This window comes from Corvus hawaiiensis, chromosome Z, assembly GCF_020740725.1.
Source record: "Corvus hawaiiensis isolate bCorHaw1 chromosome Z, bCorHaw1.pri.cur, whole genome shotgun sequence".
Taxonomy (NCBI): Eukaryota; Metazoa; Chordata; class Aves; order Passeriformes; family Corvidae; genus Corvus; species Corvus hawaiiensis.
This window is the reverse complement of record NC_063255.1, coordinates 35,072,198-35,194,093: the sequence shown is the minus strand read 5'-3', so window position 1 is coordinate 35,194,093 and position 121,896 is coordinate 35,072,198. Positions and strand designations below refer to the sequence as shown.

Sequence of the window (121,896 nt, the reverse complement as noted above, 5' to 3'; positions counted from 1 at the left end):
ATTACTGGCCTTAAATAGAGCTGGCCACACATCACAGGAAAGCTTCAGAATGATAATATATATGTTAGGATAAGCTAATATACAACCTTACATGTGACATATTAAATAAGATACTCCACTGTTGTGGGGCACCTTACCAAAAATCAGTATCACAGAACTCAGCTATTTGTATTAAATCTCATATGAAATGAAAGAAAAAGTAAACTGCACAGCCTAAAGAGTATTTACTTCACTTACTGGAATTCCCCTCTACTGGTGCCATAAGCTGACCCAGGCCAGCTGCCTAGCACCCACACAGCGAGTGCTCAGTTCCCCCTGCCCAGAGGGACTGAGGACAGAACAGGGAGATCAAAAAAAGCCATGTGTCAAGATAAACGTAATTTAAGAGGTGAAGGAAAAAGAGCACAACTACACCAAATAATGCAGAGCTGGTCACTCACTACCTCCCACAAGCACAGTGACACCCAGCAAATCTCAGATTGGTGGCCACCTTGGAAGAAGACCATATCCTTCCACCCTTCTTCATCTGTCCCCAGTTCTGAGTGCCAGTCATGGTAAGGGCTATCCCTCTGCTCAGTTGCAGCCAACTATCCCAGCTCTGTTCCTTCCCAACTTCCTGTGCACCTCTAGCTTACACAATGGGGACAGGGGCAGAGTGAAAAATGGAGAAAGCCTCAACATTGTGCAAGTAGCGGTACAAGAATAGACAAATTATTAGTGTGGTATCAATACTCTTCTAGCCAAAATCAAAGATATACCACCATATTGGCTACTGTAATGAAAGCTAATTCCTTCCCAGCTAGGTCCAGTACAATTGCTTAGGCAGTACTGGTGATTTTTCCACCAATTTGAGACTTCCCCTTAAAAAACAGTTCATAGTCCAATAATGACTTTCCAAAAGCTTTTTCCTGCAGATCTGTTCACACTTGGGTTTTGACAGGAAAACAAAAATATCATGAAAACAGGTGCAAGAATAAGGTTTTCTAAGTTATTATCTTTTTTCTAACATAGTGGCAGTAAGAAATGCACCACCATTACAGCAATTAACAAAAGTCTCATTGAAATGAACCAAAAGCAGAGACCTTTTTAACTGGCATGAAATAGGAGAGATTTGAACTTTGGCAGCTCACCTGAACATCAGGTGGGTGTACAGCTCATTTTCCAATAAGGAAAGAGGGACAGTGTTTTGATTGAAAATAATGTCTATATCCCTCATTATGGGGAATGCCTGTATCCCCATTTATTATGGGGAAGAAGGAAGTGAATTTTCCTGCTGCAAGCACTGCCCATCACGGGATGCCACACTGTGTCACGCAGCACAGTCACCGCTGAAGGAGACCTGCCCACTCAGGCCTCACCCAAGGCGCCTTGTGCCACTCATCAGTCCTGTATAACCCACACCAGCAACACTTTGTCCCTGAGCAGTCCCGGGAAAAAGATAGTGGCACTTTCAGGCTGTGTAGTATCATCTGCCAATAGGAATTAACTCCGTCACACAGGGTGCTGAGGAGGCCTTGAAGAAGGACCTTCCTTCAAGCTAAGTGTCTGGGACACTGGAATCTCCTTCACACCTGGAGTTGCTGCTACAAATGTTTGATCAAAATATGGGAGAATTTTTTTTTTGTACGAAATGTAACAGTAGTGATACCGTGCTATGGCCGGCCCCCGTGCTGCTCCAAAAGGAAACCGTCTGAATCTTTTTCTCGGCGCAGTACACACAAAGCACCAAAGAACACAGAACTTCAATATTCCAGAATTCACCAGTTCGCAACTGGTGTGTGCACCAATACGCACACACTGGCTTTTCCCTTCCGAGAAGCCCGCAATTGACACACTTCGATTCTCTGTCCCCAGCCTGGTGCTGAGCAACGGCACGTCCATCTTCCAAAGCCAGATGCCCGGGAGGCAACGCCGCCGCTACAAGGAGCCCAAACCAAGGGTCCCAAGGAGACCCGGCACCGCGGGGTCCCGAGGACAGCCCCGTCACGCGGCACCAAGGCACCCACGTCACGCAGTCCGTGCCGCGGGGTGCGGACGGGACAGACGGTCCCCCGCCCGCGGGAGCCGGTGCCTGGCCCTGTCGCCGAGGCCGCCGCCCGAAAGAGGGGTACGGCGGCCGCGCCCGCTGAAGAGGAGGGAGCGCTCGCCCACACCGCGCTGAGGAAGTGGCCGCAGCTGCGAGCGAAAACGAGGAAGCAGTGGATCCGGCGGGGCTGAGGGAGGGTTCAGCCCCGCTCCCAGCCGCACCCCGGCACGGCTCGGCGCGGCTCGGCACGCCAAAGCCGCCCGCCCGACGGCTGCCTCCCAGGAGGAGGCGGCGACGCGGAGCCGAGTGACCCGGAGGGAGCGGTGAGTAGCGGCCCTGGGCCGCCAGCACAGGGAGCTCGGGGTGTCGAGGCTGGGCGCCGGCAGAGACGAGCGACGGAGCGCTCAGCAGCAGGTGGGAGGAAGGGTGTAGCGCTTGGAACACAAGAGAGTCCCAAGGAGCGGCGGCAGAGAGGGGCACTCGTGTCGGGGTAGGAGCGGGCGGCTGGAAACGCACCACCAGCCTGAAACCTTCCTGTATTGCAGTGCTTCGAGAAATAAATACCACTAGCCCAGCGTCTCAGAAATTTAAATCTAAAACTTAGGTGCGAAAGAAAATTGATTTTTCTTTATCTCGAGACGTTATTTTGGTGGCAGGTTTTAAACAAAGCCGAGTATACACAAAAGTAGGGCTACTGTCTGAATGGTGCATAGCCTGTGAAAGCTTTATGCCTGAAAAAATGTCTTTAAAATGCGGGGTTTCTTACCGAACTTCCCTATTTTGTTTCCAAGAAAACAACCGGTTATTGTATCAGTAGAAGTGCTGAAAGTGACCGATTCTACAAGTCTGGTGCCAGAGAAACTTCTCTTAGTTTTGTGTTCTGCCAGCATTATTCAGTTATCTTTGTTAGCACTGTGCTGCATACACTTCATGCTGTAGCTGTCTGGATTAGTTTGAGGTGATGTTATTTTGGACAAGGTTAAACAATATTTTTGTTAGATGAAATGATCTATTAGAAGAGTGGCAAGTGGAGTCCTAGTCTGGCCAAATTACATGATATATTGTAAAACAATTATTTAAAACAACTTTAAAATGAATTTATTCTTCTTTAGGGCATTAACAGTTTATAGGTTTTTTAATGTTCTTTTCCATTGGGTTTCTTCCATGCTCTTTTCATCCACAGAAGCTTAGATCTCCTGAGTCCTTGGGTTGAATTCACACAGTAATCCATGGACACAGCCATCTGGTACAGATGCATCCGGTTTCAGCATGAAAGCTCTGTATTCGTACAGGCTTGGGGGCCATACGGTGTAGCAGTGTAGATTGAGGCAGTCCACTTAGAGGAACTGTGACTTTTTTTTTTCCCCCTTCATCCCACTGTTGAGCATTGAGACATAAATAAGGAAGTTTGAATGTTCTTTATATTGTGACAGTTATAAGGGAGAAAGATTATAGTCATAGATATATATATTTGAACTAAAGAGTTTGAAATCAGCTGTGATTCTTAAAAAATGGCTGAAATAGATAAAAGTATATAGTTCTTTTGGCTATAAAATACCATGAGAAATACCGTTGACATGTTCTGGTTTTTCTTCAGTTAAAAAATATTCACACTCTGTCAAAGCAAGGGTGAACTGTGCAGCTTTTCCTTTTGCATATTGCTGCAATTCTGATACAAGAGCAGAATTAGATCCGAAGTCACAGGAAGACAAAAACAAATTTATTTTTAGAAATAGCTACTGGTTTATGTTGAGCACAGAATAACAGTTTAGAAGACTGACGGTGAAATTATAAGCTTGTCTTAAGCACTTTGAAGATACCAATGACCAAAAAAAAAAAAAAATCTAGAGTATTTTCCTTAGTTTCCCATCCTTTCTTCTGGATCTGTTAGGGCAGAAGTACTGGAAGTGGGTGAAATCACTTCTGAAATGCATATTGTGATCAGAAGTCATGGTCTCTCAATAATTTTCTCTTTTTTTTGCAAATTACCCTTTTTTCCTTCCTAATCCTTTTCAAAATGCAATATTTAGGAGAAAACAATGAGTCTGTTGCCATTGCTGGTTTGAATACTGCAACTGTAAGAAATTCTGTTTGCATCTGAATCTACTGAAGATTCTAGGTAGTGTCATCCTTTTTCCAGATTTATAAACTTTTGGATCAGTGCCCCTGTTGTGTACACATTGCACAGACTGCCCCAGAATCTGTCTTCAGTTTCATGTGTTTAGCTCCAGAATTGCACAGCTGAAAAGGGGAACTTGTCAGAGTTTATATCATAATTACAAGGAATACAAGAGTTATCTATGAATGTGAGTAATAGTTACAGAAAAATCGTTCCAAATGTTTTCTAATCTGTTATTTTGTGCTCAACATAAACCACTAGCTACTTCTAAAAACTGCTTCTTTTTTGCTTAAATGTAAACACGTGCTTAAGTGAGATGCTCCACTGGGGCAAGAGTACTTGTACCATCTGTTAAAAAGCTGAAGATGCACTTGCAGGTGTTTGTGAGTGTCAGTAGTAAGGTTCAGTCATAAGAATGAAAACTTCTCATCTTGCAAGGATTTACAGTATCATCTTCTTAATTTCGAATTTAAGAAAAAGTGAAATACCACTTCATTTTAGGGAAACAATTTTGTAGTTCAGTTTAACAGTAGTTTTGCTTGCATTTGACAAAAGAAGAAAATTTTGGTGGAGGAGGAGAGGGCAGCTCACCTGATGACTCAGCTGGCATTTCTAGATATGCTTTTACAAAAAAGGTTCTTATTATCTGTGCTACTCTTACAGAAAAACATCATTAATTTCTGCAGTTGGATTTAAGCCTTTCAGCCACTCTCATGAGAAGAAGAAAGCTTGGGCTATGTAGTATCCTTCCCTAATCTTTTGTACAGTATAGGATAGTACAGTACACAGTTAATAATATTTATTTGAGGTGTGGTAAAATAATTTGATCACAAAGCTCTTGCTTAGTATTTGCATTTTATTTTAAGGTTCCAGCAGTAAGAGTACATAGCTAATACTGTTTACCTTTTAATTTCATGACCCAGGATAATGTGGAGGCATACAGTTAAGCAGAAGAAAACAATTCCCACTGACTTCTTTATTGCATGTTGGGGTGATTGGAAAACATCAGCATTGCAAATGCAAGAAGTGTGAAGGAGCCTGTATGCCTCTGAACCAAAAAAAAACAATTCTAGGATTTGCTGTAGGAAATTATAATTAATAAATAAACATCATGTTTGACACAAAAATATCGCCTGCCTCAAAGAAATAAAAGACAGTTTTGTAGTTTGTCTTTACATTCCAAATTTGAAACTAGATTTTCACTTCCTGTGCCTTTACATACAATGATTAGTGATACTTCTTAAGAGTGGCTCTTCTAAAAAGGAAAGAAAAGGTAAATATACTTTTGAGACTCACAGGGATTCTAATGTTATAAAGAGACTTCAGTATATCTGTATTGGGACCAGTGTTATTCAGTATCTTCATTAATGACACAGACAAAGGGATCAAGTGCATGCTCAGGAAATTTTTAGATGACACCGAGCTGAGAGGTGTAAGTGGGACACCCGAAGGATGAGATGCCATCCAGAGGGACCTGGACAAGCTTGAGAAGTGAGGCCGTGGGAACCTTAGGAGATACAACAAGTCAAGTGCAAGGTGCTACACCCGGGTCAGGGCCAACCCCAGTACCAGCACAGGCTGGGGCTGAACAGATGGAGAGCAGCCCTGGGGAGAAGGACTTGGGGGTGCTGGGGGATGAGAGGCTGGACATGACCCAGCCATGGGCACTCACAGCCCAGAGAGCCAAACGTGCCCTGGGCTGCATCCAAAGCAGCGTGGGCAGCAGGGGAGGGAGGGGATTCTGCTCCTCTGCTCTGCTCTGGTGAGACCCCACCTGGAACACTGCATCCAGCTCTGGGGTCCCAGCACAGGAAGGACAGGGACCTGTTGGAGTGAGTCCAGAGAAGGTCACCAAGTTGATCAGAGGGATGGAGCACCTCACCTATGAGCAAAGGCTAAGAGAATTGGGAGTGCTGAGCCTGGAAAAGAGAAAGGTTCAGGATGACCTAATTGCAGCCTTCCAGTACCTGAAAGAAAGATAGAGACTTTTTTTAAGAGCATGTAGTGACAGGACAAGGTAGAATGTCTTAAAACTGAGTAGGTTTCAATTACATTACAGGAAGAAATTCTTTGCTCTGAGGGTGGTGAGGCACTGCAACAGTTTGCCCAGGGAAGCTGTGGATGCCCCGCCCCTGGAAGTGTTCAAGGGCCCCCTCTGAGAAAACCTCGTCTAGTGAAAGTTGTTTCTGCCCATGACAGGGGGGTTGAATCTAGATGATTTTTAAGGTCCCTCCAAACCAAGCTACTCTATGATTCTGTGATACGCAAAATGCTGCAAGCTTTCCCTTTGTACCAGGTACCAGAGCAGCTAATGAAAAATTAACATGTATTAGAACATAAATAACCGTACATAAATAACAGCATACAGGAGTATGACTACACATAGTTTGTCCAATTTCACTATCACTCAGTGTGTAATTAACTGATGTTGGAATGTATTGGTTTACCAGCAAGAACTTTTCCGTCATTTCTCCAGTTTTGTCCTCATTCACTTTGAGATAGTGTTCCTCCAAATAGATATGAACTTCCAGGTGTCTTGAGTGGGCAAACTGTCCGGTAAAAATTACAACAACTTCTCTTCCTTTAAAAATGGAAAGAGGCAGCAGAAGGAATCTTCCAGCACTGACACGGAGCAGAAGTAAGATGTGAGGTGCTAAAAGCTTTGATAAACCAGGACTTTTGGCATGGTGGTATGTAAGTCCAGCCATGTAAATCCCTGAGACAGTGTCTAGGCTAGGGGTGGAGTTCAAACTGACAGGAAACACAATTGCGATTGGAGGCAACTAGAAAAGACACATTCAGGAAGTGTTAGAGTAGGATATTTACTAAGGAAATAGGCGGTTGTTTAAATATTTTAATAGCACAAATCCTTATCTTAAACAACAGATTCAGCAAAATGAGTAAGGTGTCCCATTAAATGCATCAGCCTCAGCCTATCCCTGCCTTTGTGGATAGATTTTCTTGTATTTTTTCCCCCCTGTTTGTATAAAATAAGTAAATGAGTGGAGGGAAAAAAAAAAGAGGAAGAAACCACAAAATTTCTAAGACCAGAGCCTATAGAACAAGTAGAATCCAGAACATATAGAGAGACAGTATGTGTCTTAGCTAAAGCCAGTGTGACTGAGACCATGCATGGGATGTTGGATCTAAAATGCTACAATCTGTATTGCTGCTGACCGCTGAACGTGTAGTTCTGCTTTTAAAAATTCTAGTATCGATTTCAAAGTTGGCTCAGTTTAAAACAATGTCTACAATGTTTTTTACAAAATTGATTTCTTGATTTTTTTTGGTAGGGGTCTGAAAAGTTTATTTCTTAGTCTAGATTCAAAAACAGGTTAGAAATCTGCTATAAAGACAATCATTTCCCCCTAAATTTCTTGCAAAGTGCATTACAGAAAAGTTTCAACTGAAAAAAAAGTCTTCTTAGCATTTTGTTTGCAGAGTACATAGAAAAGGAAGCTGGTACGTGTGTAATATGTAATTGCTTATGGGTAAGTTCCTACTTTGGGAAACTCAGACCAAATTTGATAATTTGAATGAAGAAGTTCACTTTACGCAAAAAAACCTCAAACCTAAAACTTTGTCAAGATGATAATCTTTGATATCATAGAATCACAGAAAGGTTTGAATTGGAAGGGACCTTAAAGATCATTCAGCTCCAACTGCACTACCACGGGCAAGAACACTTTTTATCAGACCAAGTTGCTCAATATCTGAAATATGGGGAATGTTGAGCAAAGCATTAATATTGTCAACTTTGACATAAAATGATAGATTTCATTGCTGCATTTCATAGAATTTGTATGAATTCAACAGGGTTTTGCTCAAGAGTTAGCAAAGCAAGCAGGATGTTTAAGTAAAGATTAGTTTTGCAAATCGAGTAATGGGATTAACAGTCTTTTAAATCAGTGGAGCATCTTGATGCTGTGAAGTGAAAATGATGACTTACTTAAAATAAATATTAAGTGGAAGAGCACTGCTCTGAACACTTCTGACACCCCAGAATTGAAGTGGTCATTGAGGGAGGCTTTGAGTAACCTTTCTGTTCTCAGTTATCAGGTGCAGTTGGCAAGAAATCTCATGCTGCCTCAGGTGCCCTGAACAGCTGTGTGACAGTCATCATCCAATAAATGTGTCAAAGATCTGGTCTGCAGTTATTTCTATGCACAGAAGTGCAGGAAAAACATCCCAGTAAGGGATAAGTGAACTCAAACCCACTGGAACATGCTTTCTGAAAAGGATGCAGAGCTGTGTGAAAGCAGTGGTGTGTTGAGGCCATGATGTTGCTAGTGTGAAATCTAGTTGCCTCCAACTCTCAACGGAGAAGTTTCATCAAATGGAGGTGGGCTTTTGTTATCATGACATAGCAGCTATCCATAGTGACAATTACCAGTGGACCATTTAGCCGTGTAGCCATTGATGCTGCACAGAGAACATCACACCATGAAACAAGAGGCCTCACTACGAGCTGTTTTTTCCAGCCTGGCAGTTTGTCCTGCAAGATAGGGAAATACTGCCTATTGGCCCAGAACACGCTGAGGCCAGGTGCATCCTCTGTCTGCCCAGAGTGATAAATGGGCCTTGTCAAGAGTATTTATTTGGTCCAGGTTTTACAAATGGGCTTACTTTGCAGGAGGGGAGGAGAGGGCTCATGCCTCTCTCTCTCTGTGTAGTGTTCCTGGAACATTCTATGTTTTATGTCAGAGGAGAGGTTAAGTTTCAGTTTGCTGGCTAAAATGGGTTCCTGCCTGCTAAGAGACTCTTTAATTCTCTCTTTACACCAAAGATAAGTAAGTTTTATCTGTGCTTCTTGTTCTGATGATAAAGGCTGATATGGAGGGAGGTGCAGACTTAGGACTTAGTCTTTTCTGGATTGCTGATGGGCTGATGCACTAATTGTTATGAAGAGTCTCTTTTGCAATGCAGTCTGTCTTTTATGATGTGCATGTCCCCATAAAATCTAGGCAGGAAGAGCTGGTGCAATTGTTGGACGATAGTATTTTTTAAAAGAAACATTCCTTTCCTAACAAAAGGGCTTTTAAATTAAAAATTCTTTACTGTGAGGATTATGAGGCGCTTGAACGGGTTGCCCAGAGAAGTTGTGGATGCCCCATCCCTGACAGAGTTCAAGGCCAGGCTGGATGGGCCTCTGAGCAACTTGGTCTGGTGAAAGGTGTTTCTGCCCATAACAGGGGAGTTGGAACTATGTGGTCTTTAAGGTCCCTTCTAACCTGAACAATGCTATGTTTCTGTAATTCTCATTGTTAGATAGATTTTAGGAAACTGACCCTTAGTGCTGGCAGTCTGGCTGTGTGAGCTAGTAGCACATCTTCCTTTCAAAAAACAAAAATGCCTGGCCTTTCTTCCATACCTCTGTGGGTGTGAATTCTTTCTGAGTGTAATTGCCAGTAGGAGATGAGCCATTGGTGCTTAGCATGTCTATAGCAGAACATTTACCTGGTCTGTGCTCCGGGCAGAAGATTTTCGAAAAATAAGGTAACATGGTATGGTTTTACAGACTCCAAAAAATGGCACTGAGAAGGCTTGGCCAGTTTTGTAGAAGCTTGCCTGTTCTAGGAGTATGAAAGGCAAGTTATTTTTGTTTCTGCAATAATTTCTGTACTTTATACATAAAGCAGGATACTGCAGACTGTTTCAGATGACAAAATAACCTTGATCTGAAAGAGGAACCTGCCTAATTTTGCCAGTCTGACTCATGGCACCAGTCCATTGAGGCATCTATTCAGCAAAGATTTTAGCTATTCTAAAGATAGACCAATAAATTTCTGAAAAAGGAATGAAGTATAATGGGGTCCGAGTGTTCTTGGCTTGTTTGCTTAACAATAAGTGAAGGCTAATATTCATGACTGAGATACTGAGATAATTTCTACATCTGTAGCCTCTAGACTTGGGACTAAGTAGAGACAGACCTGCAAAAAAGAAGGGGAGGTCATACCTTAATAATAGCTTTGGAAATGCCAGCCTGCAACCATTAGTGCTTTTAAAAAAGTTAAATGAAGATACTGGAATGTAAGGTAAAACTATCTTTCAGGTCTGCCAACTAGTAAAACCACAGTGAGCTTTATCTGAACTTTTAAATGAAATGTGGCATTTTGATTTAGTCCTGTAAGGCTATAAAACTTTGAGACTGTTGTAATAATGCTGAATTCCTCCTGTGGTTTGTTTTCTTTTGTTTTGTTTTTTGTTTTTTTTTTCTTTATGGTTGAAGCTTTTCTTGCACCTTCTGTTTGATTGTAGAACTTCCTTTTAGAACTCATGACAATTTAACTCTGAGATGTCTTGTTTACCAGCAAATTTGCTAAAAATGTCACAAGGAGGGAAAAACAAAGTTATGGATTCTGGATCCATCCACACTTGGACCCTGATCCTTCTGAGTGAAGCCAGCCTTTCTCAGTTCTCATGGTAATGAAAATTCACAGTATAATTGGCCCTGTGCCGAAGACACTTTTTTTGTATCTGTTTGGAAATTGGACAGATATTCCAGGTTTTGTCTTCCTGGAAAAAGAGGAATATTTTGAATCACCATTGTTGATACAACACTGATAGATCTCCTTTGTCTGGCAACTTCTTTCCGAGTTGTGAAAAACAATAGGCAGTTGTGAACCTTGAAAGAAGATTTTGGAGTTATTTGGGGGCAGGGGGAAATTTAGTGATGGTTAGATGTGTCTTTGTTTTACTGTGCTGTCACTGTCTTGTCCATAACTGTTTTGTTCATGCTGGCTCTGTAAAAACTCTTCTGCAAAAATGAAAATATATTCCACTTGGAAACATGCTGTGCTGTCATATTTAATGGCACTGTAACTTTGAACCAATATGCAGGCCATTCACTAGGCAGTTCAAGCTCTTTTTAGTAATTTTAGTGATTTCTTTCAGGAAGGGTGATAATTTTCTTTTTTGCTCTTCACGTATTTTCACTGACTTTATAAGTTCATTTCACAGCTCCCTCTGTGCAGTCGTAGTAGGGTCTGTGGTATGTGAAGGAGTTTTATTTTTTACTGTAGTTGTGGAAAGGAAATATATATTTGAAACAAAATCGGTAACATGCATATATATGTATATAAGTATATATATATGCAAGGCTTTTGTAACTGCACCCCAGCACAGGTTGGGTTTTTTTGGGTTTTGTTTGTTTTTTATTTTGCCAGCATTGGGAAGAAACAATTATACCTGTACTATTCTGCAGTCACTACAGAGCCGCAGCTGATCTTGGCGAAGGTCTGTCTGTGCTCAAAGCAGTTAAAAAGTTTGTTCACATCTTGTCACAGCAGGAAAATGGGAGATTAGACAGGAGTCTGCCTGCAGTATCTTGAATGATTTCCTTCAGAGGTAGCTCATCCCAGTGGTTCCATTATTTATAGTGTAGTTTAATAGGGACTAACCACAGTTGAGTACTTTGTCCAAAAGGGAGCAGGTTCCCCCATACAAGTGATGCCACCCATTTTAAGTCTGAAATTCCTGCTTTGACGAGAGACATGGTTAGCGAGAGGCAGTGTTTGCATGTGTGACAGTGTAAAAATGGAAAAGGAGGTAAGGGAATGACTAATAGAGCATGATGGATGATGTAGGAAAACTAACAGAGCATGATTAAGGATGTAGAAAAAAATGTTCATGTTTTTGTGTAAGTGGTTTTGGTTTTTCTTCTTCTAAAAGAAAAAAGAAAGATTATTTTGTTTTAGGTTGTTTGGTTGTTTGTTTTTGTTTTTAATATGTGTGAAAATCATAGGGTTTGTACTTCCAGGGAAAGAATTATTGTAACCCATAAACACCTGCCTTTTCTTTTTTCTTTCCCAGTAGCATTCTGAGCTTTTTAAAAGATCAAGGCAGAAAAACCTTATTAGAAGAAAGCTATGACATGTGAAAAGATTACCAAAGTCATGACAGTCCTAAAAGAAAGGTACTGTATAAGAGAGACAGTAGATTCCTAGCATCAGTGAGGAAAGCTTTTTTAGTGATGAATGCTCCTCCATGAGCTCAGTAGAGAAGCTTATACAGAAAAGCCCTGAATAGAACAGAAATGCTGTGGTGCTTTTTCTAAGCATCTGTTTGCCTTGTAATAGGGCAGTAATTGTGTTGACAGGTCAAGTAGTTTTTCCTCAGGAAATATTTCAATAGCTAGAGTGCCTGGAGTAGTCTGATGATACCAGGATGTCAGATGCAATTTAGGGTAAATGAGGGCATTTCTGGCATGTTTCAGTGGAGAAAAAAACATCTGTCTATCTGCCTCAGTATTGATTAAGATGACTCCAGAAAGTAAATCTGTAGGAAAATATTTTTCAAATCACAGTTTTTTGAAGCTAGTAATAATTTTAGGTGTGTTTGTGATATTTCTTTTCATTTCTTTTTATGAATGACTCCTTGATACAGGAGGGGAAATAAATGGTGTTTTCCCTAAACCTAGTAGATGAAATACCAGTGCCACCTGTTTAGTAGGCAATTTTTTACTTATAAATGCTGAGGATTTACATGAACAAGGGCAAACACTGTTTTCTCTTAAGTTCAGAAAGATGCTACCTAGGCCACTAACTTTCGTAATAATGATAAAACAGGAACCTATTACAGATTGGACTATCCCAAAGCTCACTGATCATATTGTTAGATCCAGGTTTTGAATTCCCCATCAGAAAAATATTGTGGGCCCAAAGCTAGCACATTCCCTATTTATCCCAGACAGATTTTAATTAAGCTATGTTTATGGTACAGAATATATCTCGGTGTTTAAAAACCCTAGCTGGAACACTATTGTCATCCTAAAAGCATCACATTAAATCAAAACTATGTGAAAGAAAGAAAATGCTTCTGAAACTGAACTGTAACAAAGTAAAATATGGAACTTGGTGCCCAAGACAAGTATTTTTACTAGATAGACGCGCGAAGGAAAGAGCCCAGTGTTGAAGAGATAGTAAAAATGAAACTTGCTAAGAACTAACACATGCTTTGTGTGTCTGTCATCACTGGCCAGGAGCATAATAGGAAAGTCTTTAGAGATGAAAGAAGGCATGCTTTTGGAGTTTGAAGTACAAGGCAAAAAACAGTGCAGCACAGCTTAGATCGTAGGTGAAAGGTTGCAGAATTCAGAGATAAGTTTTTGATAGCATGAGGAAAACTTTCTATGGAGAAGCTGGAGAAAACACGTGGAGGAGGCCCAAGCATGAGTGATGGAAATGTTGCTGTAGGCTGTAAGCTGATTAGAGACACCGTAGGTGCAGGCTGAGATGCAGTGCCCTAAGCATCAGTACTCAACAAAGGCAGTTCCCTGAGGAAGGTCAGCAACTCAAAGAAATATAAGTGTCACTTTTCCCTTTTAGACAGTACTACACTACATCTCCTTCTGTGTGATGAATGGAACATTGTTTGGACATGTCTGCAAAAGTTGAAAAAATCACCAGTATTACCAGTTGAATTACACAGGCTTTTAAATGTTTTTCAGTAGGTCAGAAAGTTCACTCTAGTGTCCTGATCAAACTCTACTTTGTTATAATTACTAGATAAAATTATATTCTGCTTCATTTCCTGCCCTAATGACTTACTTTTAGACACTTGCTGTGTTCTTCCTTTGTTTCTGCATAATTTGCTCATAAAAACTCCTAAGGTCTGGATAGAAATTAAATCTTCATGTTTATGCAGAAGGGTAAAGGAGGCATTTAAAGGTAATCTGATGTTCCAATTAAGACCACCATTCCGCTGCCTACACACATTGGAAGGTGATTTTAAATGTGCAAAAATGAGAATAAAACAGTAATTCAAATCCATTTTCTTTGTTAAACTTCTTCAAATTTGGTTTCTTTAAAAGTGACACAGTAACAATGGATTTATAATACTTTGATGGTAATTATGTCAAAGTGTACATCAGTTTGGAGTATATCTTTAAGATTCTCCTTAAACTCTGAAACCACTAAAATATTTTATATAGTACATCAAGTCGCCATCAAATGTGTATTTCTAATTCTATGCATGCTGAATTCCTCTTAGCTTTCAGGTGTGTTACATAAGTTGAAAATGTAGAGAAGAACCTTAAAAAAACTTGTGCTGCTTTTCTCAGAGGCACGCATCTTTATTTCAAGAATCCTAATTAAATAGGACCTTAAGAAAAATGCAGATTCATATTATTCTTTTATTATTAATGTTTTTCTGTGTATAACTAGAAAACTGTTGATGTTCTGTGGGTTCTTAAACTATTACCCTGTTCTAGAACTAATTGTTTTAGTAAGCATATTTTCATCATTTGTATCTGTCTAGTGAGTCTTATACATATGTAGGCACACAAAAGACATTTGCTTTAAACCTTACTTCTTTACTTTCATACCCTGCTCACAGAATTCTGCTTTGAAAAACAAGAAAAGATAAAAAAATAACTGTTCAAATAAGGAACATTTTTTGTAACACTGCTTCACCACTACATGGCTTTTGATCTGTCATATTTCAGTCATTTTACCCATGGAGGAGTAAACTAATCAATTATAAATCCCTAAGTCTCCCTCCACATTGCTGTTTGGTCTTTTTAGAAAGATTCATACTCCTATTTGTATTTTTTTTTTTATTAGAGTGGAGATCAGTACCTCACTAATATTATACTCTTTGGTAGGCAAACTTTCAATACAGCAATTACTCTCCCTTTATCCTTGTCTAAATGTGAGATTAAATAGAATTAAGCTGAGGGTAGTAGTATGGCTAGCACAGGTTTTTTCTAACACCTTCCAGGTGAGTTTTCCTGAGTTTTGCTCATCTATTTTGAGAGAATGCTTCGCTTCCTACTATGCATGAATTGTGTGAGAAACTAAACGCTCATGGTATGTCTGGAGTACCCTGCTGAGGTGATGAGGAAGCTGCCTGAGGGGAAGTGGGTACCTAATTTTCTTATGTATTTGCGTAATATTTTTTCTTTCATGTAGGATCAGCCTAATATTTGCATGTTTTTGTAGCTTCCTTAAAAGTCAAATTAACGACTAGGGGGAGAGTTGCACTTACGACCCTCTTTTGCTGTTATGCTCAAGCTCCTCTCTTGGGTAGCCAGCCGCACTTCCTTCAGCACTCTTAAGTGTAAAGCCTTAAATTCAGCCCTTAGGGGGCCTAATCTCCGTTTTACAGCTTTATGTTTGTAACTCCACTGGCTGGAAAAACACAGCACTACCTGTGCACCTGGAAAAACTTAGAGGAGGAGAAGGCTCTGAATTCAAACATTTTCTTCTGGTCCATTACTGATCCTAGAAGGGTATTACACTCCCAGAAAGAAGGCAAGATTTTGAAATTCAGACCAAAGAGAGCAGCCATCTAAAATTCAGAAAGAAGATTTTAACCATTATATAAAGTTTGTGTGTTTATTTGGCTCTGTTCATGGCCAGATGTTGCATCAGTCTAAACATTTCCTGCCGTTGCTAAACACTGAATATTCTTCACATATAAGAGCGTGGGGTAGAGAAACTTTGCTTGAAATCTACCAGCTGTAACCTGTTTTGCCTGTTGGCAATGTAGGTCATTGTTTGCTGAAACAGTTATAAATAATTCATGAAATCTAAGAGATCATAAGAATCCTGCTGCTGTTCTTTCCATAATTGAGAAATATTCTTCTATTTTAGAAACTTCCTGTATAGCAGGCCCTCTCATTCTGAAGATTTAAGACAGTCCCTCACTAATTCTATCACTGACATTTGATCTAAATTGCAATCAGTGGATTTTTTTTCCCCTTCTCTTTTAAGAACTTTTTCTGGGCAAATCATCCTGAAGCTTCTGTAGAAAATACTGAGATTAATCTGAGACAAAACAATACTCTGAGGAGTAGCCTGATCTGAAATACATGGTAGACAAAGCAAATTTAAATTTTGGTAGCCATAAAGGTTTTTGTAGCCAGGGATGATGAGTTTATCCCCTCTAACGCTGTCCCCCACCCCACTTTTATTTTATTAGCTGTTATTTTCATTCTTAAGTTCTTTATCTTTTTTAGATCCTAACATTATTTTAAGTCTGAAACTAGAAGTATGGCAAAAATGAACTTTAATGGAATACATTCATGAAAATAAATTTCTACAGATGAAGAGTGTGGTGGTATTTTTCAGTTTGATATTTGTTCACTACATTACTGAGGTGTTTTGAGCAGGCACTGCAGTGCAGTACCATTCTTGGCATGAGACGCATTATGGTATTATTTTGTCCTTCTCTCCAAGTGGTACAGTGCTGGTGAAGAGCCAGTGTCGATCAGTCATGCATCCAAATTCTTGCCTTACTAAAAACCTAGTAGTAAATAAGTTTTCTTCCATCTTTCCTGAAAGTAGTGTTGAAGACTTGGTGCCTGCCTTCAGGACCACTTTGCTAGAGGTGGGTGATGTATCTTCATCTCCTAACCAGCAGTATATGTGATGCATAGTGGAGTGAAAAAAAATTACATGGGAGCATGTGAGGGAAACAAGCAAGCAGGAGTGAAGGAAACAGGAACTAGAGCATTCAAAACATACATATTTGTAAAGACTTTCAGAGTAATAGAATCAAAGAGTCATAGAAACATTTAAGTTGGAGAAGAACTTTTGAGATCGAGTCCAACTGTAAACCTAACACTTCCCAATCAACTACAAAACCATGTCCCTAACCACCAGTCTGTAGGTCTTTAAATTCCTTCAGGGATGGTAACTTAACCACTTCCCTGGGCAACCTGTTCCAGTACTTGTTAACCTCCTCAGTGAAGAAATATTTGCTGGTATCCGATCTAAACCTCCCCAGTACTACTCGAGGCCTTTTCCTCTCATTGTCTCACACAGGAGGAGACTGACTGCAGCCCTGCCTGGGGTGTCTGGCCCATGCCGCTGTTCCTTGCAGCAGAGTTGTTCTCCCCTGTGCCTTCCTAGGTGCCTGATGCTGTCCTGCCAAGAGAGATATACATGTGGTAGACTCTGGCAAGACGTGAGGAGGGGAAGAGCCTGTATACCCACAACCCTAAGCCCCCATACCATTCCCCAATCACCACCAGGTTAGAGCAGTGTACCTGGAGGAGGCAGCCAGGGAAGAAAGAGGAACGTTCTGGGGGTATTCCCTGCTACCAGTGCACTGGCACTCTTGCACCCACTGTCGCAGGACAGGCTCCTGTGGAACCCACAGCACTGGGCAGGGGAAGGGAAGCACCAGCAGGGGCTGCCCGTGTGCAGTGCCCCGACCTGCTGCTGTCCCCTATGCCAAAGCTGATAGAGCAAGCCGGGCATCCTGACGGTGACCTGCAGGGGCCCTGGACAAACTGTGGGCAGCCAGACCCTGCTGAAAAACATCATGGTCACAGGCTGTCACAGCCCTTCTGTGGTGACATCACAAGGGTGTGAGACACCACCTAGCCAGGAAGGCAGATGATCCAAAAGGGGCAAAAACTCTGCTCCACAGGATGTTTCCACTTGTTGAGCTTCATTAAATTCCTTTCATTTGAATTTTTTAGCCTTTTCAGGTCCCTTTGAATGGCATCACAGCCCTGTGATGTTTTAGCCACTGCTGTGTTTTGTATTATTTGTGAACTTGCTGGGACTGTGCTCTCCCCACTGTCCAGCACCTCAATGAAAATCTTAAATATTGACCCCAATCCTGACCCTGGGTTACAACACTGTTAACTGGCCTCCAAATGGACATTGTACTATCAATTGCAATCCTCTGGTGCTGCATTGGGTTACTGGATAAACCTATTCCATTTGAGGAAAGCTTTGTCTGGTACAGTCAGAAAGGTCATTTTGCATAGTATTTTATGTGGAATCAATGCTTGGTGGTGACTTACTAAGGACCACATTCTGCCCCTTCAGATACGGCTTCCTTTTGCAATTAACAAGTGCAAGTTGTGTTACTAGGTTAGTATGGGAACTTAAACCAGTAACTTTTAGTTGCAGATCACAAGAGTAATAAATAACATGCTGCACAGAGCTCTATTTTGTAGGGTTACAATATCTTTGCAACTTTGGTATCTCCCTTATTTGGGAAGGTGGGAGAAAACCAGAAGATCTGCACAGCCTGTGGTTTGTCATGACTGTGCCCTGTCTAGTTTTCTATACTGTGAGCCTTGTTGATTTGTGTTCCTCTCACTCTTTCCCTCCCCAAACCAAACCTTCCCTTATTCACAGCCGTAGCACAGGTGTTTCTCTACTGTTTTTTGACAAAAGCACAAGTGATAGCAGATCAGCTATGATTCACTGATGGATCATAGATGAACTAAGCAGTAGGCACAAACAGCACTGCCTGCTGCAGGACTGCCAGGGAAGGTGTCAGTCCAAAGTGCTGTGAGCCAAAAGGCCCTACATTAAGACTCCCACTCCTTAGTTACACCTTTGCATTATAGACCCTCCCTTTTTACATAGTTATCCATAAAGTCTTCTGCTCTTTACCTCCATTGCATACTTTGGCCAGCTACAAGATAAATGGGCTGTTAACTCTGTTCCCACACAACCTGAATTGTTTAATGTTGATTCCACAGATTGCTTTCCTAAAACCATGCTTCATTTTATTGTGAAGGGCTCATATTTTAATTCCTATGTGTTTTACAGCAATAGAAGCAGAAACTGATCCTTTTGTCCACTTCTAGCCAAGATGCTGGGAAGTGGGAAAAGAGCTGCTGGGATTTAGACAGACAACGTCTAACAAGATAAAAATAAAAATGCGATCTTCAGTTTAAAATAATTTCTTAAACTGTCAACATATGTATCACCACCAAATGCATTACCAAAATAGCCTCAAGCTATGCCAGGGGAGGTTCAGGTTGGACATCAGGAGGAATTTCCTTGCAGAAAGGGTTGTTAAACATTGGAATGCTTTGCCCAAGGAGGTGACAGAGTCACCATCCCTGGAGGTGTTCAAGAAACAACTGGAGAGAGCACTTAGTGCCATGGTCTTGTAGGCAAGATAGTGATTGTTTGAAGTCTGGACTCAGTGATCTTAGAGGTCTTTTCCAGCCTAAATCATTCTGTGATTCTGTGAACATACTGCATGCGAACTGCCATCTTACTGGTTTATCCTAATTTTTCTACTGATATTCATGTCTCTGTCTTTGTATTTTCAGATATAGTATTCTAGGTTTGCTACTTGGAAAAGAAAAGCCATGGCTTCCAACACATCAAACCCTGCAAACCATTTGCCATACTTCTTTGGTAATATCACACGTGAAGATGCCGAGGAGTATCTGATGCAGGGAGGAGCAAGTGATGGACTATATTTGCTCCGCCAAAGCCGAAATTACCTGGGGGGCTTTGCCTTATCCTTGGCCCATGGAAGGAAGGTTCACCACTATACAATTGAGAGGGAGCTGAGTGGCTCATATGCTATCACAGGAGGCAAGTCGCACGCCAGTCCTGCTGAACTCATTAACTATCACTCAGAGGAGGCGGATGGCCTCATCTGTCTACTGAGAAAACCTTTCAATCGGCCACCAGGTGTCGAACCCAAAACAGGACCCTTTGAAGATTTGAAAGAGAACCTCATCAGAGAGTATGTCAAGCAAACATGGAATTTGCAGGTAAAACCAGACTGATCTTGCCATAAAGTAGTCTTTGATCTAGGAGAAAAAGAGATTGAAGTGTTTCTTTCCAGATATTGCTGCTGCTAGGTAGTGTTTTTTCACAATGAAATCACAGCGGTTTGAGTTTTAACAGTGAGGGTTTTTTCTCCACAGTACATGCAGTAACTTGGCGACAAATTTAGTTTTCCTGAAATTTAAATCTTTAGAATCTCTAACATGTCTTGGGCTAGCATAATCTTATCTACCTCTGCACTAACATATGTCATCGGATTTGGACCAAAAATTAATACATGTAATGAACAAGATCAGAAATGGTTTGTTTCATTGCTTTTAATTCTGATTTTTTATAGATTCATATGCAGGCAGGCATGGTGACGTGATGACTTGTTTTACATCTTACTCTTTTAGCTGGCCTTGTTTCTGTGCTGCTAATTTAGATTATGTCCAAAACAGAACTTGTTCCCGAAGCAGGCCAGTTTCTGCATAGCAGAGCACTGCCTATACACCTTCAGTGCTGCACGGGTCAAGCAGGAATTTTCCATACGGAGGACAAGAGGTTGGATTTTTTCCTGAGAATGACTATGAAGAAGCCAGTCTTAACATGGAAACAAGAGTATAGGAGGTTGCAAAAGGAGTATTGTTTCACCTTGAGATGCCATGAGTTACCTTTATGAACTCATGAAGTTAACACAAGATTTTTAATCTCATTTGCTGCTAGCAAATAACCCTATGAATTCTGCACTGTAAAGTATATGGAGCCATCCCCAAACTGGGAAAGCCTGAAACTTACACAACATTTCTATAACTGCTGATGTTCGCAGTATCTTTTCTGATGAGTCTGAGCTCAATCTAGAGGGAAGCTGATGAACTTTAGTTAAAAACTGGTGAAATTAGTGAGGAATGCCCTCAGATTCTGGGCCCAATTTAGAAGTGGTAGGTTGAAGACAGGGTTAGAAGTGTCTAAGTTAATATTACTCTAAATAATTCACACTAAAATGGGGACTGTTCTGTCTGGGAAAATTTGCATTGATGTCTTTGACATAGACATGCTGCAACAGTGCAAAGCATGTTTGTTTATTTTAGTACACTGCCATAGGATATGTAATTTGGAGGTATGTTTGAAATCTCAGACTGATACTAACTCTATTTAGCTATGTCTCATTAGCATAATAATATGACTTTATTTTAAGTTTAAATAGTGATATATCAGTATTTTTATTTACTGGTTAATTTTCCTTCTTTTTCTTAGACATAAAGGGAGAACCCTCATTTTGTGATGTTTAGATTACCAAATGTTAGTTTCTGGTTTAAAATCTTTTCAGCTACTGGGCCTTTTCTTCACTTGCAACAAGTATGTGCAGATTTTGGATGTCCCAAAAGCAGTCCCAAAAGACTCTGCTTTTATTGCAGAAGATAGTTTGACTGTTTCACCATCTTTTTACTGCTGTCTAGGGGCATGCTCTTGAACAAGCCATCATTAGTCAGAAGCCTCAGCTGGAGAAGCTGATTGCCACTACAGCCCATGAGAAGATGCCATGGTTCCATGGGAGGATCTCTCGGGAGGAGTCAGAACACCGTATCCTCATTGGGTCAAGAAACAATGGAAAATTTCTGTGAGTGCATTCTTCTGTGATATTGCTGTTTGCCTCCAGTGTTACTGTACAGTTCTCTTGAATAAATCTCAAATGAGCTTATGCCCTGAAACGTGGTTCATACACAGCGAGGGCACCCAGTTCAGCATAATTTACATGACGTGATGCTTCCTGCCCTAAGCAAGTCCCTCACTTAACTAAAGATGGAAAACTATAACAAAAGCATGAAACACCTGCAGGGGTGTCCACCAGGGCCTTCTGGAACCAGTTGTGACCAGCCCAGGGCAGCCACTGGCCTTTGCAGCCTCACTGTCAAAGCCTGACGACCTGCACCCAGTACAGAGATTTATTAAACTGGTACAATTATATATAAACTGCCTGTGTTAGCAGCTGTTGGGATCTGTCCCCAATTCTCCCAGGGACAGTGGTGGTAATTTGTTTTCTAGTTAAGCAACAGAATGAATTGCTTCTACCTCGACAGCACTATTTTATGTCTATTGCTTACCCTCTGCATTTACCCAGCCTGATGATCTTTTGTTTTCTGAGCACAAATGTGTCATTAGGATAGTGACTGACAGCTGTCATCTTGTGAGGACCAGACCCAAAGTCTTCTAACAAAAAAGAGGTTTTTTTGGAAAATCCTTATTTGAAAAGTATCAGTGTTTTAACAGAGCCATCTTTTGTCATTCCCACCCCCCACCCAGAAAGCATTGATATAATGATAGAAAATTAAGCTTAAAAGTCATGGCCAAGTAAGGATCACTTAGAGCTATGTAATTTCTGAGAGAAATTTCATCACCTACCTATGTAGTCTTCTTTAGCACTCAGCCTTCTTTGGTTGTTTTAGAGCCAGTCCAAAGTGAAACCCCACAAGCGAAGTGCAGGAAGGACGTGCTTCTTCAGTACCAACTCTTTCACTTTCCTGATTTTCCATAATTGTGCCATACTAATTGCTGTTGTGTGTGCAACCCTTGAAAATTTCCATGTTTCAGTCTTAGTTGACAGGAACCAATAATTCCTTTAAATGTTTCCTATAGAGTGAATTCCTATGAGGTCTTAACCACAAATGCTTTGACTGTAGTGACATCTCATTTCTTGAACTCTCTTTCCTTCCCTCAGTCCTTGAACCTTTTGTGTTTCGTAGCCACTCTCACCCAAGTTGCCCCACATGCCTATTTTCAGCCTCATATTCCTGATTGGCGGGGATCACATCCAGAGGTTCATTTACCCAGTTGCTTTTTCTGCCATGTGTAGCAAAAACATGTAATAAACTCATTACATTACATTACAAACTCATACTTCTAATAAAAAAACTGTTATAAAAGTTACAAAGATTTGTGGAGCCATAGATGTCTTCCTATTGCATAGGGTTTAGAGGATTTGGTGGACGGAGTTGCTGTTACAGATTACCAGCCCAGCATTACCACATAACCCATCTTTTTTCTTGCCCTGTGATTTTGCTAGTTTCTTTTCCTACTTTTTAAACATAAGGTCTGGTGGATACATAATTGAGACAAAAAAGCAATCCTTTCTTTTAATGATGCTCTTGTACCAAAAAATACATTGCTTTTTTGCTTTCTGTTTTAACACCTTTCCAAATCAAATTTTTGTATCAGCTGCATCATGATCATGTATTAAAACTGGCAGCTTTTCCAGTTTGCCTCAGGTACACATTGGTTTCTCTGTGGCCAAAGTACTTCTCTTTGGGGTGAGGGGGGGAAGGGCAGACGTGGGGGAAGGGGGGGAGGGGTGGAAAAGAAACTAGTTTTTCTTCAAAGAAAAAGATCCATTACCTAACATTTCTTAGCAACAGGGATAGGTTTTGGAGTAAGGGAGTGAAATTTTTTAGGAGACTTGACATTTTTAGCCTCTATTATAAACATTGGTCTCTTTTTATTCTTCTATGAGAGTTCCTACTGCTTTGACTGGAAATATTTTCCCAGCATTTTCCCGTGTTCCCTAAAGATGGCCTAGGAGGCATTTCTGCTACTGTTTGCAGTGACGTGCTCTGTGAATTGTGGGGGAGCATTCAGACATTCTCCCACGGGACTGGTTATGTCAATGGATCCGTATTTTATTTAGTTTTGATGGAACTCAGGTGGCTGCTTCCATATCAGGTAGAGAAACCCATTGAGGAGAAAATGCTGATTTTAAGGCTCTGTTTAAACCATGAGAAGTGCCACTAGAGCTTAAATAATATGAGCTGCTAGTGTGTTGAGCTTGGTTCCCTCTTATTAAGGACAAGACTGTCTACTTCTGCATCTGTAGGATGCTTTCTGATGTATTAATTTCTCTTGTATTGACTTCCTATCTGGCCATTTTAGACCATAGTAACCACTCAGCTGCCATTTGCTCTTATGGTCTCAGGGAAGACACAGAGAGAAAACTTCATCTACCCCATAGTTCAGTAGCCAGTGCAGCAAGAGAAATAACGTGTTGTTCGTTTGTGTTGTAATCAGTTATTTTACCTTCCTGAGCCATTCTAATGCTCAGACCCATAGACTTAGAGGCTCATCGCAAATAACAAAAGAACGGTCTAATTCAGAGAGGTTTATTGTTCTCTGCAGTGGTTTGCCTAACATGGGCTGGCTCGGCAGGCGTTGAGAAATAAACCACTCATTTCTGGCTAACCAAAGCAGTAGCGGCAAAACTGCTGAATGTGAGAGCAGTGCATTGTTTCACATTTCAGGCACAGACACTGCATAGTTTTACTTACCCAGCAGCTGTGCTTGTCAGAATATTCCGTACGTCTGTGAATTGAAGGCTTTGAATTTGTGACTGTGAATGTAGGTTCTCAGGGACTGTTTTCTTACACTAGTTGTGATACTCAAGCCCAGAAGCTGACTGAAAGGTAAAACTTTAGAACATTCAAGGTCTAAGATCTGTTTGCTTGCTGAGGTAGCAATTGGAATCTGGGAACAAACTGAGAAGCTAGATTTTCAAAGAGATCAGGTACTCTGAGGTTATTTAACAAATCCACAAGCAGTGCTTGAATACGACAAAAACCATATTGTTTATTATGGAGAAAATAATAAATGTTAGAGGGCTAGAATATTTCTGTATATTTTTAACAAGGGTCTCCAAAACTTCATTACACCAGGAATCTTCTATCCATCTGACCTACCTACCTTGAAACAAAATCCAGTACAAAAGTCTTTGTAATAATACAAGTAACATCTAGATTTCTTTAGCACTACTTTGCAGCGGTACAAGATTGTCAAATCTAGAATTTTTAATATATTAAATATGGAAATAGTAGAAAAGCTTCCTGACTGCAATTCAAAATACCATTAATAGCATCATAAAGATAACGCTACAATGCATCCTAGGAAAAAATCTGAGCTAACTGTGGGTGTTTTACTAGGGAATTTTCAAAGATCTTTTTAAAGTTTTTGTCATGGCTTAAAAGTCAGTGAAGTATATATGTGTATGTTAGAGAGTTTGTTTTCAAACACAAGCACAGAAACCATGTCATGAAGTGGGAAGTAATGCCTAGCTCTTCTGTGAAGAATGTTTGTGTAAGATTGGCCCTCTAGGCACAAACTTTGGAGAAAAAAAAAATAGCAGTGGAACAGAAGTAAAATATCTCTAAAATTATCTGAAAAGAAACTGAAAATAGAGAATTTTGTGCCTGAAGCCCCACTTAACTTCACTGTTTTACATTCTGTATTGGATGATGGTTCTTCACCAGATTTCTGGGGTTTATTACATTTTTCCTCGTAGAGAACATTGATCATAGATCAAACTATTAATATTGGTAATAATTTTACTAATTTTGTAATAGTATTTTTGTTGATAATGCATCGTTAAATATTTATAATATCATTGATATTATCTATGTGAGTTCATGCATGCATGTGTGGAACAGTTGAAAAATAAATTATGACTTCTTGAGCAAAAGAGTTAGTTTTCTCTGTAGTTTCACATAGGAAACAACTCTGGTATGTGGTAAGGGTTGGCATATCTTGATTTATCACCAGTAATGACCACTTAAGTTAAACAAACATGTGATCTTGTGTATGTGTTAAAAACCAGAAGTTCTGAAGTTGGTGGAGGATAAAGAATATTCAGAAATACTGTTTTACATTCAATATTAGGGAAATTGTGAGTGAAGACATTGCAGCTTAGCAGTTTAGTCTATATAACTTCTTACATGTCTTCATAGCTGTATGTAGGTCACATAAAATATGAACTGTTGTGTAAAAGGAAAGTAGGAAACTATTTTGGTGTCATATGAGTGTCTTCAGTATGTAATGAGAATATTAAAGAGGACAAATCTAGTTTAGACCATTATAATGAGTTACAGTAATACTCATCGTGGCATTCCATGGCAACTAGAAACTAAACTGTCTTTTGTATGTCACAATAGTTACTATGAGTAACAGTATTTCAAAATAATGTTTGAAGTGCAATTGTCGGTAAGAGTTTTCTTGTCTTTTGTCTGACTAAAAATTTCTGTTCCTGGTATATTTAGCAGTCTATATTTACACTAAGATTACTGCCTTCTTCTAGGAGTTTGCTGCTACTGGACTGCATCCTGAGCTAGGTCATTTTTCTGACCTTGTAGAGAATTCTTTAAATAATTCTATTAGTATTATTTATCCATAAAAGGCACTGGACATTGTTGACACCATAGAAGATGAAAACAATCCTATTAAATGTGACCTTAATTCAGGGATATTAGTTAATGATGAAGTTCCTCTTCAAAGTGCCAAGCAGTTGCTAGGCTTAGATGATCATAAGAATTTTTCAAGATAAATGATAATATAAAGACAATGAACAGTGTTTCTGGAGGTGCTGTCTTCCTCTCCACAGCAGCCTGGATGATGCCTGTGACTCTGGGAGAGCTGTTTACTGACCTTCAGTTAGGTATGTGTTGGGTGCCACTGGCAGACCAGTGTGGCAGGGCTGTGGCTCCTCAAGGCAGGCTCTGCACTGGGTGCTTCAGCAGCAGAGTGGGTCTGATGTGTGAAGAAAAGCTGTGGTCCCTAACTGAGACAGCTGTACTAAGAAGATCCCCTACTGCAGGTGCGGTTTTGCTGCAGAGCTGTTTGTTAGGGTTTGGCGGAGCATGGTGTATTTTGCTGCCAGGGTGAAGTCAACTAAATAGACTAATGTGATGCAATCCTTCCCACAAAAAGTATTTTGTATCTGTGCAGCAGACTCACCAGGAGATGAATTTTTAGGTTCCACTGTAGATAGCCGTAGTGTGAAGCTGGGATATCTCCTAAATTCTGTAGTGTTCTGGCATTTCTGAAACAGCTTTAATGTGTTACTGAACAGGGGAGAAGAAATGATGCAAATGAAGATGGCAGTCAATCCGTTTTGCTCTTTATATGATTCTTTTACTGATGGCACCAAGTTCATTTCTTGTTACCCTCAAACTTGGGACATATGCATTGTGCAGCAGATCTTTGAAGTGATAATGAGTAGCCATGTTGTTAATAGCATTATCTGAGAGATGGTCGTGAGGGCAGACAAGCTGGGGCTCGATCAGCAGTGGGCAATGTCAATATCTCTGGCATCAACAAAGCTGTTATTGCTGAGAAGGCAAATCAATGCCGACAATAAAATTTAGCATGCCTTTGGTTTCAGGAACAAGAATTATTTCACACCATTCCTAAAGTAAGCATTTTGCTGGTTTATTTTCTTCATAATTCTCCACTGCTGCAACTTCTATTTTTTTCTACACAGTCAATGAGGCATATTGTAATAGCAATTTATTTCTTTGACCCTCAGGGATATTCTTCTTTAGAAAGAGAGGGATCATTTGGGTTTTCAGGTGGAAACAAAAAAAATTGGGGCATTGTTCTTTTTGCTTCCAAATGAAAATACCAGAGGAGGGAATGGATAGCTATTTGCACTGTCTGCAATGATGCTCCAAATTGTTGTTGATTGCCATGTATGTGGTACTCCCAAAACCATAAAAAGTACTCAAACACAAATTGCATGAACTATAAAATCAATACCTAAACATTCTTTGCATTGCATCAGTTAACAGTTTGAATTTCTACATCCCTGATTCTGCTGCTTTAAAAATGTTTGTCATAAAAAATCTAGAAACTTTGGCACTTCTCTAATATACATATGTATTCAAATCTGTTTTCAATGAAGTTCTTCATATGTCTGATTATTCTCAGTGGATGAAATCACAATGTTGTTTATTTACAGGTGTTTATTATTTTTATGTTTTTCTGCTGTACATTTGTGATTCTCTGCAATAACATGAAATGGAAGACAGGGTGATACCTCAGTGCCAGCTTTGGCTTCCTTCCTTGCTAAAATGCTTTTTAAAATTTTTTTTAATAGCTTTGTTAAAATGAAGACCTTCTTTGTTAGCAGTCTTTATCGAAGAACAAAAAAAACTGTTTTTCATTTCAGAGCACTTTAAAGCAGAGAGTGCATTTGGCATTTTGAAATTATTTCTCAACATTCTGAAAATTGTTATTTTCAATAGACGGAAAGTTCCATATATGAAGAGAGCTCCCAGATCTGATGTGAAGGCCCTGGGTAATACAGGCAGCACCATCAAAAAGATGTGAAACTTCTATTTCCATTCAAAGAGATGTCAATTTACAACCTTTTAGTTTGAATAACATTTTCCTTTAACTCTATTTTTTACAGCAACTGTTGACATCAAACTGGATACTGTTACCCAGCTGCAGTTCCGGCGGCTTAGCCTAACCTAGGCAGTCATTACCACAGTCTAAAAACCAAAATAAAATTGTGAAACATAGCTTGGGGCAATCCATGTCATCCAGTAAGGGTTCTATTTGCCAAAACTAAGACTTAGGCTGTCAATTCAATGCACTCAATACTTGTGCTCTTCAGACATGTTTGGAAAGATGGTAGTATCTCCTGGTTTTGTGTTTTGTAGGGATCCACATTGTGCTGGAGTTGACTGACTGCAGTTTAAAACCCACCTGCTCCATAACTCTAAGAGAAAAAGGCTCTCTCTGGACCCTGATTAATCATGAGTGTTAGAACGGAGGTGTTTTTAGGATGTGCAGTGATAGAGCTGTCTGACAGAAGCTGACATGTCTCTGAACTGCAGATGGCTCCAGAGTTGTGTAGCTGTTGGGTTAGGGAAAGGAAAAGCTCTGAAATGCAACTACAGCCTTGTAAACCTGAACTCTGCTGAAATCCTGCACTGAAGAGTGATAGAGCTTTTGGATGGTTGCATATTTCTTTAGAAATCAGGATTCTTTCCTCCCATGGGTGCCTGTGCTCTCAAGAAATGCTTCTTGTGAGAGTAACGACTCTTGCAAATGAGAACCAGTTTCAGTAGAACAAATTGTATTGGAGCCACCATTTCCTCATGTGAAACATGAAGGGTATTTGTTACTGAGAAACAATCCATTGCATTTTTATAATCCTATTTGTGCTTTATTCTGAACAGAAGTTGATTGCAATGAAACGCCATGTGTTTGTGTTTTAGAAACAATTAGTTCTATTCTGAAAATATTTCTCTGAGCTTTATTTGCTTAGAGCAAATCAGAAGAGGACAAAGTAAAAGTTGTTCTTCATTTTAGCATTTAGTTGCTCTTCACTGGTCACTCAGCACAGGAAATCAGCATGCTAAGAAAACACCTACATGTCATGAAGAAACCACAATGTGTTTCAATTTGCTTTAGAGACTTAGGCAAGTTACTTTGGTTTCAGAAAATAAAAACTGACCCTACTTCCCTTTCCTTTTAGCCAGTGTCTTGTTCACATCTTAGGCAACAATAATCACTCTACTTGAAAGATATAGGTGCATGAGTAATTCAGACAAAACACAGTTTTACTTCAGCCTTGAGGGAGTCAGCTGAGGAGAATAGTTCAATACTTGGCTCTGCAAACTTCTGAGATATTATAGCAAGTACCAGTGTTGCACCAGCAAAGCTTCTTAACACCTTAGGGAGCATTACTGCTGTATTTCTTTTCAAGGCCGTTCAGAAATTCAATGGAGAGTAAATAGATTTCTGTGCACACCAGAACAAGAAACGTTTTAATGTTCCAGAATCTAGGCTTTTCATTAAAAAAAAAAAAAAAAAAGCCAGAGAATTTTATTCTAATTCTATTGCTGTCTCACTGTCAGCTGTAATTGAGCAGGGGAACTCGCCTGAAAGAAAATGCCTTCTTTCTGAACTCAGAAATGTTGCACCAACTATGATGGAGCTAGTAACAAATTCCTATCCACTCTGGGTCCAGTCATCAGAATACGCTGGTGTCAGTGTCAGCTAGCCCTGAGTACACGTAAAACAACTTTGTCATTCTTCATAGGCATCCCAGAGGGCACTCACTCTCCTTCTGGAAGAAGGAGATCATCCTGGCTACCTATGAGTGTTAGACAAAGTTTTTATGTTACATTTGATGATCTCTTCATGGTGAAGTTTCATATGAATTTTATGTGAAATCTGCAGCAAAACTTTAATGTCTTTACTGAAATTATAAGAATTAATGATTACAGAAATATTTTCTTTAAATTCTCAGCCATACAACAAGCTATTTCACACAATAATGTTGCCTTTATTTGATTTTCACATTACATTCTTTTAGTATTTTATCTTCTGTTCTGTTCTTCTATCTCTTTATTTCAAGATAAAAGATACAAGAGAGGTAAGCCCATACTGCAGAAGCTTTCAAATGCATATTTGCCCAGAGAGTGCTTTGTGCAGTGCACAGTGTTCTGTAGCTGCCTAACAGAGTGCCTTACATCCCTGATTTTTTGTTTTCATCTGTTGCCTTTTTGGAAGAAAAAAAGAGAAACTTTAGGCAATTTATCTGAAAATTAATTACACTAATAAATAAAGGAAAGACTTAACAAAGTGTGTTCAGAAGTTGCAGTGCTGACTTTGTTTCATTTTTAATTCTGAAGTTTTAAGGAAAGGGTGATTTAAGAAGAATGCTCATTCCTAGTAAAGTGTAACCCTGAAAATCTCTCTTATTCCTACAGCATCCGAGAAAGGGACAGCAGTGGTTCCTATGCCCTGTGCCTACTGAATGATGGAAAAGTACTGCACTATCGTATTGACAGAGATAAGACCGGAAAGCTCTCTATACCGGATGGAAAAAGATTTGACACCCTGTGGCAGGTCTGTTAAATTTATATCACGTGGATATCTGTCATCACGTTTCCATATAACTGACCAGGGCAGCTTTGTTTTGCTTTGCCTTGTGACAATTGTCTTTGGCTAAAATGAACACATTTTGGCAGGTTATTTGTCATATGTTTCCAATGTGTGGTTTCTATACACGAAGAAAATATATGTTAATGTGGAAAGCTGTGTGATTGTACAGTGTAATCATTTTTAAATGTGATGTTGTAGCCCAGCTGAGTTCAAAACTGTGATTAATTATTCAGTTAGCTGAACATTCTCTTGAATGAAAGTCCGTTTACATTTGCAAGTAACCATATTCAATCATGCATATGCTTGGTTTAGTCTTTTGCTACTGTCCTTTATGACAGCAACCAGCAGAATTCGAAGAAGCAAAAAGGGGATGGTTTAAGATGCTGTACACATAATGCAGTCTTTAGCTTTGAAATTCTCTACCTTCAAGTCTGCAAAAGCATGGCTTGCTGAGGCTTACCACCAAAATATGCCTGAACCCTGGTAAAGGTTACGCAGTTAAGAAGTCCATAGCTGACTATGCCATAGTTGATACTAAAACTGAATACTGGTGAAATGATTGTGTAAATTGAAAATACTAAGGGAATTGAAACCCCTGCAGAATTCTCTTACATCCTCTTGCTTAAAAATCTATTAAAACAAGTAAAGTGAGTCACAAATCTAAAATAGGAATCTTTGCTTGCAAAGAATGCTAAGATTATTTACAAATGCTAAGATTAATTCTTAGCATTTTTTTAAATGTCCTATGTATTTCTTTCCTGGTGTCACTGGAAATTTAAAAGCAGCTCTGCTATCTTACAATTTTTGTGAATGTCTGCAACTCTTACACTCACAGACCTTCTCCTTTATACCCAAATGGAAAACCTGTAAAAAATGACCTGGCGAGGACAATCCAGGAGCTCAAATGGCCACAACTACTTGTGCTATACATTTATTAACTGTGCAAATCCTATTGCAATTCTGAGGTCCAAATAAAGCATTGCATATTAGGATCATTCTTGCACTGTAATTATGCCCAAAAATTAAAAAAAAAAAAAAGAGTGAAAACTCAAAGATATCAAAATAAATTATTTGCACAGAGCTAAAAAGCTATTTAGTACCAGAACCAGGGGGGTAGTACTGACCCTTACTAATTCAATTCCTGAATCATGTTCCACATTTATCCACAAGGTTACTTCAGAAACATGCATCCTTGCTAAAAAAACGTAAAGAACATGTGCGGTAAAGATCTGCTGTATGCCAAGGTCATTTGTTGTAATATGTATTGACTGTTGTACGTATGCACACAGTTTCAAAGAGACAATATATTTAGTGATACCACCCTTATATTTTCATACCTTTTACTCTCATTATTTCTTTTTTTTTCCTCCCCTCTCATTCTACTAGTTAGTTGAGCATTATTCATACAAACCAGATGGATTATTAAGGGTTCTTACCATTCCTTGTCCACAACATGGCTCAGAAAATGGTGAGTTATTCCTATTATTTTTATATGTATAAAAAGACATGAAATTTATGATAAATATCTGTGCAGTTTTTCCACTTGCCCTATAAGTAGGTGCAGATTTTTCACTTTTCAAATGAGTTAATATCTGCCGGACTGCGCATGATGGAGGCAGATCCTGTAGCTTAAGGCTACCAAATCAAATTACTGCTGGGTCTAAATTATTGTCAGATCAGAAATGTGCTTTGCTGCTCAGAGTGGCAGTGCGTAATATACTTGGACCACACACATGAATAAGGTGGTCTTCCCAGCACTACTGCAGTGGTCCTTACTCCAAGCTGAAGCAGGCACAGGAGCAATGGTGCTACAGGAGTTCAGGGAGGGTGCAGTGAGTCATGCACCCAGGAGGTGAGTTCCCGTGTTGGGGGGAGTAGGGCAGGACAAGGCATTGAGTGCACGCGACGCTGAAAGTGGGAGTCAGAGGGGCATTCTGTGATAACTTGTGGGAAAGGAGGAGAAGAGGTGGGGAAAATGTTGTGAGGTTCAATGTGCTTTTATCCTGTTTCTTCTTTAATGTCATGTCACACTGAGGAGACATTGTCCTCCATCTTGCCCTGACTGAAAAGGGAAAAGAGATGCCTCTGATTGTTCTATGTCCAACTTGTGCTCTTCCAGAAGTGGTTTTCTCTCTCTAAGGCCACCTTCTGTCATTCTAGCTGGATACCAGTGCCATGGTGAGAGGATATAGAATAATAGAATAGAATCATAGAACCATTTATGTTGGAAAATACACTCAAGTTCATCAAGTCCAACCCTGAAGTCTTTACTTTTTCCACTCCTTTGAATCACTACATGCTTTTTCCACCATTCTTTTTCTGCTCCTTCAAATCATTTAGGATCTGCACATACTTTGGTCTCTGTAGCCAGAAGTACCAGAGTCTGCTGTGTATAAGAGACAAAAGCAAAGAAGGTAGTGCAGGAGAAACACTGTAATGTGATTTAAAAACTAGGCAGTTGATCCCCTCTGTAAAATTCTGTGTTCTTACACAAATTTCTCACCTTGCTCAGTATCATTTTACATTTGGTTCTTTCACAGATAATCTTGGTTTTAATACTCATCCTTCTTCTGGAACACTTCCTAAGGTAAGTGTAGGTGGTGGGATAGCAATAGCATTCATTTGGGAAGGCTTACAGTCACATACTGCTCTGGGAGTCCTAGTTCTTGGATATTATTTCATCTGTGAGTTTGTTTTTCTAGTGTTATAAACAGTGAGCTGAAAAGAAAATTAACATATTCTGGTATGGTTTGCTTTCATCAGTGTTTTGTATGTGCTCATCATAATTTAATTTTGTTAACTTCTTTTACACATAAAATGTATGTGAAAAAAACAGTATTTTACATAGGCAGAATGCCTCCTTGATGGTCGTATTTATAGTGATTGTGTCAACACCAGGAGGAGAGATACCACATTGCTTACATTGTTCACTTTGAGAATCCACTGACTGAAGCAGACATGGAAGTTCAATTTATTTTCGTATTTGGTGTGTGCAGTTAACATCAGACTTTGCACAAGGGTTTCATTTCTTGTGCACTGCATTAGGGGTGATTCTTTCACCAACTCCATGAAGAGTGAGCAAGTTCACCTGCTATTATAATTACCTAAGTTCTTGAAGTCCACTGACTAGAGGAGCCACCTGAGGTGTGATACATCCACAGAATCATATAATACTGTCTTGTTCAATGTAGTTGATTTCATCTGAAATAGGGAGTTAATTTTAATCATTTCCCTGGAATGTAATCATCTAGGTCATTATCTTGATGCAGTCCCACACTATAGAAAAAAAATTGTTATTCTGATGGTCAATTACCTTTATTTCAGTACTATTGACTCCTAGCAGGCCTGTGATCAGCCATTCTCATACTTTCATTTCTGAAAATCAGGTATCTTTTTCAATCATTGGAAATTAAGCAACCAAAATCAGTCCCTTTTTTTGTTAAAAATATTATAAAATTTATTATTTTATATTAAATATATGTAATAATAATTATTTATTTTATTTATTATGAATAATTAATAAAACAAAATAAATAGTTAAAATATATAAATGCTGCCTTGAGATTCGGATCTGTGCCATTTGCAAGCATGTCCATGAAGTTTAAGCACACAAGACCACATGAATATATATCTCCTGGTATACATGCAGTTGCAGTGATAGGAAAGCACACTCAGTGTGGGAATACTGTGTACATTTCATAATATTCACGAAAAATTCACTAAGTGTAAATTTAACTACTACTGCTTAAGACTTGTCATGATAACTAGAAGGAAAGTCACCAAAGCTAAGAGTGAGAGTGCATATTTTGCAAATAGTATGCTAAAATATTGTTAATATTTCTAGGTCCTCGCACATTAATACCTCTGTGCAAAAGCAGTAACTCATGAAGATTTTACTATGCCTGAAATACAATTTTTCAGATTACACAGAAACAAACAAAAAAAAACCCAGCCTGAAGAGAATGAATACAACCACAAACATATGTAATACAAATACAATCTTATGTGGAGGATGTGCAATCTGTCTTTATATTATTTACACCATGATAATTAGCATTTCAGAGTTTCTGACATTTCTAGTATACTGCACATTTGTTTAATTTATTAAAAGGTTTGCCAAAATATGTAAATTGGAATAGTTAATTTTTGAACTATCAAAATAATTGTGATGAATTAGAGAAACATCCTGGAAAATAAAAGGGTGAAGCTCAGTAGAAGTTAGTGCAAGATATTGTACTTCTAATAGTCAGATGTAAATCACAGAATGGTGAGCAGAGACAGTTTTTCAGCAGATGTGATGCCTGCAGTGAATCAGAATAGGAATAAGGATGAGCAACCACCATGCTGGTAGAGGAAGGGGAAACATCAATGTGTTTCCAGCTTGTTCAACACTGGCAAGGCCTCAACTGAAAGACTTTCACCAGTTTTTGACACTGCACTGAAGAATGATGTCCAGCAGGAGACAATCCCAAGCAAGGCAACAGGAATGACCATGCCTTGTGAGAAAGGATTGATTATAATAAAGAAGCAAAAGAGGGACAGTAGAGGAACAAAATGGCCAAGCAACGATCTAATACTGGTGTTCCCATCCAGACCAGTTTTTCAGTATTTTTTTCATTTTTATATATATTACAGACTAAATTACAGTGGTGCTATTCCAAAGTCTTAGTGGGATAGCATGCCCAAATCTGAAGTTGTTTCGAAGTTAAGAAGGTGCACAAAAGGTAAAAAGACCTGCTTGGTGATATGCAAGGCAGACTGTCCAAATAATTTATCTGTAAACTCTTGGTGTGTAAGGACTTGGAGTAAAATTTATATCAGGAACGTTAATCTACATCAGATTTGTCTAGTATTCACTATTATTCCATGAACAAACTTGGAGTAACAAAGTGCTTAGGTTTATTGGAATATGGACCATCTCCTTTTTAGTGATACTAATACGCTTCCTCTGCAAAAGAAAGGACTCTATGATAAAAGTCTGTATTGAAGCTAATTTTCCCATGCAGAATATGGAGACTTACTTGTTCTTGCTTCTCCCAGAACATGCATGGACTGGGACTTTTCTCACATTTCACCATAGGCTCCATAACCAGGTTTAAGGTGATTTTGACCCCTTTCATTTTACAAATTACTTTCTTCTCGCTGCAATCAATTTCATCCCAGTATGTATTTAAACCTGCAGAGGAGCTTTTGAAATGAGTCTTCAGTTCAGTTCTCCAGCTCCTAAGCTGTCCTCTTAACCTTTCTCAGTATTTTATTTGTTTAGGTCACAGTTTTTCAGGTAATAATAATAGACCTAAATTTTATGAGTACAGCCTAACTGTAAGTAGTACTGTCCCTATGCCTGATGAAGTATTCATCTTAGCATGCATCTGTAGGTCTAATACAAACGTGTGAGTTAAGCAGTATTAACATCAAGGCACTACAAGTGGTTGCTTACTCAAGTGCTGGGATATACTCTTGTTGGAAAAGTATAATGGGAACCATCCATGCTCAGCTTGTGCAAAGGAGCACTTGACCTCTTAGAGAATGTATCTGTTGCAAAACTGTAGCTAAGTATTCATTTATTCCCAATATGGAAAGAAAATTTCATGAAGTAAAAGAAAACAGCTGACTCGGTAACCTTTTCCAGTAGGCAATAACTGAATTTTTATGTATCACAGCTATGAAGAATGTCAAGCGTCAAAAAGGTTTGTGTTCTTCTGGCAGCAACAGGGACCGCATGGCTATCCTTGGTGTTTTGAAAGAAAAGACACCTTTTTAATGTGAAATCAAACATTTTCTTTTAGAAGAAAACTAGGAAATACACCAATCCTATAAATTAAAAAAGCTATCTTTTCAGAAAATAAGAAGTCCAAATGGACTACTAAAATGTTCAGAACATCAGAGTGAGTTCAAAGGCTGTTTAAAGTGACTGATAATGTGGTTCAGTTTATTGTTTCTGCCTCAGCATTAGTCTAAATGTTTGAACAATAAGTACTCCATCTACATAGTTTTAAATAGTCAGGTATGATCTCTCAGTGACCCCTAGAAATGCTGATTTGTCACATTTAACATAACTAGTGTATTCTTGTAAAATATATTCACATATCTTTTAAAGGTATATTTACACAGAACATAAGTCCACATGTAAAATGTAGCACCTGTTCTTTTTTTGTTTGGAATTAGTATTACCTGTGTGCTTTCTGCTTCAATAACCATATTGTCTGTTGTATGACCAAGGTGTGCTTCAAATTTTGCTCAATACATTAGTCATACTTCCAGACATGAAAGTTTTCCACTCATCTACATTGCTAAATATGTTTGGGGGTAGGAGAAGGGGGCTAAAGTTCAGTGACAGAGGAAGGAGAAATATACAACATACTCTATAAATAAAGATCTGGAGAAAGGGCAATGTGTTTGAATTTAAAAACTGCTTTAAGGTATGTTCAGGATGGTTTGACAGTAATACAGATGAAAATTTAGTACTAAGATTTCCTGTACTACATTTGTTTGATGCATCATGTGTGTACTTGCAGGCACACGCAACAGAAGAGTTGAGAGTGTTTTTTTCTTGTATTTTTGTTTTGTGAAAAACCTTTAGCTATGTTCATGACACATTTACTATTCCTCTTTGACATTGTGGTTTCTAGAGTTGGGCAGGAGGTGGAATTATCTCAAGACTCAAATCGTACACCTTTCCAAAGGCTGGCAGCAAAAAGGTGCCTCATATACTTTTTTTCGGTTAAAAATACTTACATGACTAATTTCACTCTCTTCTCCTCCTCTTTTCACTTGCTGTCTTGACTACTAACAATTAGATTGTGAAGATTTTGTAAGCTTTCTGCATCTATCCTAATTCCCTGCATAATTATGGGCTTGATTTTATAACTGAAGCAATGGGTTTGGAGGAGTTTTAAAAGTAGAGGGACTCTTCTTACATAATTCTGGCCACCAATATACATGAAATGTAAGTGATAAATTACTTTTCAAAACCATTCAGTTATTGCAGAACAAAATTACATTTCTACTCTCCTTCCTAATCAGGAAATTGTCTTGCTTTCACAATTATGTTATTACTGAGCACATTTAGGGTACAATAAAAACAACAAAATACATACTTACATAACCTATGTGCACAAACCTTGTTATACATTCACTTACATTTGGGCAAGTGTAAGATGTCAAAAGACCAAACAGAATGGGAAAATTGGTAAGGTGCCAGGGAGCTGAGGGGACCCCAGCCCTGTCCTGGTGAAAATGCTCTTGCATGGCCAGAAAATGGTGCTGTCCAGTAATTGATGTAGTTCTGAAACCTGTAGCTATGAGTTTGTTTGCATGCTGAGAATAACATGTATGGCCCTATTCGATCCATGAGTCTCTCTTTATGTTTATTGATTTATTTCCAGTTGCTCTTCAACTAAAATGAGCAGTCATGAAAAGCCCTAGAGGTATGCTACTGTTAGGAGTGAAAAGCTGTGTTTTGATATATACTGTATTTGATAATCCTGATAAATAACAAATACTCTTTTCCTACAGCTTCAGTTCACTTTTATGCTGAAGTACCAACAGCTGTTGTCAGCTATGTATCCCTGGAGGACCCACATCTCTTTTTCATTGTGTGTTTATCACATACAAACACAGATGCAGTCTCATGATCTGCCCTAAACCACCTGAAATACAATGCCAAACTATCACACATTCTGGGTTGATTCAGAAAAATGAGTGTAGGGTCTGAACTCTGTAGGCATGTTTTTGGTCACACTGCTTTCTGTTAACCTGGTAAAACCTGTGTCTTGCTCTGGTCACTTTCTGCTGTTAAATACCTATTTCCTGCCTTCTGGGCAACATACACAGAGTAGAGACTGAAGCATATTGCCAGAGAAAAAACAGTCATTTAAGGAAGTAGTTTAGGAAACCTGATTTGATCACCACTTACGTGTACTTAACCCTTAATACTCAGACCCACATCATACTGCCAGATTTTAGACTCTAGACAAAAGTCCTGCTCTGAACAATTCTAAGATTGACCATTTGTTAACCTTAACAAGCAGAGTTTACTTTAGACCTGGTTAATTACACAATCACTTCTACTATGTCAAAAGCTTTCAGACAGTAAACCAGAAAAATTCTACTTATTTTAATTGTTATGTTATATTTACTCATTCCTGGGATTTTTTGGGTTTTTTATTTCCCAAATGCACTATTTGTATTAAATTTTAGGATCCAGATCGAAACTTATCAGTCTGTTTTACCAGTGCAAAAGTGTTAATTTAGACAATTTAAAGGAAATCCTGCCACCTAGTGGCAACTGGGATGCCTTCGCCAAAGCTCATTGAGGTTATGGCTAATGAGATGCTTGTCATGCAGTATTCCACTATTAAATTTTAATAAAATAAGATTACTTTATGGTATGCATTTTTTCAATTCAGAATTATTAACCTGAAAGAATATTGCACTTGCCGTATAAGTCAGTCTTCTTGATGAACATAATCTTCATGAGAATATTACTATACTATTTACTATAAAATTATAATCTGTACAGTAAAAGTCAGATTTAGAGTAGTTGGAGCCATTTCATTCATCTGTCACGTTTTTAACAGGCTCCTCTAGAGAACTCTTTTCTTGTATTCCTTTTCACTGGCTGAATAAATCCATGATCATTTTGCCCATTCTCGGTTTCTTGTAAGAATACAAGAAGTAATCAGTTATCCTGTACCTTAGATGTATTAAAAAAAGATCCTTTTATCCAAAAAATATATACAAAATTAAACTTGCTGTTTTAAAAGTGTAGGGCAGAAGGGACTCTGCATTTAAATGACAGTTAAATAAAAAGGAAATTTTATTTTACTATCACTCAGATCACTGTATATGCAAGGATGCATATCTCCTGCCCCATTTCTAGTCAGTCTTCTTGACTTTAAGAGAAAAAAATTCCAATTCCTGGTAGAAAATCCAATTCAAAGTTATGCAAGGTGGGTACATGCTGTGAGTACATGACTGGCAGGACTAAAGAAAAACGTCTGAGGTTTTCTGAGTGCTGCACAATTTTCCCAAGTTGCTAATAGGAGCTGAAAAGGTGCCTGTGAAGTATTAAATTGTAGTTCAGCCAGAAATCATAGAATCACAGAATGTTAAGGCTTGTAAGGGACCTTAGAGAACATCTAGTCCCAGCCTCCTCTGTCATGAGCAGGGGCCCCTTCCACTAGACCAGGTTGTTCAAGGCCTTATCCAATCTCTCCTTGAACACTTCCAGGGATGTGGCATCTACAGCCTCCCTTGGCAACCTCACCACCTTCATAGTAAAGAATTCCTTCCTATTATCTAAACTGAATTTTCCCTCTTTCAGTTTGTACCGATTACTCCTTGTCATATCACTACAATTCCCAATGAAGAGTCCCCCTCCAGCTTCCCTGTAGGCCCCCTTCAGATCCTGGAATGTTGCTGCGGGGTCTCCACACAACCTTCTCTTCTCTGTGAACAGCCGCAACTTCCTCAGCCTGTCTTGGTAGGGTAGATGGTCCAGTCCCTTTATCAACTTTGTGGCCTCCTCTGGACTTGCTTCATCAATTCCATGTCCTTCCCATGGTAGGCGCACCAGACTTGGATGCAGTACTCCAGGTCGGGTCTCACCATAGTGGAGTTAAGGGGCAGAATCTCCTCCCTCACTTTGCTGGTCAAGCGGCTTTGGATGTGAACTTTTTCATAACCCCCAAGTCCTTTTCTCAGGGCTGCTCTCAATCACTTCTCTGCCCAACCTGTAGATGTGTCTGGGATCACCCTGACTCAGGTGCAGGACTTTGCACTTGGACTTGCTGAAGGTCATGAATTTCACACAGGCCCACCTCTCAAGCCTGTCCAGGTCCCTCTGGATGCCATCCCTTCCCTCCAGTGTGACTGCATCACACAGCTTAGTGCCATCAATGAACTTGCTGCACTCAATCCCACTGTCCGTGTCACCCACAAAGATGCTGAGTAGCATCGGCCCCGTCCCTGCAGGACACCACTCATCACTGGTCTCCACATGGACATTGAGTCCTTGACCACCACTTTTCACGTGTGATTATCCAGTCAATTCTTTATCCACCAAGTGGTTCATCCATCAAACCCACCTCTCTCCAGTTTAGGGACGAGGATGTCCTACAGAACAGTGTCAAGCACTTTGCATAAACCCAAATAGACAATGTCAGCTGCTCTGCCCCATTCACCAGTGCTGTAGCCCTGTCATAGAAGGTCACCAAATTTGTTGGATATGATTTCCCCTTAGGAAAGTCATGTTGGCTGTTACCAAACACCCCTTTTTTCTCCATGTGACTTAGCATAGTTTTCAGGACCATCTGCTTCCTGACCTTGTCTGGTACAAAGGAAAGACTCATTGCTCTGTAGTTCCCCCGGTCTTCTGCTTTCCCCATTTTAAAAATGGGAGTCATATTTCCCTTTATCCAGTCATCAGAGACTTGACCTCACTGCCACAATTTTTCAAAAATGACAGTGGCTTAACAACTTTGTCTGACAGCTCCCTCAGTACCCTCAAATGAATCTCATTGGTCCCATGGGCATGTACACATTCAGTTTCCTTAGATGACCACAGACCTGATCCTCTCCTTAGGACTTAAGTGTTCATTGTTAACTTAAGTCCATTCAGTGGACTTAGGGTGTTCATTCTCCCTGTCCCTGCATTTTCCTTTCTCAGCTTGGGCAATGTGGCTACAGAACTTGCCATTGAATACTGAGGCATGGAAGTCTTGAGAACCTCAGGCTTCTCTTTGTCCAGGGTAGCCAGGTCTCCCATTTCCTTCCAGACAGGAAAAAAAGAGTATTAATGAAAAAGACATTACTAAGCTATTGAATCCATCTGCAACAATTAGAAATAACACTCCACATATATTAACCAAGTTAAGTAATGATAAACAAGACACTGTGATTCTTCTTAAACATGAGCAGCTCCCTGAGAAAGAGAACCCACTTTGTTGTATTTGGTGTCACTGTGTGATTTCCAATTCACAGCTGCAGAGCTTTATTTACAAGCATGGAATTGATGTACTTATTTTTTTAATGCAGTTGCTGAGCAAGAGCATCCAATCCTTTCTGATTTTTTTGTTGTTGTTGTTCTTGAATTGCAACGAGCAGAAATGTCTGGTGTCAAATTTAAGGACTCATCTAGGTCTTGGCCAGAGCTATGTTTTTACCAGACGTTCTTCACTAGTGAATGGATTCCTGAGGTGTTCAAATTTCGTGTATGTTAATTACATTTGGCCAGTTAAAAGTTGACTTCCAGTCTTAATGGGGGTTTGGGGTTAGTGAATTACCTGTGTAAAATAGTGACACAGGTCTTGGAAAGCTGCCAGGGTGAATCAGTCTAGAAAAACAAAACTAGAGCTGAGGATCTTGGTTTATACCTTCATTTGCCTCCCTTGTTCTCAAGAATGATAGATCAGACAGTTTGTTCCTTGATGTATCCCAGAACTCTCCAGAGTTTTGTGATTTGCTTTGACAGCAAATGGCCCTTTAACACTGTTCCAAATACTAAGCAATTCAAGTCAGAAACATTACCCTTACTGTGCCTGATTTCACTGTGCTCATCCCACTAGGCCAGAATATTGCTGAAAACTGGCTTCCTACACATGGTTTGCAGTAAAATCTGTGTAGTGAAACCTTTTCTATTTCAGCCAACTGGGCATATACCATCATGATTTCAAGGTCTGTAGTTCCCAGGTCAGGTGTTTCCCCTACTAAATGCAGTTTCCAAATGATAAAACTTCTATTGCATCCAATAGTTCACTACAGGAAACATCACAGAATGGTTTATGTTGGAAAGGACCTTAAAGATCATTTTGTTACATTCCTTTTGCTATGGGCAAGGACACCTTCCACCAGAGCTTTGTTTCTCTTTACTTGAAAAGAAGCTAATGTGCAGAAATAGGTTCTGTAATTCCCGTGTTCCCAACAGCTCACAAACAGAAGCGACCAGATTAGTAGTTTCCCTCATCTATGTACTTCATTGTGCCGTACCCAGGTGAAGAGTTCCAGAACAAACAATGGATGAGACGGTTTGTGTACTCCATATTATTTCTCTGACAAGAGTAAAGGCAGAAGAATTGTATTTGAACCAGATGCTTAATTAATTGGGCAATCTTCTCCCTCCTTGGAGCAGATGTCCTAATATCTGGTCCATTATGTTTGTCCCTGATGGTTACACAAGCCTATTAAAGTAGTAACTTTTTACTTCAGTTTCTTCCACTTCTTTAAAATAGAGTCCCTCTGTAATATCCACAAGAGAAACAGGAAATTGTTTTTTGTTTTCATTTTTGCTAGCAATTTCTCTGTTGCCTAGGTAGGGGGAGAGATAACTTGAAGAAGGAGGAAGGATAAATTAAAGAGAAATCCTTCTGACTATTTGTGTTACATGGCAAATTTGAAAAGAGGATGTAAATTTAATATCTGCAGAATAAGATTTGTGCATGACCCACTACAGTTAATTCTCTCTTATCTAATGGTCTGAAATATTTGTCATATCTTTCTATGCTTTTAGCCTGCTCTAACAATAGCCTCCAGAATGAAATAACCTCTTCTGGTTCCCTTTCCTTCTGATTCTTACGTATGGGTGTCTTGCAATCATTATGCCAAAATCCTTGGGGAAAAAAAGTGCTTTTGACTTACCTATTCATTGTTAAACAGAAAAACTTTATTTGTGTGCTACAGCTTCAGTCAACTATTAGCCACCCACAAGAAGAAGCACCTTTTAATCCTTATGTGCTGCAAAGGAACAGAGGTATTACAGGAGCAGAAAGAGGTAGGCAGAGTAATATATAGCATTAATGCAATTTTCTTCTTTATGGCAGAGATCTCTCTGAATCCATATTTCTTTTTTCTTGCATATATTTCACATTCTGTTACATATTGGTGTAGCCGCTATCATAACTCAGTCCTGGTAGCTGAAAATGTCAGATTTCACCATCTATAACAAAAATCTTTTAGCAGAAACCCTTTTTCCATTTTGAAGTGGAATATTATTATTTCCTTGACTCTAAAAACTATATCCTTGCACATCATAAAAAGAATTGTTGCATCCACAGTGCCAAGCATAATGCAATTAAAGCAAGGTGCCTAAGAATGAAGTACATGTAAGGCAGCATTCTGAGTGAAGAATTATGTGAGGTAACTAATGGGAAATACTAAGGAGAAGGGCCAACTTCTAACCCTCCTGTCAAGGAATATCCTGGTTTCACCCTGCACAGATATTCAGTAGTTACAGCATGTCACCAGGGGGAGGCCACTGTCTTTTGGTGTGTTCTAAAATGCTTGTAATGGGCTATATGGACTATATATATGTGGTTTCTTTATAATGCCCTTACAAGTCAAACACACTGATGATCTTGAACATAGAAAAGGTGAATATATTAGCTGTGGCAGCAAAAATGTCTAAAATCATGTCTTATTTTTTCATTGTTTGAACTGCAGGTGATCAGAGAGAAGCCTTACCCATGGATACTGAGGTCTATGAAAGTCCATATGCTGATCCAGATGAAATCAAACCAAAAAATGTCACTCTTGACAGGAAATTGTTAACTTTGGAGGAGGGTGAACTTGGCTCTGGCAACTTTGGTACTGTAAAGAAAGGGTTCTATAGGATGAAAAAGTGAGTGTTGCCTTCTATTTTCATGGAATCTAATATGTAAAAATTCTAGCCTTTACTTTTTGGAGCAGCAGTAATCTTTGCATGTCATTTGGGGTGACAGACCGTAACTAATTTGGGCTAATATTCACCAGTTTCTCTCTTTGTACGTACATGTATGCACTCATTTTAGTCTGTAAAGTGCGAAATGCTGCTTATGACTATATTCTCTCCTGACGGGGATAGTAGAGTGGGAATTCCACTGTGTTCCTCAATAGTTTGCAAAAGTACAAATGCTACACAGTATTTCCCATCTGCACAACATCTCTGTCAGAAAATGTGTAGAGTGCCATGGACAGTTTACCTATAGCAAAGAGAGCTTTGCCTAAAGTAAATGTGATAAATACCAGTTTTCCTGAAGCTGGAATGTTGATTTTCAAGGAGACAGAACATGTTTTATCATTTTTTACCATGTCATGTCCGTAGGAACAGACCCTGTTTGTACTTGATTTCATGCATTTTCATAGTAAAATGTTATCAGTATGCTGTTTATGTGCATGGACTGATTATGTACATACTCCCATCTCTTGAAGTTGGAGGGATTTCTTTAACCAGGGTTTTCAGAAGCAGGAAGGATTTTTATTTTTCCAATATAGGCTGTAGGGATTTGAAGGGCTCTGATCTTGGCTTGTGTATTTTTTAATCTTGTTTCACACTTGAGCTCTGTTGATCTCATCAGTCACTCCTTCAGTTTGCTATATGAATGGGAGGTTGCAGAAGTAGGCTTAGATTCTCAGGATTTCAGAGCACTGCCTTGGGGCCTGGCAACGCTGTGTGTTCCGGTCTCACCCCCAAAACACTCCAGTGCTTAGAAAGCTCTTTATAGTTTTTCATGCCAGAAGAGCTTTATGCTATTCTTGCCAGAGTGGACAAGAAAATTTTGTCCAGTATACTTTTTTTCAGGCTTCTTAAGGCATTTTTATGACAATCTGTAATTATCTCAGGTTCTTTTCATTCTTGCTCTTTTGCTTAGCTGTCTTCTGAGCATTTGATGGAGAGATGTTCCTGTTATGGCTGTTTTTTTTTCTCCTCTGAGTGTCAATTGTGTCTTTTGTCCCAATTTGTACTATGTGAATGGAAACATCTGATGAAGATTGTGTGCATTAGTGCACAGATTTTTTAGCAACTAGTCCCAGAATTTGATTCTTTTTTGCAGGGGTGCCAAGCCCGTGGCTGTAAAAATTCTGAAGAACGAGAGTAATGATCCAGCCATAAAAGATGAATTACTGAGAGAAGCAAATGTAATGCAGCAACTGGATAACCCATATATTGTCCGAATGATAGGGATATGTGAAGCTGAGGCCTGGATGTTAGTAATGGAGATGGCTGAACTTGGGCCATTGAACAAATTTTTGCAAAAAAATAGGTATGTGAACTTTGATTCCATTCCATACGATACAGGTCCTTTCTTTTATTTTTTATTTTTCTTTTTGGACAATTAAAATTGATATGTTGTCACTGTAATAATTAATGATTGTAGTTATTCTTCACTGAAACATGTTTCTGAACTGTCAAATATTTCTGCCAAAATAGTGTATTTTCAATAAATGAGAGAATTTTCACATATCCTTCAATTTCTCCTCTATTGATGTGATAACACAGCATCTTGCCCAGGACAGGAGCCTAGATTGCCTTTTCTAATTGAAGCTTAGCTAAATGTAAGTGGATCAGGTTCCCAGTGTAATGTGGACAAGTTCAAAGTAGAGATTTGTATTTGAACTCCATGAAAAGTCAGGAAAATGAGCTACTGACCTCTTTAAAATTCAATTGTGATTTTCAGACATGTCACAGAGAAGAATATAACAGAGCTGGTACATCAGGTTTCCATGGGGATGAAATACCTGGAGGAGAATAATTTTGTTCATAGGGATCTGGCTGCAAGAAATGTGCTATTAGTCACCCAACATTATGCCAAAATTAGTGACTTTGGACTTTCTAAAGCTCTTAGTGCTGATGAAAATTATTACAAGGTAAGGTTTTAACCCAACATGGAAGCTGTGTAGTAACATAGCTTAATAAAGATATTTTCAGTTGAAATGCAATTGGTTTTGCAAGTTGAAAATCTGAAATATTATGTGTCATTCATTGTTTTATAGCCTGATACTAGATTGTCAAATTCAAAATATGTGATCAACATTTAGAGACATGTAGGGAGGGAAAAGCTCATCCCTCTTTTTACTTGTCTATTTTCATTTACTTTTGGTACGCTTGTCATTAGAAAATTGAAAGTTATTGTGGAAATGAGATACTACCTTACATAAAAAGGGGAAAATGTATTTGTTGCAAAACAGTTCTTGTCATGTCCAAGGCAAATGTAGGCTAGCACTAATACATTGTCTTACAGAACAGAATTAAGGAAGGTTTTTGAGAGAATAGCATTGTTAAATAATAAAGTAACCTAAGCAAAATTTGTTTATCTTGGTTTTAAATTCACTGGACCTCTGTACAGCCAAAATGATTAGAATAATTGCATCATTTAATAAGGTAAAAGGTGGGAGATAAAGGCAGTTACATGTCTATATTTGTTTTCCTGGTATATTCCTCTTGCAATTAAAATTACTTCTTCCTTCTGCCTATGCCCTTTTATCGGCTCTTTGAAACTAATAATCCAGCCCATGAAACACTGCAGAGGAGGAGCAAGCACATGCTCCCTTCTGATGACCTTCCTGTATAGGAATAGTAGTAACTGCTGCCAGAAAAGGCATCTTAAATCACTGCCACCAGCCTAGCCAGAGAAGCTTGTCAATCCCAGCCTCAGAGCCTTGAGAATTAGTATCAAAAGTCCATTTTCTTTACAACTCCACAGGATGCAGTAGGGTCCTGTCACTAGATCTAGCACTGTGCTCATATAGCTTGACACTTCAGTGGGCATAATGCAGCGTTACAGCATAATTCAGGTAAACTGCAGTTTGCCACAAGGCAGTCACTGTGCTTTGAAATAGAGCACCCACTTCAACCACCTGGACATGTCTCTCTTACCCTCTGTGGAGAGCCAAATGGAAAAAACTATTTTTAAAGAGCAACTTTAAATTAAATGTCACTAAGAACGACTCCAAGTCATCTAGCTAAGCCTTTTTTTTACCACAGTTTTCATTTCAATGCATTATTTTGAAAGTTGAAGATTAGTAACAATTTTGTAACACTTTTGAAGAAGTTGTTACCCATTCTCTCTAATGCTAACTGCATAAGAAATGTTATGGTATTTAGTACAAATTTGTGCAGAGCTAAGTTAACATGAATTATGTGCATTCAGGTTGTGTTTACTACTTATTGTTGTATCTAGCCTGATTTTTTCTTTCGGTTATGACATATTTTAGGCACAAAGTCATGGAAAATGGCCAGTCAAATGGTATGCTCCAGAATGCATGAATTTCTACAAATTTTCTAGCAAAAGTGATGTCTGGAGCTTTGGGGTTTTAATGTGGGAAGCTTTCTCTTATGGACAAAAGCCATATAAGGTGAGTGGTTGTATTTGGCCTTGTTTTATCTGTAAAAATTCGGAGCAAATTTGAACCAATATCTTTACCTAACTAAAAGGAGCTGTTGCAACAAATGAGTCAAAGCATAGCCCAAAAATCAATTCCAGGCCTTTGTTTGATTTATGCTGTCATGTGTGCTGTAATCATTTGCAGCTTGGATGACTGACTGTTCTGGTCACCCTGTTCCAGGGAATGAAAGGTGGTGAAGTTGCACAGATGATTGAAAGAGGAGAACGAATGGAACGTCCTGAAGTCTGTCCAACAGAAGTCTATAGTCTAATGAAGTTGTGCTGGACATACAAGTGAGTGTGAGGGGTTGCTCTTTTGATAGAACGTTTTAATCTATATGGTTAATAGCCAGAAGGGGGGTGGGTGGGGGTTATTTCAAAATACATCTTTTCAGCTGGAGTTCAGCTTACAACCATACTCAAGCTAAAGAGTCAATTGGACTTTCAGGTGAAAATTATCTGAGTTACAGCGTGTACTACAAAAAGCCAATTTTGTAGAACAGAGTTTGCTTGTTACATACAGAATACAGGGTATCAAAAAAAAGAAAGTCCACAAAAAGGTCAGTCTAATGCATTTTGAAAAGAAAGTTTGAAATTAAGCAAATATTTTTGTTTCATTTGGGATTGTGTTTTGTTTAATTTTCATTTCTAAGGCTTTAGCTTTACTGAAATTTCAAAGTCATATTGCCAAAATGTTTATTGCATTCCTCAATATTTAATTGTTTTGAGCTATTTTTCTCTTCTCTCATAACTGAATATGTTGAAATTGTATCCCACACTGACTTCTTATCAGCAAGAGGTAAACCGTCTTTTCAGGTCATACCCGATATGTCAGAAACATTTTTTTTCTGTTTCATAACCATTTAGAAATTAGAATTATGAACTATAGAAAAAAATAAAGCCTACCTGATTTTTTTAATTAGTATACTGCAAAAATGTATTAAAATGGTTTTATGATTTACTGTTTTAAACTATTTTGCTGGAGTTACTTTTAGCTATAGGAAGTCTCCAGAAAGCACCCAAAGTAGACTGTAAGGTCACTTATTCTTCCAGTTCACCATCTGGAGAATAGACCTGTCCAACAAAGGTCTACATTAAGAAGCTGTAGTACTTCATTTTTAGGTACCTTGCTTCTTTGTTAGCTTTATTAAACCTAATACTCTAGAACAAATGTGCAACTAAAAAGTAATTCCTGCCTTTTGGGTTGACTAAAAGAATGCTCTAACAGTTCTCCAGTGAAAGGGATCAGGTTATTATTAACAAACATATCATAAAGCATGCTGATTTTTATATTTTGTACTCAAATATCTTTATTATTGGAAAGAAAATAAATTTTAAAAAGAAGGTTCAGGTCAGGCAGAGTAACTATCTCAATATGTAAAATTGTAAGGGCTTGTTGTCAGTTTAATTCTGTTCTCCAAATAAAGATACAATTGCAGATATACAAGAAAGATGGTACAGTCATATAGTGTGTGGGTAGACTCCTTTCAGGGGTTCTAACTACTCTGTGTGATGGTACTACCCATTATAAGGCAGAATATTGCATGGCAAATATTCTTTTCTCCAGACTATTAATAAAGTAAATGAAGTAGAAAATTAAATTGAGCTGATTTACCATGTGTTTCTTCTATTACCTTTACCAATCCCAAAGTAACAGGCATGATAGTAAATCCACTGACTGGATGCTCTGCAGTAGTATTTGCCACTTGGTATTAATTTTGTAGCATGATTTTGGTAGTCTGAAAATACTGTGAGCATCTTTAAATGAGCTATCACTGAGGTAGAGTCCCAAGGGCAATAAGGCCCATGCACCTTGACATCTCTCTCCTTCCTGTGCAGTGACATTTGTCATCTTTCCACAGTGTTGACGACCGACCAGGATTTGTTGCAGTCGAGATGAGGTTACGTAACTACTATTATGACATCTCCCACTAACAGCATGGAGAACAGCAGCTTCCTCATCTCCAGCCAGCACCCTCTGAGAAGCAGCTCATTTTCCAAAACCAAGCAATCTTGATTTTTGTACTTCCATTTTCAACCTGCAAAGTTCAAAGCTGAGCCTTGTGTCTATAAGGTTGCCTTTTCACACTTTCTGCACAAAATCCAGCCCCAAAAGAGTATTGGAAGTGTAACAGTCTCAAAGTGAGCAGCAAGGATGCTAGAGCAGATGCTTATACTTTCGCTACATTCCATTTCATTTTATTTTCAGCTTTACTAGCATTACATTTTGCAGTTCCTGTAAAACCTACTTAATGACTTTGAGCCCTCTTCCTCTCCTGTATTGGAATGCACATAGGAATTTAGATTCTTCTCTTTAATATTCTTAGCCTTTAAATCTATTGAGTTGTTCCAGCCTTCTCTTTCCTCAAGGAAGAATAGTGTAAAAATTTCTCACTATGAAGCAAATTCACTGTGCAAGTGTGTCAGTTGCTTTGACTGATGGTGTGTTTGATTTTATCACCAAGCCCCTTTAAACCAAATCACATTCTTCTTAGTAGTAAAGTAGGCAGGGGGGAATCAGGAGTTTTGACTTCCTAACATCATCACATCCTTTAAATATGACCATCTTTTGTTCCTCATCTCATGTGTGGAGCCCAGCTGTTCCTCAGGGAGTTACTTTTTTCCCTCAGTGAAAACTGGGAACTCAGAGGCTTGATCTTGTCTTGGAAGAAAACATATCAGCACCTAAGATGATTCTGTATTTTAGCATAAACTCCAATAGTGCATTCCTGAAAATACAACTTTGATGGAGCACCGCTTACCTTTCTCTGTGCTTTTTCATCCTTCTCCAGACATACCTTTCCTATGTATCTATTAGGACATACCATAGCTCCTTGTGTTGTGTTTTGAGCAGCAATCATTTCTATCTTTTCTTCAAACCTTTCTTAAAAAGCATCTGTGAGAGTTTCACCACACCTTATCACCTCTAAAGTTAAATTTCACTTGTAGTTCAAATATTTTATAATGGGCATATGCATGACAACATTACTTTTGTCTGCTCCAAAATCTTAGTATTTATCCTGTTATCAATCCCTGTGGGCATCTCAGGAAAAGGCATTTGCTTTATCACTCTTCTGTAATGTAGTGTGCATCTGCATTAAATTGGAAGTATAGTAATAGCAATAACAAATAATATAATCAGCTTCTGATTCTGTTTTTACCCTTAGGCTTTGCTTGTTCAATGTCATTTTAAATATTATCAATATCAATATTTCTATCACCTACTACTCACAAGAAGCTACTTCATTGTCATTTGCGTATATCTCAGGAATCTACATACATTTTGTCTGCTAGATATAGAGATTTTAGAAGAATATAAAGAATAAGATTTAGAGTTAGATATATTTATTGCATATGGCTGGTTAGAGTATACGTGTTTAATTTTTGTGTGAGCAGGGTATTCTTAGAGATGTAGTGGTATTTTTTTCTCTAGCAATGAAAATGTGTGAGCAATTAAACTGAGAAAGTGTGAAATAATTTTCATAAAAGACAGGACTATAAACAAATGTAGAAGCTACTGGGCTTTTTGTCTTTTTACTAAGTTTATGGTCTATTTGTTAAATAATACCTGGTGACTTTCGGTAGTTTAGTCTTGGCCATCCACTGCAAGACACCACAGGCTACTGAAAGATACTGAGTGCAATAGACCGTGTTTCAAATGTGACCAAACATGTCTTACCTTGGAGATGATTTATTTTTTGTCTTGTTTTTAAGAAACACTTTTCTACAAGACCAGCTTGTGTAGAAGTTAGCCATAGTTATATGTAGGTGTTTTGTCACTTTAGCTATGTTGCAGAGAATTTGTTATCTCTACATGTGCAATTAGTACATTTATGGGGATATTAGTTATAAACAAATTGCACAAATCTCTATGAACCAGCGAGTGACAGTACTCAATTTCCCAGAATGAGAGATACAATACTCTGTATCTCTCATGCTTTTTAAAAGTGATGTCTGATACAACAAACCTGGAGGATTATGTCTCCTTCTCTCTTCTGAGTGAATGTCAACATCACTTTCTGGAGTTACTTGATTATTTTTAACTTCACTATTACATAATAAAAGTTTACAATGAGAATATAAAGTATTGTGAAATAAATGGATTAGGTTTTAACATTTTAATTAAAGATACTTTTACAAAATATGCTGTCTTAACAAGAATCCTTTCATAATTACATGCTTTGTAAAAAATCCTGATGCTGTGCAGAGTGTGTATATGTACTGAGTTACTGTGACTTTTCTGGAAGACTGAGTCTTTCCTGTTGACAGTAAAAGGTACCCAACAGGACAGACAAGCCCAATGAAGCCTGAGCTGCTTTTGGAGCAATTCGGGAATAGCAGGAAGTTCCCAAAATATGCGTGTTGTTACTGCATCTAAGTCTTCAAAGTGCTTTACAACAATACTGTTGTTAATTATGGTTAATTATATTATTGTTAGTTAACAATACTGGAAGATTAGAGGTGCCCGGAGTCAGTGTAGTGTATCAGCTAGCTAAGAATTTCTGCCTTACAGATGTCAGCTATGCAGGATTTAAGTCACGTTATATGACATGGAGCCTCCCTCATAGATACAGACAGCTGTTCTAGGTATTCTAAAATAAAAACAGCAGTATCTTATTCTCATTTAGCTTTTTTTGCATACTCAAGTTCTCAGGAAAGCTAAGGCTAGATCAGTGTGAATGTGAATTTGAATAATAAACAAGAAAGGCAGAAAGATAGGCATCTCTTTCAAGCAGGTGCTTGCCTTTGAGGGATCAGTCAGTGACTGACTGACTCTGTTCTGCTGTGATTGTTTTCCTGCGTAGCAAATCTGGCCTAATTGTTGCACCTTCCCACTTGTGGGACTGCATGAACCGATATGAAGGGACTTTTTGTCTTTTGGCTGTTTGGACCTGGTTGTCTATTTTTAGATTGACTTGTCTCAGAAATGTTACTTGGTGGTGTAGGCCCACAAGTAATTGTCATGACAGAGTTAAGGAGTAGAAAACTGCAGCATGTAGTTAGGGAGGCTGGTGGAGAAGAAGGACCAGGTAAGCAGAAGGACATGCTAAGCGGGCTTTTCACTGGAGGAAAACAGTCTGATTACTCCTTTGGTTAGGACTCAAATTTACTGAGTTTTTTACTGATCACTGAGTTTTTTGAAGCATGAGAAGCCATGTGCCTTTTCCCATAAAGACACACCCAGACATCTTAAGAGCCCTGTCCAGCCTGTCCTTGCTTCTGACTCTGTGCAAAAAGGGGATCTTTAATCAGACAGTGAGAAATATCCATAATTTTCACCCCTGAAGTCATCACAGTCAGCACTACCAGTTTGCTGAAGAACCCATCTGCAAGTGGTCTGCACGGCTGGGTTGTGCACCAAGGCATCAGTGTGTCCTCGCCCCAGCCCTGCCAGGAGGTGGCAATGCCTGAACACGGTTGGAGTGAAGCACTTGTCTGGCCATTTCTGGCACTCTCCACTCTGCCCCGGCTGTTGTTGTGCCTGTGTGTTATGGAGGACACAGTCCCTTTGCTCCTTGCTGTGAAGCAGTGTTGCATGTGAGGACAAATCATCATTTATTTATATTGTGAATGGTCAGCTGTGGATGATGAACAAAGGCTTCTGAGACTCGGTGTCTATGCAACCGCAGCAGTGAGAGATTGCACACAGAAAGATACAGACCACGCCCCACACATGCCTAGAAGGGAGTGAGGGTGCCATATGGATTGAATAATACAGGGAAACATTAAGCAAGCTATTTTAATTACCAGTCCTGAGTTTAGTGAGGACAGAAGGACTGAAAGTCATGCAGAAGAAGAAGAAAAAAATGGATTCCTGTTAAAAAACAGTCAGAGAGATGTAACATAAATCCTGAGAACAGCAATTGTCCAATCACTCAGAGTTCCCTGAAGTCAGACTAGAGATGTGCATCTGTCTCCAAATAGGTATCTTTTTCTTTTCTGTCACATATGTGATAATAGAGACGAAGGCTCACTGGGTTCCTTGGCACATAACTCTGCATGTAGTATAACCACTGCTTCCCTGAAGCAGTAGAGGTGTGCACATTTCTTGATAACAAGAGAAGAGAGGAAACAAGAGGCAGCTGGGGAAAGCATTACACTACTGTCAATTAAAATTCATGACTTCAAATGTAAATAGCCCCTGGATGACCAGTCCAGTGTAAATGTGCAGAGATCATTAACTCCCCTTGTCTGTCGACCATTGCAAATGCCTTAAAATGTCAGGTTAAGAAACTGTTAGGTCCATGTCTTGCTTAATTGTGTCAAAGTACTTGTGGAGGAATGCCGCTGCCATGCCCCTGCAGCTACACTGCCTGCCTAGCGAGCTCCATGTGTCAGAGATCAGCTGAGTGCTGGGCTCCCTGTGCCTCTGCCATGTTAGAAATGCAACACATTTCTGCAACGACAGAAAAAAATAGAAAAGATTTTGCAAAGAACAGTTCAATTACACTGTCTTGTTACATTGCCACCTGCCAGTGGCTGCAGTGACATCAACATCTGTTCTTTCTCCTTCCTGCTTTAATAAAGAGTAATTGTGCCGGTTTCAGCAACAGCAAGAGTGCCGAGACTGTAATTGCATGACCAAGCAGCAAAACAGGTAGCAGAGAACTTTAATAGCTGTCTCTTGAACAGCTTGAAGATTTTCCTTTAAAAACATTACACACTTAAGCACACATGCACATGTATTTTGTGTAATTCTTTCGTACTTGAGTTCAATAATGACTTGTCCTCACTTTTTACCATACAGCCATTGTAGCTGTATCTTCATGTCTTGTTCTAATTTATGTGCAGATTTCACCAGTGTTACCGAACGGTTTCTCTCTGACTGGTGTATCAGGTTCCACCTGCAGTAATCTGAGGCTGAGACTAGCTGGCAAGAATTAATAATGTTGGTTTTCAGTGATAGTTCTAGAAGATAACAAGAAAACTGCATGGATACATCAAGAAATGCTTGAGAGATACAAGCTCACTGAGCTTGTCAAAGAGCAGCACTTTGGGGCATTTTTTTCTACTTGAGCAGTTGTAAATTGACTGTTTGGCTTGGTTTGATGTTTCTTTTCCCAAAAGATACGTATCTAGAGTCAATGTTTCCTTATTTTTCCCTAGTATTGACACACCTTTATACCCAGAGTTGGGTATAAAAACCTAGATTATCGATGTCATTTTGTTTTAGCAAGATTTCCTCTGTTGCCAGTAAAGCCCCCAAACTGGGCTGTTTCTGTGCATACAGCTACATTTCTGTTCTAGCAGCTTGCCCAAGCCTCATTCTGACCACTGTGCAAAAACTTGCTTACAGAGGAGCACCAGCAGACAACCCTCTCCCAAAGCCCTCATGCTCCCTCTGGTAATCAGAGGACAATTCAGAGAAGCAATGCACAATAAAGTTCAGCCACCACCATGAGGAAGGTTCCCAACCTCCTCCTCCCAGCGTGTCTGGTTTTCTAGACAATATAGACTCTTTAAGACAGCAAATATACAATGGTACAGATATTTATTATCAGATTACACTGGTGTAACAGGACGCCTACACACACACCTTGCACTCAGGAGCCACCTCATTTTTTGCAGATGTCTAATGCACTAGAGCAAAAATACTTTTTTTCTCTTTTTTTTCTTTTGTAAATGTGTTGTTGAATCTCTCACTGATACATGCATGTCTTTGGCTATTTTAAAATTTTATATTCACTGGTATTACTGCTTCCCCAAGGGCAGGCAGCAATGAGGTACTATTTTTAAACTCTTCAGTCAGCCATGACTTCCTTTTTGTCTATCCACTCTGTAGCTGCCATAGGGAGTGAGCATGGCATTCCTCATCTTCTTGTGGTTTCTACTTATAAGGAATAAGCAAAAAAAGTAGTGATTCTTGTTAGTGCTGGAGTACTACACAAGTTAGATTACAGGAAAGAGCACAGACTGAATCACGTCTCAGAAATTCACCCTCCAGTGTCACATTGTACCCAAGTTAATGCAAACCAGAACTCCTGCTATACAAGGACAAGTACAAAGCTCACAGTTTGTTCCCAAAACTCCCACAGCTTTTTTCATGCCAGCTATATAAAACAACAACAAAAAAAACCCAAAACAACAAAACAAAAAAAACCTAACCAAACATCAAAACCCAACAAGATTTAATAATATGACACATTCTTGTGTTTGTTTGCAGAACTCTATGTGAGCAATTTTATGAGTCATTTAATTATAAGGAAGCCAAGGCCTGAACAAAGAAATACACTCAATGTTTGCTTGGGTTGAGGACAGTCTCTGTCTTTCTTTCCCCCAAAATGAAAAGGTCCTAGTGTGTTTGAAATGCAGCTAGAAAGAATGAAGACATCAGATGCCACACCAAAACTGGAGTCTGAGACAGTTGTGAGACTGGTGGTACCTACATCTTTTGCTTGAAAACTGCCTTATTTGGTGGTAGTATGCTGCCAGGCCCATGAAGCCAGCATGGCTTCACTGCTTGGCCCCAAGCATCAGCAGGAATCTGCTGATTACGACACATTAACAAGCATTTGTGGAATAAAACCCCAAATACCGCACCCTCTTCACCTAACATAAACATCATACCCTGAAAATGTCATCCAAACTGGGACATCTACTTGAAAGGGAAGGAGCATTTATCACTCTAACCAGTAAATGCAGCCAGTCCTTGCTCCTTCTTACCCAAGGAGCTGACCTGCTGCCAGCATGCTTGTGTCCTGGCTAGGAGATGTTATTGCATACTTTTTGGAGGTCACCAGGAAATGACTAACTTCAAAAGGCAGGGTGGGATTAGAAGGGAAAGGGGACAGACACTACACTCATCACTTGCAAAAAAACCTATGAAACACACTTTCACTCATAAGCTAAGAAATTTAAAGTAGTTGGAAACTGGGTCTGGAACATTCAGGTCACCAATACGGCTCAACTTGCAGCCTAGCAAGTAGTACCATGTTTGTAGAGGCAATGTGATACAGCACAATTTTTAAAAGGCCTTTCATTTTGTAAAAACAATGTCCATGTAAGATTAAATTAATGTGCCTTCTTTGGTTGATTTATTTATTTTCCTTAAGCTGTGCTTAGCAACATGCAACAGTGTATAAATATACCTTACTTCAGAAATATTTTATTCTCACCACTAATTAACAGGCACGTACCTTCCAGTCTTGCTCTTGGTTGCAGCAAGCCCACAGCAGCAGGACAAACTTGGTCCAGATCTACCCATTTCAAGGAAGAAAACCTTGCCGATCCTGCTGCATGCTCACTGCTCCTATGCCTCTCTATGGCCTTCTGCATGCCCTTTGGGTTGACCATAACTTGTCAGCAATTCCTCTGCCACAGAGAGAAACTCCTTTGACCCTTGGCAAGTTGTGTGAAGGGCACTGGACAGCAGCCAGCCCTAAGAGACTTCTGTGGGAAAATGGTCCAGACAATGGAGAAACAGCAAAGAACACCTGGTACCACCTTCTGCCTCTACTGAGGAACAGGATCCCAGATCCTGTTCCACTGAGGTGGCAACAGCCCTGGCACAGCCACGCAGCACAGCTGTTCTGCAGTACCACTACTTGCTGGTGAGCCAGGGGCAGAGACTGGGGATGCCAGTGCAAACCTCAGATGGAGGGTTGGTAGCAGTGCAGTTTCTGTCTTTTAGACAAGTGCTTATCAGCCTAACTAATTGTTTCCTCTTCCCTGAGCTGTCAGACGAGCTCTTTTGTGGCTCTCACAGCAGGAATGCCAGTCTACCTGTCTGTGTAAAGAAAGCAAGGGAAGAAATTAGGCTCTATGTGTCATCACAGGAATGATGATGTGCAGAGCAAGTGTTCATGCTGATGGTGCGCATTTTTTGTTATATTCTGGAAAGGTGTCTCTTTTCTGTGGCAGAGTGTGGGGTTTGAAACGAGCTTTACCCCCATTTTAGTTCAGATTGAAAAACACATACCTAGCTTTAGATGACCAAGTGAAGCTAAAGGACACAGAAAGAAGTCTTTTACAGTGAATAGCCAAGTGCCCATAAATTTCAAGGTCTTTTTTTTTTTTTTTTTTATTTGACCTGTAGCTCAAAACCACTTCAAATGGGTTCTATGATGTTTATTTGTTTCTGTTCCTCACAGTCTGCATGTGACAATGAATAAACCAAAAGGTCACTTTCCTTAAAGCTCTCCAGGAAATGTTCCCCAGTCATAAACTCAACAAGGCCACAAAAAAAACCAGCTCAAACCAGCCAAGTTTCCAAAACTGGTGAGTTGACAGGGGCACACACCTGTAGATCTGAGTGGCCTGAACAGGTGGTCTCATCCAAACTCTCTCTGACCCAAAGGACAAAACCCCCTTCCAGATGAAGAACTCTTGGGTGAAGTGAGTGAGCAAGAAGCTCAGCTCACCAGAAGTCACAGAAGTTTAACAAGAAAGAGAACTGTGTTATTTGTATCTTTGTGTGCGTGCACATACACATACACGCACACAGACACAGTCATCTCTGGTCAGGGCTACTTACCAGCCAACATGCCTTATTAAGAAAAAGGCAAGTAACAAGACCTGGTTCTGAAATTTCCTGCCTTCTCTATATTCCTATTTCTCTAGCAAATCTCTGTTTCTGTTGTCATCTGCAAATTTGATGACAAGCAATTTTTCCTATATTTTCGACTCTACAGTAAAATAATGAAAAGGCCTTGGGCCTTGATGAAATGCATCAGATTCCCCCCATAAAGAGGGAAAGGAAAAGCATCTCCTGTCATCTGTCACTTTGCAGTCACAAAATTCATTTAACCTAGAGGAAAGGGTTTTAAAGACCTTAGAATAATGGCACAGAACTGACAGATCACACAACAAAATTTTTTTAATACATTCCAGATGTATTGCTTCAGCGAATTTAATACAAAGACTAATCTGAATTACTGTTCCTATGGTTGTCACTCTTCAATTCTCTCAGGGCTACATGCCAAAATTTTTCTGCTTTCAACTGCATGGCTTTCAACAAAGTCAGGCCAAGGGAGTACACAATTTGGTCTCAAGTAACTAGTTAAAGTATTTGAAGCTGTTGCCAGACTTTTATGAGCTCAGTTCAAAATGACATTTAGGGAGGTTTGAAGCATCTTAGATAAGAAAGATGCTGAAGAAATAGAGGAGGATCATCTGCAGAAAAAACGAAAAAAAAGGAAAATCACTCTCCTACTGAAATAATAGAAATTACATCTATAAACAGAAATGCACACGTTATTCTCCTATTCCCAAAGTAATTGTGCACCATTAACAGAAATTCTCAAATTATGAAAGGATATGCAAAGTTATTTAAATCCTAAACCTTCAGTTGTAGGGAAGTGATTTATTCTGTATCATTAAAATGTTTAGCTGCAAAACAGAGAACAGAATTGAACGTTCTGTTCAAATACTTTTATAAATCCACAGTAAAGTTGGAAGACAGCTCCGATACCATCTTAATGGAATCAGTATTATTTACTTAAGGAAAAGCAGTATTTTGAAAAGATTAAAAAGGACCAAAAAAAAAAAAATGAAGAAGTTTAGGCTATGGCAATGGTGAAGCAATCCGAACAAACAATCCAAACTACCTCTGCAAAAATAGCAGAAATTCAGAAGAAGAGATTAATGTCTGAAAATCTTTTGTAAGCAAGAGTATTAACTTCTGCTGTTATGAATAAATGAATTCTAAATTATTCTTTGTCTGATGGATTTTATGAACTATTACCATAATCACATAAACTTCCTTTTTTTATATGAAGCTATGTATAGCATAAGACTTCCCTTTCAGTGCCATGATCAGAGAAACTGTTTGAATGAAGACATTAAAGCAGTGAGATTCCAATTAACATATGAAACATTCTAAATCTGTCAAAATGAGCTGCTAGGATTACTGCTAAACCCAGAAAACCCTGAATGATAGAAGATGAAGGTGAATAGAAACTCAGATGTAGAGCTGCACCCATTCCACAAGCCCCTCTCCCCTACCCTGTTTGATCCCAGAGCATGTATTTTGCAGCCAAATTGTCCTTTTCCTGGTCTACAAGTAGATAAAGAACCAAGTTTTATTCAAAATAAGAGTCAAGGAGAATGTGTTACATAGCACAGGTTTGAAAGGCAGTGACCCTAGCTGTCTTGCTGAACGAGCATAATCTGTCTGATGTAGATGTATGTGGAAAGAGGAGAAAAGAGAGCAACATTGATGCCTGGGCTTAAAAGAGAAGTTTTACATAATAGCTGAAAGAACAAGATTCTTGCACTGAAAAATTTGAAGGTTCTTGTCAGAAATTAGCATAAAGCTAAAGAGACCTGACAAACAGCTGTTTCATGCAAAAATGTTTTACGGAATTTCTTTTCAATATCTTCAGTTCTTTACTGCATCTTTTATGTTTGTCAGGCATGCACACACACATATCAGGAAATCTTTTATGGACACATAGATTAAACTGTTGTTCAAAGGAGTAAATTAAGACAAATTTATCAACCCTACACTGAACTGACACTCTTTATGCCTCAATGCATCCCACGCAAACTCTGGAGTCTTGTCCTTTACTTGAAAACAAACACATGGAAAATTGTGTTTCTACACTGTCCTGGGGTCTCTGGTGAGCCACAGACCACTCAGTGAGCCCAGAGAAAAAAATGGAGAAGTTATCCACTCTTAACCCTGTGCTGAACCATTGATCTTACTGAGAATATCCATCTAGTGAAAATAAATATTTACAAAAAAGCAGATTCCTCGTCCATCTGTGAAAATCACCTGTCTCTCTTTTCGTAAGCCAAAACCAGATAGTGTTGATTATGTCTTCTTTGACATGTCCAGGAAATATGTGCTGGGGGGGCAGACAGGAAAATGTCCTTCTCCTGGGAATCTTTGTAGGCTAGGTGACATTTTATGGTCATTGCAGTGGGAAATGCCTGGTCCTGGCACAGCAAGGCTCTGTGCTGATGAGGGCAGGAGCCAAGGTGTCCCCAGCAGTGACAGGATGGATGGCAGAGGACAGGCGCCAAAGCCCACAGCACCTGTGCCAGGAGCCATGTGTCAGGGCAAGTTGCCCCTGTGGTTGCTGGCTGCCCTCTTTGCCTTCCTTGGCTGTCCAACACGTGACACTCTGCAGCTACTGAAGCCACTTCGGCCATAGCAAGGCTGAAAAGGAGGAAGGCCTAGTGTGGAGGGAAGGTAATACTGCCCAAAGCAGTATTAGACTGCATGTCTTTCACACTTCTCATTCGTTATTATCTCCTTAAGAGAAACGTGCACTCTACCATCTTTATGTGTTTAGAGGGGGCTGAAGCAAAAGTGGAATAACCAATTTTCACTATCCTCCCTTCAGATTCTGAGTACTGAGACATTTTTCATATTTTCTCAGTGTTGCTACTAGTCTAGTAGTCATTCTGCAGGTCTGACAGCTCATGGAGGCACCGAGCAAGATCATGATCAGTGCTTGGTACAGGCAAATGGTAAGTATGACCCGTGTCATCACTACCCTTCAGAGCTTCGGGCAGTTCTTTATAGTATACAAATTTTATCCTAGTTTCACTTCAATATGCTCCTTAAGCTGTCTGCAGGAGGAAGTGGATTAAAAAAGGTACATAAACATAGTCATTAACAGAAGGATAATCATAAACAGAAGGATAAGCAAGTTTCAGCCACAAGTCTCTCATCTTCTTGGGTACCTTTTGGATCAATGTGCTGGCTGGAACAGATCTAAGCTGGAGAGATGAAGAAGATTTGCTCCCCAAGCACCATTCCCACATGAGGGCTCTGACACAACCTCCTCTCTTGATTATTGATCTTAACATGTTTCCTTCCTTCACTTTTCTCTGACAGTAATACTAGTGTGAAATCTTCTGATGGTCTAGAGGCATCTCATAATCTTGACCTCTGTGAAGCAGTTTGTTGTTTAGATTGAGTAGTTTTATACAAGTAGTTGGTTTACACTTTATTTCAAGAATCATTGCTAAGCCTAGACAATGTATTCTGGTCAGAGCACAACACTTAATTTTAGGGACACTGAAGCTGTTATTTGTTATAGGGACATTGGCAGAATACTATCCTCTCTCAAGTTAATTCAGAACATACTGTGGTCTATGGTATCACTTCAAAATGCTGTAGTAGTAAGCAGGTGTGCCACTTTGCTGCACCTCTCCCAAGACTTTAAAAAAATTCTTAGGGAACTGTTTTTACAACACACTAGCTAACTCATTAGGAAATACGGCATTTAATAATAGCATTATTGAAAGTGATTACTAACATATTAAAAAGGTTTTTTTCATATATATTGAAAAGGTTGCAGTCATATATCATTTCTATGTGATAAGTTGAGTCATATTTATTGCCTGGGTAATATCTACCAATCCCACTGAAGCTATATTAGGAATTAATTTTGCTCATGACGTCTGTGTTCCTATTCTATATTAGCTACATTACATTATCTCCCTCCACAGGCACAATTGCATGTACGTCAACCTTGATTTGATGCAATTATCTAGGAATAAATGATCTTGTTTTGGCTTGTTTCATCAGCTTGAGCCATTTCCACCCTGTTCCCACAAGGATTTTCTGCCTGCAGAAGTCTCCTGGCAGTTCTTCAGCTCTGATCTAAAAGTCAACCTGAAAAAGTACAAATCCTTTGTGTGTTCTTACTGTACAAACACAGTTGTTGCTGCTTTTTTTCTTTTCTACAGCATGTCACAGCTTTTGCAGGTGGTTTAAGAGAAACATTTTTTAGGATTAATACACTTGCATACAAAACGCAAGGGTATCAATGACACTTCAGGTGCTTGTGAGAAACACACCTTTAGATATCTATTGCAGCTTTACCTCCAAAATTGCTTCAATCCTTATAGAAAAGTATTTGTAAGCTATCAGTTGTGTGTGGTTGTTCATACATATCCTGGTCTATTGACCAAAAAAAAAATGCTAGTAGAGGTTATGTTTTTATCATTAGTAGCAAAATTGGCAACCTGCTTCAAAACACCCTGCAGCTAGCAGAGGAAGAGGCTGTGTTTTCTTCACTGTCAAACAATGGTTCAGACTTGAAACCTCTGAGAAGGCAAAGAGCAAAGACAGTTATCTGGGCACCCACCCCTTTAAACTCCTCCGGAGGGAGGCTCTGTGTTGCATAGTATAGAGATACACACTTCTGTTGCCTTTCTGAGAGTCTAGTGCTGACAAGAAAAGAGTCTCAGTTTTGACTGAACTAAATTCTGGGCTTATCAGGAGCAGAAATTAATTTGGCAGATAGATCAGACAAATCCATATACTTCATCCCAGGGCAGAGGGTGCTTCAAAGGGCATCATAAGTTGCTGAGAAAGCAACTGGTACTCCTCATTTCTCTGGTTATGGTCTAACAGGTTTTCCCTAAACCTGAACAGTCTAGCACCAAATCAGGCATCCAGCAAATACAGAAACAGCTAAAGAAAGGTACGAACTATCTACAGCGCCCACTGAAATCTGCCTGCTCTTTTTCACTAAGTGCTCCAATGGCCAGCTCTGGTGAGTTGAGCTGCCTTTTTGCTGCATTTGAACAATGCAGAACAGATCCAAGGCCTGTAGGTACTGCTGGACTAAAATTGATCAATATTACTGATATCCTAGCAGTCAGGATCTCACCTAGGACCAGGACCTGGCACCAGCCCTCTGTACCGTTCTAACCTGGAAGGAAGCTAGCAAGAACATTTATTTAGTAGTAGGTGTTGCTGCTCCATGGCACAAGACAAATCCCACTCTGATTTTCACATCAGTGCTTGGTGCTGACATCCAGTGGGGTTCCCTGTGCTCTCTGTGCTTCCATGCTCTTGCAGCAGGCTGAGGAATGACAGCCACTCACTCTGTCCTAATTTCATGAAATGGAGAAACTCATCACTACAAGATGCTTTGTGTAACAGAATTATAAAAAGTTTCAGAAAGCCATTAAGGAAAGCCAGGGGTGGAAGGTCCTTAAAAGAGCTACTGAAGAGAGAGAGGCAACAACCTCCAGCATGGCAAGTCTCTGAGCCTGACTGGTAGCTAGAATGCTAGTAGGAGAATGCTCTAGGAGCATGTGTTTTTTCTGGTCTAAGCTCTATGTCAGAGACAGGACACGTGAGTGGATGAATTTTTTTTCTGAACATATGTGGTTGCTTTTGTACTGTCAGTTTAGTTTTCTTGCTTTCCAGACCTAGTGAGATATTGCAGGAAGAAAATTAGAAGGGCCAAAGCCAACTAGAATTTAATCTGGCTGCAGATGTAAAAGACAATGAGAATTGTTTCTATAAATACATCAGCAACACAAGGAGGGCTAAGGAGAATCTCCACCCTTTATTGGATGCAGGGCAAAAACAGAGACACTAAGGATGTGGAAAACACTGAGATGCTTAACGCCTTCTTTGCCTCAGTCTTTAATAGAAAAGCCAGTTGTGCTCCAAGTACCCAACCCTCTGAGTTGGAAGAAAGGGATACTCCATAATCCAAAGAGCAGTGGTCAGCAACCTGCTACATGATTTTCATACACAAGTCTGTGGGACCAGATGAAATCCACCAAAAGATAGTGGGGAACCTGGTGAAGCTTTCGCTGGGCCACTGTCAATCACTTACCATTGGTCCTGGTTAACCAGGGAGGTCCCAGTTAACTGGAGATCAGAAAATGTGATGCTCATCTACAAGAAATGCGGGAAGGGGCACCCAGGGAACAATAGGCTTGTCAGCCTGATCTCAGTGTCAGGGAAGGTCATGAAACCAATAATTTTGAGTGCCATCATGCAATAAGTACAGGACAACCAGGTGATGAGACCCAGCCAGGATGGATTTAGGAAAGGCAAATCCTCATTGACCAACATGATCTCCTTCTGTGACAGGCTGACTTATCTAGTGGATGATGGAAAGGCTGTGGGTGTTGTCCACACTGACCTTAGCTAAGCATTTTGCACCATTTCCCAGATACTATCCTGGAGGAACTGGCTTCCCATGACTTGGGCAGGTGGTCTCCTTGGTGAGTCAAGGTGAAGGGATCACCAGGGTGACCTGGGTAAAGGGATCACCCTCAGTAAGTTCTCAGATGACACCAAGTTGGACGGGAGTGTTGATCTGTTGGAGGATGGCAAGCATCTGCAAAAGGATCAGGACAGGCGGGATCAATGGGCCAAGGCCAAGGGTACGAGGTCCAACAAGGCCAAGTGCCAGGTCCTGCACTTGAGTCACAGCAACTCCAGGCAGTGCCACGGACTTCAGGCAGAGTGGCTAGAAAGCCGCCCAGTGGAAAAGTACCCAGGGGTACTGGTCAACAGCAACTGCTCATGAGCCAGCTGCTCCCGGGGGCCAAGAAGGCCAATGGCATCCTGGACTGTGGCAGCAATAGTGTGGCCAGCAGGACCAGGGGCAGCGATGGCCCCCTTGTACTCGGCACTGGTGAGGCTGCACCTCAAATCCTGTGTTCTGGATGCCTCATAACAAGAAAGACATTGAGTTGCTGAAGCAGAGAAGGGCAACAGAGGCAGTGAAGGGTCTGGAACACAAGTTCTGTGAGGAGCAGCTGAGCGAGATGAGGTTGTTTAGCCTGGAGAAGAGGAGGCTCAGGGGTGACTTTATCGCTCTCTAAAACTGACTGAAAGGAGGGTGTAGTGAGGCGGGTGTCACTCTCTTCTCCCAGGTGATGAGAAAGGGCAAGAAGAAATGGCCTCTATTTGCACCAGGGGAAGTTTAAATCTTATATTAGTAAAAATGTCTTCAGCAGACAGGTTGTCAAGCAGCGGAACAGGCTGCCCAGGGAAGTGGTTGAGTCACCCTCCCTGGAGGTATTTAAAAGACATGGTACTTAGGAACACGGATTGGTAGGGGACTTGGGAGTGTTAGGTTAATGGTTTTACTCAATAATCTTAAAAGTCTTTTCTGACCTAAATGATTCTACTACTCTATTAACCTATTACTTTTTCCTCCCATTGCTCATACTCTCACTCTTGTCCTATAGTGCTTCTTGTAGAAAATATAAAAATCTGCTGTGGTTAAAGATCCTACTAAAAGAAATAAACAAACAAACAGCTAGCACACCATAAAATACTGCCTCTTGTAGGCTGTGAAGGTTTTAAAAGCTGTGTGCACATGTGGCTGCAACACACTTGAACTTCCCAAGGGGAAGTTCAGTCTGCCTGCAAATCAGGCAACATAGGTTTTGTTACACGCAGAGCCACAGGTGATGCCATCACTTTGCTGATGAGGGTGCCGGGTTATTGCTTCTCTGGGTGTGGTGCCTGGCCCATTTTCACAGCTCATTTTGACAGTACACATCCCATAAAGCCAAGAACAACAAAGACACCAGAGACAGATTTCAGCCAGGTCTGAAACCCCCTAAACAAAGGGGTTTCCTTAAATCCCTTAAACACGGCCTCTTCTGCCTAAGAACATTTTGTTTTCGAAAGCAGCAGTCTTACATGATTTCACTGATTTGAATGAAACTGGGAGAATTTGTGGCATGATTTTTATAGTGAGATTAGCTGAAAAATATGTGTATGTGGTGGTCAGTAATGGTCACCATCTTCAAATTCTGCAAAGCACAGCTCTGCCCCTGGCAAGGCTAGGAAAGGCCACAGGTGGGAAGCACATGACACTGAAAAGAGAAGAATGACCAACAGCAGTCTTAACACTAGAAACGCTCAAGTGTGCAGGCTCCAAATTATCTCATATTCTGCAGTGCAAAACACTGTTCTTCTGCAGGGCCAGATGCCCAGACAGTGTAAATCAGCTTCCCAGTGCTGCCATCACTGGTCTCTGCCAGTTGGCATCAGCTGTGGGTTTGGCTGTAGGTCCTTTCTTTCCTGAAGCCAAATAACACCCTTAAAAGTAGCCAGAAGCCTTAGGCCTTGTTTTTCTTCTCCCATCCCTCCTGGTGGCAAACATAGATGCCAGCAGCCTGCTAGGAAAATGCATGTCAGTTTTCAAAAGCACAACTGCAAAAATTAAGGGAAAACTCATATTTCTTCCCTTTCTCATGCTCACACAGAGGAATCTCGCCATCCCATGGAGGAAGAAGGCTTATTGGACAGAATCCACAGCCCAAGTGGGATATTTCAAAGCACTCAGTGAAGGGGAGCAGTCCAGCCAATGCACAAATATTTCACACAACTATTTTTGTGGTGGGATCTAGTGGCTTGGTATCTGAGACATCTGCTGGAAACCAAACACCCTTTGTACACAGCTCAGCCAGCCTCATGCTGCTGGTTGCAGAAGCCACAGCTCTGGACTGCTTCTCAGGTTTTGTTAAGGGCACAAAAAAACAACAAACCGGCTTGCTTTATACTGGTATCAATCATGCTAAGTGTTACTATGTCAGGTACACCTTTTAATAGAACCAAAAACCTGCAACATCGCCCATGTCTTCTGCTTCCATCCCCCACATCTCTCTGCTTCCCCAAATCCTATTTTTGAGTGAGGAGACAAAGTGAAAGCATGGTTATGGCAGAACCTTGTGACCTGCAGCCTCTAACTGTAGGGGAGTCCTGATCTGCATTAACAGAAAACACCCTGCCCACACACACACACACACATTCACACTCACTTTCTCAAATGCAACCATTCAAGTGCCCATTTCAGGCACTGGTTCCTTCATGTCAACACAATAGAAACATCCAGTAATAGCCTCAATGTATTTTTTTTTCTTTTTCTTCACTTTAACCATTGCATTATTTTCATAGCTGATTCTTAAGGTCAATTTTGTGATGTGAAATCAAATACTTAGGGCCACTGTCTGAAATCCAGGTACCCATACTCTTAAACCAGTATCTGTCAACATCAATGGGTGCTCCAAGCACAAAGGCTGGGCAGTAGATGGTTTTTCACTATACTTTTGATGAGAGAAGGAAAACCTTGTCACAATCTAATTGCTCTGCTTCTTACAGAAATGGCACTTGTTACTTGTGCTTGCAGTGAGATAAAACACACAGATGTTTTGTATTCAGAGGTAATGCTGTTTGAGGCTTTGAGAAGGTAGTAAGATTTGTAAGTACTCCTGAGGCTTTTTGCTTTATCTGTGGCACATATTCAAAATGAAGTCAGGGGATTATGTGTGTGAGAGCTGCAGCACCCAGGGCTGGCCTAGGCTTACTTAGCCACAGACACATTCCCATGCATGTATGTATATGTGCATTATAGAGAGAATAACCTTCCAATTCTACTCTGGACATTTTGTAAAATTCCTCAAGAAAGGGCATCCAATGTGTCCATGCAAAACTATTTTTGGAGAATGTGATTTAGCTTTTCAACATCACAGGGGAGCAGAGTGGTTCCTTTGGCTTCATGACTCAACCACTTGGCTTCAAGTGACATGCTTGAAGGGCAGAGTGAAATATGTTGTTTACCTACCATGAAAAGAAGTAGTCTTCCATTTTTTCACTTGCTCATCTGCCAAGTGAGGATTTGCCTAGTCTGCGAATCAGCCAGGCTGAGGCATGAAGACCACCCAGATGATCCCATGGTTAATACCCTCCCTACAATCCAACCCATATACTTTGTGGCTGAGGAGATCGTTCACTGGTCTCTGAGAAGCTTCTGAGGACCCTCACCTCAAACATACCACATTTTTCCTTGGCAGGACAGTGGCATGAGGTTGGTTTGTTCTCTGTTGAGCTCCAAATCCAAATCTGCATTCTTTGTTCCAAACTATGGTTTACTGAACTGCAGTTTAACGAGGTCATATGCTATTTCGGATATGTAACAACCAAAATGTAGTTGGAAAATCAAAGAAAATGAAAAACAGCTTGTTACACTCAAATATTCAACAATTATATCTGAGGCCTCCATAATACACAGTTAAGAAAATAGAAGAGGGCAGGCAGAAACCCCAAGGAAATGTAAATCACAGGGAAAATAGAGGAGAGGATGGCAAGACTCTGGAAGAGATTTCAAGAAGCCATCCACTCATTTTCCTAGGACAAAATCACTGTCTCTGTCATTCTCTACAAATGCTTGTTTTATTTCAGACAAGATAAGACAAACATCAAACACCAGTAATGGGGATTCTGCAGCCTCTCCAGGCTGTCTGTCCCAGCACTTCACTATCTCTGCTTTAATGCCCTGCCTAAGTCTTTCATCCCTTACTTCGATTCTGTTCCTTCATGTGATAACCAACAGGGACAAGAAAATGAGTAGGAATCAATTTAGAGAAATTACACTGTGTTTTGAATAAGGGATAGCAAACAGTTTTCCTTTACAAGTTCATTGTAAGTAATTCTGGTTTACAACTATGGATTTTTTCCTTTTCTTTTAGGGCCAAATTTATTTCCACATGCTGGCAAAATTATCTGATTCAGAAAACCAATTAGTAACAGTAAATCTATATAAAGATGTGAAGATGAGTACCAAAATCTTTCCTGAACCTATTTAATAGTGTTACTGTTAAAGGTTGGAATCAGTAAGACCTAGAGGTGTGCTGGGGTCTTCAATGCCAACACCTTGAAAGGTGGTATCATATTCTTAACTGTAATGATATGTGCTGAAGTTTTTAGATGTATTCTGGTTTGGCCAGATAGTTCCTCTCAGGCAACAGGAGTTTTACCACTGATGTAATTTGAGAGCTTTTAAGAAGAAACTGGTAAGAAATAGAGCCTGAGTGCAGGCTGTAGCATCATTGTATTGCATTGCCAAAAAGAAACCAGTTCCTATGCAGCACACAGTAACTTTGCAAAAGTTATGGTTTTCACAGCAGTGTCTTATTCCCATGGGAGGACATTAATCACTGTGGATGGCCACATTCAGCTTGTGCCACATGATCCATACAAAGACACATTTGCAGAAGCCAAAAGGCAGATCTGCTACAGGGAATGAGCTGTCATATCTTCACCAGCTTCCAGTGGGCACCAGTGAGTTCCATAAACTAAGAAACTTGTTCCCAAACATCTGCATGTTTGATTTCCTTCTCTGTTTGCAGAGATACTCCCCACTAAATACGCAGGCTGGTCTCAGCTCTTTTTGGATGTGTTCCTGAACATCTTATGGCTGTTCAGCTTGGCCTGAGTATAAATATTTCAGTACTTGCTAGTAGGTACAGAATAGCCAGATCTTTATCAATTGAATAAAAAAACCCCTATGCCTTACAGCCATTGAAAGGAATATATTTAAAGTGGCATTACTACAATTTATATGGAACAGTTATAGCAAGTAAATATTCAGTGTGATGTAAGTTTAGACACAGGAATGGGTTTGATAGTTTGAAGTGGGCAGAACATCTTCAGACTTTAGTACTTACATTACATATCCAACAAAGACTAATACTGCTTATACAAAGACTTGACATTTGTCTTTTACTGAGATCCTACTCACAAGATTTAAACTATGGCATAAAGACTGCCAGTCCATGTGCAAACCTGAACACTTCGAATTTTGTAGATCAAGATTCTGCATGTCACAAACACTCAGGGTGATGCTGCAAGGCCCAGAGCAGTTGGAGACTCTGCTTGCCAAATCTTCCTGACAGAAATTGTCTCACACCACCTAACTCTACTAATAGCATGAAAGTTCAATGGGGCAGGATACAAACTGCTACAAACCCCTGATCTGTAGAAACATGGAATTACATGTACAACTTACCACTCATGATCAGATCATGTGCAATGTCAAGTTTTTCTCTTACACAACCCAACTTGAGTCTAAGTTTTGTAAGAACTGACTTTTCATCTTCTGATATTGTAAATGCAACACATCCATCACCTATATTGCACAATATTTTCCCTGGACTGAGAGAAAGAAAACCAGATACTAAATAGGCTGTTTTTTCAGAAGAGTATGTGTCTTCCTTTCTCTTCTCCATGACTTAGTGCTATTACTTTCCAAAAGAATAGGGGCACATATCCAAAATCCCATAGCCCTGAGAGACTCTCCTAAGCAAACTGCTCCACTTTATTGTTCTTCAGCATATTGTCTCTGCATAGCTGGAGCAGAATGTGGCCTTGAGTCGCTTACTCACCTCCCAACTCTGTTGTGATTCCTCATCAGTGTTGAAAGGTACTGTCAGCGCAGCTTTGATTTCTTTTTCATTCCCTGCCTGACACACTTAAAATGGCAAAACCTCCAGATGCAAGATCAATTTGGCAAAAAGCCAATAATTGCCAACACAGCTGAAAGGAAATACTTTATACAAAAATTTCCCTGTTGTATTAACAGAGGTCCTAGAAGAGATTTAATTTCTCCTTCATTTCACTACAGAACCCCTGTTTGACTACTCAAGGCAGCCAGATGCTCACATACAACCTCCCAGTTCCATGGAGCATCCCAGGCCCTGTGCTCATGCCCTGCTGCATGTCACAGTGGCATGGGGCAGCACATGCCCAGGAGGCCCTGCTCCCAGTAGGGCCCACCCAGTACTGCCAGAACCCTGACTGGGATTGGCAACTAAGGGAAGGAATGCCCCAGAAACCTCAGTGGGACTTCCCAGTATTGGTGAACCCTTGGGAAGCTCTGCCAGCCTCCCAGGACCTCATAGTGACAGGCAATAGCAAGCCAGATCTAACAGTGTATTTATCACAGTAACATGCAAGGCTTAGTAAATGTTGTATGAGGAAGGAGAAACTGCAAATAAAAGGCATGTGTTTAGCTCAAGAGGGCTTCTCTTTACATTCAGACAGTAGTTCCAAAGCCAGACTAACCTTTGGGAAAACAACCACAGCTCTGAGAAATATTAAAGATATTCATTCTTTATATTGCTCTTTTCTTTGGTGATTTCACCAGTGTGCCTGTTCACACATCCCTAAGGATTTTCTGTAACCCCCAGATCCAATAGCTGATTCAACCAAGACATCAGCTTGTATCTGTCTGCCTTACTAATGAAATCCCACATATCACCAGCTCAGCCACTAGCAGGAAGATGGCTTTTGAAATACATCTTCGCAAAGGACAGGTGTAGAAGGGTGGCTGAAAATCATAGAAACTTAGAGCTTGTTTAAGTTTATGTGCATAACATCTCTGATAAAATCTAGTTATTTATAAACCCACAGACAGAATAAAGAAAGAAGCTTATTAATACTGTGTAATAGAGTTTAAACATAGGGCAAGTAGCTACGGTTTGATGAAAAGTATCATTGAAAGGGTGATTTCCAGACATAATTTCTTAGTAGAAACGGAACAACCAGTGAGTCTCCTTCCATGGCAACACTCTCTTTTACTCACTGAAATCATCAGGACTTTCTCCCAGGAAACCAGAACAAGGAAATTTCTGACCCATGGATATTCTGTGCCACTCCCTCTGCTGAGGTCTTAGTCACTACTCTTCCTCAAAATGCAGCAAAACATGCAGTTGCCATGTAACCATAAACTTGAGAAGTCTTGTATCAAATTACCCATAATTTGCTATTGGGCTTTTCTTTTCCAGTTGTAATCAAGACTCTCTTCTACAGTAATCAAATTAATTAAGTTCACCAGTAATGTGAGAAGTTTTGTAATTAGCCTCCTCCACAGCACAAACAAAACATCTTTCTCCTTCTGTCCCCATAATTCCTGCCCAACGGGACTTCAGCAGCATCTTGAGCATGTACACCTGGGGAGAGATACTGAGCACCTGATAATTAATATTTTATGACACCTAAATTGGAGATCTCTGACTAATGGCATTAACTGCCATGAGCTAAGTGTTGTGGAGAGCTAGAGGAAAGCTACATTTTGTTCCAAGGAATATTATTTGCTTCTGCTGAGCAGCAGCAATCCTTGCTTATAAGGAAGAGAAATCAGAAGAGCAGCCACCTAATCTCTTGTCATTAGTCAATTAATAAATCACACTTGGATGCTGTTCCTTAAGTCAGAAACAAATTACGAATGTGCAAGACAGTTTGGGAAAAGCCAGCTAGCAGTGGCCTAGGGCACCTGTCCATCATCCCCTCTTCCAAGTGACACATTTTTGATTTGTCCTCTGGTTTGGAAATCCTTATGTCAGGTCTCTTCAAGAAGGAGGGCCTGGAATGGGACAGGAAGTACAGGCATATCACTTCTGCTGTAAAGATGTTTCAAGATGTGAAGGAACCTCCAGGCCCTGTCTCTTAGTTTGAAATCTGGGAGAGGTTAAGAGTCTGCAGATGCCCACGTGTGGCTGCTACACAGTTGTTCCAGGTACGTCTCCTATGCCAGCTTTATCCAGTCACTGGCACACAGATGTATGGATTCCAGTTAATATTTCCACACTTAGCATTACAGGAAGGAACTGATTTTACGTTTGTCCTCACTGATCTTCACATTCAGCCAGGTGGGTCTATGGAATAGACTCCTTTCAAGTCCATTGCAGAAGACCCTGTCTACCTTAGCCCCTATATATAGAAAGCCCTGTAACCAGTCAGATCCCAGGTACTGGATCTCCTTGGACTCTCCTTGAGTTGTGTCAGCTTGCATGTAAGCAAAACCGACTTCAACACCATAGCCCCACCAGGCTTTTTGCCCAAGCTTAGAGCACCTCCAATCTCTAAGCAGGGGCAGCTCCTGGAGTCTTTGCTCTAACAGCTGTCTAAGTTCCCATGTTAACACCACAATGAAAGCAAGGGAGTTTTCTCCAATCGGGGTATTCACCAGAAGATTTCTATGCCGTGAGTCATTAACACTGTAAACTGCAACCATAACTCTGAAATAAACTCATTTGCTGAATTATTGTGAGAGCGTTTCACCCCCACACAACTTACCTGTAAGGCCAAAGTAAACTAGCTTTTAAGAAATACTGTTAATACTTCACACTAAAGTACAATTTTTCAAGGGAGTAATGGCAGCTTTCCCTGTGGCAGAATGAAAAAGTAATGTTACTTGCCTAGGGAACAGCCTTGAAAAAAACAGTGTCTTACATGCAAAGATAAAAAAATATTGTGTAAGATGCAGCTGTTCATTCACAGCCTTGTAAAATTTAATGATATCACATAGAGTGTGGCTGCTAATGTAAACTGTAAGTAATTCATTGGAAGCAATTTATGTGAAGGGACCTTCCAAAGGTCTTGTGTGTTTTTTTCCCTGAGTCGGTCACACTGACTTAGACCAGAACAGCTGTGCACAGGCTTGGGGTTTACTGGGCTGAGTAAGGCCCAGAAAGAAGAACCCTGAGCTACTGATTTTCAGTGTTTTAAGGATGAGGCTATCGGTGCATCACAATGCCCGACACCTCTTTGTGTCAGTAAGTCTATTTGATTTTGGGGTTTTTTCCACTTCTCTTCCAGTAGGAAGAAAAGTGCTGGAAGTCCTGACAACTGGCCAGCTGCTTCATGCACATGCATGCAGCAGTGTCATCTATTCATCCACCTGTTTGCCATGGCAGACAAAGCCAAGCTCTGGCCATGCTGGCAGCACTGATCGCCCCAGGGCTGCACTGTGGTGACCATAAAGTTGCTCCAGTTTAGAATTCCTCCTCGCTGTTAATTACAAATACCCACTTGTGTCACAAATCTTCAGCTTGTGGCTGTACTTGCCCTCCATCACCAACACAAGAAGCTGCATTCTGGTTTTAGTTCTCCTTCCTGTTGTGGTATTCATAACTGATGGCAATTAATGCCACTCTGGAGCACACTTTATTCACACTTCTGTAGCTCTAAATACCACCCAGCATGCAGGCAGGGCAGCTCTCACCTCATCACTGCCTATAAACCTCTTAGGGTTTGCATTTTGTGGTCAGAGCAGAAACAGAAGATGGGATTAGCTGTCCGTGCTACCATGGTTAGCTTAAACCTTCCTTGTGGTGACCGTTAAAGCCCTGTTCCTAAAACTGGAGGTTTTAACAGGAAAAAGAGGCATATTTCAAACAGTGCTGGATATTTTAACTTCCTCTCTTCTCCAAAGCAGTATGGCCTTAAGATCTATCTTCCCCCTCCCCAGCTTTTTAACCAACAGAATGAACACAGAGCAGAAGTTGGCATATCATGATTATTTATCTCTGAGATCATGTTTGCCTTGTGGGGAGGCACCTCATTTTTCCTCTATGCCTCAGCTTCCCCATAATGGCTGTTCAGGTTTCTCAAAGACTTTCCTGGGAAAGCACTCCCTGTGTGTTAAATATTATGGTAAAGGCTCTCTGTTCACATTCACTGGAAAGAAAGCTGAGCAGGATCATCTTGCAGATGGTGCTTTTGCTCTACCTTGACACTGACCACCCTCCTTCAGCTTCAGTCCTAGACCTGAGCCCTTTCATTTTCCCAAGAGGCCTCATTTCATATGCAGTCTTTATTTCTCAAGAGATGTCACGACCACAGTCTCAAGTGTACCAAGGTTAAAAATGACATTCTGAAAGCAAAAGTTATTTTTCCCTGCCATGGTTTAGCCCCAGTAGGCTAAGTACCACACTGCCACTCACTTACTGCACCCCAAACACCGGTGGGGATGTGGAGGTGGGTTTACATAAGAACATTTTAATACTTGAAATAAAATACATTAATAACATAAATGTAATACTAACTGTAGTTAATAGGGAGTCAACAAAAACAGAGAGAGAAATAAAACCCAAGAAAGACAAATGATGTACAACTCAGTTGCTCACCACCTGCTGACTGATGCCCAGCCCATCTCACAGCACATAACAGCAGCTCCCAGCCAACTCTCCCTATTTTATACACTGGGCATGACATTCTACCAGTTCAGGCCAGCTGTCCTTGATTTAGGGTAAGCACTACTTAGCAACAACCAAAACATAGGTGTGTTATCAACATTATTATCACAATGAATTCAAACCATAGAAGGTTTGAATTTTCATAGAATTTTCTAAGAAGAAAATTAACTGTATGCCAGGTGAAACCAAAACCTTTGCTCATCATTTTAAGCCTCCTGCCTGTGAATAATGCATAGATTTATATTTTTCCCTTTCAAAAGGATAGCAAATGGATATCTCATCCATTTTCAACCTGGTGAAACTTAATCACACACAACTTAAAAGCCCCTTTGCACCCCAATCCAAGATCCATCAATCAGACCTATTCTGACAATTTTGGCAGATCTGTTCCAGATGTTCTCTAAAGAGAACTTTGCCTGCCTCTGAAATGGCTTGTTTACAGGGTGCAAATCTCTGCAGTCCTCTCCTTCCTTCCATGTTACATCCTCCTCCTCCTCTGATGTTCTTCTCTGCCTCAGTCTGGAAAGTGACTGCTCAGATCCCTTGTGGCCTCAGCCAGGATCCCCTTCTGCCCAGGCTGGGCCACTACCTCTGCAGTAGGAGAGCAGGAGGCAAATGTGGGGTAACCTCATTTATTTGACATCCAGTGTCATTCAGGAACTGGGGAGAATTAAAATAATTATGCTTGTGTTTATGTATATTTATATCTACTGAAAGCAACACAAGAAGAATTCTGGCTGGAGGATTAGGTATGTAGAAGCAGGCTGAGAGCCTTCAGGAAGAAACTGAGGGATTCTGTAGAGAGGCAGGAGAGTAAAGACTTTTCCATTCACTGTAATGAGCATCCCCAATGCTTTCATGCCTTAATTTCTAAAGTTAGAATTTTGGAAGGAACAGAAATACACTGTTAGTGTTAGTTTACATATAAGTGCTTAAATTTAATATATGCAAGATATCCGTAAAAACGAGGTGGAAGCATATGTATGTGATAAGACTCAAATCATCAGATCATCCTCAAAACTTAAATATACTCAACGCTGCTGAGCTATGTCATGGACTGAACATTTCTACCAGCTGAATATTTAATTATTTTAATTAGCTAGGAAGCATATCAAGAGAGCTGCGACTACAAATTCCTGGCATCTCATATTATGTGAAGCCTTTATTCACAAGTGTGCCCAGAAAGAAGAGTAATAATTTGAACAGATATTACCCTGCTGTATTATAATATTTGAACCTACTCTATGTGGAACTGGCATTACTGGCAGAAAATAACCAGTTCAAGCCCAGTTGTTGCACCCCTTAACAGGCACCCTTTCTTTGATTTTCAGCAGATTTTAAAGGCCATAGCTCAGCTTAGATGAAGTGCTAATGAAGCTCAGTGCAACAGACCAGATTACATTTCACATAAATTGAAGTACTGAATCCATGGTGAGGAGAGGAAGAAAAGAAAGAGCAGGAGAAGAAGAGACACTTTACAGCCTTCAGACAAAGGGTTCACAAGGAGAAGCAAATGTTCTCCATATGCCTGTTCAGAAAGCTGCCAGACTTCCTGCAGCATGGTATTGATGTGAGGATGGAAAGCAATGGCCAAATACCAAGAAGGGGTCTAGAACAGGGAGTCTGTCCTGGTGTATAGCTCATTAACCACCAGATACATCAGCTTCACTGGGCTTAGACAATACACAGGAGAAGCAGTACCCAGCACTGCCCTTATTCTGTTCCCTTCACGGACCTGATACTCTTTGGGGTTATTGCTTTGCCAGCATGGCTATGTCCTGGAATGCTGGTGCTCACCAGGCCAGGAAGCCTGGTGCAGAACAGCAAAACTAACTCCAGAGCTCCACAGGGCTGGGGAGCCATCAGAAATCAGAGCACCAGATGAGTGGTACAGCCCCTATGAAGAAAAAGCTCTATTACAAGCATAGGCAAGGCAATAATTACAAAAGCTAAACAATTTAACATGTATAACTTAACACTTAATCCATACCATTAATGACAATGTTTAGATATGCCAGTAAAAACTAAATATTTAGAAATAGGTTTGTAGTCACATAAAATAAAATCTTTCTGTGTGAGCAACCCAATTAATTATTAACAATGCAGTTGGGTCTGTAGTTCAGATTTTACTCCAGCGGACAGTGACCAACATTCATTGCTGTCTAGGCTGAATGTCAGTTGCAGATAGCCATGCACAAAACTGTTGTAAAAAGCCCAAAGACTCCAGAAGACCCAGAAACAAAGGGAAAAGATGACGCACTTTCCACACAAATGCAGAGATGTTGTTTCCACTTCAGAAGACCACTCTGTGTGCCTCCGGAACAAAGCCCAGCAGTACTCCCTTTCCAGGAGGTCATGCAGTGGAGAAGGAGATGGATGTGAAGTTTGAGCTGCTGCCTACTTGGCCATTAGCCGAAGCCTTGCTGTCACTGGCCTCACAAAGTTCTGAGCTCTGAGCTGCCTTTGACTTCAGCTCTGTTTCCAGCCACGTGCAATACAGCGCCTTCAAAGCCTGAGTGAGGCCCAGTGCTACCTTTACTCACAACCTTGCACTGCCCTTTCTCTTGCACTTCTATGAACAATGTGAGCAAAATGAGCAACTTCTATGAGCATTGCATACAAACCTGTCTACAGTGCATGTGGAGACATTCACACTCCCTAAGCTGATTATCTACACTGTTTAAAAAACACACACACATATTCACAAAATCTTTATTTTTCCCAAGTACTGTATTCAAATTAAATATTCATCTCCCTTAAAAACCAATTAAATTTTACTCTCTAGCAATTTGCAAATCTAAACAGCAAATGTAGAAAAATAATCAGCATAGTAAGAAATCAGTTATTTCTCTGATAAGCTCATAAACCCTTTTAATTAAAGTCACAGTATTTTTAATTGCTAAAGGGAATATTTTGTTTATAATAGCAAACATTTCTAAGTTTTAATTTAAGTTTCAATCTAATATTGTGATAACTGAGAAATGGCCTCCAGGGGGCAACAGTATCCACCAAACAAAATAATGTGCATTTCGACTTTATCAAAGGATATTCTTGCATGTATCTTCTTGGGATACAGGAAAATTAAGTTAGCCTATGCAAACTCTGAAAAGTCTCCTGTGAGAAGACACTGAAAAAAACAATCACCATTCATTCAAAACCCCATTTATTAAAAAAGATATTATTAATCAAACTACAAGAGCATACTTCAGTAACTTTATGCATGCAAAAATTTATAAAATGTATAAATAGGCATTATTAGCTTTTTAAGTTATGTTAGATATGTTAACATATGTCAGATATGTTATTGTGAAGCCATCTGAAATACCTTAGAATTGCTGTATTGTGTCAGTTTCCCTGTCAACAGCAAGCTCTTGACATGCACAGCATTTACAAAACTTTGGGGTTGACAGAGCTGGTGGCCTGACAGAGGTCAGGGTGACACCACCCCATGCGCCCCAGTACAGCCAGTGTGAGGGCAGGGCCAACCACACACACAGGCATGCTCAGCCCTCACACAAACACAAACACAACCTCGTCTTCTGCCCTTGCTGCCTAGTCAGGATGGGGTCTCTTAGTGAGAAACATATCCATATAATACACAATATGGGTCCCTCCAGCAGGCCCAGATGCTCCCTGGAGCAGCCCTAGGGAGATGGAGAAGGGTCTCTCACAGGGTTCTTGAGGTTCTCCACCATTCCAGCGGCAGACTGGGCTGCCCAGTCAGGCTGAGGAGCCACACACAATCACATAAATAATCACATAATCTAACAATGAGCACATCCAAGTCATACACGTTGGATGACTAGAAGCACGTGTCTCAGTGCTAGGATACCAACATTCATCAACCAGAAGAATTTTTTAAAAAGCCATTGAGATTCTGCCATGGGTACCTTTGAAACTGCCACTCCTGGGGACATTGATCACAAGGTGTTACTATCGGGCCGCTACTTGCTGGCAGCTGCCTGACAATAACTTTGTAAAGTGTTGTCATCCCTATTTCAAGTAACTGTCGCACTAAAATCCAGTTTTGCTGTTATAGATTTTAAAAAGCTGTTCATTAGTCATTATTTACAGTGCTATTATGTTTAAGCACTTAGTCAAGATCATGCTGCCCAGCTGTTTGGGAAAGGAATTATTCCAGAAAGCTTGTCATCCAAAACTGCAAGAATACACATAGGAATGAAGGTAAATGCAGGTGTCAACTTGTGATGCAATATGAGACATGAAGTTAGTAGCTGGGAAAAAAAGAAAGGCATCTAAAGGAAGAAAAATATTGGGATACCTCCAGGTGCCATTTCTTAAAAAATTAAGAAAAATATAATTAAACTAGAAGACTGAATATATGAGGAAATCACAGTAATCAAAAACCTCACATTCAAGGAGGCAGAACTCCCATCTTCCTTCTGGACGCTATCCACAAAGATCGGGACTAGAGGTACATGATAGGAGGAGAGACGGGAGAGACAGTTTAGTCCAGGAATGCGGTCAAATACCATCACTTTTATTTTGCTTTTCCAAGATGCTTGAGTAATTATGAGATCCAAATGTAACATTGCTTAGTCCACTTGTTGATCTGTCTTGTTCTGTTTGAGTTTTCTCTTCAATATCTACATGGCAGTCAGAATATAATCTTAAATTAACTTTGTCATGTTTAACTTGGTGGTTTTATTTTGGATCTGAGGTGCTGGTGGAATATTTTCTTTCATTTTGATCATAAAGAAGGAGCTCTATTTTGAAACACATTTTAAATTCCATTCATCATGTTGCTTTTGTAGTTTACCATGTCCAGGCTTGACGAAGTGTTGATCAATCACCCTGAGAACATGACTCAGATAGGAGAAAGCACAATGGAAGCTGTGTTTCTCTGACTGCAGATTTTAATAAAAGGAAATTGCTCTTTGAAGAATGCCAACTTTTTTCAGTCTACAGCCAAAGGGGTGTCCAATAAACCCTAAGAAAAAAAAGTCGAAATAACAATCTTCCTCCATATGAACCAGTATTTCAGAGTCCATTTCAAATGCCTTTAGCAGAAATACTTCAAAAGAAGTTGGATTAAGCATCAATTAGCATGGTTTTAGTAAAGCTGTCCTCAACAAAATGAAAATTTTTATTGTTGCTGTTAGCTAGAAATAGAAATATTTTCATTGTTGAAGGAGGAAAATTAGGTGTCATGTAATTATTTAAAATAATTTTTATGTTTTAATATAATTCTGTGTAATAAAAAATATGAACTATTTGTCTTGGGAAAAAAAAAGAGATTTGACAAAGACATATAAAGGTATAATTTCATTAAGAAAAACCTGAGAGAATAGAGTCACAAAATCAATATATATTCCTATGTTATTTAGTTAAATAAAACCTAAGGTAACCACAGTTTTTTCCAAGACCAAAAGTATACTGGTCATTTCATTTTGAGAGGTATTCCATAGATTTCTACTCTGGCATATTGTGCCCAGTGATCTGCACTTTGGTAATTTACTTGTTCACAGTTAACATTTCTTGTAACAAGTTGTGATGAGTACAAGATTTCACATCTAAAAAAAAAAAAACAAAAAATAGGACTGATTTGGACATCAGCTATTCATGAACTGTTTTGTATACTTTCTGACCTTTTTTAGCCAGATATTAAGATACATTAACATGGTCCTTCATACATGCAATGAGAAAACCTACACTGTTAGAAGACTAAAAATCAAAGGAAAACCAAACCTTGTCAGCCAGCTAAGCTCAGTAGACACATGAAGAAATTCTGACAGGTAACACAGAAAACCAAACACCTGAAGCTGTGTGCATTAAGGAGGAGCTTATCTGGGAACAGCTACAGCTGTGAGGTCATTCTCTTACAACTGTTGAATAGCTGAAAAGTGGAAGCTGAGAACATCTTTTGCTACAGGTAAGTGGCTGGGAGTGTTGGACTGTCTAGCAGGGCATGTCTGCACATATCACACATTAGTCGTCATGACAACGTGATCTCTCCTTGCGTCAAAGTAGACCATTACTGTGGGTTTTCCACCTGATTCTTGCCAGTGCAACATGTCCAATCAACTGTGCAACTTGTTTAAGTGGTTTTCCACAGACGTTATTGAAGTAGAATGTTTACTATAAATTCAGGTCCTGTGCAAATCTTTTCCTCTGGAGAGCCTCCTCATTTATGTTTGTTAATTATACTGGCTCTCAAAGCTCTTATTTTATTATTATCTCCTTATTTAGTAAACTAGCATTGTTGGATAATAGAATATCTCTCCAACAGTTTCCTTTTGGAAACCATTAGTCCAATTTAGTGGGTGTGTCCTTGCGTCTTTTTTTTTTTTTCCCATAAAATCTGGAAGCATCTGGATTTGTTCCTTAGCAACACTTTTTAGTTTGCCATTTGCTTTTATTCAGCTCCCCAAAGAATGCTTTTAAAGCTGTAGTAAGGCTGGCCATTTCAGAGAAGAAGCTTTTATTTTTCGTCTTGAATGAATGGTGAGATCATGCCCAGATATCACAGTCTGACAGAAACATTTTTCAGTATATTAAAAACTGTCCTTGAAACAACGAAATACTTTTAAACTGAGATAATAGGTGAATTACTGGCAAGAATACTGATAACTTTGTCTATTGTGCTTGGCAAGGGCACAAGAGGAAAAGGACAGCTAATTACTTAATGTTCTGTATAGAAAGTTAATTTTGACTAAACAAAAGCTTAGACATTTATCTGAGCCTACACAGGTACTTCTTACAGTGTTCATATACGTCTAGCAGTTTGCTTTGCCTACCCACACACAGAGGGTAGTCTTCTTATCCAGCAGACCACCCTGCACACTGGTAAATACCAAATCAGTAGCATGAATTTTACAAGTAGTGAGACCAAATCACCTGAGAGTTGCCTCCTTTGGACACAATAGGTACCAAGAAATATACATCACCCATACAAATAATGAAAGTCCTTCCAAGTAGCTCAAGGTCAATACATTGATGCCTGTCTCTGTACTTTGCAGTTCCGCCCTTCATCACACAGTTTCAAAGGTGAGTTTTTTCACAGCATGCTCAGACAATGGTAAGCCTGACTCTTTTAAGTTAATTTATAGTGAAATAATAAAACAGAGCAGAACAAAGAGTGCTACAATGGAAAATTTGTGCCAGCAGAAGTCTGTTCACCCATTAACTTCTGTGGAAAGGCCCTGAGACATACAATGAGCTGCTGATTAAACAGAGACTGCGCCTGCTCACTCACTGCCCAGAGTCCCCAAAATGTATGGTGCTCTCTTTGCTCCCTGGCACTCCTCCAAGTGTTATGGGTGCCATTTACCACAGACTTATCAGTTTATCTATATATAAATATATTTCAGAAAAAAAATGTTCAAATTCTCTATGCAGGCTTCAGCACATTTCATGAATGAAACTATTTCTGTCCACATATGTACATTACCAAAACCCTGCAATAAACAGTCTCTTTGGCTAGACCCTTGTCCTAGTCTACTCCCCTTCTGCTGTTTAACCAGAACAAAAGGCACTTCACATTCCTGAGGAGACATAATCTGTTTGCTACCCACCGCAACTCTTTGTGTAGCTGCTTTGGAAATTCACTCACTGGCTGCAGTGTGGAAATTCAGGCAACGAACTCCAGCAGGACAAGCAGCAGTTATTATTGTGTGCAATGTGAGATGGGTTTTTGGCATCCCTCTTTTGCCTCAACATCAAGCGTAGAGAAATGCAGCTGGAATTTCAACACACTTGGCTATCTATTTCTTGAATCAACTGAAATTCAGAAAGTTGTAAGACTGATACAAATCCTCCTTCTTTAGTCACACTCGTGTATAAACTGAAAATCTAAAGATCCGTCAGGAACATCTAATCAGCAGGGAAGCCAGGAAGAAACCATCTTGGAGGACATTTGACAACACCTAGGTTTTTTTTCTGTTGAATCTCTGATGTTCATACACACAAGTCTCGGCCTTGCCCCCAGGGCAGCTATTGATATGGTCAGCATTGGGATCAATAGTAGCAGAAGGAGGGCGAAAATGGAGTTGTTAACAGCCAGATCTGTTACCTGTTAGGAGGTCCCGTGACACACACCAGCCCTGCTACAGAGAGATAAGGGGTATCATACCATCATCTGACACAGCACAGCACAGACACAGATAGAGCAGTGTCAGCGTTGAGCACTCACTCAGAAGATAAGCAAAATGGAACAGAGAGACAAACTGGATGGATATCCAGCATTACGTCTTTTTTTCTGCCCCTACCACAGACATTTCACCTTTATCAGATTTCCAGAGGCTGCTCTTGCACTTCAGTGGAATAATAATTATAACTCCTCTCACTCTAACAGAATTCGCTGCCACTGAGATGTCCCACTTAAAATTACAGAACTCTGTGGTGCAGTGCTGGTTTTGCTCCCACTTAAGACCTGGGCTTTCATATACTGCAGAAAGACACTTGGTGGCACTCATTCAACATAATTTTTACTTCCCATACCACAGATTCTCTTGGTTAACCTAAAAACATGCAAAAAATTCCCCTTAGTAAGTTTTTCCTATGAACTCTGTAACTAAGACAAACTTTGGCAGTCATTACTCACGTTTTTACTTAATCATTAATGACGTAAAGAAATAATTCATTTTTTTGAAAAAAAAAAACCAAACAACTAAAGATCACTTTGTAATAGTAAACTGATGACTAAATTTTAGCTGAGATGCTTTTGCCTACCAATTATTTTGCAGAATCTTCATGTTTCAGCTTTGATGGGTACCTAAAATTTATTCCCTGTGTAAAATGCAAATTATTTGTCCCTTAACATCACTATTCATTGCAATTTGCACACAGCTCTTTGAAAACAAACAAAAGAAACAAGGCCCGACTGAACTCCGACTGATTGGATAGTTACCCAGAGACAACTGCAAAGGAGGTAGAGAGTTTCACCGGCTGTATCCTGTAGTCATTCTTATTTATACTTCTGAGTGACAGCCATCTGCAACCCAATATTCATACTGCGTTTTGAGAAAGACATAGGGGAAGCAGCAGCACTCAGACACATTTAGATGAACAAATACCTATAATTCCTCTATAAAATCCTGCTTTTCCAGGAACTACCCCAGTATCCCATGGACAGTACCCTAAAGCGCTGCCAAGGACCACAGCCTTATCACTGACACCTGGTAGTTATTCTTACCAAGGCTGCTGAAAGATCTGACAGTCTAGAGGGGATTGATTTATTTAATACCCTTAACAGCAGGACAGTATGACATTAGCTAAGGAAAATCCAACACCGTTAGATAGCCCAAAGCTTGACTGAAGGTGCCTCCTTTATGGGAGGAGGAAGATCATGCCCAGATGTCCCTGCACCTCACCACTTACCACTCTCAAAATAAAACTTCTGCGAAACAGATTACAAGTAGGTCAGTGGCGACTCAGCAGAAATGTGTTAAATCAATGGAGCACAGCTAAGCACATTCTCAAAACACAGATGATGCTCTCACCAAAGGTGCAAGTGGCCTTCCCCTAGAACAGAAACAAGGCCCATTGCCCATCCACACCATCCTTCAACAACAGCCAAAAGAGTGACCCGCAGCTGTTACTCCCCGGTCACAGTGACCACAGAACTTGATTACTCCGTGGACGCCCATTGGTCCTGAACCTATGAAATTCATGCTGCTGGGAAACTCCTTTCCAGGCAAATATTACTTTTGTTCCAAGTTTCACCAGCTGCACCAGGGAAACTTCAACTTTTTCGAACAAATTGACCATTCCATTATCTTCATGTACTTGAATGCAATTTGTTTATACATTCAGCAGTGTTTACATACTTGAGGAAATGCTTTGCTGACAAGTTCCACAGTTGTCTAATAATCTTTATTAAAACCCAGCAGGCAGTTTTCAATGCAAGCAAAGATTTTTGCACGTTAAAAGGTGTGCGCCCAAGACAATTTTTAAATTTCAGAACATTTTACTTCTGGCCTTTCTAGAAAGAGTCTTGTATTTAAAAATGTGAGAGTATTATCTTCCCCCTTTCCAGACTTTTGTGCAACTAAAGGGCTTTTCCTCTAATATTCTTCTAAAAAGAGCAAAAAATAATCCACTGTCCTACCAAAAACACAGAAAGGCAAAGCGCAATCCAAAAGTGGGTTACGATTAATCAGCTGAATATCATACTGAGCACTATTTGACCACATTAAGCACATCAAATACAAGGCACTTACATGTGCTCTTCACATCAAGCCAGTATACAGTGTATGCTGTGTCAGACGTATTTTGTCACCATAATTATACAGCCTTTCCCAGACCAAGTACCAGAGCATGAGCCACAAAGGGCACAGCCTCTCCAAAACGCTTTGATGACCTGTCCCTTGCAGGAAGGTGGGGCTGCACTGTACAGAAATGCCAAGAGCACCATTTCTGTGAATTCTAGGCACTTCGTATTTCATTACGGTTATTGTTTGTTTTGTTAAAGGTTCGTTAATGGGAGAAATAGGGGAGAATGGCGGGTGGCCGAGTCGACGTCAGCCCCGGGGAAGCTTAGCGCAATAGCCGAGCTGCCAGCAGCGGTGTCTCAGCCCGGTGTCCGTGTCCGCACACTGCCCAGTGGGTGGTGCTGCGGGCACAGCTTGGTTGGCGGCCCAGCCCGACGAGCCCCGCTCCGCGGCCGCCGCGTCCCGGGCTCCAAGCCCCGGGGCCGGCCGGGATCGGGGAGCCGCGGCTGCTGTGCTGCGCTCCGAAGGGTTAAAAGCCTTCGAGCCCCATGCGTGGGAGGGGTCGGGGCGGTGTGGGGAGAAATGCAGAAAAAGTAGGTCAGCTGCGGCCAGCGGCGGAGCGGGACGGGATGGGACGGGCCAGGGGAGCAGGGGCTGGCGGGGGGCGCTCCCTGGCCGGGGGCTGCAGGCGCTCCCGCCCTGACTCCAGGCGTCTGCAGACAATTTGCTCCCAGCCATTAGCAGGTACTCATAGCATTTACAACTCGATAGCTCTACCGCTCGGTACACATTTGTATTTTGGTAAATACACGGACACATTCAAGGAATTTCGGAGGGGGAGGGGAAGCGGGGGGGGGGGGGGGGGGGAGGAGGGGAGGGAAGGGCACTGGAAATTAGAAGTGAAGCACAGTTTGAAACTCTGCCTATACTACAGCTTTTATAATCAGCTTGTGACATGCTTGGCACTAAACACTGTTTATGTCCACAATTAATGCAGTTAATACTAGGTTAGTAACTGTGGCAGCCAGCCACGTGCATCGCCTGGCACATGGGTGCCTGCTCCCAACCGAAGAGGCAGGCTTTGCTCTTCAGCGCACACAGCCAGGCCAGTTCGAGCACATCTGGAGCCAGTTTAACTGGGGCCTCCCTCCAATGCAGCACTCAGCATTGCCAGTGTGTTCTTTCACACAGAACGCTATAGAAAGGGGAGAAAAATTAGGACAAAAATGGGAGTGAGAGAGGATTAAAAAAATGGAAGTGCAAGGCTCTTTCCAATGGAGGCCACCCTGTCACACTGGGCTTCACAGCCTGCCTGAACAAGACCCTGCATCAGGGAGCCCCTAACGGGGCCTCCAGAACCAGTTTGACCAGTTCCTGTTTCTCCTATCTCTCCATGAGGTCGGATGTCTCAGCGAGCATTACACACCTGTAGCTGCTGCTGGGCATCTGTTTTCTCCACCCGATGAGGGGCAGTGGCAAGGCTATTCTCGATAAAAGGTGGTTCACATAAGGACTGTACACATACCAATCCTAAGCATGCAATCCCAAGTAAAATTTTCCAAAAAAGTTTTTCTCAAGACTGAGTCACCATGTTGCAAGGAAGATTTTATGAGCTGGTTTGCAAAAATTCATTTGTACTTTTTGGGTGGGAGGTGAATTTTGAAACTGAATTTTTACAAAGTTCGAAAGCTCTGGCAAGACTTCTGCATCCAGTTCAGGGGTTCCTTGGGAAATCCAGTATCTTCAAACATTGCATCTATGTCGGGGCATACGCCTACAGACCTGCTCACTAATGCACCAGGCACACCGGTTACATGACCTGTTCTTCCTTTGTGGCCACTTACCACTCCAGTGAGAGCAGAATATACGTGCGAATCGGTCACTCATTGAGTAACGTCACTATCATCTGTCACGTGCTTGTTCACTTATCTGTTCCCCAAGGAGAAGAGTGTTTGTTTTGAGATTTTACATGCCCCTAAACATTTATTCCAGTAATGTCAAGGTCAAAGAAAGGTGTTCTTCACTTGCAGTAGGAGCTGGTGTAATCTGAGATAAAGTCCCAGAGGAAAGGAAGCCTACTTCACAGTCATGGCTTGGCCATCGAAAACAAATGCCTTCTGCACAGACACACATAATCCTTCATCTGGAGGGCTACCTCATGCTAGAAGAACATCCCTGTCAACCTTCATCCTATAACCCAGTTCTTCATATAGTCTGAAGTGATCTGTCATATCAATTCCCACTTTCCTTGGCATGGTTGCATTAGAGGTAATCTCTGTATCTCATTTCTGTTCTGAACAAGTCCACAAATACTAGAGGCATAGCTTCTTCAGTAATATTTTAATAAAAATTGTTAGTATTCTCTTACTTTGTGCTGGGCAAAAGGGAAAATTCAGCTTGTTTGTTGTTTTGGTTTTGTTTGGAGTTTTTTTAATTTAGCTACAAATTCACTAAAGGAAATTAATACTTCACAGGATACAAAAGAATACAAAAGACCACACGTGTTTGCTGTTACTGTTCTCCAGACTTCTTTCCTTTATTGCATTCTTAGTCACGCATTACTTCGTTTTTACCTGCAAGAGGGTAGCAAGAGGGTAGCAAACACATGGCAACACATGCTTTAAAGTGTGCTATTCTTTCCTGTTTCAAGGTTTTAGGAGTAACTTTACTGCACATGCCTCCAAAATGCACCAAGAAACCCAAAATAACTGGCTCTTTACCAGAAAAAAAAAAAACCCACTGAAAATGATCTTCAGCTGAGATACTTTTCATTTAGACATGCTTAAATACCACAGAATTAACACTGCATATAGACAACAAAAGGGTTACACACTCATCAGCAATTAAAAAAACATCATCTATCAATGGAAAAATGCAAATGTACAAAAAGGGATTGTGTCCAAACAATGCAAGGATTATGAGGAAAGAAACTTCTATGCCCATTGAAGGGAAGTGGCATCCTATGCAGGGTGCAATCATTGGATATACTAGAGAGATATTTTATCTCCTAAATAATGAAGAAGGGGGATTAGTTGGAGTCCCTCTTCATTGCTGAGTAAAACTGCTCACCATTTTTTCATCAATGCAAACTTGTGTTTAGGAAGACAGGATAGTGTATGACAAATACTGCCTTTCCCTGCTGTTGAGCTCATTACTATACTAATTCAGGTAGGAACACTTCCCCTGCTTAAAATGTCTGTCCTATCCATTTGCCTGCTGAGGATAATCAGAGTGTTTAATTCTGGTGCATTGCCCCAACTCCTGGGATGGCCTGATCGAAGTCAATGGAGCTAACATTAGTTAGTGGGTTTATAAGTGGGATTCCTTGGACTCACTGCTGTTCATTATATGTTTTAAAACTTCAAAAATGGAAATGCACAAAGCTGAGAACAGACACGGAGTATATCTGGTCTTATCATTGAAACATTGTATGTCAATTATCGTGTCCATACTAATGAAGTTAGTCAGACACGCTCTTCTATGTGCAGCTGGAGGGCACTGATTGCAGGTGTAGTTCTCTTGGATAACTCCTTGTTGGAAGAAATGTGTGGGAAGCCCTGGTTTCAATACAGTGGTGAAGACTATGGAAATCGCTACAGTCAATTGGCAGAGAGGTCATTTTAATTTATAGTTAAATCTAAGAGTAAGTCTGATGCACTGATGTGCTCGTAGGGAGCCTTTCTCTCTGCCCAAGTGGCTGCAGTGTACTTCATTTCTTAGCAGCATGTTCAGGAAGAATCAAAGACTGGGAGAGCGAGCCAAAGGATACCTAGGCACACTGGTCAGTGGAAGAGGAATGTAAACGTGGAAGGCAAACATTGCCACCACCCACAGCCAGATATCAGACCCATGAGCAGCTATCAACCCTCAGAATAAGCACTACCTGTGGTAGTCAATAAACAGTCAGACCACATTTTACCAGCTGAAAAAGTAAGAAAGGAGAATTTTTTCACTTTCTATTTCTTCATCCTGTTTCCTCAGAAATGCAGGAGTTACAAGAGCAAGGGATCATTATAAGATAGTCTTTGACCCACAATATAGAATAATTGCCCTGTTAGTTACAGTTGTAACTGTGTGGGGCAGAGCTAACTAAAATGTGCGCCTTCAGTCATTTGTTGACTAACCCAGTCTTTGTGGCCAACTCATGCACGTTCCACTGCAAATGCTTTTGATAATGCTGCTATAAAGGCTTGTGAATGTCAGTGTAGGAGGGCAAAATATTTTGAGTTGCTCAGCTTCACTTTATAAATATTTTTGGAAGCCACCAGTGTGAAATGCTCCATTCACATTCAGCACTGAAAAAAATAATGGCTTCTTCTAAAACAAAGACACATCTGTCAGTGCAGTAGAGTATATGAATTTACATAATCTGCAGCACAGAAAAAGTACTTTCTCAAACAAATTAAGTCAAAGCAGGCAGAGAAAGAACAGCATGAAGCTCTCTATGCAATGTCAACAATAATTAACAGAGTACTTTATAGTCTGCCAGTGCTTCCCGTGAATAAGGTACTCTCAGACATTTGGTATGAACAGGCTGCCCTCCTGTTTCTCTGCTGCAATCCAAAGCTGCAAGTCTTCGCTTTTACTGGCTAGCCTATTATTAACTTTTTAAATGTTTTATGCCACCCAACATTTCCCCTTAGAAGGACAAAGGGCAAAGCGCATGAAGACACTGTTGCAACTGCTGCAGGAATTCATGGGGTTTGCTTTGCCATGTCATACTGGAAAATTCAGGGAATTTGCTTCTTTCTCAGATGCATCAAAATAAAAAAAAACCAAACAAACAAGAAATAAAAACCAAACAAACCCAAACACATTGCACCATGCATAGAACTTGTTAATCCTTCTATTCCTCAGGTTCCCTGTTGATACCTTGGGAGAAGGCTGCTTTCTTGTTTCCCTCATAAATGCATAAAACATTTGGAAGTTTTCTTCAACTCCTACTGATTCTCCAGGGACACAGACTGCAGACATTTTGAATCATGGAGTCTCTTCTCTTAGGCTGCCCGGGCACAAAATGCAGAACTGATGTGAGCCTGCTTTTGCACACAGAATAGCACTGTATTGCTCCTGTACCTCTGAATTAATCACACTGCCTTTGCAGGTTAGATTTCCAGTATTGCCACAGAACGGGACACTCCTGACATCTTTCTCTCTTTACAAATGGTAAAACTGCAGCCTTGTTTAGAGCAGAGGGATTTCCACAAGTTTTTTCCTTCTAGACTGATTCTGACTGATTTCTTCCATGTGTAAGAGTGCTCAGAAGGTTGTCAGGGAGACAACTGTTGACACAGCTTTATCCTGGTATTTGAAGGGCTTGGGCAGTTGAGTGCTTTTCAGCAGATTGTGCATTCGTGCAGATGCAAGCACACTGGCAGAATACAGACCTGACTTTTTCATTTGCCAGTCCGAGCTCACAAGAAAGCAGTACTTCCAGACTGCAGCTGTGAGAGGAGGCCAGCATACCTCAGCTAGTGTTACTAGTTTGAGCAACAGAAAAAACCTGGTGACCAAAAGTCAAGTGCAGTCAGTGTGAGACACAGGACTTATTTGGAAGGTTTGCCTGCACTGTGTGCACTGCTGCTAGTACTTCAGGTGGTTGTTTAAACTCATCCAGGCCAATATAAAACACTGTAATAATGCTTCTCTGATGCCAGCATCCTTTGTAGAGTACAGCCCTGAGCCCAGAAATTCCCATCAGCCTGCAGTCTGTGCCATTGCCTCCAGCTCCTCTGTGGATCTCAGTGCTTTCTTCCTTTGCCTCCTGCAAGCTGTGACCAAAATTAAATCAAAACCAACCATCACGTTCCCTGAATTGGTGTAAAGGTTGAAAATAAGCATAATAAACTTTGCACTGACTGTGGCTAATTAGCACACAGGCAATCATTTATGATTAAGCCATGCAAAATGTTTGTTATTAGCACAAGAGCTGAACGCTACACTACACAGCAAAGGTCCAGGGCACAGAGAAATTAAGTAACTTCCTCAGTTTGATGCAGCAATTCAGTGACAGAGGTAGAAATAGGCCACTCAGTTTTCTCTCTCAAAACAGGTCTAATCTCTAGATCATACTTTGATCTCCCTTTAGCAGCAGAAAATAAACCCCCTCTGTTCACGGTTTAAGTCTTTACAGAAATTACTTTCAAGTTACAGACTCACCATTATCACATCACTGCAAGATCAAACAAAGAGGGGGGCAGTAGGACAGGAAAAGAAGGGTTACTTTGTGTCATTTACTTCTACAGTCTACTCAACCAAGCCAAAGAGGAAAAACTTTTTTTTTTCAGACAGATGTCTTTTACAGCACATCAAACACTTCTCATGGGCGTATGTCAGAGGCATTTTACTACAAAGGCTTTGTCCTTTGCATTCACAGCAGCCCGGATGTTTATCAGGATTTTCCATTCCCTAAATTCAAGATCATATTGGGATCTGCATTAAGATGGCAGCAGAAGTACATCAACAAAGTACAGAATTCTTAGTAAAAAGAAAACACTAGCAGAACTTGTTCCTGCGCTAAGGCTGTGGTGGGGGAGTTCCTGTGATCTCTAAAGGGATGTCTGGAGAAGGAAACAGCCTATTTTCAATGTGGTGGCTTGGACAAAGTCAGTATGAGGGAACAATTGTCTTTCCTAATGGATTTACTTCTAGTAAATGTTTAAGTCCTCCATGCAAAGCATGTGGCTGCAATATCACGAGGACAACATCCCATTATTTACTACATAATATCTCATGCACATATTGTGCTCTCAGTGTGCCTGCAGCAACCCTATGATTTGTTTATTCATAAGTGCAGTTTGTAATTCTTTAAATTATCTAACACAACAAAGAACATTACACACAGCAACGAACTAGATTTAACATTGCTACATACTCTTCCTCTCTTAGGCCAAGACTCAACAGCATCTTGCATTTCATCTTTTCTCACCCCGTGCTCTGGTGTGCATAATCTCAGTCCACAAATTACTACAGGATCAAAAAACTCTTGTATCCTTCCCGGACAAGGTGTTCTTCTTTCTAGGAACAAACCAGTCACTGAGTGTTGTTCTAAGGCAGAACTCCCAGCCTGTCTGCCGATAGAACGGCACAGTAGAGGATAGAGCATGCTCCCCAGCAAGCTGCTGGATCTGCTCCACTCCCTGAGAATGGTCATGCCTGAAGGTTTCAAATCACCAAGACATGTCAGCAACAGTAGAAGCACCTGTCCTCAAACCCAATACTTCACTCTTTTCATTTAGGATGACACTGAGCTCCCACAAAACATTCTGTTCCCCGACACCACCACATATTTAAATGCTTCACTTGAGAGGAAATTTCATTGTAAGCCAGAAGGACACCATGCTCCAACACTCACTGCAGAAAAAGAGGATAGGCAGAAATAGCAGAGATGTCTGAGGACCCTTCTTTTGCTTCTGTTTGGAATATAAACATCTCACAATTCTTCTCTATGCCAATTCTCTTGTAGATTGAAGTAACTGTTTTCCAATTTTAGTGATCCTAGTTTCTCAAGAAGGCAAGACATCGGGTAATCCTATACTTTACTGTCTGCCTACCACCACTGCTACTGTGTAGTCTCACACAGCATTTGTGCATTGCCCTTGCATTCACCAGCAAGGAATGAACAGACTCATCCCTCAGGCTCCAGCAAATGTGTATCTGCAGAGAAGGAGACCCATGTCTGTTACTGGTAGCAGTTAACTCCTCCCCCAGTCAGTCTGAACAGCCTCTCTCTCCAGGTTAAACCAAATGGCTCTGGTTCTCTCTCAGAGATGAGTGAATGGATGTGCCACCCCAAAACTCCCACCTCTCAGATCATATACTACTAATGTGAAAACAGTGGGTAAGCTTCTGGCAGCTCTTCCTCTTTAAAATGGGCTGGGGAAAAGCAGCATGTAATTTTCTGGCAGCAACACTGGAACAGTAAAACTAATGAGTCCCCACAGCTATTCCCACCTGTTCTTAGAGCAATATATATATTGGATATATACCCACCCATGAGTTTATCTGTGACATTAACTCAAATTATAAAAACCTCCCAAAACCAACCCGACCCAGACCCCAGACTTTCCTGCACAGGAAAAACAGTGTAAAAGAGCAGGTGGAAATTTCACCTGTTTCCACATCTTGCTTAAGTTGGGTCTAAGCTCCTTCCATAGAACAGAAAAAAAGCAGGACAGATGTGTCAGCAGCAGCATCGACCCAAGGGTGATACTCACCAGAAATACTGTAGTACATTAATATGGAGCAAGATGAGGGTGAGTCAGCAAAAGACGTTTGTCTTCTATGCAGAGTCCTAAAATTTGGCTCTCTGTCACAGGAAATTACACTAATACTGAATCAGAGTTCTGTACACATCATCGTCCTGTACAGATGTTTTCCATGGTGAGGAAGTTGTTGTTAGGTAGGTTTTACAATTTTATGCAATTATTTTATTTTAAAATGTGTCCTAGAGCATCCAGTTTTCCTTGAGCAGGAAAGTATCTGAAGTATTTATGATTTCTATTCTCTCCAGTAAAAACTCTGACCAACACAGTCCAAGGATAGATGCAACAGCCCTTCCATATTCTACCTGGAAAAGACAAATAATTTGCAACTATTCTCTAACAAAATATACAGAAGAGAAGATGAAAGAACTGAAAAGGATCAGTGGAATGCTCAAAAAAATGGAGATTTATCTCATGACAAATGCACTAGGATTTTTTCTGAGATATTTTTCATTTTTTCCATATAAATTTTTTTGTTAGTTGACATATTTTCAGAAGGAATATACTAATTTTAGAATGCTTCTATTATGATTGGAATAGCCAAGCTTTCTGTGCTCCAGAAACTTTAAAAAAAAATGGGAAATTACTGTTAAAAAAGTCCTGAAGATTTTAGAGGTTGACAGGGTGTTAATTAAAACTCATCTGTAGCAAAACATGTTTAAAATTTATTTCTTTTAATAGCTATTGAATGTTGAAAGTGCAGTAAAGGAGATATGCTGATAATAGAAAAATCATCCCTTTTGCAAATAATAACAGTAATGAGGCATTATTGCACAAGAGGAAAAAGAAGAAGAGCATTTCATCCTGTGCAACATACAACAATCCTGGATACTCTTTCCCCTTAGACAATATGGCCTTTGGCAAACTGTGATGTTATCCAGGTCTTTAAATAGTGAAATTTCCAAACAAAAGATTGTGTAAAAAAGATTTGAAGAAGATATATATCAATGATGGCGCTTGGAAGAAGCCCAACAATGAAAGCAATTCTTGTTTTCTAACCTGGAGAACAAGCTTTCTATAAACACACACAGTGAAGATTACCCCAGTAATGAAGCAAAGTGATGAAGTAAAGCAGGGTACACATACTATGCTTGAAAATGTTTCAGACTTTCAGATATTCTCAACCAAGATGCAAGCTATCTGTCACAGATACATTTGGGATGTAACATCGGTTGAAGTCTGTGGATACAACCTTGCTGCTACATCAATACAATACCATGTTTCCCAAATTATTCTGCTTCCTTTCATAGCTACTTCTGGGTGGAAACATTTCTATTATCTTTTCAGTAGCCCATAAGTCAGCATTGCATAGAGTGGAGTAGCTGAATTGCAGTTGTTTTAGTGTTTAGTATTGCGTTCTCCTGGTGTGTGCTGTTTTTATACATTCAGTGCTAGTTCTCAGATTGAGGCTTTAGCCTAACTACAGGGGGAAAGGGAAGGGATGTTTAGTCTTTGCAAAAGCCAAACCAAAGCTGTTTTAGTGCCAGGTCCCATTTTTTCTGAACCCTGAAAGCTAAAGCCTGGATGGTTTGGATAAGTGCTTCTAATTCTAGCATACCCCTATTTAAAACAAGAGGGAGGATGTGTTTTTAAAAAGCTAAAACTAGTATGGTCTGCAATGAAGTCTCTGAAGACATTTAGGGAGGATTCAGATAAACAATTCCATTCCTCTCCCCACCCCTTATATTTCTCATTAATTTTTATCTTATCCCTTCCTTGCTTTCTATCTTTCAGTTATTGTTTGCTTCCTCTCAATTTCCAATGGAGCTTGAAATTAGATTTCCTTTACCTGCTTGTTAGTGAACGAAGCTCTGAACCACACATTTCAGTGAAAGTTAACTCCCAGACTCAATCACTGAATTATCTTCCACCTCTGTACCTGAACTGGCTGAAACCACACAGAAGAAATTACTGTGTGTGCCTGTGTCCATCTCACACCATCATTATTTGATTGTTGGAAGGATAACTCTGGGTTTAGTTGGACAGAAATAGAACCACCCAATTGTAATGGTTTTAGTCTCCATTTATGACAGCAGAAATTGGGCCACACTGTTACTCAAGATAGAAACAGCACTCATTGTCACAATTTATAACTTCATCAGGAGTCAACTTGGGAACTGCAAGCTGGCAGCAATAACTCATATATTGCTGCAAACTGTATTTTCATAATTTCTGTTGATACTGGCAAAGTGCTTGTTTTGGCTTTCTGCATGTTGCAGTCATTAGTATAATATAACATAGCCACTCAGATATATTTAGGGGAAGGTCATTTTTATACAAATTATTATGTACTGGGAAGTTACATAAACAAGCAAGTTAAAGACATCAACAATCCCACTCCTTGATCCATGCCAAACTGCATTTTAAACACTAGTTGGTTAAATTGGAGGAAAAGTCAAGCAGTGATTATAACAGTTTGAAGAGAGAGGACATTGCATTTCCTTTTATTTGAGGACTCACCTGGAATGCTAGTCCTTGAAAATGGCTAAATATATCCATAAAGCTAGAGGTGTTCAAAGACAAGCTAGAGCACACTTGGTCACTATACCATTAGCAAGATTACTCACCCTTCGTGAGTAAGAATGAAAATTCGTAATCGTAATAATGAAAATTTCCCATTGAGATTTCACTAAGCAGAAAGTACAGTATCCTGACTATTTATTAACAGCTCTTTGGAATGCATTTCCAAGGCACAAAAGGACACTGACCTTGAAAATAGTATTTGGGTGGAAGTAAATGTCCATGGTTTTCATTTTGCAAGTTTGTAACCATAAAAGTTACAAAACAAGTCACTTTTGAGAAGTACTCATCTTTTATGCTCATTAGATTGCAATCCAGCGATGACTGAACATGATATTTAAACAGTAGTGTTTTTGCCAATGAGTTGCATGATCAACACGAACTGCTAATGTTTTCTATTCTAAACCTTCTCAAAATGTCAAGTGTTCTTGTCAGCTGAGTGGAAGTGGCATAAAAGTAACTTTTGAAGTTGTTGTTGATGAGATACCCTTGGGAAACTCAGTATATATACTGAAATGATATTCACAATATTCTCTAATCTCCCCTGCTGCAAAAGAATTAGGCTCCCAGCTCACATTTCCATTGATGGTATTGTAGCACAGTCTGTGTCTTCCTTCCAAAAAAGACACTGAGCATTCTTGAATAACACAGGTCTAGTGTCCTGAATTTTCTCAAGTGGCAAGAAAATAAAAACGTAAAATTAAAAAATTCCTTTTGAAAACCTAGACCGGGTAACTAACTCTGTTACAACCCTCATAATTGCAGCACTTTTAATTTTTATATTTCTTTTTACACAGCAGATCACCAGAACAGCAAAAAGATTCACAGTTGTCTGAGTCACCCTGGCTATAGCAGATTCACTGTTTCTTCAGTCCCAGTTTCTTCTGGGCCTTAAAACATCAGAGAAAGGTAAGAAAACTGGTGCATTACCTAAGGTCCTTCCCAAGGACCTTGCCTGGGCTTACTCCCTGCTACTCATGGTCATGGTGTGTCAACCTGTACAAGCCATACAGAGCTATTTCCAGCAACAAACTGAGGCACAACTTTGATGCATCTGTCCAGAGGTCTTGCAGCCTCAGTCAGGTGCCTCCGGAGCTCTATTGGCTCTTGCAGTGCGCAGTTGCCCCTCTTTGATTTCACCCTATTACAGCAGGAAGAACCATGGGCTTCTAGGTTTTTGGCCCAAACCAGTGCTGGTAATGTTTGTTACACCCTTTACAGCAAAAGCCATGAACTAGTTTGCTTCTAAAGTTCCAATGAAGTCAGGATCATCACCGAAACTTATTTCCAGTGCCATGGGTTTCATGTGTTGCAGAATGTCAAGATCAGGTGTTTTTTGGAGTCCCATTTTTGACTACCAAACACAATTTTTTACCCAAAAATCTAGTTAGACAGGTGGAAATTTATGGACTACGAGCACAGGGACTGCACACTTGTGATCGGTGTTTGGTACTTTAATCACACATCACACAGTCACAGAATGGGTCCGGCTGAAAGGGACCCCAGCAGGTTATCTGGTCCAACTTTCCTGCTCAAGAAGGGCCATCCCAGAGCACATGGCATGGGATTGTGTCCAGATGGTTCTTGAATATATGAGAACTTTCCCTCAGAAGGTGCTGAAATGCCCTAAAGTCTCTGTTCACTTGTTAAAAGGCAGACTGGTATTTTTATGCTTTTGTTGCAGGCACAAGTGTCTGATTGCAGTAATAAATAATATTTTGGACAGGGAAACTCAGTTTTCAGTTTTAGCACACCACAGAAACTACAGTGGTGCAAAACATGTGTTTACAAAGATGAGCCTTTGTACATGACACTTCATGGGTAAAGTGAAAATAAGCATAAAAATCTAAAAGCAGGGTAGAATTTGGCATGTATTTTTATTATATCTGATTTTGTATCTGCATTTTTTCACTTGACCTGTAGCAAGCATTAGCTAGGATATCTCTTCCATTAAATAAACATTTCAGAATTTGAGTGCTTCAAATTGCTAACTGCTCATTTGTGATCATTTAGCAACACTTGGTGATGATGTTTCTATAACAAGTAGTTCATGTCTAAACTGGCTGAAATGTAAAAGTTCAAGCATGCTGGTAGAACAAGTTTGCCTCCTAAAAACATTTCAGGGTCATTTCACATGTTTGATTGCATCTGGTCTTATGACATTCCTGGATTTAAAAGCTTGTTTTCACCCAGGTAATACACAGTACTGCGGCCTCATTTGCATTGTATTCACAAACTTAGCGAGTGGGTTGAAAAATGCACAGGGATATTCAACAGCTAGGTTAACCCACATCCAGAGACATCCAGAATGTGGGTTACGTTCAGGTAGAGGAGGTAGAAGAGTCCAGCTGCCACATCCAGGTCAATGAGATGCATCTGGGTTCTCAGCCCATCCTTGCCTCAGCTGGTTTCCTCTGTAAACCAGGCAACTGCGCCAGTTGGTGATGCTGCTTAGCAGCTCACTCTGCAAGCAGGGCACTTTCGCTGTTAGCCCCAACTGCTTATGCAGCCTTGACAATTGTAAAGCCTGGCATTTCACAATATCGACTTGCTGCCATGAAGTATGAAATTAATCTTTAGAACATCACATAACGTAGGAGCTTTCTTAATTAGTAACAAGGATCACAAACTCCTCAACGAAGTACAGAGCCATAAATGCAGTGAAAAACATCCTACCAGTATTAATTTTTAACTGGAACATCAGAAGCCAGGGGGCTGATTAGAAGCAAGAGGCTACTGATTTTTGTATGAAGTAATAGTAACTTTAATGCTTATAATTTTCAGGTGATTTATTTAATCTTCACACACACCCACAATGAAGGAAGGCAAAACAATTCTGTCTGTGCTACATGGGGATGACGAGGCAGCAAGAATACAGAATCTGCCCAAGGCCAGCATGAGAAGTCTGGAATGCCTGGCTGCCAGCCCCATTCTCAAAATACATCATTCCTTTCTAGAGGCAGCAGCTGCTTGTTCTCTGACACTTATAGAGCATCTAAGATTATTTCCATTGAAGTTAATAATCTGTGCAGTTCAGTGAGAACAAAATTGGGTCATAGATGTTTAAACTGATCCAGTTTCACTGAAGACTCCTGGTAAACTCATGATTACACACAACTCTGTAATTGTCATGTTCAGTTTGGGAAGCTGACTGGCACATGCGGAAGGCTGGGGCAATAACACAAAAGCTGTGCACTCAGCTCTTTGTTCTGCCACAAGCATGGCCAGTCTTCTGGCCAGGGCAATTCCTGCAGCCTGAAATGAAGCTGAGGTTGCATGCACTCTGTGTATCCTCCTATGCCATCACTAGAGGTGTGTACCTTCTGAAGGAAAATCCAAACATTTCCCTAGCCTATGACCAATGCATGCACCAGAGACGTGAAGGCACAATACCTTGGGCAAAAGGGCTTCCTTTAGGATATATGGGCATCCATCTGCATTTCAGTTGTGTGATTGGCTTGACCTTCCCATGACAAAGGCGGCATTGTGGGGTCCTAGGGAAAGTGGCTAAAAAGGGGGTATAGAGAGGAGAATTGTCCCAGCAAAGCAGGATACAGATTTGAAGCTGCAGGTAGGATATCCTTATTATGCTCTAGTCTCCTTGTGAGACCTTGGGCAAAACATGAACATTTCAACTTTTTTCCACAACAAAGCTAAGGATACTAATTTCTTTTTTTTTTTTTTTAATGCTATGTTCACCAAAACTTGATAATTTTAAAGCAGCAGAATTGCATTGAAGCTGGTGGACAATATCTTGTGACTGCAAGAAAGCGCTTTTGACTGCCATTGAGCTCCTGCACAAGCAGGACAGAGAAGCCAGGAGCCACTGACATTGTATATCAGGAACAGTAACATTTAAATGATCATGTTAATTTCCATTGAAGAAATTTGTCCTTATTATTTTTTCTTTTTTGAGCAGTGGTAGGTAGGCAGAGTGAAAATGGATGTCAACCTGACTGCTTATTACAAACTTTCTCCTGCGTTTTGTACCAGGTTTGGCCCTTACTATATGTCCAGAAGGCATACTGAGACACTATAGGCATTTCACTGGGGCAGTCCTGAGTTGCTGTGTAGTAGTTTGGACATCCTTACTGTCACTGAAGAAATGCAGGTACCATGAAAGGATAATTAAGCCCACCTAAGAATTCCAAAGTGTGTCAAACAGCTAACACTGAGTCTTGTGTAATAACCTACAATTAGCATGTAATGCCCAAGGCATTTGCACATTGACAACATGGTTTAATCCATTAATAAAGTAGGCTAAAATGATTATTATAGCTAATAGTATTTTTAACAGAAGTGAAACTACAGAAAAGAAGCTACAGAAACATATTGATTTCAGCTGTGCCTCCCTGACAAGTCTGTATAGATTTTGTTATTTATGGTCCATTTTTTCAAAAAGGACCCAAGGCAAATGTAGAAATCCCTGGTTGTATGAAATGGATGGTTGTGCATCAAAATGAGGGATTTGCATGTTTAACTGCCCATATCTGTATCCTTCTATCCAGTTTGCATATGCAAAGGCGAAGATTGTTATATTTATCAGTGCATAAATGAAAGAAGAGATAAATGACCTGGTTTGCGGAGGTGCTGAGCACATGCAGTTTCCATTTATTTCAACTGGAGTGTGAAAAACAGGCCCTAAGTGACTGGCTCAAGCTCACACAATGCATGATTGTCAGTGCCAGGAAGAAAACCCAGAAATCCTTCCAGTCTAATCCTCCCAGTCTAAATCCTCCCCAGTCTAAACTCTAGACACAGTCTCTCCAAGAAATAAGAAAAAAAAGAAAAAAAAAAATCTGTACAATAGCCTGACCACACTCTTATTCCTATCTCAATTTGCTAAGAGAATAAAAAAAATAGGACATGAAAAACTCCTGCATAATCTTTAATGACTAGCAAATAATGCCAAGTAGGGCAAGTAAATATGTGTGAAGCATTGCTCACACACCCATCAACTTGCATGTGTGTCACAGATGGTTTTAGTGAAGAGCCAAAAAGAGGAGAGAAAGGAAAAGGAAAACAAGTCCACATAAAGAGTAAGCTAGAAAGAGAGACAAAGACATTCTGTGTTATTAAAAAAATCCCTTAAAAATGCTACAAAAACTAATGATAAAAAAAACCCCACTATTCCCTCTCCTTGATAACGTGTAGGCTAATCTCTACATAAATAGAAATAACAGCCCTTTGAAATGGCAATGATTTGCTTGGAAAACATTCATTAAAAACGTCCTGCAATTATTGACTCTATCATTATTTCTTGGCAGCAGCTGAGTCTCACTGCATCTTGTGTTGTTTTTCCAATGAAAAGCAGAGTATTGTTTGGGAAAAAAATCCCCACAAAAACAGAAACTGAAAAAAAAAATCAGACCAAAAAAACCCCACAAGGACATTGCATTTGAAATATGTGCTTGGTGACATGGAGCTGATTGCCCAAAGGAATCAGGATACATATATTTGTATTATTGTACACGTGAGTAGCTTGAATCATGTACTGCTCGCTCTCTTTGTTTGGATTATGCAGCTTGGCTGGGCAGCCATCCAAAAGATTCACATTAAATTCTAGCTATATTCAGCACAAAAGTCATCTAGCATCAGAGGATCAAAGTTACATCAACCAACAAGCACTAAGGAATTGATAAGCCACTAAAATTAGGTCATCTCCTAGCAGCTGCTTTTGATGGATGAAGTAGAATTTAGCCTCAGGTTTTCTATTTAAAGATCTGTTACACCATCTTTTCCTGCAGCTACAATGAGAACACAACAAAGTATAATGCTTCTGATTAAATGTTTAATCATTACTCTTTACTCTTCTGATTGTTTCTGCCATGGCACAGATTTACTGCACATACTATTTGCAGCTTTCCTAACCCTTTTTAAAGTGACATTAAAACAGTCAGGATTTTTAATTCCTTAGTTGAAAAACCTAATAAATTATTTTTAAAAAATGTGGATAAAAATCTTTCAATGCTGTTTACTTGCCATACTTAAAGAGACAGACTATCATTTACTGGAACTGAAAATGAGTATCTAAGCAATTATCCCACCACTTTGCCCACTGGAAGAATCACCATATCCCTGGGAACTGTATGAATACAAAAGTACATATCTGTGCATAAGTACATGTGGGGCTAAGGAAATTCTTATGTTTTTATGATTTTATTTGTGGCTACTTTTTGGGAAATGATCTCATTAATCTAATTAACACATAATTTTAAAGGTACTAGCTAGTGCACTAAACTATCTTCGGTCATTAGCAACTGGCATTATAATTGCTAGAGTACAGCATATGCCCTACCAAGACATGTTTGTGGTATCAGGGTAGTACAAATAGTGCCATCATTAGCATCAAAACCATGACACAGCTTTAGAAGAGAGTTCAAAAGGAAATAAAAAAACTGAGTTAGTTTCAAATGCACAGAACCTGCCCTTGACCTGTTCAGAAGGTCGGCTGGCTGCAGCCTGTGTAAAACACTGTTGTGTCATCATTTCATAAATGAAGCTAATGCAGGACTTTGTTGTCAGGGTTTTCCATACAACATCTCTCACATCTGTTAAAATCCCTAGAATCTTATTCAAATAACCTTGAGAAACAGGAAGGGAAAAGAAACTACATCCGTCCAATGGAAAATATGAAGTAAATAGTCATCTGCCTTTTCAAGTAAAAAAATGATAGGGGAGAAAGACTGAAAAATATAGTACATGACAATGCCACATAAGACACATAACTTTCTACAAATGACAGACACATGCATGCTGCTCTATAGCAGTCATCCTCTGTGCTCCCTTCTGCCAGCCTTGTAAGTGGGCTGTTGCTGGGTAAGAGTCGTAAGAGGTTGAAACTCGCTGTCGTTTCCATTCCAAATTTGGTGTGCCCAGTCTTTATTACTTGTGAAAGCAACATTATGCACTGTAATTCAATGTATAGATCTAGCTTTTTCCAGCTACATACCTCTTCTTCAACAGAAAACCTAAACTGGGGTGGGGAGAGGGGGGAATATATAATAATATGTCTGGAGTAGACAACACATCTGAAACTTTTTCTTTGCAAGAAAGAATCTTTATGAGAAGAATGTAAATGAGTTTAATTTATCAGTTCTGCTTAGTACTGCATTCTGCTTGGATCTCAAGCTAATCAGCTTTGTCTTTTGCTCAGCGTCTCAGAGAAAAAGCCAGCCAGGGAGCCAGCTTGTAGGTGCCTAACTGGCTCATGGAGTAGGACATCTGGTGAGATGGGGATGCTTTGATGCCACATAAATTTCTGACAACCTCAGCTGAAGGCTGTCTGTCATAACATCTGCTGTCTTACTGTGCTATGACCATGCTATGCATTGAGCATATCTGATATTACACTATGTAAATCTTGGGATTTCAGTTTTGACTGGCCTAAGTAGAAGTAGGACAAAAGTGCCTCTTCTGTGCTCTAGCTGGCCTCCTTGGCATATCTTAGCATTAACATCCTTTCTGTTCATTTGTTTATTAAGAGTTACCTCATCACCTCCTAATAACTGTGTGCTTAAGGCAAAACTGGCCAAAGATGCCAGAATGCAATAAGAGTTTGCTTACTTTGTGATATTGCATCTCTGCATCAATCTCGGGAAATAAACACAACGTCCTCTATTGTTAAACAAAATACCCAACCCTTTTCCCATGGAATAAAACCATGTATTTTCACTAGGTCCACAAAGTTTGTTTAACTGAGGACAGAAAAGAAGAATAACATTTGCAGGAGAAACTGTATTATCCTGGTAACTTTTTCTGGCAGTGGATCTCATTTAAAGTTAAAACAATTACTGAGTATTTCCTTCTTTCAAATTACTCTTATTCTTGACAGTGACAAACACTCATAAATGACAGTGGGAGTTTAGTATACATATTATACTGAGTCTGATGCTAATCTCAATGCAATGTAACATTACTTAACCCATGACCATAAACTAAAACTTGATTGTTCCAAAATGACCTGAGGCATTTTTGAAAAATCCAATGGGCCAATTTATAATTTGACACTTTGAAAAATTACTTTTTTAATGATTATTTGTTTCAAAAACTCTTTCTTTTACCTGTTTCTTCTCCTAGGGTCTTTTGCTCCAACAAATCATGTGATGATCAGAATTTGGGGATAATCGAAGGAAGAATAGCTGCCCTTCACTTTTGTGCCATTAGCAGCTTTATCAACTGTAAATATCCTTGAAAAGTTAAATGGAGGTAGAAATAAAACACCACAAAAAAAAAAAAGAAAAGAAGTCAGTTCAGTAGTTTCTCATATTTAGGGCATTTGCTTGGTATACAATAGTTTCTAGTTTTGATAAAATGCTGTGGTTTTAAATATCAGATTTATCATTGTGATTGCAGAAACTGTACTTTGTTAAAAATAATGTGAGGAATGATTGAAAAAAGATCAAATCACATTATTATGAGCTGTAGTTCTATTCAGCAGGTATGAAAGCTCTAGTAGTTGTAGCTCTTCTTGCTTGCCCACACATGGTTGCTATGCATAATGTTCCAAAACACAAATGCACAAACCTGCTGGCAAGAGTCAGTAAAAAGAGGAGAATTGTGGTTTTAGATGTCCTTCTTAGATGAGAGGACCTGCTTCTTTTAGGTCTCTCTGTCTCTGCCTATGTCAGAAGAGTTGTGCCATCCTATCTGTGTCTTCTTGGAAGGGCAATATGTCCTACTTCCACTTAAAGGTTGAGGGTTTGGCAAGGAACGTCCTGATCTTCCAAGAGTGAACAAACATTGTGCAAGATTTCATTACAGAGATCCCAAGTTGCCAGCCTAAAATGCTTTACCAGGCAATCACTATTTCCTGGGTATGCTTATGAACCACAAGGAGCTTGATACTTACGCAGCTTGCAGTATGCTACGCATATCAAAATCAGCTACAAGATGGAAGAAGTGTTTATGGAAGAAAAGGTTGGTATACACTGACACATTTTGATGGGTCACTAGCCTAAAGAAGCCAAAGCAAAGATTAAGCTGAGAATATGAGCTTTGGTTTGTGGTCTTGTGTGCTGAGGAACCAGCTGTGCCAGCTGTCTTTCAGAAAGTGTTCTTGTTGTTTTCCATACCCATGAACTGCACTGGAGAAGAAAACTGTGAAAAGAAAAATTAGACTCACAAAATCAAGCCCTTGAATCTGGGTAAATTAAGCAATAGGATTAAGGTTTTTCTCTGCCTCTTAATTGAGCCCCCCCCCACCATGCTCCCCAAGCTCAGTTCCCATGGCCAGGTTCAGTGACACATCTCATACCTATAGACAAGTACATAATATAAAACATGGACAGATATTCTTCTGCTGGAACCTTGCCTTCTTTCAGTGAAGGGGCAGCTACTCAATACTTATGTTTATCCTACTCATTCAGCATGAGATCTCGGGTGTCATTTGCTGCATGCTATTTAAACCCTACAAGCAAAAGAGAACTTTTCTTTTTCTTGGGCTTTTATCTGGTTTCTACATCATAATATGTTTCCTGTTTTGGTTTTCTTTTTTTCCCTTTAAATAAACCTGAATACATTTACTAAAAGTGTGATGTCATTACTAGCATTTTTAGATGCACAAAAAGATGAGTTTCAGTGAGAAAAAAGTTAAATTTGTCTATACTGTAAGCTAATTTGTGTGGCCAGTTTGAGTTGCCAGCTACAATTCTCAGTACTCAAGAGCACTCTATATTTGCTGAATATGATTCTCACTGCCATCAGTTTCTGCTGTGAGGGTTTATTATTTCTGCATATCAGATCAACACCTCTAAACATGGATATTCCTAAATGAAGAACCTACTGTTCTTCCTCACCCATCCAGGATCCTTCTCTTCACCTGCTATTTCTCACCTTTTCACTGACTGCATTGCACCAAAGCTGCCATCTTCCCCCTCCTACCAGGCCAGTAAGATTTGGATTGTAGCAAGGGCAGCATCTTTACTCTTGTGTCTAGTTTTTAGCTCCAGATAACTGCTGACAGCAGCAATTTCAAGGGAAATTTGCAATGAAAAGTCTCTACTCATATTTGTGTATGTGTATGTATGTGTATGATGTGTGTGTAGCAGAGGTGACAGAAGTAGAAAATTATCATTTTCCCTTATCTTTATCTAGTATCTTGTCTAAAACACTTTGATCACATCTCCTTTTCTATCCTGCAGCTTGTTGCTGAAGCTATAGAACCCAGTTTGGGGTGCTCTACCCCTTTAACCTTTCCCCACACTGCTTCCACAGAGGTTTGGGCTGGGGTTGCTTATCTAGGGCCAAGAGCCATAATTGTAAGGGGTTTAAAAGGTATAGTGAGAATAACATGAACGAAAACAAGACAAAGGAAGAATGTTCGCTGAATAAAAAGGAAAGAATTATAACACTCAGGAGTTTATTTAAATCCAGACCAGGCTTCTAAGTGCAATGGTGGAAGACCCACATCTCAGAGGTGTGAAATCAACTGGACAAAACTCATTTAATGTGTGTTTGTAGGGGATGATTTGAACACATTGTACCAGGCCTTTTCCGGCTAAGATTCCTAGAATTAAAGCTTACTCTTGTGACCTTGCCAGCAGCCTGTGTAAGCTTTGCCTAGCTGCAGTGGTCAAGAAAGGTACATTCACAGCTATATCAAGGCCTTTCCAACTTACTTGCAATAGCAGTATAATGAATATATGAAATATTTTACTTCCCTTTTCCTTGCCATATATAGCAATTATTCTGTCATTCATCAAATGTACACAAATTTCTTTTCATATGTAAATAGACCATTTGCTTCACAGTTCTAGCCAAACAGTTGTGCAGTTCTTTGTTAAGAAGATAATATATTTAATGATGGAGTGCCTTGTTTCCATTGTATGGAACAGGTGTTGTTTAATGGCACAGGCATTGTAACATTATATTCATTTATTAATGTGAGTGTAACGAACATATTGTAGAGACATGAATGTACTGGTCTCATAGTTAGGGTTGGTGGTTTCTTATGATGTGGTTTAAGTGTAGGATAGTGGCTTAGATTCAGACTGCAGAGAAGCAGGAGTTCATTATAACAAATCCAAGTGATGTGGCTGGTTTTGGCCCTTGTTCACTTTTGAAAAGCAGAGAATACATGAAAGACTTCATTGAAAATGTGCAAGTTAATCAGTGTGGTTAATTCTATGTTGGCTTCACTCCCACCTTCTTTCAAGACTGTGTATGTGAACACACTTTCTGAAACAGCAAAACCAATCTGCAGTGCATTTATGTTGCTTTTGGATATGTGCACAATCCCTAGTATCCTATTTCATGAGGTAACCTGTCTTCAAATATGAGGGAAGAAGTCTGTAGGTGATCCACTAAAGCCATGAAACAATGCTTGCTTGGATAGCACAGCTGCCATGCTGCCACATTTTAAGAGTTTCTGCTCTTGAGTGTTACCTACCTAGAATTGCTGCTCAGCCAACTGGCAAGGTAGCTACAGTTGCACAGACAAATCAGGTGAGTGAATGAAGTAACTAAAGCGTCTGATTTTTCTTACTGTGTGAAATTACTCTTTTAGTATCAATCAGGGGGCCAAAATTTACAAATGCAGGTAAATGTCTGCAGTGCCCATTTGCTTTATGGAACTCAAATGCCTGCTTCAGTTTGTTTGGACATATCTAATCTTTTTTACTTGTGCTTTATGCTACCTTTGATGCCCTATATCACCATTATGCACTACATTAGAAGAATCTCTCTTTTTACCTACCTTTTAGAAACATTGCCTTTAAAAATCATGGTATGTAATGAAGTGATTTTGTTAGAGAAAAGTTAATAAATGTGACTAAATCCTCACTTCTCTACTCTACCTTCTAATATATGACACATCTTAAGTTTTTGTTTCGTCTGGCAATTTAATAATCTTAATCATGTTAATCAGTATTTCACTTCCATCCATAATGTAACTGGTCCTTTCACAGCACTTTGTATAGGTCAGCCACAACCACTTTCATAGTAAAGCAAATGACAGCATCCCATTAACAATTTTCATTGTTACTTTCTGAACTCCATCAGTTCCCAAAGTTTTAGTGAAGGATCAACAACAGAACAAGGTAGCTATGAAATAAAGTGCTAATATTATTCAAATATTTTCTTCACTCTTCTCTTGAACCTTCTTTACATTTTTAAAACAAACTGAACAAATGCCCTCATGACGTTGCCCAGCTTTTCTTCTAGCTTAGACTGAAAATATATTGGTCTTATTTTCTTCTCACTAACACCATTTTTGCAATATTTCATCTCCAGTTGCAGCTGTCTTTCTTTACACTCACAACACAGTAAACAAGAGGAAAAAAAAATAATTATCTGCTTTCCAATTTTCTCCCGTGAGGCTTGGGATCAAGGTATGGAGCATTCAATTCCAGCAGGAGAGGAAATCACTTCTGTGTTCATGGTCAGTCACAAACTGGAGAGAGTGAAAAGCCCCCATGCACAATGATTCCTAAGCCCTGGAAGCTCAGCCCAGATAGCTGTGCTTGAACTTGCCATGGGTATGTAGGACAGGCAAAAACATTTGGGACCTTTACTTGAGGCGCCTCACAGATTTGCTGTCTTATGTTATGTCAGCTGCAAACATTGTGCCTTTGCTCTCAAACCAGAGATGTAGGATGTACCCTACATCCCACATCTCATATTTCATCCTCTTAACTCAGGCAACACCATCAATCTTCTTGTCCTTCTCATTTCACTCTCTCTTCCCTGAAGACCTGTTTTCTTCTATGAAAATTGGTTTTAGTGAGCCACCTCCCAAACCTGTTGCAGGTTGCAGAGAGCAAGGGAGTCATCATCCAAGGGCACATTGGTTCATTCTCCATTGTAACAGTGACATGTGGTACACATGCTCACATGCATTAGGAGTTCCTGTCTTGGCCATGGCCTATCTGGACATCGTAGAAGCACACCCTGAAATACAGCCTCTTCCCAAAGCAATTTGTCTGCCTAGCAAGCAGGACTGACAATGGATTTGTTTTGAGTAGAGGCATGGGCAATTTGCCTACTGTTACAAAACAAGACAAAACTGGGAGAAAAAGCATCTTTTGGCTTCCTGACACAATACTGTATCTGACAAGCCATGTCAGGCTGTTTTACTTAAATAGTTTTTAACTGAATTTATTATTAACCAGAATGAATTTTATAACAAGATGGGAATAGTAGCCAGCAGGCAGCTGTGGCAGACCACACAGCCTTCCTAGCTGCCTGGCTGCTGCTTATCCGAGGACACAGATCACAGCACAGGATCGATCACACAGGTTGCACTATCAGCTCTTCTCTTTATTAATACCTCAGTTTTGTCACCTGCCACCAGAGACCTCAGGACAGGTTTTCTAAGTATGCCTGTAATGTAAATCAGATTTTTAAAAAAATCCCCCTCTCCAGGGTGAAACTGATAGCACAGTCAGGTTTACCTACCAAATTACTCTGCCACCTGGTCTTCAAAAGGAGAGACAGCAGGGACCGTTAAATCCATACATGGCCCTGAGTGGACTTTGCTCAGACAGCTCTTTGCTACCCAGACTTCAAGGCTAGAATATGACAGCTTTATACCTGAACTGGAACCGGAATGGGCAAAGTAGTCCTCCTATCTCTCCCATGGTAAAGACAGTGTAAAACTTCCAACAGCATCCTCTGAACTAGCTGTCCTGTGAAATACAAACATAAGACTTTACATGCCATTAGAGACACATGAGGTATCACACCCAATATTCATTTTTTAGAGTACCCTTCTACCCACATCAGGAGATTACACTGTTATCTGCAGCAAGAGCTTTTCTTAACTCATGGAAAAATATTCTGATGTTGGCCAAGAAAAACACCATTTTACTACATAGGAAAATGAAAAGAATATATTCTTAAATGGACAAAAAGAAATCTCTGATAGATAGAAAAAGGCAAACAAATTCTGTTCACAGCTCTGCGGCTGTCAATGATAATGACCAACTTACTCTGAATTGTCAGCAATGTAACTAAGAGCAAATTCTGACCACTAACTATGGTGCATTTTATCTTACTATAAAAAGAATTACTAGCATCAAAGTGACACCAAATCACAGCAGCATGAAAATAGCAAAGCAGGTAGGTAGGGAAGAGAAGTTATAGGAATTTTTCCAGAAATAATTGTCCCTGAACAATAGAGGTTCTCTGTGCAAAAGCTTTCTAGTGGGAAGATCAGTATCTTTCAACTACTATTTCAATAACATTATTCTTCCTTAATAGAATAAACCTATTATTATTTCCCTGGAGCACTTAAGTGACAATAAAGACAATACAGTATTTTAAGAAGAAATCCTCTGTCCCCAAATTTGTGTTTTCCACCCTAAAAGGAATAATATTATTAAAAATAATCAGTACAGACTTTCCTTTAGGAAACTTTTAATGCTTTTTCTTCAAAGAATTATGAAGACTAAAGAAGGCTCAAGCATCTGTGTAGTGAATCCAGAGCCTATACAGCTGAGGGAGATGCAGTAATCAATGACAGTATAATTCCCTCTTTCTAAAAATTTGACTGTGCCTGAAGTGATGTGACATACATGGGTACAACGCAGCTGTTGTATGGTTTCAGGCAGAGTGCAAGGGAGAGTCAAGTCATATGGGTGCTAAAATGATGTCACTAAACATAGCTATCATTAAATTATTTTTAAAGTTTTAACACGATACTACTACTGGACAGACCAGCTGGAGGGATCTACTAGCAGCATAATTCAGGACATAGACATTCAAGACATTGCATACAAACCTTAAAATAAGCAAAAAGAAGGGTAGAATTCCAGAATTATTTTTAAAAACAATTTCACAACAACCCTCTCCACCATGCCAGCTACTCAGTGCTTCAGGCTACCACTCCCTGGTAACTGCTGTGGTCTTGCTACCATGATCTCATCTTGAATTGTCATTACATAATGAGCTAAAAAAAATAGTATCTTGTTATCAGTGTGGAAAAACCCTTTGTATTCTAACAGATATTTCTAAACAGAAAATGCACTCACAATGTATAGATATTAGTTGCTGTGTTTTCTTCCATCAACTTCCTAATACCCTACTTGCTAATGACCTCATGTGATTTAAATTTTCTTTTTTGCCTGTTGACAGCTGCTGGGTGGCATAGAGGCTAGAATGGGCCAGAATGGAGCAAATGGCACAGCAAGAATTTCTACAGCAGCACCATACACGGCACATTCAGCAAGGAAACTCAGAGCAGAGGTTGCGCTGCACCAGCATGTACAATGAGTGTTAGTGACAGGACTCCTGAGCAGAAGGGTTTCCTTGTAACATCTACCATTACCTGGAGCTACTACGACGTTGCATTGTGAGAACAGTACTTAAGAAATACAGGTGGTTGGTGTCTTTTTAGTGATACTAATCATGTTTACCATTTTCACACTACAGACTTCTAGCTAACGAGCTATTATATTCCTCAAGTCATGCAACACTCCCATAAGATTTTTCAGATTACAAATGGATTTTTTTTCTAGGCACCATATTGCCATGTAGCCCCAAATTATCAACTGACCTGCATTAATTCAGAACTTCTGAAAAGTCATTATGCAACATAGCAACAGAGGTACAGGAGCAGAGGTTAGTCATTACCATGTCCCTAATTGAAGTGACAGCACTAAAATCACATTAGAGAAGAATTTCAAAAGGCTACACCTACGGTGTCTAAGTAAAGAACGTAAATGAAGTGTTAATTGGAAGTCAGAGAAGTAGCAAGTTATGAAAATAAGTTAGTAAGAGTTACAGAGGAAAGAGAGACTCTGATGATTGAAGAGAAATTATTTATAAGGCCAACTGCTGTAATTTGGATAAAAAACCCTCCAGGAGCAGACAATGTGATATTACCCTATTTATGTTGAATTGAACACCATGAGAGATAATTCCTGAACATGCTAAATGCATACACTGGGGAACTCACTAGGGAAGACTGACTGTGCCTGACATTTAGGATAAAATGCCATGAGGTTGCACTGTTCTTTTCATTTGCCCTCTGTGCTCCTCCATTACTGCCTGCTGGTGATACACTCAGAAGGAAACCTGAGCTGCCCTGAACAGTAATGAAGTGCCATTGTGTTATAACAGCATGCTTAACTTACACGTTTCAGTGTTATTTTTGGCAGCCACATGATAAAATCCAAAAACACTGTGTGTGTGTGTGCGTGCATGCACAAATACATTAGATTCAATTCACATGACCAGCAGGCATAATTCTGTCCCAGAAATGAATGTAGTATCAAGGTTTAAGTTTTCTAAAAGTGTTTTTTCCTATCTGATGCTTATTTGGGCAAAGAGAAATCAGCTTGTCCTGCTGGAAGACACAACAGCAATTTGCAGTAGTACAGCTGCCTTCCCTCTCACCCCAACCTTTAGCATTTTCCCAGTGCTGCTGCACTCCTATATACAAACTAACCACGGTACTGGAAGCAAATCTCAGTCCTTTCCTCCTGCCTCCTCTACCCCAGGACCCAGAGTAGTCTACGATGGATCACTGGGCTTCAACACAGAGTTTCAGAGGTGCAGCAGGACTGAGGCAGTGATCTGTACATAAGGGTAATGCCATTTCTAATGCAATATAAGTTGTTTGCAAACCCATCTGCACCAATGCTGAGAAACCCAAACTGCTGATAAGCTTTCATCCAGGCAGGGTAGCATCTGAAGAGAAGACATGGAGTGGCTCCCACAATTACTCCTCCCCATGGTCTCAGAGTGTCCTTCACATGATGAATAGGCCAGGAAAGAAGAGCAGTATGAAAAAGCATTAACTATCAGCTGCCGTATCTAAGGCAGGTGAGCAGAGCAGGATACTATGACAACCCCAGTTAACTTCAAGCAAAGCCAACTCAGGTATCAGGCTGCTTTGGTCCGTACCACCTGGAGCTCTCTGCAGGCCACTTTGCAATCCTTCTTCAGCAGCATGGGCTCATTTCTGGCAGAAAAGCAAAACAACCAGTGGCATTTGAAAAATGTTTTCCTTGTCATGGCAACATATACAACAGCCTTTGTGGATGGCAAGAGATTGCTGGTCTTGAACAGGCAACACTCTCCTCTTGCAATACTAACAGATGAAGATTTAAAGGACCCAAAGAGCAACACAAAAAGCAGGAATGGGGAGCACTGATGAGCGCCAGGGCCTTGAGGAAGGAGAATATTTGGCATGGCTATGGTGGGTGAAGATCTGTGTAAGCTGCTGGCCACATTGGCCAGGACCAGGGCAGTGACTGTCCTCTTGTACTCAGCACTGGTGAGGCCACACCTTGAATCCTGTGTTCAGTTTTGGACCACTCACTACAGGAAGGACATTGAGATGCTGACGATTGTCCAGAAGGGCAATGGAGCTGGTGAAGGGTCTGGAGCACAAGTTCTGTGAGGAGCAGCTGAGAGGGCTGGGGTTGTTTAGCCTGAAGAAAAGGAGCCTCAGGGAAGACTTTATGCTCTCTACAAATGCCTAAAAGGAGGTTGTGGCAAGGTGGGGGTCCGCCACTTTCACAGAATATAAGTGGCAGGATGAGAGGAAATAGCTTCAATTTGCACCTCAGTTTGGGGAGGCATTTGATATGGGAAAAAATGCCTTCAGTAGAAGGGCTATCAAAGTTGGAACTGGCTGTCCAGGAAGTGGTTAAATCACCACCACCCCTGGATGTATTGAAAAGATGGATGTGGTATGATCTACTGGTGGGCTTAGCAGTGTTAGGGGTACGTTTGGACTTGATGATATGAAGGGTGTTTTCCAACCTAAAAGATTCTATGATTCTAAGCTACCTAAACATCTGTATGCTGTACCTGGCTGCTGCTGAGTCATTTGGTGCCTTTGAGCAAGTCAAAACTCTGTGAAGAAAGTGTCTCAGTTTCTTTCCTTTGAAATAATGAATGACGTTTACTTAGCAGAGTAAACCTCAGAAACACCAAAAGACTTTGAAGCTCACAGATATCATTTTACAACACGGAGTCATTCCCTTTTCTTCTGCTGCTGTTTTCCATATGAAAATGAAATTATTCCATGAACACTGAAATGAAACCTGGTTACTAATGGAGGTCAAACCTTTCTCCCTTCAGATATCTTTCTCCAGTCACCTGTGCCCAAACCAGCCTCATCAGTCCTCACTGTGTTCCTTTACACACAAAACTGCGTGTACTGTTCCAAGGAGCCCTATGTTGACTGCTGACCTGACAATTTCTTTACCTGCCTTCCCCTCTGCAGAGGTATTGCCTCTGCCTCTCTTCTAGACAGAAAGCAGTTTCCACGAATCTAGTCAAAATATAATTAACTGCAAACACTCTTCAAATCCAGCTGAATATTGAACAAGCTCAGAAGCTGCTTGTGAGGGCAAATAGCAGACAGACAGACTGATCATAAATAAAGATTGCATAAGCATCATTTTCTTATGAAACCAAGCTACAGTAGAATTAAGAGATTCAACATGATGTTCCACAAGGACTGTAATTCATCCACTTTATACAATTTATTATAGACCAACATTATTCATTTCACAGAGCAACACAAAATATTATACAGGAAAAAGAAGAGCTGATCCCTCATTATAATTGCTCTAGGGGTCATGAACCTCATTATGGGTTTTCCAAGCAAATATAAAAAAATAAAGACTGCATTGAAGAATTTAACTTAGAGTTAAAACCTACAGAACGGTGAATAAACAGAATCGGGATTTGGATTTATCATCAAATCACTATAAAGCTAAGCGACACTATTTTAACTAACAAGAATATCAATGAATCACAGACATCTACAGGAATACTGGTCACCCTTCTAAATTTCAGTAGATATAGCATAGTCTTCCTCACAAACATTCATGTCTATATACCTAAGTGTAGTTCCCACAGCTGAACTCCATTCTGCAGCTGTTTTGCAGTGGTGTACATGCTTTACATTTTGGTATTATGCACACTTCACTTTATAAAGTGTGAGCTTTCTGTTTAATGTAAGTTGCTCATTCCATTTGTGGTTGCCATCAAAGTATTTAACCTCGTTTAAAACTCACAGAACTGAAGAGTTACCTCAACAATGTTGAAGCCTATGCCTTCCTGATGACCTGCATCCAGCCATTTTAAATCAACAAACATGTCTTTTCCCTGACCCTTTTGAGCTTTTGTTCAAAAGTTTGAAGACTGCTTACTGACAAGTGATTTGTTTCCATTAGAACATGCCTCATTCCAGCCATCCGTGACCATTTTGTACTTAGGGCTTTATAACCAGCACGTCTCAACATTCCTAAAATCCCAGAGAGGATCTGAAAATAGAATAAGAAATGAGCATTTAAATTAAAAGCAACAGCACTTGCATGAAGCTGCCAGGTTTTTATGGTAGATAGTGTCTTTTTGCCCACCCCCACTCTCTCTACTCCCCCTTTTTCTCAGGGTTTTAAGCCATGTTTTCCATAATATTTTGCAATGCCACCTAGGGTTACATTCACTCTATTTATAGGGGCCTGGTTTAAAGTGAAACAGGTGTCAGATTGAATGAGGCTGTTGTCAACATACAGGCCCTCTTGGGGAGGGGATGGGAGGTTTACTACTTTCTGTACTTGGGGAATTTACAGTCTGATCACTAATCTCTGTGCAGGGCTCAGTAGGAGGAAGGGGAAAGGCAGAACAGTGGAAGGAAAGGTTCGCTTTCTGCTGGAGCTATGCAGTGCTCCCTCTTCCCCAGATCCATGCAACCAGACCTTTGCTTTTTTCAAGTGCTGAAACTGATCTGAGCATTTGCAAAAGGGGCCAGACAGCCTGTCCTGAGGAATGAAACCCTTTGCACAGACATGAAACAGACAGAGCTCAGCTGAGAAGGGGGCAACTGAAGACCCCTGTCCCACCTGTATCCCAGCCACCCCTTTATGTTGATTACACCAGGGACCAGTCCCAGGGAACAAAGATCAGCATAATGCTTCCATGCCTCTCCATCTCATGCCACCTTTGCCATTATTATATTCTGAATAGCAATCCATTAACATAACAATCAGGAATAAGGCGAGGACACAAGCTACAGAACACTGTCCTAATGGTGTTCTGTGTAGTGTGTAGCAGTAAATACAAGCATACAGAGTCCCTGGAACACCAAGCTCAGAGTCAGACCAAGAAGGCAATCAGTATGTGAATGCATGAAGGGGATGGCATGGGAGGATGAGGTAACACTTAAAAAATAATGTAGAGAAAAGAAGTCACAGCTCATTGCTCACCTTCACTTTGCTTGCAGGATGACCATGCTTATTTTGCCTAGGTAGTGATTTCTAAGACTTAAATGGAGACCACTAAGACAGCTGACATAGAGCAGTAGCAGTTCATGAAGTTCATGTTGCAACTATTAATCACTACCTATATCAAAACTAAGACTCCAGAACATGCCAGCCATGCTACAGTGGCAAGGAAAAGAGTTGCTACTTGCTCAGGAACACATCCAAACTGCAGAAGTCAACTTGACACACAGAGGGAGGACAAAAGTAATGTGATAAAAGTCAGACAGCTGACATGACGAAGAAGAATGGAACAAGAGAAATCATGACTGGCTTTTCTTGCTGAGAACATTTAATGCAGAAATGAGTGCCTTTTTGGCAGAGTATAGAAAGCAGGTCTTTGGGAAGTGCTGGAATGAGAATCTCACCAATGGCATCAATGTGTAGGAAGAACCTGAGAGAGGCACAGCATCAATACCAGAGGCATGGTCTCCACCATGAAGACTGGAAGCAGAGCTGTCAGGGTGAAGATAGAGTTGTGTGGAAAGACAACAAGAGAGACTGATAAGTAAGATGACACTGTTGACAATGATTTAGAGGTATCTTGGAGTTATCTGGCATCACCAGCATACCAGTTTGGCTGTAAGATGTCTTTTTTTTTAAAGTATTCACAGCTATTCATCTGGAATTGGAAGCTAACAACTTCTGTAACACCTGAAACTGAGAGGATCTTTCAACAAAAATCTGGAAGAGAGGAATATTTAATGTGGGTTAGGCCACCATACTGATTTCCATTGCAATAAAGTCATCTGTAGTTCTTGGAAAGATGTAAGTCACATAAAACTGCCATATTTATCCAAGGAACAAGGCGTTAAGGCAAATGGATTTACATGTGCAAAAATCCCAGTTCAGCATGTGTTTGTGGATTTACTGTGATTCATCAGTCATTCATGTTAATTGGCTATACAAATAACAACTTACATTTTAAATTTAGTATTTGTACTTGGAGTTATCACTACTGTATAACTCATCATGGTATTTGTGGTTTCTTTTGTGTACTTATTTATGAACACTTGGGGTTTAAATATAATGAAAATCACAAAAATATGAACAAATAATCACAAAAATATGAAAATCCCATTGCACAGAAATACAGTAGGACTCTTGCAGAACTATTTAGTTTTGTTTATTAAGCAAGGAAACAAACTCTGAAAACAACAATAAAAAAAATCGCATAACTTTATGGAAAATGGGATTGGGAGAAAACACACAAATACTTAAGTACAAAAGGTTACATTTTCAGAACAGCTCTCATTCCTGAAAATGAACACCAGATCCACTGGATGCTGAGTGCTGTCAAAAATCTAACCACTTCACTGAAGATCCTAACTGGGAGCTGAACTGTCTTTGTAATCTGATCCCATCTGGGACATGTGGCATACCAAATTCTTTGGAAAGAACTAGATCTTATCACTGCCATTCCTGAATTAATAAAACACAGTTGATAGAGCACTTTGTGCAATATAAATAATTTTAATAACAAATTTGTATGTAGCAAAAACAAACAAGCAAACAAAATCTCTGAAGAATCTAAGGTTTTTTATCATGTTGTTCTTGCATTTGATAGGGAACTTCAAAACAGGCAGCTGGATAAATCCCCATGTGCTCAGAGACCCTGGGCACAACTTCACTGGACTTTGTCTGCCCCTAACCTCCAGGGCTTCTGATTCCTCTTATGCACAAGAGCAGAGGGGGAGTGCTGGAGCCTATTAAAACAGCCATGGCTCTTTTGCCTCCTGCACTGTCTTCCAAAGGATGGTGCCACCATCTCTTCCATTTCACCATCCCTAAAGCTGTTGTGCCCAACCCCTCCCTCATGGGAGGATTCAGGTGTGCACCACGTATATTGCATATATGTTTATGTATATATACATATGAAAATACAAAAGCTCGGTCACTGCAGACAGGTTATCCAGAGTGGATTACAAAGCCGTCGCTTCCACTCCCTAAAAAGTGTTTGGGTCTTGAATTCAGCTATAAAAATGGAAATGCTTTCCAGGCAAGAGCTGTTACCAGTCCCCTGCATCCCTCCAGCTTTTGTCAGATCTCGTATCTCTAAGCAAATGCTCATACCCTGAATTACAGGAAGCAGAGATGACTATGACTGTAGTCTTTCTTGTCATTCTTAGGTCCTTATCCCTAATATTCTTGGCAACTGATCACTTCAAAATGATCACTATCTCTATCAATCTCAGTAAATCTGCTACCTGCTAGCTGTAGCTCTTTGTTTTGCTCTACTCTCCTACAGATTCAGTTAATTTTGCATTTTTTCTCAGACCACAGTTCTTACAATTATTTCTGGGAAATGTCCTTCCTGTCTGCAGCATCACACAACTCTGCATTATATTTTCATTGTGTGGCAGGCCTTCATTCTTGAGGGTCACCAAATCTGCATTTGCAAATTCCTTGATGGCTACAGCAGAAGCCTGTACACCACTCTTTGTGCTGTACAAGTAAAAAAAATAATAAAAGCATCACTGTGCAGCAGGAACACATTCACCTTTCAAAGGGTTTGCACCCTTATGGAGTTAATTTACATTAACATAAATATTCCATTAGTAGAAATGTTTATAACATACTTCTCTCTCAAGAGGCATTCTGCAACAAGATTCTTCAACCACTTATGTTTAACTAATGTGTATCACATTTGAATAATATAAAAAGACAACTGAGTTAAGTGATTGAATGCCTGGAGAAAACCAATGTTAATTTCCACTGAAAGCAAAGCACATTCCCTTCATTTTGCAGCTTAATTACTGCAGTATTTGGCTCACAAATTAAAAAAATGGTTCAAGAAGAAGTCTCCAATAATAGGTTGCTGAAGCTTATTTTTCCCCTCCCACATACCTCTAAAAAGGATTTTTTGTATGCATTATTTCAAGCCCATTCCTGTGACCCAGAGCAAAGCTGGTAAGGTTGAATACCAGGTTCCCAGTGTGTTGTTGATGTAGTCTGATAACCTTGCAGGAGCTTGCCAGGGGGTGGCTTCTGCATCCTAGGCTACATTAGTGCCAAAAATCCACCCAAAGAATATGGAAAACAATGCTCTTCTCCTCAATTCTGATGGGAAATTCTCCATGGTTGTCTGGAATTTTTCAGAAGCAGCTCTATAAGTAAACTTTATCAATGAGCTGATACCCATACTATTCTGCTACTATGACTTGTTGGCCATGTACTTTTAGAAACAGTAGCAATGACTTGCTCAAGGTAGTTGGTTAAGATGAAGGACATACTGTTTCATATAAATTTCAACTCACTGATACCCAAAATAGATTGAGTCGGTTTTCTGGCCATATAAAAGGCAATCTTAAAAAAAATCCATTAAAATGAAGAGAAGGCAAAGGCAAGTCAGTAAGTAAAGAACATATTAAAAAGCTTAACAAGCCTTCTAGTTTATGCATAGAAAACATACCACTGACAAAGTTCAGACAAGCTCAGAACTCATGGCCATGAGCAGGATCACTCCTTTGACTTCAGTAGGACAAGAGAAATTTACTTTATCTGGAATACAGCAGTGTACTGATGTCTTACATCATTGCTCAATGAATTTGTGACCCAGATTTTTACTCCAGGCATCTGGAAACTTATCATAAGGGTCACTTAAAGTGTAATTATTCCTACTTTATCACGGTTATAGAAAGTTAACTTGCTTTGTATGAACTTCTGTGAAATTTCTAAAACCCTGTTGCTAAAAATTTAGCTTTAGAGACTGGTTTTTAAGCAGTCAGATAAACATGCAAGAGGAAAAACTGAGAAAGATTAATTTGAGCCATGTAAAGCTTTTATTCTTTCCTTTAATGCTCTGCCTGTTAATTATTTCTTTCTGTAAGTAATAAAATCCTTGATTCTTCACTAAAGTATGTGAAAAAATCTGCAAAATGGCATTAGCAGGAAGCAAATGTTTAATTTCAACTCAAGCTTCAATGACTTTTAAGAACAGAGGGTATATTTCCCTGAATAAACCATATGATCTCTTGTGTGCTTAGCCCACCCCAATTCTCTAGTCTCTTATCTATGTGTCTAGAGTGCACACAAATGCACACAAGTGCCCTCTACACAGAGTCTTACAGGACCATCCTTTCATGCAAGTGGATATTCACCTTCTAGCAAGATTTTTAAAATTCCTGATACTGTATGTAGTACATTCAGATGGCTGGCACAGATTATTGACTTCTATGGACAATGTATATTGAGAACTGGCTGTATAGCAGATCTCAGAGGGTCGAAATCAGTGACACAGGGTCTAGCTGAAGGCCCATCATCAGTGGTGTCCTCCCACGTTCCACACTGAGCCATACAGTATTGTTTAATGTATTCATCAATGACTTGGATGAAGGGGCAGATGCCTCCTCAGCGAGTTCACTGATGACACAAAGCTGGGAGCAGTGGCTGATACTCCTGAGGGCTGTGCAGCCCTTCAGAGGGACCTCAACAGGCTGGAGGGATGGGAAGAGAAGAAACATCTGAAATTCAACAAAGGTAAATGCAGGGTCCTGCAAGGAATAACCCCAGGGCCCCAGCACAGGCTGCAGGTGACCTGCTGGAAAGCAGCTCTGGGGAGAAGGACCAGGGGGTCCTGGTGGACCACAAGCTGTCCATGAGCCAGCAGTGTCCTGGGGGCCAAGAAGGCCAATGGGATCCTGGGGTGCAGTAGGTAGAGCAGTGCCAGGCGGCTGAGTAAGGTGATCCTGACCCTCTACTCAGCTCTGGAGTGCTGTGTCCAGGTCTGGGCTCCTCAGACCGAGAGAGACAGGGAGCTCCTGGAGCAGGGCCAGTGGATGACAAAGATGATCAAGGGACTGGACCATCTTTCTTATGAGGAAAGGCTGAGGGAGTTGGGCCTGTTCAGTCTTGAGAAAAATGAGAGGGGATCTCATCAATGTGTATGAGTATCTGAAGGGAGAGTGTCAGAGGATGGAGCCAGGCTCTTCTCAATGGTGTCAAGCAATAGGACAAGAGGCAGAAACTGATGCATGGGAAGTTACACCTGAACCTGAGGAAGAACTTCTTTACTGTGCAGGTGACCAATCACTGGCATAGTTTGGCCAGAGAGGGTGCAGAGTCACCCTTACTGAAGACATTCAAGATACTCAACCATCCGGACACAATCCTGTGCCATGTGCTCTGGGATGACCCTGTTTGAGCAGGGAGGTTGGACCAGATGACCCACTGTGGTCCCTTCCAACCTGACCCATTCTGTGACTCTGTAACAGACTTAATGCAGCATGGGTATAAAAATGTGCACGAGGATAATACCCATTAGGGACAATGGACTGATGAGAAACGGAGGAATAAATGTTAAAAAAATGGATGTAATTTTATTTTTAAGAGCCTCCCATTTCTCACATCTAACATTTGAGGTCAGTTTAATACAAAGGCAGAGGCAATTTAGTTGCCTGCTTGTACAAGGGGTCATTTGAAGCAATCAAGCAGTGCTGAGAATAACTACTACGCCCATGGAGTAGTAGTGCAAAAGGGTATTTCTAGAGTTACTCTCAATTATAGCTTTTGTGTGTGTGAGTAGGAACTTTTTTCTAACTTGCAGAGGGTTCCACAAATTTCCAGACATCATGCTAATTATGATCTGCTAAGTGAAGGAGATGTCTTATTTTCAAGAGCTGTCGAAGGAAATAGTTATATCTACGTGACTTCTACCCAGTACTTTTGTCTTTGATCATGTTAATTGGATCAGAGACCAAACCAGTTGAGTTGCTCTTCTGAATATCAATCGAACAAGAAATCTAAGTGTTTAGCTGATTT

At 40.1% G+C, this 121,896-nt stretch overlaps 1 protein-coding gene and 1 long non-coding RNA gene across 6 annotated transcripts; both read left to right on the top strand.

Annotated features, from left to right (window-relative positions):
• Window positions 1-2,249: 2,249 nt before the first annotated feature.
• On the top strand, window positions 2,250-58,967 carry SYK (spleen associated tyrosine kinase). 5 transcript variants are annotated; one of them, XM_048291975.1, is made up of 14 exons: window positions 2,250-2,349; window positions 19,177-19,629; window positions 21,085-21,245; window positions 30,163-30,301; window positions 31,724-31,805; window positions 32,878-32,924; window positions 36,970-37,038; window positions 43,019-43,109; window positions 43,778-43,955; window positions 45,148-45,357; window positions 45,772-45,961; window positions 47,309-47,449; window positions 47,660-47,772; window positions 49,341-58,967. In XM_048291975.1, exons 2-14 carry the CDS (start codon window positions 19,216-19,218, stop codon window positions 49,411-49,413), a joined length of 1,908 nt encoding a protein of 635 aa, XP_048147932.1. In that variant the 5' UTR covers window positions 2,250-2,349; window positions 19,177-19,215; the 3' UTR covers window positions 49,414-58,967. The 5 variants fall into 5 exon arrangements, with proteins under 5 accessions (XP_048147932.1, XP_048147934.1, XP_048147933.1 ...); XM_048291976.1 differs by lacking the exon at window positions 2,250-2,349 and adding an exon at window positions 2,362-2,440; XM_048291977.1 differs by lacking the exon at window positions 36,970-37,038.
• A 26,790-nt stretch (window positions 58,968-85,757) lies between these two features.
• On the top strand, window positions 85,758-105,412 carry LOC125319619. Its single transcript, XR_007200830.1, has 3 exons — window positions 85,758-85,877; window positions 96,715-96,826; window positions 103,997-105,412. It is a non-coding gene; the product is annotated as an uncharacterized LOC125319619 (long non-coding RNA).
• The last annotated feature ends 16,484 nt before the right edge of the window (window positions 105,413-121,896 follow it).

Bases quoted from the DNA above. Each gene is read 5' to 3' on its own strand.
- SYK (XM_048291975.1), top strand. From the start codon at position 19,216: ATGGCTTCCAACACATCAAACCCTGCAAACCATTTGCCATACTTCTTT. The intron at 47,450-47,659 runs GTGAGTGGTTGT...ACCCTGTTCCAG, and splicing joins ATGGACAAAAGCCATATAAG to GGAATGAAAGGTGGTGAAGT. The intron at 47,773-49,340 runs GTGAGTGTGAGG...ATCTTTCCACAG, and splicing joins AAGTTGTGCTGGACATACAA to TGTTGACGACCGACCAGGAT.